Source organism: Hyaloscypha bicolor (genome assembly GCF_002865645.1).
Source record: "Hyaloscypha bicolor E unplaced genomic scaffold K444scaffold_126, whole genome shotgun sequence".
NCBI lineage: Eukaryota > Fungi > Ascomycota > Leotiomycetes > Helotiales > Hyaloscyphaceae > Hyaloscypha > Hyaloscypha bicolor.
In genome coordinates, this window is record NW_020194628.1 from 1,012,134 (window position 1) to 1,126,768 (window position 114,635).

The 114,635-nt window shown below is 33.8% G+C and overlaps 20 protein-coding genes across 20 annotated transcripts in view; 7 read left to right on the forward strand and 13 right to left on the reverse strand.

The window, feature by feature from the left end:
* Positions 1 to 515, reverse strand: part of K444DRAFT_645834 (uncharacterized protein) — a gene marked incomplete at both ends in the record, with an annotated part of 833 nt that extends 318 nt beyond the window's left edge. Inside the window, 2 exons of the mRNA XM_024885129.1 lie at positions 1 to 144; positions 195 to 515. The exon at positions 1 to 144 is cut by the window's left edge and continues 318 nt beyond it. Coding sequence (XP_024731887.1) covers positions 1 to 144; positions 195 to 515 — 465 coding nt within the window. The remainder of the gene's footprint in view (positions 145 to 194) is intronic.
* Positions 516 to 24,497: 23,982 nt separating this feature from the next.
* Positions 24,498 to 24,671, forward strand: K444DRAFT_538865 (uncharacterized protein; the record flags this gene model as incomplete). The annotated part of the gene is made up of 1 exon (XM_024875577.1): positions 24,498 to 24,671. A coding segment is annotated over one exon (174 nt), but the record flags the coding sequence as incomplete, so codon positions are not given.
* A 9,025-nt stretch (positions 24,672 to 33,696) lies between these two features.
* Positions 33,697 to 34,221, forward strand: K444DRAFT_538635 (uncharacterized protein; the record flags this gene model as incomplete). Its single annotated transcript, XM_024875558.1, has 2 exons — positions 33,697 to 33,879; positions 33,928 to 34,221. 2 exons carry the CDS (start codon positions 33,697 to 33,699, stop codon positions 34,219 to 34,221), a joined length of 477 nt encoding a protein of 158 aa, XP_024731889.1.
* A 632-nt stretch (positions 34,222 to 34,853) lies between these two features.
* Positions 34,854 to 35,774, reverse strand: K444DRAFT_666913 (uncharacterized protein; the record flags this gene model as incomplete). The annotated part of the gene is made up of 3 exons (XM_024887240.1): positions 35,667 to 35,774; positions 35,402 to 35,624; positions 34,854 to 35,353 (listed from the first exon to the last, which is right to left on the reverse strand). The coding sequence occupies exons 1-3, from the start codon at positions 35,760 to 35,762 to the stop codon at positions 34,854 to 34,856; spliced, it is 819 nt and encodes a 272-aa protein (XP_024731890.1). The 5' UTR covers positions 35,763 to 35,774.
* Positions 35,775 to 38,040: 2,266 nt separating this feature from the next.
* Positions 38,041 to 38,241, forward strand: K444DRAFT_538406 (uncharacterized protein; the record flags this gene model as incomplete). The annotated part of the gene is made up of 1 exon (XM_024875536.1): positions 38,041 to 38,241. The coding sequence occupies one exon, from the start codon at positions 38,041 to 38,043 to the stop codon at positions 38,239 to 38,241; it is 201 nt and encodes a 66-aa protein (XP_024731891.1).
* A 566-nt stretch (positions 38,242 to 38,807) lies between these two features.
* K444DRAFT_538200 (uncharacterized protein) lies at positions 38,808 to 39,026 on the forward strand (the record flags this gene model as incomplete). The annotated part of the gene is made up of 1 exon (XM_024875519.1): positions 38,808 to 39,026. A coding segment is annotated over one exon (219 nt), but the record flags the coding sequence as incomplete, so codon positions are not given.
* A 7,942-nt stretch (positions 39,027 to 46,968) lies between these two features.
* Positions 46,969 to 47,424, reverse strand: K444DRAFT_538571 (uncharacterized protein; the record flags this gene model as incomplete). Its single annotated transcript, XM_024875551.1, has 1 exon — positions 46,969 to 47,424. A coding segment is annotated over one exon (456 nt), but the record flags the coding sequence as incomplete, so codon positions are not given.
* Positions 47,425 to 49,583: 2,159 nt separating this feature from the next.
* Positions 49,584 to 49,832, forward strand: K444DRAFT_500799 (uncharacterized protein; the record flags this gene model as incomplete). The annotated part of the gene is made up of 1 exon (XM_024873345.1): positions 49,584 to 49,832. A coding segment is annotated over one exon (249 nt), but the record flags the coding sequence as incomplete, so codon positions are not given.
* A 923-nt stretch (positions 49,833 to 50,755) lies between these two features.
* Positions 50,756 to 51,545, reverse strand: K444DRAFT_633870 (uncharacterized protein; the record flags this gene model as incomplete). Its single annotated transcript, XM_024883671.1, has 4 exons — positions 50,756 to 50,892; positions 50,940 to 50,958; positions 51,004 to 51,117; positions 51,198 to 51,545. 4 exons carry the CDS (start codon positions 51,543 to 51,545, stop codon positions 50,756 to 50,758), a joined length of 618 nt encoding a protein of 205 aa, XP_024731895.1.
* Positions 51,546 to 52,342: 797 nt separating this feature from the next.
* K444DRAFT_94697 (uncharacterized protein) lies at positions 52,343 to 53,649 on the reverse strand. The gene has a single exon (XM_024888826.1). It carries the CDS (start codon positions 53,597 to 53,599, stop codon positions 52,436 to 52,438), a length of 1,164 nt encoding a protein of 387 aa, XP_024731896.1. The 5' UTR covers positions 53,600 to 53,649; the 3' UTR covers positions 52,343 to 52,435.
* Positions 53,650 to 54,195: 546 nt separating this feature from the next.
* Positions 54,196 to 55,005, reverse strand: K444DRAFT_94781 (uncharacterized protein). The gene is made up of 3 exons (XM_024888827.1): positions 54,735 to 55,005; positions 54,398 to 54,684; positions 54,196 to 54,351 (listed from the first exon to the last, which is right to left on the reverse strand). Exons 1-3 carry the CDS (start codon positions 54,811 to 54,813, stop codon positions 54,205 to 54,207), a joined length of 513 nt encoding a protein of 170 aa, XP_024731897.1. The 5' UTR covers positions 54,814 to 55,005; the 3' UTR covers positions 54,196 to 54,204.
* K444DRAFT_568909 (uncharacterized protein) lies at positions 54,614 to 55,605 on the reverse strand. Its single transcript, XM_024877216.1, has 4 exons — positions 55,297 to 55,605; positions 55,149 to 55,248; positions 54,735 to 55,091; positions 54,614 to 54,684 (listed from the first exon to the last, which is right to left on the reverse strand). The coding sequence occupies exons 1-3, from the start codon at positions 55,459 to 55,461 to the stop codon at positions 54,907 to 54,909; spliced, it is 450 nt and encodes a 149-aa protein (XP_024731898.1). The 5' UTR covers positions 55,462 to 55,605; the 3' UTR covers positions 54,614 to 54,684; positions 54,735 to 54,906.
* Positions 55,606 to 62,711: 7,106 nt separating this feature from the next.
* Positions 62,712 to 64,445, reverse strand: K444DRAFT_696324 (uncharacterized protein; the record flags this gene model as incomplete). Its single annotated transcript, XM_024887907.1, has 4 exons — positions 62,712 to 62,897; positions 63,014 to 63,938; positions 64,000 to 64,349; positions 64,380 to 64,445. 4 exons carry the CDS (start codon positions 64,443 to 64,445, stop codon positions 62,712 to 62,714), a joined length of 1,527 nt encoding a protein of 508 aa, XP_024731899.1.
* An 842-nt stretch (positions 64,446 to 65,287) lies between these two features.
* Positions 65,288 to 67,097, reverse strand: K444DRAFT_94797 (uncharacterized protein). Its single transcript, XM_024888828.1, has 2 exons — positions 65,418 to 67,097; positions 65,288 to 65,331 (listed from the first exon to the last, which is right to left on the reverse strand). Exon 1 carries the CDS (start codon positions 66,996 to 66,998, stop codon positions 65,739 to 65,741), a length of 1,260 nt encoding a protein of 419 aa, XP_024731900.1. The 5' UTR covers positions 66,999 to 67,097; the 3' UTR covers positions 65,288 to 65,331; positions 65,418 to 65,738.
* Positions 67,098 to 67,197: 100 nt separating this feature from the next.
* K444DRAFT_633874 (uncharacterized protein) lies at positions 67,198 to 68,940 on the reverse strand (the record flags this gene model as incomplete). Its single annotated transcript, XM_024883672.1, has 2 exons — positions 67,198 to 68,609; positions 68,706 to 68,940. The coding sequence occupies 2 exons, from the start codon at positions 68,938 to 68,940 to the stop codon at positions 67,198 to 67,200; spliced, it is 1,647 nt and encodes a 548-aa protein (XP_024731901.1).
* Positions 68,941 to 80,427: 11,487 nt separating this feature from the next.
* K444DRAFT_645836 (uncharacterized protein) lies at positions 80,428 to 82,523 on the forward strand (the record flags this gene model as incomplete). Its single annotated transcript, XM_024885130.1, has 10 exons — positions 80,428 to 80,502; positions 80,554 to 80,942; positions 81,006 to 81,240; positions 81,301 to 81,446; positions 81,543 to 81,575; positions 81,654 to 81,711; positions 81,754 to 81,810; positions 81,847 to 81,945; positions 82,114 to 82,212; positions 82,365 to 82,523. The coding sequence occupies 10 exons, from the start codon at positions 80,428 to 80,430 to the stop codon at positions 82,521 to 82,523; spliced, it is 1,350 nt and encodes a 449-aa protein (XP_024731902.1).
* An 11,175-nt stretch (positions 82,524 to 93,698) lies between these two features.
* On the reverse strand, positions 93,699 to 95,812 carry K444DRAFT_645837 (Aristolochene synthase from penicillium Roqueforti; the record flags this gene model as incomplete). The annotated part of the gene is made up of 7 exons (XM_024885131.1): positions 93,699 to 93,757; positions 93,857 to 94,239; positions 94,292 to 94,478; positions 94,533 to 94,619; positions 94,683 to 94,901; positions 95,160 to 95,199; positions 95,774 to 95,812. 7 exons carry the CDS (start codon positions 95,810 to 95,812, stop codon positions 93,699 to 93,701), a joined length of 1,014 nt encoding a protein of 337 aa, XP_024731903.1.
* Positions 95,811 to 96,689, forward strand: K444DRAFT_538447 (FAD-binding domain-containing protein; the record flags this gene model as incomplete). The annotated part of the gene is made up of 1 exon (XM_024875541.1): positions 95,811 to 96,689. One exon carries the CDS (start codon positions 95,811 to 95,813, stop codon positions 96,687 to 96,689), a length of 879 nt encoding a protein of 292 aa, XP_024731904.1.
* A 3,015-nt stretch (positions 96,690 to 99,704) lies between these two features.
* Positions 99,705 to 101,539, reverse strand: K444DRAFT_645839 (erythromycin esterase; the record flags this gene model as incomplete). Its single annotated transcript, XM_024885132.1, has 4 exons — positions 99,705 to 99,779; positions 100,248 to 100,668; positions 100,706 to 100,775; positions 100,828 to 101,539. 4 exons carry the CDS (start codon positions 101,537 to 101,539, stop codon positions 99,705 to 99,707), a joined length of 1,278 nt encoding a protein of 425 aa, XP_024731905.1.
* Positions 101,540 to 101,621: 82 nt separating this feature from the next.
* Positions 101,622 to 103,369, reverse strand: K444DRAFT_645840 (MFS general substrate transporter; the record flags this gene model as incomplete). The annotated part of the gene is made up of 3 exons (XM_024885133.1): positions 101,622 to 101,935; positions 101,991 to 103,137; positions 103,205 to 103,369. The coding sequence occupies 3 exons, from the start codon at positions 103,367 to 103,369 to the stop codon at positions 101,622 to 101,624; spliced, it is 1,626 nt and encodes a 541-aa protein (XP_024731906.1).
* Between the last annotated feature and the right edge of the window lie 11,266 nt (positions 103,370 to 114,635).

Consider the following 114,635-nt stretch of genomic DNA (forward strand, 5'->3'; position numbering starts at 1 on the left):
ACGCAGAAGTCTCCCTTGAAAGTCGCATAATCTGATGTTCAAATCCTTGTCAAGGAGTAGATTTCCAACACCAATATGCAGTGAATGGCTCTTCTCGTGTGAATATACGCAACAGCCTCTGCAGCCTGCAATGTCCATTTCAATCTCTCTTGTATCGGGGGTTGCGGGTCGGTATTATGGAGATAATCAGCCACTGATCCGTTGGGCATATGCTCGAGCAAGAGACCCTCCTCGTGTTTCCCCTTGAAACCGATAATTCGACGATGCTGTCCCAAAACTCCAAGGATTTGTTCTTCGACGTCAAGACCGATTAGCTGTCCCTGTCTCAAGACCCTGTTAATCTTTTCTTTTTCGAAGTCAAGACCTGGGGGCTTTTCTGAGGGTATTTGAGGGTATTTGAGGACAGTATTCTCGTCGACGAGTCCAATGAAGCTATTGCTGCCTGAAGCAATAACGCTCTTGACTCCGCGTGGATACCAAGCGTGTACTATGAGATCGGGCTCCGGAATTTCCATAGTAGGCCTGGGATTGAAGGATGTCTGGAATCGTCTCGCTTTCGTCTGTTGTTTTCAATAATTGTTTCTGTGATTGTGTATGGACGAACATTTCACGAGAATTTAAGGCAGCAAGGGGCGGTACCACATTCTAACTGGGATATCCATGTGTAGGTTGTCTTGGTGAACAATTTCGGCGCGTTTTAGGACTGGCGCCTTGAAACGCGCTTGGCTTGTTTGGTTCTTTGGCTTGCTAAAACATCTGAGTATACCTATATACGAGACTCGTCGTCTCTTGTCCTCTCTTCTCTTCTTCTCTCCTTAGCTTCAGATCCTCGAATAAAGGCATTCTCCTACGAGAACCGGAAACTGTGTCCCTTGTGACTTTCCGTTGAACCTGCTCGTGCGCGCCGTCACAACTTTCACCTGACTTTCACGTGATATTCAACCATTAATTAATTATTAATTAATAAATTAATCAAATCAAATCAACTTTTTCAAAATACGCTATTCAAATCATAATTAATTATTAATTTAAATAGTTGATTAATTTTTTGACACACTAGTAACTTGTAATGCAGACGAGAAATATTACCGAGGCACTAAGAAGTGCTTTCAAGCCATCGAGCGACATATCGTAGTGGACTCGAGAAGATCTTCTTTCCTGTTGTCGTATATGCTATGTCGGATACGGAAGTTGAAGCCATTGCCTCTAAGCCGTTGTCTACCAAGTGCTAGATTCTTGGAGGATTATATTAAAAGGTTACAGGATGGGCATGAGATTTTCAGAGGTATTATGGGAAGTGATAGGAAGTGATAGTAAGATCGAGCACCAGAATCTTGGCAACGACGGTATTAGCAAAGAGATAATAACTACTAGTCGGCGCAAATGACATAATAATAATAGTTAAACTATAGATGAACTAAATAGCACATTTAGCTTTATAACTACCCTAAGAAAATCTATTATTATAGCTATAATACCGATTTAAGTTTATATTATATAGTAATAGAGGAATGCGAATACTTGTATTTTATATATCTAACTAAAAGAAAATCTCCTAGCTTCTGCTCTAGCTATTGCAAGTTCTCTCTTTATTATAAGCTCCTTTATATATACAGGAATTCACGGTCGTATAACTAACCGGATAATTTATAAGAGCAATTGTATTAATAAAGTAATTAGGGCCTAGAGAGCTATAAGAAGAATAGTTAGTAAAGTCTATACCTCTATAAGTACTAGTAGTAAGTAGTAGGGTAATATTACTATAAGATAGAGAAATATATAACAAATAACTTTAACTTGCTATTATAAGGAAGTTATAAGTCGAGAGGTCCTTTATATTAGACTAATTATTAATAAGTAGGAGCTAATAGTTCTATAAGGCTCTAAAGAAAAAGAATAGACTATTTCCCGAAAAATACTAGTAAATTAATAGTCTAAGGAAAAGAGGAAATATTATATTATAAATATTAAATATATTATAAACTATATTTAGATAATTATTAAATACGAGCTTATAACTAGTATAGTAGAGGTTTTTAGTAACTTTAACTAATATATAAATATTGGTTCCCAACCCCAAATATCCCATACTAAATATAATTAGTAATATATATAAAAGAGATTATTTTATAGAACTTTAAACTTAAGAAATATTAGAATATTATTAGTATTTAGCCTTTATTTCCTATTACTATCTAGAAGTTATTATTATTTCTTGGTTTAATAAATATATTTTCTAGAGGTACTATTATATAACTAGCTCTATTTTTAATAGATCTAAATATATATATATTCTATATAACTTTAAAGCCGAATCTAATATATATAGAATTAGTAGAATCTGGAATTAAGTTATAGAAAATAAAGATTTTAAAAGAATTATAGCTATTATTCTAGCTAAAAATATAGGCTTTACTATTAGTTAAAAGATTAGTATAGTAATTAACTAAATAAAGCTCGGAAATATCTTAGTAGTTATATACTAGCCTATAGATATTACTATAATTAATAGTTAAATAATTAATAATAGTTTTATATAAAAGTATTATCTTATTATTATAGCTAGGCTTTTACTTATTATAATATATAGTTAAGATATAGATATTATTATATTTATTAGTTATAACTATTTCTAGAAGCTTAATATAAATATTATTAAATATAATTGAAATAAAGTTTAGAGATATAATAGCTATCTAAAAAGAATAGAAAGTAATAGTAAAGTTAATAAAGAAGAAAAAGAAAAGAAAATAGAAAAGAATAATAGTAATAGTCTATTTAAATATATTTATTAAAATTAAAATAATAATACTTTTAATATTAAAAAAGAATAAAAGGTTTCTCTAAATTACTATAATAACTAATCTATAACTTTATTTTTATAATTATATAAGAAAAGATTATAAATTAGAAAGTCTAGTATTTATTAATATTTTAGTAGTTCTTTTCTAAAAAGTATAGAAATAGTTTCTTTTTATATTTATTTTATTATAAGAAAGACTTATAGACTATATATAAAAGAACTAGATTATAGCTATTACTAATTATAGTATAGCTATTATAAATATCTTACTAATATATATAAGAATAAAATTAGCTAACTCAAATGTTTTTTTATTTTATATATTATTTAAATATAAAGTTTTTGGTTTACTAAAATAAATAGGCTACTAGTAAATAAGCCTTAGCTATAATAGAAGCTTCTATTATACTACTCTAAAGTCTATTACTTAGTTCTATAGACCTAGCTAGAACTTTTAACTTTTAGCTATTTAATAATTACTTCTCTATTAATTAAATTATAGAGCTACGAATTTTTATAATAATACTATTATTATATAAGAATATCTAAATAGTTATATTAGACTTAGAAATATATAATAATATAATTATAATTAGATAGAGGTACTAAGATACTTTTTTAGCTATATATAATTATAAGATATAAAGAGTTATTTTTGGTTTATTAATTAATAATAGCCGAGTTATTTATAGAAGTTACTATTTTCTAGTAAGGTTTACTAAAATAATTATTCTCGTATTATATAATAGGTGCTATATATAACTACTATATTTATAATACTTATATTAGAAGTCTATAGTACTTAATAGAGAATTATATACTAAGGGATTATATCGGGAAAATGTTTCGATATTTGTAGAAAGGGAGTATAGCAAGGAACTCGAAGAAAATCCACGACACTAACCCTAATCTCGTAAGGTAGGTAGATTCCGAGGGATAACTATATTTTTTAATCTTATAGAGAATATACCGCTACTAGGAAAATGGATCTCCTGTCTTATAGGGCCCTTGGAGGCATGCCCTAAGAGCTATTCGTAATTAGAGGATATTGCCTTAAAGTAGTAATTAATCCCGTGAATATAAGAAGACCGGTTATACTATAAGAGACCAATTTTTCTTTCTGTTACGAGCCCATTCTTACTAGTCTATGTATTTAGGCATGTTTTCAGGCCACACTTCACCCCGCACTATACCTAATTTCACTAATTATCTTCAAAATGACTACTACGCTGCCTCCTCTTGATTTTCAGTACCTTCCTGGCTATGAGAACCCTATAAAATACAAGGAAGCGATATGCCAATTATACTGGTTTGGCCACGTGCTAGTTTTAATGATCCAGGTGTAATATCACCTTGGTAAGAGCTTAGTTTGTCGTATTTTGAGCTATAATTACCCGGAGAGCGTACTTGCGAGACATATATCCAGTACCAGTTTTACTGCGGTAATACGGTACCGGTTAATATATAGGAATTAATTAAATATGAATACAAGAGTCCTTTGCTATTTATTTACGGATCCGGTAAGAAAGAAGCTATAACCTAACGCAATTATCTCTCTCAAATTCTCGTACCGTATATAGAAGGTATTATTAATACCTTTACCTTAATTACTCACCTACTTTACCTGTTAGTAAAGCCTCTTTTTATAGAAGACAGTAATTCAGCTTATGGGTACAAGTCTACTAGTAACTATTATACTAAATAGAGGACAAAGTATAGTATTATATTAATGCCACGCCTTTCTATAAGCGAACTATCTCTAGATAATGCGAATTAAAAGTCTGATTATCCCGAATTCCAATTAATAAATAAGGTAGTAAGGCGTGTTTCGGAGCTTTAATAATATTTCTGTAGTTCTTATTACTTATATAATATCTTGACTTAATAAATAGTAATTTTGGTAGTATTTAAAGCTAAACCTATATTAGCCTAATATACTATTTATAAGAGTTATTAAATATAGAAATATATTACTATTTAGAGATTTAGTAATATATTATTATTATATATTCGTAACTTAATATATATTAATTTTTAGTAAATAACTAGACGGCAAGCCCGTATTAGGAAACTGCAACCCCTCGTATTAGGCAAGGTATATATACGGGCCCACTGCCGCTTTTATAGGATATAAAAAATCTTATAACTTTATTACTTGCTCTTTTCCTTTTTTCTTTTCTTTCTAACTACCTAATAATTTTTATCTTATAATACTTAATACTCGCTTTTTATACGTATTTAGTTTTTTTATTCAAATTTTATTTCTTTTTATTAAACTCCCCTAACTAGCCATACTATAGCTAAAAAAATAATACTAATAAGGTATAAAGTAGTTTTAACTAAAATTCACGATCTTTCTTACTACTTTAATACTACTAAGTAGCTAAGTAATTATAATACCGCGAATTGCCTCCTAAACTGCCTTATATTAGCTAAATTATAAGCTTTTTATATTTTAACGTTTTTATAATTTGCCTTATTATTATATTATAACTATTTCTTAAAATAGGCTACTTCAGAGATTAAGATATTATAAACTTAGCCTGTACTTCTTATAGTATAATAATGCCTTATAATAATATGGCCTGGCCTTTTACCTAGCTATATTATATGTGAATAATATATAGATAGTTTCCTATAAGTTTCCTTATACTATAGTATATTTTATATTTATTTAATTATATGGATTTAGGCTAATTTAAAATAAAAGAATTATATAAGGCTTTAATAAAATATTAATTATATCTATTAAAGATATACTAATTAAATTATAATAAATATTTATATAATAGCTAAAACGCTAATAATAAAAATATTTGTAATATATAAGGTTGCCTAAAGCCTTTAAATAGATAGATAAGATAATATCTAAAGATATATAACTTCTCTTTTTCTTTAACCGCCCCTATTTCCTTATCTAGCTTTTTATAGCTTTACTAATAATTGAAAAAGGATATTAAGATCTATTAATTATAGTAAATAGTAAAGTAAAAATAATGGCCGCAAAGAGGTAATAGATATCTTCCGGTATAAGAGTATAGGATTTAAGGTTTTAAGTTTTGGTAACTATAGTAAATCTTTATATATATAAGGAGTGGTATTAATACCAAGGCATTTTAAATAGTGGGTATATTAAAAGAGAAGAAGAATAATATACTAAAAGTATATAATAGGCTATAGAGAGTATTTCTGTCCTGTAAAAACAATGCGAAAAGCCTATATAAATCCTGATTTCGCCTTATTTACTACTTTTATAATTTAATTTCTATAGTTAGTAATAAGTAGAAAATTTATTAAATACTTTTAAATATTTTCACACGCTTAAAATAATTATTTTGATATTTAAATCATATATTTATATTTTAATTACTTCGTGTTTTAAAAGTATAATAAACTACTATAAACCTGCCTTAAAGCTAATTAGTATTATTAATAAGTTTTAGTATATTAATTTGAGTAATATAAAACTTAATATACCATAATTAGTAATAACTAATAACTATAAAAGTAATAATCTTGAAATCCAAAGTAAGTTCTAATATTAAGATATTTGGCTAATAGTAATTATAATTAATCTTAAATATCTAAAAGCAAAAAATAATATAATTATTAATAATAATAAAAACGACAATAACTTTGACCTTTCCTTTATTAAATAACTGCTATATATTATACTATAAAAAAAGAGCTTTAAAATAAAGGACTAGCCTTTAAATAATATAATATTAGAAGTTGGGAATAAAACTATAAATAAGAAAAGCGGCTTTCTTAATAATAACGGGTTAGTACTAGTTAATACCCTAAGTAGTAGTCTAGGTAAGTATGCTCTTATTCTTTATTATAGAAATAAATAACTAGCTTTTTTAATATAATATAAAAAATCCAATTATATTACTAGGTAATAATAACTTAAAGGCCTTTAAAGTTTAAGTTAATAATAATAATCTTTATACTAAAAATACAGCGGTAAATAAAAGTTTTCTTAATAATTTAAAGACTACTATTAACTTAATAACCCCGGCCCCTATTAATTTTAATATCTGGTATAATATTAATAACCTACTTAAGATAGCAAAGCACTTATAGTATTATAAACTAAAACCTTTAATATCCGTTTTTATTTGCTATTATATTTCCTTTATTTCTAGTATCTTAAATAAGCCATTATATAATTATATTAGTATAGTAAACTAATATATAATCTTAGTTAAGTTTAAAGCCATAATATTTCCTTTTACTTATTCTTATAATTACCTCCCCGACTATTTTCCTATAGTTTAAAGTATAGTAAACGAGTATGAGCTAGTATACCCTATACTGAATTTCGATATCTCTTATAAGAGATAGTAATAAAAGAAGTAGGATAGTTAGGTTTATAGTAATAATAACGAGAATAATAGGCAGATATAATAAAAGGTAAATAAAGATCTAATAGTAATATTAATATCTAAAAAATTCAGTAATACTTATTTATTTAGTAAGAATAAAAGTTTAAGGCTAGTCACTTATAATTTATCTCTAGAGCCGAGTTAAAATAAATTAAAAAGCCATAATAATAATTATAATAATAACGAGTTTAATAATAATCCCGTATTAATTAATATAAATAAAAAACCACATTTTATTAAGCGGAAATAATTATCTTTAATTATTAACCTAATATATAAAAAGTATAAATATTATTTTAAATAAAAATTTAAACCCTAATATAAATCATATACTAAACTCCGTTAATACTTTTTAAAATTATACTCCCCTTTTAGTTATAGTTTAATAATTACTATAGTATTTAATATTAAGGGTTAATTATCTTTACTAGTACCTTTAATACTATAATCTATAAATATAGAGATATTATCTAACTATAATAACTTTAGGTAATTAAATAGTAATATTTTACTAATACTAATAAAAATTATATTTTATTTATACTTTATATACTATTATTTCTTTATAGCAGTTATTTGAGATAGTTATAATAGGCGAGAAATCTCTTTCTACTAGCTTACCCGACTTATTAAAAGTATTAGCTATATAAGAAAAATTAATAACTTTACTATTAAGCTAATAAAATAAAATTTATTTCTTTTAACTAGCTTTAGCTAATATACTTTATCTTTGCTTTTTAGTAGTATGATTTTATTACTTATTATAAAGGCAAACTATATTTTCGATAATATGCTTTTAATTATACTTTAATATAATAAAGCTATTAATACTAGAGCTCTATTATTAGAAGAGAATAAACCGTTAACTAGTAATAATAAGAGTAGTTTAAGTAATAGTAATCCTGATCTTAATAGTAATAATAATACGTATTTAAATAGAAAAAAGCAGAGTTTTAGTATAAGGATAAATATCCCATAGGATCCTATAGACGAGTAGTACTTACTAGTATATAAGAAGAAAGGCAAATTATAGAAGTAGATCTTCTGGTAGTTTCTAGGCAGGAGTTAGCCTATAGTACATATATGTTTAAATATTATATAGGGCAGAGGCGAGTAGGCTTCCTTATATAGGTAAATAGGCAGCTTATAGGGTATACTTAGTTATTAAAATTTGAAAGAATAAATCGAGTAATATATTATATATAGGCTTGAGAAGATCTTCTTACTTATTTTCGTATATATCATATTAGATACGGAAGCTAAAGCCATTGCCTTTAAGCCATTATTTATAAAGTATTAGAGGAAATTATTAAAAATAGTATTAAGAAGTTATAGGATAGATATAAGATTTTCAGGAGTTAATAGTACTAGATAGATAATAATACTATAGTTTCTTAAAAGGGTTTATTTTTATATGAATCCGCATTTCATATTATTATACTATAGCCTTAGTACTAAGATTAATAGAGCTTTCTATAGATTTTAATACTCGAGATAAAAAAAATCAGATACTTGCCTCTAAGGATATTAATATATTATTAATAAAATTCCTATTAAGTTCTAAATTTAGTAAGAATAGGTATTTCTTATTTCTTCCTATATTTCCCTAATAGTAAGCGTTTTTAACTAGTAATATAAGGGGAATTATATAATTTTTGAAATATAAGCTCCTTAAATATTTCTTATAGGGGTTTAGTAGATATAGTAGGTAAAAGGAAGGAGAGGTCTACTTACTAGGCCTAGTAATGTCCTTAATTAAAAATAGCTATAGGATTAATTATATAAATTAGTTAATTTGCTTTATTATAATATATAGATTTCTCTAAGACTTTATAGTAAATATATACTTTCAGGTCCTTACTTTACTTATATATTTATCTCCTTTCCTAAATAGCTAATTATCTTAAAAGCATGCCTATCTTTAATTAGTATCTTGAGATTAGTATAGCTCTATAGGTTAAGCTCTTTTCTTTGGCTTTTTAAATACTTTCCCGTTAATTCTCTGAGATAGTAAAGTATTAGGGGTAATATCTTATAAATTAATATGGGTTAATTAACTATTAGCTTTCTTTAATAAAGATATAGTATTATAACTTGATTAATTAGAGAGATAGTGGCTTTCTAAGCCCTATAAGAGTCCGGATTCCCCTGGCTTAGATTACTCTAAGACCTTAAAATCCGGGTTAAGCGGCAAGTTATTAATAACTAAATAGATTCTTTTTAAGTAAGTTAGTATTTATTTATTATAGATGTTTTTAATAAACTTATATATTATTTATTTCTCTTTACTATTTAATACCATAAAGCTAAATTTATAAATTAGGTAATAAAAGAAAATAGTCTTATTCCTATTAATTATAGGATAATAACTATAGATTCTTACTATTTAGTAATTATATAAGACTAAGAAGGCGAGTATCTCCTAGTAAGGCTCCTTTTTATGTTTTATAAGCCTAAAGAATTTAATAATACCCCTTATAGCTATTATTATATTATGAGTATTCTATTAGTCTATAATATTAAGTGCCGTAGTACTATATTTAACCTTATATATAAGAAACAGGAAGTATATATAATATATATTTATAAAAAGAGATAGTTCTAAGAAGCTATTAATAAATAGCTGGATTTTTTTAAGCTAATCTTTAGTAAATGCAGTTTGCTTAAATCTAATAGTATAGTCGGGTTATAGATAAGACTTAGTTAGAGTAATGGAATTATCCTAGCCTTTATTAATACTTTTAATTAAGGTTTTTAGATATTTAATGCCATATATAGCTAGAGACTAAGCAGAGGGAATAATTAGTTAAGTAATATCTTAAATAACCTTAGCCTTATTCCTATCTTATATTATTTCACATATCTTTTTAAAGAGATTATCTTAAAATAATAAATCCTCTGGAATTATTTACTTAGCTTTAAGGAAGGTTTAGTAAATAAACTTGCTTGTATCCGTAATACCTAAATCTGATTTATATATAAAGCTATCCTTAGTCTTAAGCAGGATTCTATATTATGGGCTTTAATATAAAGCACTTTTGGCTTCCCTCAGCTTTTAATTACTAGGTGTAATAGAGCTGGGCACGGCAGAGCTAGCTTCTGATTATCTGCCATAAAAAGATAAAGAAGATTTCTTTCTTATAAGTAGATGATTTATACTAGTCTCTAATTTAAAGTATTCCTTAGGCTAATAAAGCTCTTTTCTCTAGTATTTAAGTGGGTTAATCTCCTTTCTACTATTATTAATAGCTATATTCTTACTAATTATACCTTTAATAAGAGATTATAGAGGGGACTTTCACGGTTATTTTTAAGAGGAAGTAGTACTAGAAGAGAGAGTGAGTTTATCTTCTTGTAATTATTTTTGTTTTTAATCTTTAATTTATAGAAACTTGACTTGAGTTAGCTTTATAATATAGCAGAAGGAAAGTGGCATGCCTTTTTACTAAGAGCTTTACTAATTGGGGAGGAAAGCGGGTGCTTTAATTTACTGTCCTTGGATATAGTATAAACCTGGTAATATAGGTATGGGCTTTTATAAGGGGAAAGCTATAGGCATTCTTTCTTAATATCTTATGGCCGTGCTTTTATTAATAATTAGTTAAAGTATATAACCGGTATAAATGGCTTACTTATATTTATCTTTTAATACTAAGTATTATTATCTAACTTTTTGGATGTTTTGTTTTACTTAATATGGGGCTATATTAATTAAAAGGAAGAGGGATAATAAGTGGGTTTATATTATTACTGAGGTTAATAGATAAAAAGGGGAGGAAGTACTAGAGAGAGCGCATTAAATATAGAGTGGTTAGTAATGAAATGTGCTAGAGTTTAGGATAAAAAATAATAGTAGTAATAATTCTTATTTTTATTTATTTAGTAATTATAATAATTACCCTTTATTCGATTTACTTATATCTGAGATTAACTTATCTAAAGTAATTATAAATAAAAGAAAGTTAAGCTGCTTTGGTTGGCTCTAATATTAGATTAGAAAGTTTGTAGATTATAATATAGATTATGCGGGTAATACTAGTTAATACTAACTTAATAAAAATTAGTTTACTATTCTAACTATATAAATCTGAATTGCGGCCTAATCTATAAGGTAATATCTGGTAATTCTACTTACTAAGGGAATATATTAATCTAGTACCAAATAAGAGCCATCCCTTAATTTATAGCCACTTTCTAAATAAGCTTTTTGGCTACCTAATATTATGTATATATATATATAGTCAAATTAGGATTATGTTTCTTAATATATTATATGTAATTAGGGGTGGCTATCTAATGAGTCACATATTGCCTAGTAATAATTAGAATACTCTCTGGGATATTTTGGAAGTAGTTATAATAGTAGTATTAAGAATTTTTAAATTTAAAAAAGGATATATAGAAAGGATAGCAAGGTTTGAGGGCGCTAAAGGGATTAATAATAAGTTCTCGGTATTTGTAAATAATTAAAAATCTGGTATATATAGCAAGGGTTTACCTAGACCTTGGAGAATTAGGCTTTTATTATATAGAGCTATTTGAGATAAAAAATATATAATATAAAGCTAGTTAAATCTTATTTATTTACGCACTAAATAAATAGCTCTTTCCCCTGCCATATACAGGCTAATATCTTCCCAGAGCAAATTAGATAGTATTAAACCATACTCTATAAAGTCTCTTTTTATCCTATATATAAACCACCTTATCCTTCTATCTACTAGCTTTAATGCGAGAGCACGGTACGGTTAAGGGAAGCGGTATTTAAAGCGAGGAGGATTGGGGATTAGATGCATGAATGGAATATTACAGAAGAAAATTGAGAGGTTATTATTGGAAGTAGATATGAGGCGCATTGGCTTTATAGGAAATAATTAATATATTATATAATAAGTCGCGCGTTTATTAATATCCCTGGTATTATTATATTATATAGTTTTTCCTAGATCCTTTTTAAAAATAAACCCCCCCTAACTAAAATAATAATACTAATTCCTAGTATTCCTGCCTATACGTTTACCTGTTCCTTCTTTCTTAAAGAGGTTATTGCCCCGTTAAATGCCTTAATTATCCTATTATATATTATACTATAATTATGAAACGTACCTATAAAGATGTCCCCATCCCTAATTAGAAAGAGAGCGGATCGGAGTTCGCGAGCTAAGGGCTTGAGGTTCTCGAACTTCGGTGCAAACTCCGTAATAATATTCTCAAATTAATTTTTGCCCACGTGGCCCTGCTTTGTATTAGTAATTTCTGTATATACCCTAGTATACTAACCTCGTAGTATATTTATCTTTAGTCTTATTCCCTTGGGTTTTTGCCTGCCCATACTTTAATAGCCATATTAAATACATATTTATACGAAAACATAAAAAAATAACTCTAGGTCATACTAATATGTATGACCTTTGCCTTTAAGAACCTTGATTACCATGAATTACATAGTGCTAGTCCGGTAATAAGCCCTACTCGGCATGCCGTCTAGCTCCTTTACCAAGTTCAAGTTAATTAGTCTTCCTTTCGGGGCATCTTTGGTAGGGAGTTCGGTAATAATAATATTATTTTCGGAGATATTCTAATAAAGAATCTTTCTATCCTCGAGTAGTAACCTATAACCTCGGATAGTATCGCGCAGCGCCTCCAAAAGCTCTCTAACTAATTAATATTCGTGAAGAGGTCGTCTAGCTAGTAAAGTTACTAAGTAGTAGTTCACTCGGTTATCGTACGTCTCACTTTCATAGTCTATTAGATTATTGACTTTGGCTTCTTAAATACTATTAATATTATTCTACTGCCACTTATTCCGATAGTCTACTAGACTATTAACCACTGGTTCTTGAATACTAGGAGTGCCAATTATGTCTAGCTAGTCTTCTTTACACATATTTGTTGCACTAGTATGATTACTCTCGGATTTAGACCTCTTTAGTCTGCTACCTCTATTAAGTCTTTTATCTCTTTTTCTTTTCTGCCCAGAGGAAGAAGTTGTGGCACTACTTGCACCGATTCCTAGGCTAACCAAGTGAGCCATACTACTCTCTGACCTTTCTCTGAGGCTTGTTTTCGAGTACGGACGGCTGGATTCTGGACTACTATTAACCCAAAAAGCTTTCTTTAATGGCTTCCGTAGCGGCCCAAATCTCATGGCTCGTCGCAAATGTGAAATCGTATCCGGGTCGCCGTTAATAGTAATCTGCTTATAATTAAACCATATAGTAATACCCGTAACTCCTTTTTTCTTTACTAACTTTAATAGTTCTCCCTCTTACTACTTTTTGTTAGACGGCCAAGCGAACTTCATAATATACTCCCAGTTTATTAAGACGGATCTCCTTTCTCGATAGTATGTTATTCCCCGGTATACTATTGCTTTTGTTAAGGCGATTGGCTTGTCCTCTAAAGAGATCCTCATACCTCGTATAATAATATACTTGCCATTGCCATTACGCTTAATAAACGTATTTAAATCTAATTCTATATCGGACATTATTGCATAGCCGACAAAAACCTTAATAAATCGCTCTGGCTCTTTGTAAATATTAAACTTCTCGAAGTTATATGGTCCAGATCTATTAAATACCCAAAGCCATATTAGACTTCTGCAGATTATAAAACCAGGCACGAATCGCCGCTCCGGCTGACTTCCAAACACTTCGCGTATATATCCTGCCAACTATACTAGTGTTTTTGCTAATTAATCCTTATTATGATTCTGTTTGTATTCTCTAATAATAAGTACATTGGACTAGTCGTACTCGCCGTCTAGTAAGACAGTATTGGCGGAGGTAAGGAAAATATTAAGCTTATAATTAGCTTCCGAGCTCCTTAATACTTTATTCGCTAATATGTAGTATCTGCGGCGAAGTCCGCCAAGAATAGTATCCTGGAACTTCATGAACCACTCAAAAAAAAGACCTTGAATTAAAGGCTCTGGCTACCTGCTCCAACGACCTTCTATATATTAGGCTCTCGACTCTTTATAGATATTCCTCGCATTGTTTGTCTAAGACTTTCCTTCGAAGTATTGCTCGTAGAAGCCTCCGATATTATAGTAGACGCGGCCTATAAGTTCCTCAAGTATCCGCTAGTTAACCTCATCGTGTGTCTGCTTAATCCCTCTCTGAGAAGCCGAGCTAAATTAAAGTGGCGTGTCGAAAATGGCTTTCTTAAAGGCGGTCGGTGGCGTTAAAGATATTATTCGCGTAATTACTTTAAATACCGTACGCCAAATATCCGCGTTATTCAAAGTCGATATACCAGGTTCATTCCTGATAATTAGCTTCACTAGAGGGATAGCTAATATGATATCTAACTCATTCGAATCCACGCGCCCGTATAGTATAGCAAAGTCGCCAGAGATAGTTCTGTTAGCTATTCGTAAAGGAAGGATTCGAGTAGCTAGTTTAATTAGCAGAGTTTGAATAAGATTGAGTACGAGGGATTTAGTAACTACATATGTTAGCTAGTAAGGTAGCCACATGAAGTTGAGTAATACCTGCTGTAATAGTCGTTGAGAAGACAGCTTGTACTATATCGGATGATGAGGCAATACCAAGGCCCAAACGAGTTGATTCAAATTAATAACGGAAGGTGGCTAGCCGTTCCTTGATCGGGTTACGCCTGATTTTATTAAGTTCGGAAGTTATGGCCATAATTGCAGATTGAAAAGAACGGAATAAAGTATTAAGGACCTGTAATGTGAGGACGCAAGTTATCGCGAATACGCTTTGGCCTAGTGGGCCGTGCGGTCCTGATTACATAAGATATATTAGTCGAGATAAAATTTAGCTTTCTCTTGAGATTCACACTATAACGTTTTTTTATTAATAAAGTTATAGTTCTCTATTAGCGGGCGGCCAGGGAATAAAATATAGGGGAATAAGGAAGCCGAAATTAAAGGCACCATCTCTATATTATGGATATTTAGGCATGTGACCGAGCAGATTAATAACATAATAAAGAACCGGAACGGATTAACTATAAGCCCGGCGTCTTCGTTGACAGGGATTAAGCCGCAACCGCTTCAAGGGGTAGATAAAAAAGAAGCCAGGCTCGCTGCGCTAATCTCCACCTCTAGTTTTCGTTATTACTAACAAATGCATTTTCGTTGCTATGGGTGTCTCTGGCTATGTAGCAAAGCCGGACGCTTATAATATACTCTTAGCCTACCAGATCGCCAAGTTCTTTAACGAGCATGGACTTCTGAGGGACAAAGTCGATTATTTTGCGGCTAATTTTCTTGGCAGTCCTGTCTCTGCCACACTAATACAAGGTGCGACTAGCTATACTGTATCTAGAGATAAGGCGGCTCAGGTTATCCAGTTTCGGCGCTCTCAAATACCCATGAGACAAATTAAGATTGCAAGATAACTTTATGGAGATTTTGTTCCCGAGTGCAAGTCCCAAGGCATGTTTGGGCTAGTTCACGTATATGTGGTAAATCTTATTCCCGGACCGGCTTTCTGTCAAGTTAGGAATTAGTTTTTTTCTTTTGCATCTATAATAGAATAATATTTATAGCAAACTGTACAAGACTTTGCAAGGTCTAATACTATATCTATGGTTATTTATATATTTGGTTAATAAAAGACTCGTATAAATTCTTTGCTTTAGCGTAAATTAATAAACTTGCCCATATATTGGAGCCGCCTCCTGGCTTATTTAATAAGTACTTCAAGATTTTGAATAAAATCTCTCTAGACCTGCCTGCCTAACTTCAAATAAAGCTAGATAATGTTTACTAAAAGCTTTTACGGCTCTTCCGGTCTAGCTATCCCATAGTTCTCTAATATAATAATCTCTTAAAAAACAATATTTACATGAATGAGGCTACTAGTCATATTATAGGCAAGTGTCTATACGGAGTTTTCCTTTCTTTCTTACTTTAATATTCTCTGAAATAATGTCTAGGGAAATAAAGACTAATTATCTTATTATAGGTATTATTAATTAGGCTGACGCTAAGATTACTCCGTTCGACATGTCCCTTGCAAGTATAGAGGTTATTCTTAGTATCTAGACCAAAACTAATTAGCATTTTTACTCTAATTATAATAGCCTTCGGGAATTATTTTAATAAACTTTCTACCGGGTAACTGGCCATATCTCGAAAGATAATTGGCATTTAATCGAAGTTATAAGGCTATTTGGATTCTTCCGAGAGTATAGCCTTAAGAAAAAAGAATATGTAATCGCATATCTTTCCGTCTTATGTTTACTTTAAATAAGATACTTATTAGTATAGTTCTAAAAGAATTTGTTTAACCGGATATAGTTCTTTATTAATCTAATTAATTAGAATAACGTGCTCTATGTCTTGTTAAAACTTTATATAACTTTATATATATTACCTAGATATGGATATAGTATAGTAAAGCTATTATGAGTTCTAATAATAAGTGAAGCTTAGGAGCTAGTACTGGGCTCCTACTCCCTTATATATACAAATACGTTTATATATATAGTTATAACGTATTAAATACATAAGATGCTTGGCGGATTAGGTTAGTCTTAAAGGTTGAGAATAAGTAAGTTCCTAGGTCTCTAAGGTTTGAGTAGGGATAAAGGGGCCCTATATGTAGTTTATCCTGCTCTAATAATAGTTAATACTAATAGCTATAACAGGTACTAATAGCTATGGCACATTAATACATATTACCCGTCTAGTATATAAGGAAAGCCCTATATAATTAAGTATAAATATAGAGGAGTATATATATTACTCTAATTACTATTTGGTTTTAATAATAGTAATGTAAGGAAAAACTAGCTAGAGTAATCTATAAAGAATATTTAGGGGAGGAAGGAGTAGATAATACAATTTGTATAAACTATAGTAAATGAAAAAGTAATACTTTTAAACGTAACTGTAAAGAATGTAATAAGTAGTACTATAAAGATCTCAGAATTAGTAATAATGAGCCCTTGTTAGCCAAGTGCTTTAATAGGTATTCTTTATACTATGTCTAACTAATGAATATAGCGTGAGTTTCTATACCCTTAATTACTTTTTTGGCCCAAGATTAGCCCGCAGGGGGTTTAGTATTAGTAGGCTTGCTAGTACTAGACCAGGTGGCATTAGGCCAGCTAGTAGGGACAAGTTTCACGTCCTTTAAAATGGATATAGGTAGTATAATGGTTTCCTTCTCGCCTAACTCGAACTCGGTAGTAAAAGGCATGTACTAACTATTATTTTTAATAGTCCCTAAAAACTGAAGCCCGATTATATTAGTCAGGTTATTCTTCTTGACGTAGTTAATAAAATTACTAATAAAGCTAATAAGGTTATTAACGAAGTTGTTATTGACTATACTACTCTCGAAGATAGATACTAGGCCTTTAGCGAACTCGTAAGGAACCAAATATCTCTTCTTAGGATTGAGCTTAAAGATAATCCCGTAGATATTGTTTAGGTCAAGAGAGTTAAGCTAAATAGGCTTTATCTATTTACTAGATATAATCTTGAGCACTGCCTCGAGCTTGCTCGGATTAATGATTTTAGTAAGGACAAGTTTGATTAACTCGGCAGGCATGGTATTAATGTTTACCTTGAGCTTAACCTGCCTAGCCGGAGTGTCCTCATGCTTATGGAGTAGTTTAGCGGCAAACTTTCCAATTATCTTGTACTGACTAATAATGGCAGTAGGATTCTTAATATACTCCTGGCTAAGGCCTATATTATTATGTATTCGAGGGAGTTCATTGTACCTTATATCAGGAACGTATGGTTATTATGGCTCATTATTAATAGAGAAAGTGAAGCCCTAGGCTTATAAGGTATTGGATAATTCCATGTCACCCTAGCTTAGGGGAACTTAAAGCCCATAGATGGGCGAAATAGTAAATACGTTGGCGGCTGCCATTTTGCTCGTGGTTTAGTGAGTGCGCGGTAATAGTACTATAGGGTGGGGCCCTGTTAGAAGTCAAAGATGAGTGGAGTGTTGATAATATAGCAGGTAGTGGATTAAGAGGAACTAGTCCGAAGAGGAGGTATCTGAAACGAGAGATACTATGGCGTAGTAGTGAATTTGACTTCTTTAATTATACTTGACTTACGAATAAGGAAGACTAAGGGGGGTGATAAAGTACACGGGAACCACAAAGCTTATATTTCAATATTAGTTGTTTTCAAATCCTTGTTTGAGCCGCATGCCGCCCGCTGCGAAGCTCTGTGACTCATCTGCTTCCTCTTTTGAACTAATACCCTTGGACCAGGGCTAGGAATACTAAAAACGCGGCACGTTTTGCTGAAATAATAAACTTAATAAGTTATAATTAGTAGTTCAGAAAGTTAGTACAGCTGTAATTTATTAGCCGCAGGTGCGACCACACTTCTCTGCATGCCTAATCGCGTGAAGATGGGGCACGCGCCCGACTTCCGCCCATGTATCTAATATTTAATTTACTAACACAAATGTGGCGTTAGAAGTGAGGCTTATCCACCCGCTCTATCCCAGGACAGCTGTTTAACAAGAAGTCGCGGGCACTAATAAAGCACTCTATTTCCTTTCCATTAAGCGCCTCCTTTAATTATACCAGGTCTATCGGCTTGCTAAGCGAATTACATGGCATTATGGCCCATAACTCGCAATTTCGTCTTGGAGTCCTAGTTATGAGACATTTTACCAAGGAGCGAGTATTGGCTTCTATTGGCTCGGCACGACTTGTAAGAGGAGGTACAGGCCCAAACGTTTGTTACAGATACCTTTATAGGCTTCCGTGGTAGTAGCGTCTGCCACTGCAAAAGAATTAGCAAGAAAAAAACCGACAGGTTTAATAGTCTTAGAATCTCGAGCTTAATCCGTTTCTTCGCCTGAAAATAGTTAACCAAGTACTCCCGATAAATGACAGATGCCCAGTATTTAAGCCCAGCTTTATTTCCCTCAGGTAATGCTTAATCCCTTTAATGCTTAATTCTTTTAATACTCAGCCTTCGCGCCACACGTAGGGCATTTGCCTCCTTGGACACCCTCGTTACAGGGAGCCATATTTTTGCTTAATAGTAGAGAGGATACTAGCGAAATGATACGCGACTCTAATAATATTATTAATGTTTTTTAAGATATGTTAATACAAGTGCTATTATGTGAAGAGACAGATATTAATTAAGGTAGAATCTCAGCTCTTAGCAGAGTTGCAAAGGATTTAAATAAGTTCAGATCCTGCCGTATTTGCCACGAGGGCACCTTCCGCTAATTATCTTTTATGGATTATAATAAAATATTGATTGGCTAGTGTGGTACGGCAGGCCGTACTCGTCGAAAATCATATTGTTTTGGCGGTTTTGAGATTTAGGTCACATGGCAAAGGCCGCGGCCTTTTGCACGTGACTTGCAGAAATCACATAAGAAAGCTAGTTTTTCTATAGACTTAGAGAATAATCCTTTATAAGTATTCAATTAATTAAGCTTTTGTATACTATATACTATTTATACTTTACTATTTATGCTTTTGATTTATTATTTTACTATCAAGTCATATTTTGCATTCTAGTATACTTTATATGGGTTTTTGTCTTATTATAGTTTCCCTCCTATATATTTTATAGTAAGTAATACAGGGAAGATAGAAACTTTATAGTTAAGGTAATACTCTTATAAAGTTCTGAGAAGTATCTATAAGGCAGATTATTTGCTTAGTAAGTTAGGAGAGAAAAGGGCTATTATAATACCTTGAGCCTAAGGCCAAAATATTAAGGATATATAAGTATTAATCTCAGTATCTTATATTAATTTCCGATATACCCAGTAACTTGAATACAGGTTAGCCGCAAGATGTAATTACTAGTATAGTATATAGAGATAGTGGAAATAGAGGCTAACTATAGAAAAAAAAGAAGCAGAGGAAATAGAATGAGAAATATTATACTAAGATAGTATAAGTCAGACCTTAGTTGGAATTAGACTTTAGTACTCGGAAATAAAGTTATACTATTAATTTATATATTGTTTTTAGTTATAATAAAAGCCGGAATTAAAATAGCCTTAATTTTAGTAGTAAAGCTTATTCCTAAGTCCAAAAAAGATACCCAAAAGAGGGAATACCCTCAAATTTAAGTAGAATAGCAAACTAGAATCGGAAATAAGAATTAAAAAGAAATCGGAAATAAGAAATTATATAGACAAACTAAAGAAGCTTCTAGAGAAAGGAATAGATACTAAATAGAGAAAGAAAAGAGAATTTAGAAAAGTCAGAAAAATTAGCGAAATTATTTTTATTATTTTTATTACCTTTAATAGTATTAATAGATATATCCAGTTCGGTGAAATCAAGGGAAAATACTATAGATATTAAACTAATAGAACAGGAAAGAAAGTATAAATAATAGAAATAAGACTAGAAAAGTTACTACTTTATTACTACTAATACCAAAACTTGAATCTCGACTATATCTGTTATTATTAACCGGTTTCTCTCTAATCCCGGTTCCTAAACTAAAAGATATACTTAAACGGGAAATTAGTTCTTTAGGAACCTTATTAGTAGAAGTCTTAGGTATAGAAACTCTATAATTAATTATAGAAGAAATTATTAAGATTAATATAGCTAAGAATAAGTATATACTAGTACCGGATTTAAACCTACTATTTATAGGAGCTCCTGGAGTACTATAGTTTCAGGGAAGTAATATTTCTATATTCTTGGAATAGTATACGGATATATATAAGAACTATTATATTCTTAATAATACTAAAAGAGAGAGAATTATTTATTATATCTCTCTTATTTATAAGAATTAGATTAAGACTATACCGGAGTATTATACTAATAATCCAGGAGATTACCAGGAGACCAAGTTCTTTAAGGCCTTATTAAAGGAATTCCGAAAATATAACTAGGAAATACTTAAAATTAGCTATAACTTTCTTAATCGGATTATTATATAAGCTCAGAATAGAAGAATCTCGTCCAAGTCTTATATTAATATATTTAATAAAGTATTAAAAAAATTACTAAAGAGAAAAGAGATAAATAAAATTACTTAGTATCGAGAATTTATAAGGGAATTATCTATTCTAATAAGAGATTATATTCTTAAGAATACGAACTTTAAGCCTATAGATATTTCTATTTATAAATATAGTAAGATATATAAGAAGATAGTAATATTCTATTAGTATAAAGAGAAGAAATATTATTTTAATATTACTAATAACCCAGATATATCCAGACTTAGATAAGAATACTTGGATATAATAGTCTATAATATAGTTCCTAAACTAGAAAATAATTATTTCTTACTGGTTTCTCTTATTATACTTCCTAAAGCTACTATAGGTATAAGTAAGAAAAGAATCTAGCTTGTAGCTAATTATATAAAACCTACTAAAAGTAGTAAACCCAAGGGAAATAATATTAACTAGCTAGTAAGAAGTCTAGAAAAACTATTTATTACTATTATAATTTAAGAAAACCTATAGAAATAACTTAATATAACTACTATTATAATTCGGGAAAATATTTATAGCCTGCTTATATAGCCTAGCTAATTATAGTAAGTATAATAGTATTAATAGCCTAGTAGGTATAATTCGAGTCTTTAGAGAGAATATACTAGAAGTTATAATAAAGGTTATAGAGAATGCTATAGTAGCTATAATAGTCGAGCTAGAATAGGTAAAGGATCTAAATAACTATATTTTAGAGAAAGTTAGTCTCAAATATAATTAGAAAATACTATTTAGGTTAATACAGCCTATAATATAGACCTAGAACTAAGAGAACGAATTTGCTATAGATACTATAATAGGAATAAGAATAATAATATTAACCCAGAATATATCTATATTTCTTAGTTCTATTACCTACTAATAGAAGAACTTATAAACTATAGATATATTTACTAATTTAATAGAAGATAGTATAAAAGGCTATTTAAGCCTAGATAAGAAAGCATTTTCTTTTTCCTTACTAGTAAATACCGGTAATTTGACTAAATTATTTCCTAAATCCAAGGAAAAGAATTCGACTATAACTTGAATACTCGACCCAAAAATATCTAGAGATTAATAGGAGATATCCAGTTTACTAGGCAAGAAAAAGAAAAAGGAACTAGCTAACCGGAATTTATATATAGAAGCAAGCAAGTTATACCTAGGGAATCTAAATAGCTACTTTGCCTTAGAGGAAATTATATTAGAATTACTAATACTTTAGGTTCTAGAATTAATAAATAATACCAAGATTTGGCTATAAATAGTATTTCTATTAATACTATAACGGGTTCCTTATTAAGAAAAAAGGAAAAAGAGATAGAAATAGCTAAAGAAGTTTTCTAAAAAACAAGCCAGAATAAAAGAGAAGCTATCCTATATAAGAGGCCAGAAGAATACTATTCCAAGAAATAATAGATAAGGAAATAGCCTAGCTAAGAATATAAATATTAATACTTCCGGAAATAAATAAAACAAATTAGAGACCTAATATACTCTTGACTATAATAAGTATAGAATTCCTGAAATTAATAATATTCTAATAAGACTACTAAAGAAAGTAACTATCCTATTTCCGAAAACTCAGAAAGAAATAAGAATACTTATTAATGCCTTAAAAATACTAAATCTAGCTATTATATTTTAGAACTAATAGATTAAGGATAATACTCCTTATCTTACTATCTTATAAATAGGAAATACTATTATATTAAGTATAGTTAGATATATTAGAAGATCTATAGAACTAGCGGCTACGGCTTATATAATAGATAGAATATTTAAGGAATTAGAAATACTAGCTCAAATACCTAATACTAATAGAATTATTTAATTTAAAGGCAATAATATTAATATTCGGATATTACTAGCTTATAAATATATTATGCGAGCTCTATATCTCCGGTTTGTATTTCGAGAACCTTAAAGGAATATCAAATATAAAGAAATAATTAATACTAGAGCTAAAATTAATATTTTCTCCGAAAAGATCTCTAGAAGTATTAGTAAAGTAATATATAATACTATAGATTATTAAATATTTACTATTACTAGGGCAGAATTTGAATTTACAGGAATAGTAAAGTTTAGAGCTAAGATTATAGATAAAGTAGGATATAAAGATATATTCTTTCTAGTTAAAGGAGCTCCAAAGATCCTACTTAGTTAATTATTCTTAGTAAAAATAAAGATAAATATTATATATAAGAATAATGATTTATAGGATAGAAGATTTACTAACCCTAAAAACAATTAGAATACCTATATTATTATAATTATTCTACTTTTAAAAAATACCGGAAAGTAGAAAAAAGTAATAGTTTAAGAATATCAAGCTCCCAGAGTCAAGGAATTAAGTAATATAAAGCAGGAAACTAAAAATAAAAAGGAAAAATAGAGCCTAGTATTATAATCAGTAGTAATATTAGGAGAAACGGGAAGATACCGGAATTTCCTATAGATTCTTTTATTTTAGGTTTAGGAGTTCAGGAAATTAATAATATTTTTAGAGAAACTAAAGCAGAAAAGGTTCTAATTAGAGTATTATTAAAAGTAGTTCCGGAATTAATAGAAAAAGAAGTAAAAAGGATATTAAATAAAGATATTTCTAAAAAAGAGATAAAATAGTATCTCCCAATAATAAAGGAATATATTCCCAAAGCTAAGAAATATCGAACTCAAGACTAAAAAGAATTCTGGAATATATAGAAGCTTAAGAAAGGTATATTAAAATACCGGACGAAAAGGCGCTCTCTGTACCTAACTAGAAAGAAGCTAAATAGGAAAGTTATAAATTCCGGAGATTAGATAAAAAGAGTACTAGAGAAAATAGCTATAGCTCTTAAAGAAAAGAATAATAACTATAGTCTATTTCTAGTTATAGAAGTATATAAAATAAAGAATAAAAAGGTTTAACTAGTAGATACTAATAATAGAACTAGAAAAGGCCCTAGTAAATGTCCAGACTAGTTTAAGAGATCCAAAGCTAGAAAATACCTATAGGAATATACTAGAAAATATAAGAACTACCTTTTACTAAGGATATTAGCTATTTTAAAAGGTTTATAACTTACTCCGGAATGTCTTAAATAATTGAATATTAGTAACTAGCTCTGGGAAAAGGAACTAGCTATATTTCAAGAATTAATAATTAATTAAGAAAGTATAATTATATTTAATTAGAAAGAAGTAAGAAAAGTCTATAAGAATATTAGTTTATCTATTCTAATTAAGACTATTGAGTATAAAGCCTGGTAAGAGAAGAATTTCCCATATCCCAAAGCTCTAGTACTAGTAGTAATAAAAATACTATTAGAATACCTAGATTATAGAATCCTTAAGAAATATAATAGACCTTACCAAAATCTATAGTTCTTGATTATAAAGAAGATTACTAGGACTTATAAACTAATTAATACCGCTATAAAGATAAATTCAGTAACCTTACAAGACGCTAACCTACCCCTATCTACTAACGAGATCTCGGAAGAATTTACTAAATATACTTATACCTCTCTAATTAATTTCTTTTCCGGATATAATTAACTTATATTAGACATTTATAATAGAGATTTAACTGTATTTATAACGCCTCTGGGACTATTAAGAATAACTATACTATTTTAGGAAGCTACTAATTCCGTTATATAATTTATACGGGTTATTATAACTATTCTAGAGAATCTATTTCCTAAAATCGCTATACTATTTATTAATAATATTAGAGTTAAGGAACCTTATATAAACTATAATAAATAGCTTATTTTACCCGGAATTCGGCGTTTTATATTTAAATACTTTTAAAACCTGGATATAACCCTAGATAAAGTTAAATAAGCCAGAGCTAGTATAAGAGAAAAATCACAGTTCTATTATAATAATATAGTTATTATTAGCTTTATCTATAGAGTACTTAGAAGAAGCCCTTCAAGTTCAGGAATTACTAAGATCTTGAGATAGGAATATTATAATAATATAACTAAAAGTAAGGCATTTATTAGAATTATTATTTATTACTACATTTGGATTAAAGGCTTTATAATTATTACTAAACCCATTTACTACTTAATAAGGAAAGATATAATACAAAACTAGAATAATAAATAAAAGTAAGCTATATGAATTCTTTAAGAAAAGCTTACTATAGCTCTAATATTCTATAAATTATACTATAATCTATTAGAAAGTTAGGGAATAATTATATTAGTAGTAGATATTAGCCTGGATAAATAGAATAGAACTCTTAGTTAATATAATAATAAAAGGAAAAAGAAAGTCATATAATACGAGTCTGAAATCTGGAATAATACTAAATAAAAATATAATACTACTAAAAAAAAATACTAAGGGCTAGTAAAATATCTATAGAAAGTATAATTCTGGCTATATGAAGTTTACTTTATCCTTAAACTAGACGCTAATATACTCGTTATATAGCTAAGTAAAGTAGCTACGGATCTTCCTAAAGCTCTAGTTACTTACTAGCTAGTATGAATTTAGTTATTTAACTTTAAAATCAAGTATATTAAGGGAACTAAGTATACTACTACTAATAAATTATTAAGACATCTATAGTAAGAAGGCAATACCGAAAAAGATAAGAATATTAATAAATAATTAGTAATAGAGCTTAATATTATTAGAATAATACCTATTAGATAGAAAATTCAAATAAAGGAAGCGGTTCCGGTTTAATTACGTAATATCGTTTTGAGGAATCCAATTCTTAAGACCTTTACTAGATATTTAAATAATAGTATCTAGTTACTAGAGATTAATAATTAAAGCCTTACCATATCTAGAAGTAAATTAGTAATATTAAAAAATAATAAAATCCAGAAGTTATATAGTAAAGGCCATAGCCTTTTATATATAACCTCCGGTAAAATAGTAAATAATAATACTAACTTCTATATTTTATTTAATAACCCGATTATTTTATTAGACCCCTTAAATAATAGCTATTCCAAATAATACTAGAATATTATATAATATCTTATAATATTTTTTAGACTAAAAAAAATATCTAGGGCCAAGTTTTAAAAGTTAAGTAGGAAAGCTTTGAATTATAGTATAAGAGATTAATTACTATAGAGAGTTATATCCAAAATATACTTATTTTAACTTATTATTAATAATTAAGAATAAAGAGAAATCATTATTAAAGAGCTATATAATAAGATTAGATATACCGGAAAAGAAAGTACCTTTTACTTAGTAGCTAGTTACTATTACTAGGAAAGTTACTATAACTATATACGGAAATATATTAATACTTGTAAGATCTATTAGTATAAAAGTAAAAGAAAATAAGAAGAAGCTCTATATCTAATAAAAGCTATATCCCTTTTCTATTACCTTGGGATTAATATAGTTAAACTACTAGATTATAAAGAATATAACTTATTAGTTATTACTAGAGATAACTTCTCAGGATAGATTAAAGCTAGATTTTTAAAGAATCTAACTAGTAAAAAGGTAGTCAAGTTTATTTAGGAAGAAATTATTTATAAATATAGTTTATTTAGGTAGCTTAAGGTAAATAGCAGATCAGAATTCAAAGAAGTAGTAATTCAGGAATTTAATAAGCTAGGAATTAATAGAATTATTATTTTGGCCTATAATTCTAAAGGAAATAATATAATTAAAAGAGGATATTAACTAATTATTCAAGTATTTATAGTACTTATAATAGGTAAAAAGAAGCCTTAGGTAGATTTACTACTATATATTCTATTTACTAACCGAATTACTATATATAAACAAACTGGATTTATTTCCTTTTATATAATCTATAATAGGGAAATAGTATTACCTATAGAAATATACTTTCTAATCTAGAGAATACTTAAATAAAATAAAGTCTATAATAGAGAAATACTTCTAGAAATATATATAAAGTAAATATAGATAAGAAATAAAAATATTAAAAAAGCTAGAATAAAAAAGAATAAAAAATACCAAAAGAAAAAGAAGTAATTTAATACTATTTACTAGATTCATTTAAAGCCTATTTCCGAAAAGAATCTAGTTCTTATATATAATATTAAATTAATAGATTAAGACAAATTAAGAAATATAAAGCTACTATATTACTAGCTTGGCCTATATAAAGTAAGATATACAGATTAACTAAAAGAATACTATATACTAGAAGAACTTAATAATATTATATTCCGAAAAACATATACCAGAAATTAACTTAAGTAGTTTATTAAAAGAAATGAATTCTAGTATTTCCCTAAAAACAAAGTTAATAATAAGTATATACCTATAAATAAATGTTTTAAAATAGATATAGAACTAGAAAAGAAAGTAGTTATAGAATACTATAAGCAAAATAATACTTAAGAGATTAAGAAAGCTACTAGTATTATTATATATATTCTAGAATTACCGGAATTAGAAAAAGTAAAGTATATCTCTTTTATAAAGAATTAGGAGAAAGTATCTAATAATAGGAGCTCTTCTTAATCTGAAATAAAGCTTATTATATTTAATTCCTTATATATATTTTAAATTTTCCTTCTAATTATTATTTATAACTTTTAGAGAATATTATTATTAGACTATTATTCTAGAAATCGAATAAGCTTTACTATTACTTATTTCTTACTATTATCTAATTACTACTACTAGATAGTATTCTTAATATATGAAATTCTATTACTAGATCTTAGGAATCAAATATAAAGAATCCCTTTTAGTATAAAAATAAATAAAAAATCGAGAAGTTATTTTATAAACTCTTGACTCCGAACTATAATAATAGATAATAGCTATATTTGGAATTAGAGAAAGAAGAGAAGAAAAAAGAGAGTTTTTTATATATGTTTTACTAAACTAGGAACCTTTTAAAGGCTCTATTCGCTTTTTTAACTAGCTATTCTTGCGGTTTATACTAGTCTAAAGCTTAACTATAATATCTATAGATCTCGACTTTAACTTGAACTATTATTACAAGTTTCCTTATAATACCCAAACAAACTTCCTAATTAGGAGTTATATATAGACGAAATAGCTAAACTAGAAGCTCTATAAGAGGAAAAAGAAACCTTATTAAATCTAATAGTTATTTCCAAAAGTATTTAATAATATGTGATTCTGGAAATCTATTAGATATTAGATAAACTAGATCTGTCTATTTAAAGCCTATCTTATATTAGAAAACCCACTTCCTCTTTAATATAACCGTAACTACTCTTAAAACTCATATTAAGGCTTAATTAGTATATTATATATTCCTACTTCTATATAAAGAGAACTTCTCCTATATGGAATCTATTTCCTAATTAAAATACCATTTTATTACCAGGAACCAATTATTTCTTTAAAAAGCTAATATAATTTGCTAATTCTTACTATTAATCTATTTCTTACTATTAAATATTATCTGAATAATTCCTATATCCTTAATACTAATTCGGAATATCTAATCTTTTTATATTCTATATTAATTTTAATATTAACTATTCCAAACTCAATAATAATATTATAAACCCTATTTATATTATCTTATAGTTCTCTTTTCTATATATTCTAATGCCTTTAGTATTACCTTTATTAATATAAATATTACTTTAAAGTCCCAAATAACTAAATAGTTTTATACTATTTAAAGTCGACTCTAATAAGTACTAAATAAATGCAATTAGCTTTCGAAAGAAATACAAATTAGTTCAGAAAAAACAATACCTTATTCTAAGTTATTCCTTAATTCTATTATTCTGACTTCTTTTCTATTAATACTTATTTTATATTTTCTCTAATATCTTTAGTATATTTATATATCTTATCTTTTATATATTTCCTATATTATTTCCCTTCTTTTATACTATTTTTTAAGTTAATAGAAATATCTCCAAATAAATAAAAAATCGGGATATACCTATATTATAAAATTTTTATTATTCTCTTTTATATTTCAATACTTCAGATACTACTATTATATTTATATTTCTATTATATTACCTTCTTATTTCCCTATTATTACTATTTAGTTTAACCTGCCTTAATTATTTCCTTAATTATATTCCCTTGGGTATATATATTTATATTCTTTTCTATAATAGAAGCCTAACTCCATATTTTACTTTCTATAATTATTTCTAATTCATAACTATATTACCTCAAATATATCTAATTATTATACCTACTTTCCCTATTATATATACTACTATTTCAGCTTTATTTTCTTATTAGAAAGAAAGAAAAACTCGAATATATATAATATATTTATATAATTCAAGACTATTCTAATTTATTCTTTATTTTGAAATATACTTAAAATAAATCCTTATAACCTTAAGAACCTTTAACTCTATAACCTATAACTATTATACTAATAATATCTTTATAATCCATTAAGAATAATAAAATAGCTAAAGAATAAATTCCTCAAGTTAGTAAAGTATAATAGCTAGTTCTTATAAGCCGCAATATTATTAAAAGCCTATAGATTAATAGTATTAAAATTTAGAGTATTAAAGAAGCTTAAGCAGTTATAGAAGGCCTACTAATACTAGAAAAGATAGCTATAATTACCGAATTTAATACAAATATTCTAGATAAGCTAAGCAGTATATATAATAAGCTCTTAAAATAGAAAACCTTTATTAGAGACGGGACTAGACTAGAATTAACTAAAGAGGAACTAAAGAACTATTAAGCTAATAATAGGGAATTCAAGAATATTATTAAAGGCATTTCTAAAAACAGATAAGAGAAGCTTAATAAGATTAAAACTATAGTAAACGGTCTTAATATTAAGAAATAGAATGGAATTATACTATATAGTAAAGCTTTTAGCTAATATATTAATAATATCTGTAATAATCTTAGTAAAAATATCTATAAGAAGTTGTACTTTCTTTTTAAGACAAAAGCTTTAGTATACGAAGCTATTTAGTTAATTAATAAAGCTACTTTAAAGCATATTAAAGATAAAAAGTATTAGAATACTAGTATATTTACTAAATTAGATATTACTAAAGTACTTAAATATACTAAAGCTATTTCGGAATATAGAGAATTAAAGTTTAAGCTACTATTAGCTAATAATCTTAAAGCTAGATAATATACCTTTAATACTTCCGGAATCCTAATTAAGGGAGTTTATAGTAATAAGCCTTTTCCTGCTTTCCGAAATGAGCCTAAAAAATGGGCCCCTATTATAATTTCAGTTTTAACTTAACCAGATCTAGCTAAGAAAAATAGAGCTAATTCGATAAAGCCTAGTAAGAAGACTACTAGTAAAGCTAGCAGAACTAGTATAACTAGATAAGAAGAACCTAGTAAGAATAGAGAGTAAGCTAAGCCTAAGACTCCTAATAAATAGTAGAGATCTAAATACTAGACTAAGTATAAAGTTAGTAAAATAGCGGAAAGTAAGGAGAAGCCCTTTATACTAAAGAGAAAAACACTATCTAAAAAGACTCCCTTAACTATACTTAGAACCAAGAAGCGGAAGACCAGGAATATTAAGTCCAGAGAACTTAATAAAGGCATTTAGTATATCTATAAGATATTAGCTAAATGGAAATTAATATTTACTTAGTAAGATAAGTATATCTTTAAAAAAGTATATAGTAATATTATGGGATTTATTTTTAAGCAAGAATACTATAGGATTAATAATGAATTCCTTAAAGCTTCCTATATAATATATATTTAGTAACTTACTAATATTCTTTCTATTAATATATAAGAGATTGAGGATGTTCTAAAGATAATTACTAAGATCTATAAAGTTACTAAAGGCAAGAAGTATATTTCTATTACTTAAGTAAATAAGGAAATACGAGATTTCTTTTTTAAAAACCAGGAAATCGAGAAGTATAAATATAAGTACTATATTTCCAATTAATTCTGCCCTAATTTATAGCTCTAATTTAATACTATAGTCCCTATTCCTGAGTCTAGTACTATTAATTTGGGTATAAATAGCCATATTTATAAGAAGAATTACCTAAAGTAGATTGAAAAGCTTAGTATTTAAGAGCTCTTAATAGAAAAGATAGAGATACTATAGTTCTATCTCTAAAAAAAATAATATATTAATATATAGAGATCTTAGTAATAGCTACTTTACCTTAGCCTCTTAACTTTTAATAACAGATCTATTAATATAGCTCGGATTTTATAAGATATTAAGCAAGTATCCTATCTACCTAGTTACTTACTCTTAGCTAGCCTAATACTTTGCTCCTAGAAATATTAATTATAATTAATATAAAGGCAATACTAAAGATCTGGCTATTACTAAAGCTTTAAGTAGCGAATTCTACCTTAGTAAAAAGTATTAGAATATTAGCTATATTTTCCTTATAAACTATAAGAAAGCTATTACCTTTGGTAAGAAGTTCTTTAAAGATATTAATTACTTCTCTATTTCTAATAAATTTAAGCCGGAAGTAGCTAAGGAAATAGGCAAGTATCTACTAAAAATAGTAGGAGAAAAGACTCCGAGTATAGTCTATTTAACTAGATAAATGAATACCTTTAGCTAGGTAATCTATAAGTCTGGAATTATAAGAAAGTATTAATTCTCGGATAATATATAAGTTAAAGAATAGCTTAATAACAATTTGCTACTTAATAGGCCTTTTATTATAGTTCCCATAAGTCTAGTTACTATTAAGGATGAAATATACGAAAATAAAGTCTCCTATAAGATTATTAAAGCCTCTTATCTAGAGCTTTCCCTTCCTATTAAAGGTTAATTCAAGGATACTATAGATAATATGAAATTCAAAGAAGCTATTTATTTAAAGTATATTAGTACGATTTATAATATAATTCGCTGTAATAAGCCTTCTTAATACCCTGTAGTAAAGGCAGAAATTAAGTAATAGTTAAAGGCGGATACTAATTAATATAGAGAACTATATCGGATTTGGTATAAGAATATAGCTAAGCGGGTTCGGATTACCTTTAAGCAAGTTCAGGAATACGAAATGAGACTATTTAAGGGTAATAAATCTTATTTTAGGTATATAGAGGAGAAATTAGATTAACTAATAGAGGAGGATCCTAAATATTTCGTTATTTCGGACTCTGAATAGGATTTTTCTATTATTTTTGGTACTTAGGGGACAAGTACGAATAAATGGGGGGTCGGATATAGTATAGCAGGCCGTACTTATCGAAAATCATATTATTTTGGCGGTTTTGAGGTTTAGGTTACATGGCAAAGGCTACGGCCTTTTATACGTAACTTGCGGAAATCACATAAGAAAGCTAGTTTTTCTATAGACTTAGAGAATAATCCTTTATGAGTATTTAATTAATTAAGCTTTTATATACTATATACTATTTATGCTTTACTATTTACGCTTTTGATTTGTTATTTTGCTATCAAGTCACGTTTTGCGCTCTGGTATACTTTATGTGGGTTTTTGTCTTGTCGCAGTTTCCCTCCCACACTAGACGGGTAATTTGAAGATCGGATTTCCCCGGAGGAATCTACTTCCTTCGTTTTCTCATCTCCTAGCTTAATTAATTACTCTCAGTAGCATGTCAAATAATATGCGACTATAATGTAGCTACTCTGCTTTCTTTCTGACGAGTGATGTATTTCGTGCTTACCTTAACAAAATACCGAGTTAGTATTTAATTACCTGCAGGTATAGAACTGACTTTTCTCTAGACTCTCGAAGGATATTTGTCCGCTCTCGCTCCTGTTCTGCTCGCTCATCTGCTTCTTAAAGTAGCTACTCTAGATACGCAAAATCTGATTCCCGCCTAGATTTAAAGCCCACTAACTACCCCTAACTCAAACCCTAAGGGATTTTGAACGCATTAAAGCCTGAATGCCTAACGCGCCAAGGTCGTATCGGTTAATGCCGGATTACTGGGCGAATCACATGCCACTTCAAATCCAAAGTCGCGCATTCCACAAATTTCTCCCCTCGAATAGCCTTATTAAATTTTTTGCAAGCAAAAGATTAGACACCCATCCAAGGTTATTTTAACGATGAGTCAGGTGTTCAACTCGATTAGCTCCGCCAATAGACTTCATCCCATCTATGCTGAGTAAGGCAACCGTCTCGCCACGTCTTTCTGTCGCATAGTAACTATAACGACCTGTAATATTGATCTATTTATTTCTCCTTTACGCCGCGTGCTTTTAATTTACATTATTTCCATCGCACTCGGTATTATCTAAACTTCCGCTACCTTTCGAATTTCCGTACAGGGACAATCTCATTCCATTGTCTCCTAACCGGCGCCGCCTAATCACGATTGAGGTAAATACCACAAAGAGCCTTTCCATATACCCGGCAGCCCATATAGCGATTTACGCAGTAACTTATATCGTATTAGCAAAAGGCACGATCCTCATACTCGTACTATTCCTCGGCTTTCTCCGAGCAAACCCTTAACGGCGCATTCTCGAGCACTGCGATCCAAGCGATTCCGTTTGCGATCTAATATCCACCTCCTTCTCGAGTCTCCCGCCCTAGCTCTCTTTGCCTTGGAGTGGCACACAGGCCGCTAGATTTTACCAGCATCTTTGGCATATCGGACATACGTAGGCACTCCGTCTGAGATCAACCACCGGCCACGGATGATGTCGACCTCAGCAATCTCCTTTGAGGATGCGAGAACGGCCCTCGCAGAAGATGGGTTCTATTGTATACAAGATCCGACGGTGGGGCTACGTATTTCAGAGATGGAGCGAAATAGTTCCCAGTTCTCTTCTTCGTCGAAAGCTGGACTGGAATTCTGCAAATCCAATGTCCTGAAGGATGAGGTTGGTCAAAGGTCGAAATCCTACCTCGAACACTGCTAATGTTGGCAGCGTATCCGGACCATCCTTGAGTCCTCCTTCGACTGGTGTGGTTTAGGATATTACCAGAGGATCGCCGAAGACCAAGGTCACATTTTCCAGCTCAGGAAGGGCGGCGAAAAACCTGATATTCTGTGTGTTCACCTATGGAGCAAGGGATCGCGAGTGATATATTACCGCGGTTCGCACCTAATCCCGTGGAAGAGTGTTCGTGCAGCAAATCGTATGTGGGAGATCCCATTTGCTGCCCTAGCACGAGCAGGAATCCTTGGAACGGAAATTTTCTTCGAGAATGGCGGATTATAAGTCATCGCTCTTTCTTCCGCACACCTCTTCTGATATATTTCAAGGGCTATCCTAGATACGCGACTTGCCTTCGAAATGAGACAAGGATCTCCAATCACATGTGGATTTGCTGTGAAAGACGAGTTAAGAAGTTGGCCGAAGCTGGTCTCGCCGGAGTCAGAGGACTCGGCTCAAATGATTGCGGAGTTAGAGACCGAAAAAATTGGTGTATACTTCGCAATTCGATGAGAGCTAAACAAGCGGAGGCGGAACTGGATAATGAATCCTAGAATACAGTACTCTATATATGTAGTCCTGAGCAGTCCTTGTATAAACCGAAAAACTGAGCGATAGTGGTCTTCATTGCCGCATACAGTAGCTCGTCTTCCTGTAGATTAGGACAATGAGATTATCTCGCCCACTTGCCGTCCATCGCCATGATTGTTACTTTCTTAAAAGAATACACCAAATTACAGCTATCCATGGCCATATAACAGCACGCGGGATCACCGTACAGTCTCAGTAAACGCCCACCCGCCGTCGTTCGCAGGCATCGCTGGCGCCGTCTCAGCAAATGCCCACCCGCCGTCGTTCGCAGGCATCGCTGACGCTGTCTCAGCAAATGCCCATCCGCTGTCATTCGTGGGCATCATTTAGGCTGCGAATTCCCACCCGCCGTCGTTCGCCGACATGCCTATGGTTGTCTCGGAAGAAAAGATCAATTCGGCATTGTTCGAGGGTCTCATTGTGGCTGCCTTAGCAAACGTCCCGTCGGTGGTGTTTGTTGGCGTAACCTTCATCGTCTCAGAAGGAGATGTTAACTTGTCGTCTGTTGCCATGGAACGAACGACAGACATATTGGATTGCAAAGATGTGTTTGCCGGAAGAACAGAAATTTGTGTCGTCTTGACCATCTTCTGCGCCCTGGTCGAGCTGCTATCCACAACTCCGTGGACCCGTTTTCTAGTATGACTCGGAGGGCTTTGTAACCGATCTAGCTCCTTGCTGACCATTCTGTTGAGTTGTGCAACCCGTTGCTGCATATATGTATCCTTCGACTTCTCGGAGCCGTTTTTGCAATCGTGCCTAACAAATCGATGAACTTGTCTGATAATCTCGAGACAGAAGGGACACATTTCGAAGCACTGAATGTCTGTTAGTAAAGTCAGCAACCTGCACTATGGCAAGATGAAAAACGTACGCTTTTGAAAGTGTCGGACAAGATTTCCTCGCGTCGTAAATGGCTCCACCCTTTTGCATCCGCGAAAGGGACACTGAAGTTGGTCTGGTCGAGCAGCAGGCTCATGGTCATCGTCCTCCCCTTCGCGATCGTCATCATCATCATTGTCACTGTTGATATGGTAGGATTGAGCGAGGTGTAGTCGACATCGTTCTAATTTAGCGACAAGTAGCCGTTCCTCAGACTGATCAATTAGCAAGGCATTAAAAGGTTGTAAGGTACTGACTCGGTATTCTTCGATATGGTGGACCAATTCCTGATTTGTTAGGAAGTGGACAAAGCAAGTCTGGCACTGAAGGTGCTGCATGTGCTCGTTCGACATTTTGGTAAGGAGGATCGCAATGCAATGGAGACGAGTCCGTCAGAATCGCTCTTGCTTCAAGCTTCAAGCATTTGTCAGCCTGCCAATGAGGATTGTTACCGAGGTCGACGTTTTCAATTGGCAGAAAGATACGGTAACCCCAATGTGGCAAAACGGCCCAGAGCGCTTTTAGCCGCTAGGCTGCGTGACGTGGTGTGCCCAGATAAAGTCTTCGACAACTCTTCCTTCCTTGCGACAGAATTTCTGTCCCACGCATCCGATGCTATTTCCTGGCGGTCGTCGCCGAGTCCACCTCTATCGACCTTTACAGTTAGGAACCTTCCTAGCATAAAAATGCCAGAGTGTGAAGAGTGCAAGGGGGAAGGCTATAAGGACGGCTACATTTGCACTGCTTGCAAAGGCAAAGGCACAGTTGAAGCTCTCGCGCAGAGTCCCCGTATTGTCCGGTCTTTCACCGAGGAAGTACAATGCGACATATATGATAGGGTAAGTAAATAATAGCGACACATAAGTATTTAGGATGTTTTTTTCCTTTCCCCCTTCATTTTAAACACGATAACTAACCAAAATGTTTGTAACAGGACGATCCTGCGCTGCCCTCCATCATGTCAACGATATCAATATCCACCAGTGTCCTACCTGTGACACCTTATCGTGCGGAGGTTGAACTAGACGTTGCGCTCTTCTTTACTTGACCAGGGATCAGTCGTTAGGTCTTTCACTTCGCCTTACAACCCTGTATATATATCAAGATGGATGGACTGTGTGGCATGATAGCATGATGATGTATGTGGAGGATTTCTCTGTCTTAAACAGCAAACCAAATACGTCCGTCACCACCTTTCACACAGTATTTCAGCGATGCTCCGTTGTCGTGACACGCGTTTTGAATTTTGACCCTTTATCGTCACAATAGACCTTAGCGATTTTCCGTGGCCCGAGAATCAGAAGCCTTAGTGGAAGAGCACCCAGAGAATGAAAGTTTCCACATATCTTGTGAACCTCCCTGTGCTTCTCGAACACAAGGAACTTCTACCTCTCGGAAGATGCATGGTATCTGGTCAAATTGCTAAGATCTTGAATACCTGCCTCAGGATACACGTCTACAAACTTTTATCGCATTGGTCGTACAGTAAAAAAAGCTGGCTTAGGCTGGAGAGTTGGCCTGGAGGTCAGATTCCCACTGACCGAGTCAGCCGAGGCAATCACATTTTTGGATCACCCCTGTCATGCAAGCGCCTGATTTGTTGGCGTGACTAATCACGCTTCTGAGAGTACCCCTGTCTTGGTACAATCACACATCTGTGATCACCCCTGTCCTTGAACGACCACGCGATCCTTTGACTTGCAGACTGACAGAACACATGTGGTGGGAATTACGAACATTCCCACATCTGGATCCCACGGAGGATGGCAATGGCTCAGAAGATCGTGAGAGAAGAGTTGACCTTATTGCCGATCTTCTTGTTTCCTAAACCGGCGCACTCTCTAAGAAATATGCGGTATTGCGCTTGGTGCTTTATCGGCTTTGAAGTATCTTATACGATCAAAGACACCTATCTATCTCTTGTGCCTCAATTGGAATTGCCAATGACCAGGATCCTGCATAACTACTCAATGTGGAAGACTGGGATCCTGCGTATATCACAATCCACTTCAATGTGTTGCTTGGCCCCGTGTTTCCTGCATCATGCATCAATAAACCACATCAATTAGCGAATATGCCAATGTATCTTGCTGCAATCATGGAAATCGGCCTTGGGGATGAGGATCCTGTCCCGAGCTTCGATGCTTTACAGCCTTGACTTAACCAATAAAGGTGTCAGGAACGGAAAGGATACATACAAATAAACTCTTCCTCTAACAGTATCCAAGTCTAAACGACGCAATCAATGCTCCACATCAATGTCTTGCTTCCCCCACACTGCTCCATGATTAGTCGACGAAGCTAGCTTGATCGTTCAAGGAGCCAACACAACATGCCGCAACCGTAGGCCGCCGGTTCATCTAGGGGACAACGGAATCAGCTTCTTTGATCAACTGTCCCGCGTTGGCCGCACAAGAATGGACCTCCGTTGCGGACAATGATACGAAAACCAATGAACATATAAGGGCAGAGATCCCCTCTGAAGTTTTGATCATCACATTCGGTGTTCCCCAACATTCTGCTCCTCAAGCATTTCCCGAGCTCTTTTACTCTTTATATCTTTCCATCACGTACACAGAGACGTCTAGGATTCATCTGAAAATAGCCTACCGCCTCTCACAGAACAAGACAATGGCGGGATACATTAAAAATGGTTCCCTGCCAGTCCAGACCATCTCGGACACTCAAGCCTCAATCCTGGACTTCTTATTCCCAGGCTTCACCCGCATGTCTGCCGCTGTCCAAGGGTATCTTACCATTAACTTAAACGTTTATATCCCTCTATTATGTTTTTTTGGATTAATAATATTTGATTACAAACATATTTACTAGTACTTATAGGGATTACTTAAGACTTATTGCAATGAAAACCCCTGCTATTTAAATAAAACCCCACCGTCTAATAATTAATAGCTTTAATTATTTATCTTCGATATCGCGAAAATACATATAATATATTCATATTATAAACATCTTCTCAGAGCTTTGCCAAAAACGCTTACTTCTCTCTCGTTACTACTAACTTAGTCTTTTTATTAAATCACTTAAAAAATAATTCTTTAAATAGCAAAGATATAAATAAAAAGACTTTATATTATACGCCCTAAAATAAACGCTTTTTCATACAGTATAAAGGCCGTCTGCTTATATTCCGGCGTTAATATAAAACTAAAGATTTTAATAGCCAAAAAAAGATCTCTATTTCCTGTTTTAGTAGATCTCCGCGAATTTTTAAGAAATTGCTCTCTAAGTGCCATACCGAATATATAAAGCTTATTTAGGGTAAAATCTGTCTTTATAAACACCAAGATAAAAAATAAATCAGATCTGTAATATCTAAAATAAAACGCACCTTGACCGTTATTCTTAATAAAGGTAGAAAAAAAAAACTATTATAAAATATTAAAGAGTTTCTTTACCCAGTATCCCGACAGTGGTATTCCGATTATAATATTCCCTACCGACGGGGTTACTTGTTATATGGACCTCCTGAAACTGGAAAATCATCTTTTTTTTATGCAATTACAGAGGTTTTTAGTTTAAATATCTATACTCTTTACCTTTCTGACATTAACGAAGCCAGCCTGAAGAGTCTATTCGCCAAGCTTCCAAATTAATATATTATTCTTCTGAAAGACATTGACGCCGTCAGTTCTAATCGAGATACTAAAACCGAGAGTTCCCGCCAGATCATGGCAGGCTCTTTTTCTTAATAAAGCAAACCTACCTCTAAAAAGATGTCCTTATCTGCTCTTTTAAACGCCATTGATAATATAGGGTTATAAAAGGGCCGGATCTTGATTATAACTACTAATTATATTATATGCCTTAATAAAGCATTTATATGACCTGGCCATATAAATAAGAAAGTCGAATTCGGGCTTATAAACAATCAAATAATAATTGATCTCTTTTGTCTTGTCTTCAAGCCCGTAAAAGGTGACGTTGCTTTTACAGAGGACGCTTAATCGGAAGAGAAGAGAAGAGTTTATAAAGTTATATTGGGTCAGAGGGAAGAGGCTGAGAGAGTTAAGCGATTAGTAAAAGAGTTTGCTGGCAAGGTGCCGGAACTGAAATTCAGCCCAGCTAAAATTTTCTCCTTTCTTTTAAAATATAGGAAATTATAGGAGAAAGTTATTAATAATATAAAGTAACTTATCTCGAAACTCATTTAAGCAAATTCGAAGCTATTAAAGATATTCAAAGATATTAAGCCTAAAGATATTCAGTCTGGAATAGCCCGGGATCCTAAGTTAGTACGCCTCTAACAAAACGTAAATCAAACCTTACTAATAATAAATTTAAGTAGAATGAGAAATCTTCAGTAATAAAAGTCTCAATAAAGATGGTTTAATAGCCCGCCTCATTAACCAGCCCGAATTTTTTAGTATTAAAATGTTTTATTATATTAAATAATACCCAAAACTTGGTCCAAGCCATTAAAAATATACAAATAACCTCTGTTTATACTATGAAATACATATATTCTTATATTCCTCCTTTAAAAAAGATTTTAACTTTCTGCTTATTAACTTTTCCGACGAACTAGCCATAACTACAAATTATAATTACTAAGTATATCTAATAGTTCTTTAATATTCTCAAGTTTTTTAATACTAAGCAAAAACCGTTACCTCCGCCTATTACTATAAACAAAAATAAATCCAAAAAACTACTAATTCAAACTTTAAAGTTTAAGTTTAAGATTATTAATAAAATATTCGTTTTTCGTAACATATAAATTTAAGCTTAATAAAGTTAATATTATTTATATAGTTAAAATATAAAAGTATATAAATATAAAATTATAAAATTAATTATACTACCTAATAAAAAGAATAAACTAAATTAATATATTTTTATAATTTGTATATAAATTAATAAATATCCTAACCTTAGTCCTAATCTCTATTTTAATAATAAAACAAATAAAACGACTAAAAAATAAATATATTATATTAATATTAAATCTAAAGGCTTATAAGACGTCCTCAAGTCAATTTTATAAAACATTAAAGACATTTGCTTATAAAAAATGAAACCTTTAGTATAATTACTTTGGACTTTTTAATAAAAAATAAAAAATAATTTAAATATTAACTATATTTAAGTTAAATAAAACCTACTTTTCTATTATTTTTTTGATTTTAAAACGTATTAAAGTAATATTATCCTTAATAACTTAATGCTCTAATATCTTAGTTTATTAGTCGATTTTATTAAAAAAAACTTATAAATCTACTATTAAACGCCTTTCTATACTTTTTAAAAAGCATAAAATTACGTATAACTTTTTGTGGGCCTTTTTTAAATTAAACACGATTTTTTATACTATTTATATTAATATAAACAAGCTAAAATATATTAAATATAATTTTAATAAAAAAAACAAATTAATAAAATAAAGTACTTTTATATAAATTATTATTATTTAAACTTTAATGGGAAAGTTTTTGGCGAGGTATTAATTATACTTAAAATTAAAAAATTCCGTGGGATAAAAAGAATTAACTTCCTTAAAATTTTTCTTTTTTTATATTATTAAAAACAAAATAAGAGTTTATCTGGATAAATGCGGTCGAAAGTTCCTCTTCCTCATAAGTATTTATTATTACCACTATTAAAAAATCGCCTTTTATATAAAAAAAAATCATCTGATTAAATTATTTATTAATAATCAGATTATAATTAATGTAATTTATTTCTAAAAGGCTAATCCGAACTATATTAGAGTAAATATAAATAAATCTAATAAAAAGAGCTCGTTACTTTTTGGCTAAACTATTTTAAGCTCGAATAAATCTGAAAAGTCACCCGATATAATTAAGAAAACTAATATAGAACCGTTAGATATAAAAGGGGAAAACCTCCTAATCTATAGCCCAACTCTACTAGGGTTCAGCCTCAGTAATAAACTATAAGATAAGCGCCCTATTTTTTTTGTTTAGTAATCCAAATTCCAGTATAACTAATATATTTAATATAATTAAATTTGTGATTAATAATATTAAAAATATTAAATAGCAGCCCAAAGCTCTTTCCCACCTTCAAATACCCTAAAAAAAAACCATCCATATTTTTCTCAAAACCCATATAAAACGAATATTAAGTGATTTCTTATCGTTTAATAACTTTATTATAAAGAAAGAGCTGGGGTTTAATATATTTTTATAATATAATAATTAATTTCTATTAAATTCTAAAAATGTTAATATATATATTAACGGGCTACTAAGTATAGACAAAACCTTAATAGCTAAAGTTCTATCTGAATATTTCCAAATATTACTTTATATAATATGTTTTTATATATTAATAATTTCATATTCTTATTAACTTTATAAGTCTCTGCTAACGAGCTAAATAAAACCGCTAAAAAACTTAAAAACCAACTTTCTCTAATCTTTAAGCGAACTTTAAAATAAAATACATTTCTTCTTTTAAATAAAACAAATATTTTTCTCAAGTAATACTTAATTAATAATATTAACTAAAATATTCTCGTTTATATTTTCTTACGAATCTTAAAATATTATTAGAAAATTATATTCTTTATAACTAACTACGTAAAACAAATTAATAATATTATTATAAACAAAATATACTTCAAAATCAAATATAATATTTTAGGCCTAAATTAAAAAAAAGACATATAAGAGTATTTTCTGAAAAAAAAACTATAATACCTTAAAGCCCGCTAATATATAATAAAAGTGACCTTAAATCTCTTATATAAAAACCGTTAAATAATTACTAGATAAACTTAACTTATTTTTTTCCCTTAAAAATAAAATATTTACCTTTATGTTACTTTTAAATTAAAAATCTCACTTTTATAGTCTATGCCTTAGCTCTTCAGGAAAAAACTCAAATAACTTTATCTTATCTGAAATTTATAATTAAAGCAGACAAGGACTTTAAACATAATATTAATAGTACAAAATCAATAAAAACTAAGTATAATTATTTATAACAAAATAAAAACATCTAAAAAAGTTTATTTTCAGCCATTCTCTAAAAGAAATAATATTTATAGTCTCAAGAAAGTCTGCTAGACTATAAATATGGATTATGCCTCGCTTCTCTATTTAGTAATATTCTTGGCCACAAAAAAACACACGTTAATAAGAAGGCAAGTACTATGCTATTCCCAATCAATATTCTGCTTTTAAAAGACTACAGCTCGTGTGGGTGCCATCTTGACCCGTATATGGCTTCCCGTATGTATTAAGTCTCTCATTCCATTATATATATGAGCCCTCTTCTCCCTGAATAATGCTTTTCGAACGAGCCCAATTTTTGCTCTGATTCTAACTGGCTTCTTAATCATGTAGTCTATCGGTTTCGGAGATAATTATCCAGATTTAATAAAATATTAGTATTTCAGACCGCTTACCCAGTTAAAATGGCGCTTTATTATCTTATTATAAATATTATCTAAGTCTCAGACTAAAAAATACTAATATATTATTAAAATATTATATAATACTTAAGGCTCATTATTAATATTATTACTCACTGGCTATATAAGTTAATTTTTGTCCCGAAAAATCCGACTTATTCTTATAAAGATATTATAATTATCCTTCTAATTATCTCTAATAATATTAAAAAGCTTTAAAAAATAATATAAAGCATATTGGCCTATAATCCAGTCCAGATATTATTTATTACTATAAAATATTAATATAAAACCCTTTAGAAATTTTCTAAATTAATAAATATAAATAATTTTAAAGTCTTCAAAGTTCCGGTTATTAATAAACGCCTCTAAATCTATAAAGCCGTCCCTTTTATTAAAACCCGTATTACGATTATAATTAATAATAATATTATATGGCCAAATATTATCTTTTTTTAGCTTTTAGTACTCTTTAAAGATAAAAAAATAAATATAATCAGAATATCTTAATATATAAGACATCTTAAAACGAGGACTATTATAAAATAATATTATAATTAACTAGGTATTATATATATTAAATAGTATAACTTTAAAATATTAATAACATATTATATTAATAAAAATACTTTATATATGTCTGAAAAAACATGTACTCTCTAAACTAAAATCTTATAAGATATCGATTTCTTATTAAAATTCGCGACAAAAATATAAAAAAAGCATCTTCTTAAAACTAATAATAATAACTTTATTATATGCTAACTAGTTATAAAGAGATAAAAAACTTAAGTTTAATATAGCTAAGATTATAAAATTAAAATAACTCTTGAAAATAATCCCAAATTTCGCTTTCAATATAATAAATAGGCCAAAAGTAATTAAAAAAGCAATTACACGAGTTTATTTATAAAAAGATACATCTGGCGGTAAGTCAAAATTTAATAAAAATAATTTAGCGACCTAACTATTATATAAATAGTAACCTTAGTCTACCTATATTTTATATCTCTTTATATTTATAAACTTTGTTTTTATCCGCAATCCTTTACTTTTTTAGTTATACTATAATAATACTTCACCTTTTAAAGATTATATAAAAATAACTTTATATATTGCTTTCTTAATCTGATAACTAACTGCTAAAAATATTAAATTACTGGGGCTTTATAAGCGCAATATTTAGAATATATGATTCATGCCAGTGTCTATTCTCTTTACTTACTTCTATAATTATATTAAAGCCCAGATACTTTTTTCTCTAAGCAAGGTATAATCTATCTTATTAATCAGAATACCTAGAATCTAATATATATTACAGACAAACTAAGGAAGTTGATAGGATTTAACAAGGATTATAATTATTAATGAAGGAACAGAAACAAAAGTGAATATTGGTCGGCATTTTTGTATTTATGCTTTTAATTAATTTTAATAAAAAATCAAAAGGATTCCTAAGAGGCGGAATATAGTTCAGCACTATAATAATATCTCATCTATGGATCTTCTATTATTGCGGATAAAGTGCAAATCCGGCTACAAGCACGTGATCGCCCCCTCGCTTAAACTTAGAAAGGGGGGTTGGTCATATGACTACAAGCTGCACTCTATGATCCACCTCTGGCTTCTCGTAAATAATTATTTTCCGAGGCAGAAGCAACTAAACCAAAAAGCGAGCGTATCTCAGCCCCTAAAAATTATTTCGCTTTGCACGGTTTTCAATGGGTGTCAGCTGCTCGGGATGCGATTATGCAACAAAATGGGTTTTAAATTTCCCACGTGATAATGCATTGCTTTAAACTGAAGTGTGGTAAGTAAAACATAGAGCAGCGGACCAATATGTGGCGACGCTTTCTAGAAAAGGTAGCTACGCCTTAGGGAGAACCAATTTACAGCCGCGACGCCTTCGATGATTGGGTACGGAAGGAGCGAAATGGTCGCGAGGTAGGTCCCCTCCTTCACGTGTTCGAGATGTAAACTGATCAACGGTATCGTTTCAGATCAAAAACCTGGAGTCTAGGCTCACGCTCTGGCCATTCAAGAGGGATGCCAGGTTGCCATGTCCCATCTTGAGGTGGCTATTGGCGCATGGGAGGATTTCGAATGCGATTTCAAAGACGCGGGGCCGAAGGAAGTTATGAACGGTTATTTGTAGCCGAGTCCGCTGGTTCCAAATCCATCCGACCTTCAAGAAGAGGCTCAAGCTAGATTTCAAGACGGTGGATGAAGTATATGTTTCCAGTGGAGTGTAAATTAAAACTATGCTGACGAATGAGAAACGTATAAATTCAGCGTCCGAAGTGTCAGAGAAAGGAATGCAGAATAGCCGCGCTCTCCTCTATGAAACATTTTCCTTCAACCAGATCCTGTTGCGTTCCAGCAAGCAAGAGTAATAAGCAACTGCAGCAGGCCAAGCCTCTCTGACCATAACCATCGCTCTCCGCGAAGACGCATCGACCTTTCGAGCTTTTGCTGCAACATAAAAATTCTTCAAGTCTTCTACATCTATGAATGTAGCTATCTCCCCGGACTTGGCTCGTGGCTCTGGGTTCTTGGCTGTAATATAAAGACACTCAATGTCTTCTCTGTTGGGTTCGGTGGGGTCGTAGTCCAGATCAATATCACAACCAGGGAACATATTAGTGAGCTTATTCTCGAGTTCTAGCAGGTATGACTTGAGCACAACCATCTCCCAAGATTCATCTGATAACTCTAGCACGCTAGGGACCTGGTTAAGGTTCTTGATTTTGTTGAGCTTCTCGGGTATCTCTTGGGGTGGGCGATATCCTAGATTTGATAGCCGTACAGTTGTGTATGACCCGCAATCAAATTCTCTGCACGGCTCAACAGAGGCGTCTTTCGTCAAGTGTTGGCGGCCTACATCGAGGCCAATTGCCTTTTCCAAGCTCGGAATACCACCCTCTGTGTCTACGTCAAGTGCCTTCTCCAAGTCCAGCACCCTACGAGCGCAAGAATACTGCCTCTGGGACTTGGTTGTTGAGGAATGAAACTGAAGGATGGTCTGAATGGTACAAAGACTCGATACGACGAGCTATATATAATGTTAGCCCAATCCCTCAAAGGACAGACCTTCTAACTAACCAAGGCGGATGAGACTGGAAAACCACCAATCTCGATTAGTACCTTCCAGCCTACGAGGAGGAAAGCACAGATGAGAATGAATTTCAAGAAGCAAAGAGAAGCATGAGCAAAGAGTGCCCATCGGTTTGACCGCTGAGTAGAGCGAGGTAAACGTATATATTTGATGGATAGGGTGCAGAGCTCCCCACAGGTCGAAAAAAGAAGAACTTCCAAAGCCAAGGACGGGTCAAGCCTTCGAAGAGCACTAGTAGCAGTGTTAGCACCGGAAAATTGGACTAGACTGGTCTAACCATACCTCAAAGAAAGCACAACTACTGAAAAAGCGTTCTATAAGTAATAATATTGAATCGATAATTCCGACTTTGTGTACTTCCAGGTGATAAGTGCATTTCTGTGAGATTGTCTCTCCATTCTGCATATCCAATACCGATCCAAGAATTTGTTATAAGGTTCTGGGACAGGGATATCTTTGTCAAGCACAGTGGCCAGAAGTTGACGCATTCCTTGGTGACCATCTTTGACGGTATTGGTGGCTTGTAGAAATGAAAATATCATGTGCTCCAAGATTGTTCGCTCATTCGTAAGAGGTTCGCCTTTTATAAGAGCGTCGAAGTCCGCTAGGTAATCGCCCTTGAAAGATTGTGTACCATCATCTAAAGAGTATGGAAGAAGTCGTTTGTAGCAAAGCAAGGCGGCAAGCGTCAATGCAGCTTGGTCTGTTGTCTGAGGGCCCTGAAGGTCTCTAGCCAATCGGCGATATAGCCTCCACCCATCATTTGAAGCTGCCCATTTAGTAAGAATACGAGGGAGCTGGCCCTGAACCATTGAGCTCCAGGTAAGGAAGACTAGTATATTATTCTCTGGCGTTTTGAGGGTGGGCTGCATATGGTAAACGTGTGCACTACTCTTTGTTAGCATTTTTCTTCACTAATCACTCGAGGGCGAATACATTTGTCCGCGGATTTCATCGACCTGCGCTTTGCCAAGTTCGCACAGCACGTCGGCCGGAAGACCCTGGGGAAAAGTTAGCATTGGATAGACCTGCTATTTAGATATCATACCAAATATCCTTGTGGGAAGCCGATGGGAAGGAGGGCTATCATTCGACTAGTTAAATGCGCAATGTCCAACGTGTAAATATCGTCGTCGGCGAAGATCTTGGACTCTGAAAGCGCGTTGAGCATTGCCTGCAAGCTAAAAGAACCAAATCGAGCTGATCCAGAAATGCTGAAGAGAGAACCATATAAGTTGGCATTGGTCTTGGCTGAGTTCTTGGGGTTAAGCTTGCGTTGTCGGACATCATCCCTCCCGCCAGAAAAGACGAGCAAGCATCGGAGAAGTGAAATGAAGTGGAGTTCTGCTGTCTGTTGAGGATACGCTGGGGCTGACTTAAGGAGATCCGTATGATCTCTCCGAAAAGCTTGGAGTAATTCATGCTCGTCCTTCCCAAGAAGTTCAAGGATAAGGGGAGTACTGTAGTCTGTGACTAAATTGAGGCTGATGAACTGAAGCCATTGGGCAAACCGCTTTCGGACCTGAGGATTAGAATCCTAATCAAGATGAGCATTACTGTAAGTAGCTAAAGAGGCGGTGGAGCTTACCAGCACATCGTGGTTTAGGATAACCCATTCAAGCGGTATCTTCAGCTTCGATGGTGCGATGCGGCGATAGTACAATACCAGCTCCTGGGTGCGCCTAGACCAGATTGCCTCGATGGCATTTTGAAGAAAGTGGGCTTGTGCTCTCGCTCTCGCTCTCGATATGCCGTACACCTGTGCTTCCGCGTCTGCTGGCTCCGTCCGGTCGAAATTAAGGTCGAGTTGGAACTCAAACTTGTGATCGAGAAGCCAGGGAATGTATGATTTGCAAACGGCCACTTCGTAGAACTGGCCGTTACAGCACTTCCTAACAATAAATACTCCGGGCACTGAACGTATTTGGACCTACTTGGAATTGTCTCGCTCGATGGCGTCTGTTGGCACGAAGCAAGACTTCCAAGGATCATTGATTATAGGTATGCGAATAAGCTCATCGATATCAAATCGGACATACTCAAAGGTCTGTGAAGTAACTGTGAGTCATGGGTTTGGAGAGAGCCGAGAGAGAGAGAGAGAGCCTCACCAACTGAATCTTACGTGTGACCAAAATTCCATCGTGGCTAGGGGCGGCGGCTTTGGGTCCTGGGGTCGGCAGCTGGGTGTGCAACGCTAGCATCTCGAATTCTGCAGCCTTAGCAGTAGAAGAATACAATATCTCAGCAAAACGGGGCAACGACTCCTCTCCCTTTGCAGAAAGAAGTCGTCTATATGCATGCGTACATAGAGCTAAAGAGAGTTACAAATGAGAGGTGTAATAGTTAGCCACATACATCTTTCCCCTAATTGTTTGATAAGGTGCGTCGTCGTTCAAAGAAGGCCCTGACCCCTATAGGGGTTTGTAGATTCGCCGCGTTTTTAGTTCAATGAGGCGCTGTACTCCACAAGGGGTTGCAGATTCGCCGCGTTTTTAGTCCGATGTGGCGCCTTTTCATTAAGGGTTTGTTTGCTTTTGTTCCATTGCTGCCATACACTCTCTGATATCGATTTCTCAAGGATCCGGTATGGGTCCGAGTAGCTGTTGGGACTTTAGGAGGGCAAACGCATGAAAATCTCTGCAACGCCCGGCTATAGTGTAAAGGTATTGTGTTGTAATATGGCGAACCATTTTGCAAACCATGGGCCTGTATTATAAAGTCTTCTCTAGAGCCAAAACTCGTTGATGGGTGGAGCTAGCTAGAAGCTTGTTGGAACATAACAGGTCTTGCAAAGGAATAATACCCCCAAAAGTACACCCCTACCTATTCATTGCATGGCTTTACCATTGGCCGCCAACCCTACAATCTTCAGTCACCGTGCGTCCGTATCTTTTATGCTGCTCTTATACTCTCCTCCTTGGCAACGACAACTTCCTCCTTCCGGTCCTATTATGTCTGAATTCGAGTGTTCTTCGTTTGGTGGGCCATCCAGCACGGAGGTATGGCCGGTGCACGACAATCACCGTACTTTTCGTCCAATCTAGGATATTTGTGAGTATTTGGTTGCAGCTTCGGGGGTCGAACTACCTGAATTCAATTGCGACAACTAAAGGAGGGCAACGCTTGTGAGTCGTCTTATAATTGGTACACCATGCCCGAACTGTATAACGGACATGCCTACATCGAAATTCGACTTGAGTATAGTCACACATTGTGAGGTGCGTTTGTGGAGTGGCGGGGAAAGAGGACTGGCAACTGATTTTGGGCGGGACGGATCTGAAGTGGTCTTATGTACCATCACAGACGATGCTGCTTTACTTCCGTACTTCTCCACACTGATCTTACTAGTCTACCACCGGCATATCCACGAGCTTCTTTTTCTACGTCGCTTACTTGAGCAGGTAACTTTTTGCATCTCAAGATGCCGTCTGATTTGCCCTTGTACAAGAATCAGACCGGACACTGGGTGCGACCACGCTGTAAACTACGCTCTGAGAGGATTGATGTTAAGCCAGCTCGGCACAGCGTCACTCCCTGTAAGCTATGAGATGCATACCTAGACTCGCCACCACTCGACAGTACCGACCTGAGGTTATTTAATGTTTATCTTTCTCTTTAAGGCCATCGAATTGTTCAGCCTCTACCATATAGCCTGCCATGGAGCCTTTTGCAATACCCGAGCAACCCCCAGCACTCCCTGTTGCGAAGACGTATATTTACAAGACAGTTGGGGAAATACTCATTCCTATTAATGTATATCTGCCTAAGGCTCTGGGTGTCGCTTGCCCGATCATGCTGTTCATCCACGGTGGTGGTTGGTTAGGTAGGAGTCGTTCTGACTACTGTCGCCCCCTCTTCCAACACTTCCTCTCCCTCGGGTTCATAGTCACCTCTATAGACTACCGGCTTCTCCCAGAGACCAGCCTGGCTGGCCAGCTTGAAGACGTTCGCGATATGGAGCCCTGGTTAAGGCATAGCCTTCCATCCATATTGACGGACCCCACTTTGAGCGTAGATAGAGATAACATTGTTGTGGTTGGTGCCTCAGCGGGTTCACTCCTGGCATTCCTAACTGTGAGTACTATCCTTACGCCGGAACAAATGGTGTTGACAAGAAGTAGCCCAAATTATAGAGAGAGCACCCGACTGCTATCCTCTCAATGTACGGACCAACGAATATGCACAATGTCCCATCTCTCAGAACAGGTCGGTTCTCGAAACTTCCACCACTACCGCCAACTCCAGAGCTTCTTGCCGCTGCAACCACATTCGAATCGCCCCCCACCGAAATTGCCCCTCCCAAGAACGCGGAGGACTATATAAGGCCTAGGGAACTCATGGGCAGGAAAGTCTTCACCAAAAGTCTTATAGCAGAATTCTTAATCAAGGGTCTGCTAAGAGACGAGAGTGGTGCACTGAAGTTACCAGAGAAGGGGTCCGTAAGCGAGGAACAGATTGATGCAATCAGTAAGGCAAAGGCTTGACAATCAACGAGACTAGTTTTGACTGGATGTATAGGTCCACTGCAGCTCTCGCAAAGCATCAATTACCCGCTAGTCTGTCAAGTAATGGCAGAGGATGACGATATCTTCGACAATTCACACGGATATAATCTCCACAAAGCACTTAAACAACGCGGGGTAGAGTGCAAGACGATTGTTGTATCTGGCAAGAAACACGCTTTTGATATCTAGGAAGTGATTGGAGGTAAAATAGACAAGACAGTTATTGGCCATGCTGTAAAATGGGTCACCTCTTGGTGCAAGCCATTGTTATAAGCCACAGATACTAGGTCACCTCTTGGTACAAACTAATGGCTAATGGTCATCCTAATAGAAGCCTTTCACCTCACAGCCCTCACTGATATTTTTAACAAATAGCAACGAACTCGCTGTAAACTCCACACTCTTTGGGTTTCCAGCCTCGTATAGGTCGCATGCCTTCCGACCAACCATGCCCTTTTCCACTATTAATTGTCAGTTCTGAAAGGACAAGTTTGCTTACATTACTTACTCAGCTTTAACACGTAAGTCTGAAGCATTTTAACAGAGTCAATAAATGTTTTGTCATTGTTTACCATATCCCTCGATCTCTGTTCGTCCCAATTCATGTCAAGTGGCTTTCGCCCAAACACATAATGATAATGCGATAAGAGGGAATTAGAAGAGGCAATTGCTTCCTCAATGAGCGCCTATAGCTTCGATGGATGTATCCAAAATCCGAGCTGAGGTCGTTAGCGTCTTGCGCTTTCCTTAGATTAAAAGAGCTTACCGGGTCTTTGTAACGTTTCCAAAATATGTTTCTTCCTGCATCAAGCTCTTGAATATGCAAGACTAGAAATAAAGCCAGGGTACCAACTACCCACGCGTGCTGTTTCTTGGTTTGTAGCAAATCGTCAGCATCCTTCAAAATCTCACTATCTAATTCTTTCATTCTCAACTCTAATCGGTGATTGACTTGGTTTGCCACCATGCGAGGTATGGGTATGCAACCGAACCACGCAGAGTCTGTGTCTTCGATTTTCGCCCTCCCTAGATAGTCATTATCAAGACCAGTTCTCTTTTTTCTTTTCCCAGAGAACTGGCACCCTTTCATTATAAGACGGAGAGCTGTGTACATCTCAAAACACCGCTGTATAATTGGTTCCTTTTACATTAGCTCGTGAGCCGATAAATCTAAGAGAAAGCTTACCTGATTATGAGAACATGCTAGCCGGAAGAAGGTTGAAACAATGTCTTGACGTTTGCATGCTTCATATATAGCATATCTGATGCATTTCTTGACGTATTGCGATATGTCGATCCGGGGGTTTATCAGGCAAAAAGCTGTAGTCTTCGCTACATGCAAGCTAGATGAATTTTTCTGAACGGCCTCAGTCTGGTAATGTTCAGTTGGACGAAATTCACAGCATTCTACGAGCAGAGGAGGTCTATCGGGGTAGTGTTCCAACTCCGCGGTTCTTCGAGAATTCGAATCGCTCGACCGTACAAGCGTAAACTGGGTTTCGTAAATTTCATTCTACCCTTGTTGGAATTATTAGTCTCAGCTACGGCAACAGCGTCAGGGTAAAAGAACATTTTTCGAAGACCTTATAATCTGTAACGCGCAATCGAATGCAAACCTGCTGTAGAATATGTTGTCTAACACATCGCACACAACGAGGTTCCCCAGTGCTCGAAGAAGTCTTCTGACACTAAAGCGAAGTTAGTGTATCAGTTCCCTTATTGCAAAGTAAGAGAAAATACCTTTATCTTTCGAAGTCGGCATCCTATACAGGGGTTTTGTCGACGATTGAGTGCCAGACTTTGGTTCACGAGAGCCATGCCGGCACTAGGTGACCCAAGCTGGTGCTCAATATTTGGTTAAAGTAGCTAGAGAAGAGGGTATTGTTCGAAGTTCTGGGCCAGATCTTGGTGTTCTGTCAAGGCCAGGCTCAAAGGAATAATGATAGAAGAATGTCCGACACATTCGGCCAAAGTATTGTTCTCCCAGGCTTCATGGCAGCTCGACTAAGAGCGCGGCGAGGTTTGGTGGACGTTGCCGAGATCTGCGAGAGTAGCTTGTAGATTGTTGGCCGGATATAAAATTTGTGAGTAGGCTGTGGCATCATTAAACTCTGCGAACAATGTATGACTCGGGAGATTCCCAGGACGGGTCGAATCAAACGACGGCGAGGGTTGGAAAGTGTTGTCGGGATCTGTAAGAATGGTCTGTGGATCATTAGCTGGGTATGAGCATTGTGAGTTGGCTGCTACACTGGCAGACTGCTCCAATATATAGTTAGGGAAATTCCCAAGATAATTCGAATAAGCTGACGAGGGCTGGACAGTGTTGTCGAAGCCTGTAAGAGTGGTCTGTAGATTACTGGCTGGGTATGAGCATTGTGAGTTGGCTGCTACACTAGCAGACTGCTCCAATGTATAGTTAGGGAAATTCCCAAGATAATTCGAATAAGCTAACGAGGGCTGGACAGTGTTGTCGAAACCTATAAGAGTGGTCTGTGGATCACTGGCTGGGTATGAGCATTGTGAGTAGGCTGCGGTATGGGCAGATTGTTCTGATAATGTATAGTTCAAGAAATCCTCGAGATGACTTGGTCGAGGCCGTGCCGGCGCGAGCCCACTGGTTTGTTGAACGACGTCGACAAACCCGAGGAAAGCGTTGCCGTGATCTGTGATAGAGGAGTGTTGGTTGTTGACCGGATATGAGCCTTGTGAGAAGGCTGCGGCATTGGCAGACTGTTCTGATAACGTGTGACCCAGAGAATCCTCGAGATAGCTCGGTTGACGCGGCGGCGATAACGTCGTGAGCTTGTTGATTCGGAGACCGTCTTTAAGAAATGTGAGGAAGGTTTCTTGGTCGTTGGATGTGTGCCGACAGTCCGCAGACGCCGCGGCGTTGAGAGATTGTTGCAGCTGTAGATTGTTTGAGAAGTGCCCAATGCAGTTCGATTGGGGTGGCGTAAAGAGGCCGTTGGTTTGAAGAGCGTTATCGATCGACGCATGAGAGCCTACTTGATCGTTGACAAAATCAGACTGACCGAGAATGTCCGTATTGATTTGGCTAGATATCTTGTTGCTCCAAGGAAGATGACTCGAGTCATCCTGCGATCCATGACTTGGCTGGTCGAATAGGATGGGTGGTGAGCCTCGCTGAGAGTCTGCCTGATCCATTTGCTGGACTGCGGAAACCTTATCATCACGATGTATGATTTGGTCCGGCGCTATTTAGGTACAGGGAACACGCATCACGTGTTAAATGTGTTGCTGTATTCAACAGCGGTGTCTATCGGCAGAAAGACCTCGCACGTGTCCTAGCGCGGAGTCTTACTCTCACCTCGAGTTCAAGCGAGTTCATCACGTCGCTCGCGATCTCCAACCCGATATTACAAGCGTACACACTACTAGATAGGCTTAAGCATAAGGACATCGACTGGCTTGTCCACGGTGCAGAGACTCGTGTGTATGTGCCCTAACCAGACAGGCAATGGAGTCTGGGCTAGGAACACTATAATTGAGAATTTTGGATTTCGGAGTTTAGATATAAACGAGAATATGCTGAGGAGATCTGCACTGCGAAAGCGTCTGTCTGATTTGGTTCATCGCTATTGACGCTTTCTATACATAACAGTGGACAATGAAATACCCAACTCTATTTCTCTGTTTCCGCTTGCTGAATGAAGTCTTCTACTGCTTTCTTAGCTAAGGCATAAACTTCTTCCACAGACCCATCACCGCAAATCTAATTAACACAATCAGTAATCATCTTTTGCTAGGCTTTACTTCCTCCTTACCTCTTTAAAGTACCCCTCTACTGCTTTCAAATGATTCACAACATCCGAATCATCACTACCTCCACCTAGGGAATGTCTCGGCGTTTCCGCTGATAAGCAGCTCAGAAATAGTACGTAATTTGATTTTTGCACCTATTGATATAAGCAAGACTCTTCTCATGCGGAAACACTTACTGACCTTCTTTTTGAACTCAAGAATTTGTTCCATACTTTCTGGAAACCCCTCCACAAGGCTCCAGCTCTTCCCTTCTTTTCTCCCTTCATTGATTTTCAACTCAAGCAAACTAATCGCCAATTGAGTCGGAACATTTACATCTTCCTCGAGGCAATCTCTCACGAATTTAGCATGGAGGTACGTTTGATCGGCAGCCTTTTCACGTAACACGTCACGTAAGGATATGTGCTGAAAATCAAATCCCTTGCATAAAAGGTCGCATTGAGTCTTCGTGTCAACACCAAATGTACCTGTAAGATAGTTAGTTAGTACCAGGCTAACCAAGACGAGCAAGATATACCTTTGACGAAGATAACAGGAGTTCGCTGGCTTCGCTTTTGGAAGTAAGCCTGTCTCTCTTGCTGCAACAGCTCTAACATGTCCTTTCCTTCCTAAGAATGGATATATTTTGTCTGTCCTTGAAATTCCTCCGAGTTCTGCTCTCCGTATATACTTTGCTCGTACTCATATACCTATATCATACACTCAAATTTATCCATCTCTCGTACCCATCTGCCTTCTGGTGTCGCTTTAGGAGTGTTGCCATTTTCGTACTCTTCCCATACAGCCCGGATATTTGCACCAAGCTTTGGGTCAACCAGTTGTAACAAGCTCTCGATATATCGGATGCCAAAGTCTTCGAGTTTATACTTCTCAGCTACTATTTGTTAGTCTTTGCGCGGTAGTTGTGCTATCTAGAGGCAACAATGCTCACCTTTAGAAACAGGAGCATACGTTAGGATGTCTCCAGCAAACGACTCTACAATGTCGTAACAAAATGCTATCCACCTACACCTTTCCTTATCGACGCCTGTCTACCTCTAGGTTAACAAACATAATTTCGAGTAAATGACAGGACTTACTGGCGCGAACATCACCAGAAATTCCAGCCGATACATATAAGCGGCTACACTCTCAGGCCGGTCAAGCCATCTCTTCCACCCAGTCCGATCCAAGTGCTTAAGGACCTCTAGAAGATAGAGGAAGGGCAGTGGTAATGCGTCTAGTTTCGAGTAAACTACCGGCATAATGTCAGAACGGCGGGAATCGTCGTCGGCTGGGTATTGGATGTCCGTTTTAGATACACAACTGAGACTGATCGAACTATGTATGGTTAGAGAAATTCCCGAGACAATGGAAGGTAGCGTTGGTTCAGGAAGGTTCGATAATTGCGGAGAGGATTGTTGAGAACGTGTACCTTTCAATTTCGTTCGGTGGCGCTATCGGCTCTCTGAGGGGTTTTCGTTTTAGCCTTGTAGCCTTAACTTGTAAGGCATTAACTTAACCTCTCCTTCTCGCAGGATTGAGGGAATAACATCTGTCTTCGATATATTGTAAGACTGGAGATTATATGCTACTTTTTTGTTGCGTATCGCACAACGTGCAGGGTCCTCAAATTCAATAAATTAAGTCTAAAACTAAAATACACTACAGTAACGCAATAAATGCAACAAATAACAGACTTAAAACAAATGCAGAAGGAAAGGCAAATTCAATGAAAAGAGGATAGCAAGCAAGTCCTTGGGGCCATATATCAAGTGAGGAAAGCCCTGAAACCTAAAAAGAAATCTGATTAGAAGAAAGAAGCAACGGCTACAGGCTGAGCGCGTCTTGAATAGTTTTGAACGCAGCCATTAACTTTGTTAGCTCTGCAGGATCTGTACCTAGCTTTATATTATGCTTCTTTTTATACTAAGTAGTAAAAGAAAGAAAGCTGGTCGGATCAAATCCACCTTACGCTTTTATTATAGTTGTATACTGCCCTTCGACATTGATTATCGGTTGAGCTTTGGCCTTTATTACTCGCGAGACTAATATTCCAATAAATGGGAAGGTCCTGTCTTTAGTCGCAGGTATATCGGCCTTTTTCCTATAGACATAAGCACGCTTATTCTCTACTCGATCTCGGCTTTCTGGTTTTTCCTTAATACTATAGGCTATATAAAACTGGACCCTCTTATTTTTTTTTCATTCTATATATTTCCGAAGTAAGTTATCTGCGGCTCTTTTACTTTCTACCTAATCTTAAAGGTTTATATACTATATCTAGATAGGATTTCCTTCTTTCTGTTTATATAAAGCATAAATTACAGGTTCTTTCAAGGGCTCCGGTCCACAGGATTCGGCTATAGTATAAAGGATCTTAATAAATTCATCTTTCTTAGTCTTTCTACTAACTTCCATTATATAAAGGCAATTTAGATATATATTAACTATATTTTTAGTAAAATCTTTATAAAGAAGAACTTTAATATAAGGGCAGGCTTATAATCTAATTGCGATAAAAAGTTACCCGTTATATATTTGGCCTTTTTTATTACCCTTTTTGAAATACTTAAACTTATATTCTATAATTATCTTTTTATCTTTAGTAAAACCCGGTTTTCCTGTATTTAGTTTGTTTAATTTATAAAGGTCTATACTAATATTGGTTTTATCTATACCGTTATTTATAATACTACTTATTATAATATTGGCAGGAGTAGTACCTATAGAAGCAGTACCTATAGGAGCAGTACCTATAGGAGTAGTACCTGTAAGAGTATTACTAGTAGTACCCGTAGGTCCAGTGCCATTTCCTCCAGATAGTAAGGGCTTTGGCACTTCAAAAAACGGTTTTAATATTCAAGTATTAGGATAAAAGCTTGCCTTAACTAACTTAGCAAATTCTTGTACTTTATTAAAAAACTATTCTTTCGCTTTTATATTAGTAGGATCTTTTTCAAACTTTATAGCCTGAAAATGGGCCTTGACTATAATATCCTTAATTTTTTTTATATTAATTAAATTAATTATATCCTTTTTATTAGGATGGCTCTATTACTAACTTACTATAATATTATTTATATCTAAAATTTCTATATAAAGCTTATAGTCGTTATTACTGCTTAAAATCTTTTTTATAATAAATATAATATATATATAAACTTCTTGGATAAAGGCTATAACCTCTTTATCTTTTATATTCTTATTAGCTTTTTTATCTTTAATTAGTTTTAACTCGTAATTTGTTGTTTTTATCTAGCCTTTAGTAATTCCCGATATCTTAACTATAACTTAAAATTCTGGTACTCTCAATTAATAAATAGCAAGTTATAAGGATTTCGACTTACTTTACCAAGTCTTTTTATCCGAAGAAATCTATAAGGCCTTTATTATATAAATCTGTTTAATTTCTTTAAGCTAATTAACCCCAAAAATATTCTTTATATTAATAATCTATTTAATCTCCTCTAAAGATATAGCTTTTTCATATTATACTTCTTTAAATAATATTAAAATATAATTAGAATTTATTTAATCAGGGATTAATTTAAGTTATTAATTTATTTCATCTATCCACTTTTTATTAATACCCGTTGCCATATATACTATTATTAATACTAATATATAAATTAAACAAAAAAGTTTATATTATTTAAGGAGATTTATTTACTTAATTAATCGCCTTTATTATTTGCAGTAATTAAAGCCTTTGCCAGGTAGATCTTCTTAATCTCCTCTGCCTAATTAAAATAATAATTAACTTTAATATTAAGAACTTTCTTAAGCTTTAAAATTTTTATATTTTATTATAATTAATCGGTAGTAATCCACTTTATATCTAGGCCAGGGATTAACTTTGAGGTCGCAAGGCCATTAAATTAAATGGTCCCTTTACCTTTGCCTATTTAAACCGCCGCGGTAGCATTAGTCCTGTTAAATGCAATGTCTGCTATAGTTACATTTTAAAACAAGTTTCTTGGTAGTAAGGTAAGATAATAATACTTAAAAGTCAATAATACTTAAAAGTCAATAATACTTAAAAGTCAATAATACTTAAAAGTCAATAATACTTAAAAATAATACTTAAAAGTCAATAATACTTAAAAGTCAATAATATTCAGAAATTAATGATATTTAGAAGTCAATTTTGCTTTGCTAATTCTCTTATCTAAAAAAATTGCTCTAAAAGTTTTATATCTCTATCCCAACTCTCCTACCTTAGATTTGAGCACTTTTTAATTACTATTTTAGACGCAAATCAGCGTATGTTAGGGAGTATAGCTATTTCTGGAAAATCTACTTTTAAAAGTAGCTTAACATACTAGAGATAGTAATATAGTAGCTCAAGAACTTAATAGCCGTTAACCTAGGTTACAAGGAACCAGTCAGCTATAGCTCAAAGATGACTGCTATAATACTATTTGGAAGGGTCAAGGGCTAACATGTATTAGATGCTTGAAAGCTGTCAGCTTAATCTTAGCAGCTCTAATCAAAGATATTGGATGCTTAATACCAACTTTAGCTATACTTGGTCATTAAGCAATAAACAGCAGAGCGAGAGGATAACGCTCTTGCTTAACTGTTACAGGACTTGCAACACTTCCCTATAGCGTCAAAGGGAATATTACCATTTTGTGTTCATTGCAAGTCTTCGAGTCCAAGGGGCTGTTTTCACTAGGTCAAGTACAATAACAAGTTATCAAAGGGTCATGACATTAGGCAGGCTACTGGCTATGTATATTAAGGCAAAAAATCTCCAACACCAATTGCCTTTATCAAAAAAATAATATGCAATATTAAAGTAGCTAAATTCCAGTCTCTATAACGTTCCTGTAATTGTCTTCATTTGTTCCCATCGCTCTTCTTTTCTATATTACTAATATCAAATTCTAACTCCGCCGAATTGACGCTCCAAGTCCGTTGCAGGTCTGACACCGCCAATAGCTTAATAATTATAACTACTAACCGGAGAACTATATTATAGGCATTGAGAGGTTTCCATTAGCATACCATATTCTCTAATCATAAATAGATGGCCATTCTTATAGTAATACTAATGCCCAGTACCTCTAAAGTCATATACTATAGCTATATATATAGCTGCTTTTTTCTTATTACTTACTAGTATATAGAATATCGAATCTCGTAATATCTTCTCAACTTCCTTAACTTCGTTTCCTATACCTGCAGTTTGGCCGGAATATTTATTATATATATAGTATATAAGTTAAAGATATTCTCCGGCCTTATTCAAGAGCTATATAAGCTTTAATCCAGGCTTTACAAGGCTCTGCTTGAGGGCGAGAAACCGTACCCAGTATAGGAGGCCCTTAATATAGTGTCCTGATTAGGTTCTTGACTTAGATTCTACTATTAAGTTTTCGTATTTCTTTCTATTAATACTTAAATTAACCTGGATTCTGGAAGAACTTATACTAGTCTTGCCTTTCTAATTATTAAGGAAAGTCAGGAGAATAGTATAATCGTATCTTATAAGTAGTATTATAGCTAGAAGCCGGTTATATACCTAAAGAATATTAACTTTGGAGTATAAATTAATATTAATTCTATAATATCTGCAGGTATCTTAAACGAGGTTATAGATATAGCTAAAGGGTTATTCTTTCTTATTAACCTGTTATAAAAACTTATTAATTTGTCTTTAAAGCCTAATAATTCTTTTATATTAGTTATCTTTTCATATAAGTATTCTGATCTGGGAGATTTGGTAGTTATGGCTCCCCTTTAACTAAAGAGGTCCTAATAGAGGAGTTTCTAGTAATATCTTATTAGAAGCCGTAATCTTATAGAGCTTTGCCTTAATTACTTGCATCTTAGTAACTAGAGAAATGAATTTCATATTAGCCTAGATAATAAATTTCTTTATTACCTTATTAATTAATACTTAATAAATAATACGGCTATAGTAGTTGAGGTTTTATAAAGAACCGCAGTAAGTTAGGTAGCTTTTTATCCCGGAGGCAAAGAAGGGTTCGGTACTATTCTTTAGGTCTATAATTAAGCCTTTACTATTTATAGTATAGAAATCTAATATACTTATATATCTATCTATATTCTCTAGGGTAAGAATATATCTATAGGATAGTATAATATAAGAATTCTTATTAAGATTAATTTCCTTAAAAGTAAATAATAGAATAAAGTCTATAACTATTTCCTTAATTATTAGATATATATAAATTTAATAAAATATAATACCTGGATAGACCTCCCTATAAATAAACGGATATTAATACCTATAAACTAATATTTTTATATAGTACTCTAAGTATAGTAGTAGATTACAGGATACTATATAGGATAACGAGTACTATTTGTAATATAGATAAGACTAAGTACAATCCTCTATATATAGTATATAAGGCTTATAATATAACTTGTTATATTTCGAATAATTATAGCTAACTTTACAGGATTCTATATAAAAAGGATAGGACATATTGCCATAATATAGAGCTTTATAGCTATAACTACAGGTTATATATAGTCTTCTATACTAAGTATTATAAACTCTATATATCTTCTTAATAATTATATTCTTAATTCTAGTATTATAATTTTTGTAATTATATATATAGTTATATTTATAAGTTAGTACTGCCCTATAAGTTACTAAATAGAAATAATTAATATCTAAAGGCAGTTTATAATAATAGACTTGAATTTTATATTTATAATATTCTATAACCTATTCTATCTAAATCTAATAGCAAACCTCTTCTAGGATCTGTACCTTATAATATCTTAGCTACTTAGTAATATATCTATATAGTAAAGAGATATTAAATAATATAACTTGGTATTTTGGCTTATATAAATCTCTATAAGATCTCGGATATTTATACTTATAACCTTTCTTTATTCTTAGATAGTATTTAAGGTAATAAACTATATTATATAAAGATATAGAATAATATATATTAGGATAAGAATAACTATAGAGAAGTCTTAATAAGTATTTCTTAGTATATTTGCCTTTAGGAGCAAGCCAAGCGAAATTGTCTAGTACTAAGACTTTAATAGGTATTTCTCTATATTAAAAACAATATAAGGCAAGGTTTGGACTAATTTTGTTTAAGTATTCTAAAATAGAAAATACTTTAGCCTATATAAAAACAGGTTTCGAGATATTAGAGTTACTAATAATATATATCCTATATTATATATAACTTAGTAGTATATTAATATAATTAGAAGTCTTTAAGAATCTATATTTCCGCTTATTATTACTCTAAACTACGGAAATAATAATAACTTTGGCCTCTTTACCCTAGAAGTTATTTATAGTAGTAATTCTTAAAGCATTATATAGTATTATTTTCTAGACTTGGACTTGGCTATTTATAGAAGTCTCCGGGTTATCTTAAAATCCCTAAGCTTCTAACTTTTCTTAATTCCGATCCCTAATAATAATCTCAAAGGAATTCGCTAGCTACTTCTTAATTTTCTATAATTATCCTAAATATAGAGTAATAACTATAATATCTTTACTTTTATATATTCCTTGTTTTATAAGATATAATATAAGAGTAGTAATTATATTTACTTTAAATATATTAGTTCTAGATAAGGAAATAGCTTGGACAGGTTATAGGTTCTTCTTTTCTTAGTAATCAAGCCAATATAAGTAATCTCGTATCCTATTAACTTCTGGATATTCTAATACTAAGGGGTAATCTTATAAATCCGGATAGAATAGGACTCTAACTAGCTCTAAGATAGAAGGGTATATTTATTACTAAGTTTTTAATATACTTAATAGGACCTAGAGATTCCTTACCGGCGGCCTAACGAGACACTTAAATAGTAAGATATTAAAGAAATATTTCTTGCCTTAGGAATTATTATATTAAAGCTTATAGTTATTTATTTAAGGATAGAGCTATTTATAATTACTAATCAAGATTATATATTTAATTCCTAGTAAGAATATAATAAGAGTATATGCCTCGAGAACCTTTCCGGCTTCTTTATAAAGTATAACTTTTACTCGAATATACTAGAGTAACTTAATATTTCTTGCTAGGCCAGATATTATTATACTAATAATATAAGCTTCTTGAAGATATTAAAAGTTCAGTTTACTATAATATTTATCTAGTACGGATTTGGAACCATAATAGAAATCTAGTATATAAATGAGATTATTAGTAAGTTATATACTTCTTTGCTCTATCTAGTACTTATAAAGAATACTACGTTCTAATACTAATATCTCTTTTAGAGAAATGGCCAAGAGCTAAGTAATAGAATAACTCGAAGTAAGTTTCTTCGGCGCTCCTCTAAGCCAACTTTCTATAACTCTAAACTTTCTTTCCTTTACTTCCTAAAACCCCTTATTATCTATTCCCTTTCTGAACAATTCCTTAAAGTACGGATTATAGGTCCTTATAAGATGGGCTTGGATATTTATTCAGGAGTTTGGATTATTTAACCTAGATAATATATTTTCAATTTCTTATAGTATTTCCCTAATATCCCAATTATGTTCCTATTTATTATGTTTTTCCGTCTTCGTGGGTACGACTTCTTCCCTTATATAATAGAGAGTGAGATTTTGAAGCAAATCGGATTTGGATCGTAAGCCTAGACGGATGACTTGCCTTACGCCATCCTTTACTAAATGCTCCAATAACTGATCGAGAGCATGATTCGTAATGTATGAATTGATATATACCTAACACAATTCCTAGATTCTATTAGTATCAAAGAGATCCCTACTCTCAAACCAATGCTAAATGGAAATGCCGCATCGGCCGTTTACTAAAACCCAGATGCCACCATTTTCTTTACTTTAAGGTCATCGCGAGCCTTCTCCAATGCCTTCTTCCACTTCATGATATCTTTTCTGGCGTCTTTAGACATGAAATACCACTCCATTGAATCGTAGCCCTTCTCATCCTTACGCAGGTATGATAAAGCTGTCACATGCTCCTTTTTGAATATTCCAGGCTCTCTCTTAAGCTCTCTTATTCTGTCGACCTCGATCTCGAACATAATTCTGTACGAAAAACCTGAGAAGGCGTTTATGACAGATGGTGACATATCATTCGGTTGATGCAGGTCAGGTCGATCATGATTAGACATCAGGCGTAGCCCCAAGAGTCTCTCTGAAAAGAGGAAAAAATCCAACTCGGTCAAAATTCCAGGGCGCTTGAGGTTGGTGTTGATCCTACCCACCAGGATCAAATCACCAAGACTAGAAGGCTCGATGGATGTCAAGTGTTCGGTCTTTCTTAGAAATCCCTTCTTCGGCGCTTCCATAGCACTTTCATTGGCTGAAAACATCTCTGGAAGACGAGCCACAGAGGATCCAGGATAAAGATCCTGATCAATGCTGTAGGCTTTGCCATCTGGCAAAAGTTCCTCGTGTTGCAGAGGCCACGCAGAATACCAGATTTCATTGGCTTTCTGATCTGGCGCTGAGATCTCGTGTCCAGAGTCTCGATTGACCGTGTTCATGTCCCCTGATTCAGAGGGCTCTGAAGCTGATGAGCCAATCAATGACTCCGTCTCTGCCATGTAGCTGCGGAGTGGAAGACTGTACGAAGCAATGCTCAACCTCCCAGAAGCATTGCTTGATCGTGCGAAAGTACCTGAAGCCTCTTGCAAGTCTCCTTGCATCTCCTGTTGCTCTTGTTGATTTGCACACAGTCTAAGAATCGCAATATCCTTACGGATCTGCTCGATGGCGATTTTTGTTTGACTATTCGTCACACTATATGCATTCTATAGTTAGCTTCGATCATGATTAGAGTTACGAGGTGGGGGAGACTTACAAATTTAGCGATGAGATTGCAATATTAATGGTGATTTTGCAAGTTGCTAGCGCCTCCTGTAATAACTTGACGTCGCTCTTGCTGAAAAGCTCCCACTTAAGTCCGTTCCTGAATCCGCCTCGACTCTTGCCGTCAGGTGCAATGAAGGGACCAACCACGCGTTTGGCATCTTTACAGAGCTCGATGCAAGTCCCGAGAAGGACCTCAAGGTCCGATATCATCTGTGACGGTAGCCTGATATCGCCTGTGTCTTGATAGGTGAGTGCGGTTGTAAGTAAACCTAGCACTTGATATAGCCCGTCGATACTCAATGTAAGATCCTGGATATCTTTTGAGGCATTGCGGATGCCCTTAGAGAGGTCGTAGACTTGTTGACATACTTTGAAAGCATTGGCGGCGATGCTTAAGGTTGTCCCAGTTATAGCTAGAGCTATTGGTGCAGCCATTGTTCAAGAAGTTTGTAAGTTACCTAGGGGTAGTACAATTCTTGGACTGTGGATATCTGAAAAATTATGGATCACTGGCTGGTATTTGAACGCCTTGCCGTATGACTGACAACGCTTTGAAACATTGGGTGACGTAATTTCTGCACTCGCCCTCACTCAAAATGACACGAACACAGGAAATGATTAGAGTCGGCTCTATCTGTGAGCCCAGCCACAGCCGCTAAAAATAGACTTAATTATTCATCGGCGCCTGCCGACCAAGGCACCGGTATTGCATAAAGAGGATAACTGTGTTTCATAATATTATGTGCAATTCGTGGTGGTCATCCAAAAAGGGAGAAGAGAAGGGGGGTTGTCAATTTGATCTTAGATAACACAATAATATAACATTGGCGACTTGGTTTTTCTCAGAGGCTCTGGCCGGTTTTTGTGATCATAATGAAAAGAGATGAACTAGCATTGATATTCAGTTTGAACATCATCTTAATCAAAATTCTCGCCAGATTACCATAGATCAATTATGTAGGGTAAGTTAATCAAGTGCCCTCAATATGTCTGCTGTCAGCCTTTCGTTCTCCCATAACCAAACTATCCACATCCACTACCCTAATGGAACATTCTACGATTAGGTCAACTATCCTCTTAACCTCTGGACCACCTTCGACTTCACAGAGGCAAAAGCTTTAGCTCGGCCATTCTGATTGTCTTTATCATTCTCCTTTTGGCTCGCCTGCCAAATTCCCCCCCTCGTCGTCGTCCTGGGAGCTAATGCGACGAGTCCTAGACGTAGAGTCATATGCGGGGCAAAAACCGCCATACTTCAAAGATACAGAAGAACTAATTGTGGTGAATGCTCAGCTAATGACAGCATGGGAGGATCTGAAATCTATTTCGCAGATCCTCGAGTCAACGATAAACTCGGTTGAAATAAAGGTGGATCCTGTTGGACCGTCGCGGGCATTCAGTCCTTACCTGCGTTTGATAGCAGAAATGGAGGATTCGAGGAAGAGAAGTCTAGAACACATAGAAAATAGGTGGAAGAAGAAGAAATGAATGCTCATGTGACAGATTTTTGGGGCGATATCTTTTGATAGTCATCCGCCGAAAGAGGAGTGGGTGAGGAGGTGTCACGGCCTGGACAAGCTGTGGAAGTGGAATGTGGTGTGTTTGTGTAAATGTATCTATGAATCATGGTGCCCTAAGGGCGGTGAAGAAGCTATATATATGCCTGTGCGCAGCACGTGACAGGAGGATTGACATGAGTGATGCCATAATCTCCTAACACTAACTACCTTACATCTTTATTCTCTTTGATGGCTTCCCGCTTCCTAATCCTCCTTGAGCATTCACGGATCTTTCACCAAGGGCTCTTGCTTTCTTCTGCGTTTCCCTCTGTTCCTTGCGCGTGGTCTTGGGCATTGCTATGCCATGAACATTGCTCAAATGACTCGACAGTTCCTGGGGAAGCATCTCTTGCTGATAGGTACAGGTTATTGGGAAGCAAGGGCACATAAAAGTTGAAAGCAAATTAGGGGCGTCGATATGTGCCGCTATGTGGTCAAAATTGCTAGAACGGGTGACCTGGCTCATCGTCGCCGAGATTCTCTCAATAGGCGACAGATTCTCGTTATGAAGGCAAAACGGGCAGAAGGAAGGGATTGTTCGACGTCCATTGTCAAATTGGCCAGCGTACCCATGCTCTCTAACCAACCTCCATACCTCCTCCCAATGGGAGGCAAAATGATCATCTTTCCTGACCCCGAACTGCTCCCACTCCAGAAACTGCTCGCAAATACCGCACCACGAGATCGACTTGACGGAGAGGGGACTAAGTCGGTGCTCATAGTACAAATGGCGGAGATAGTCTTTTTCAGAGGAAAAGATCGAGCTTGTTAATAGTATAACTTTTGGGGGGCCCTGAGTATCATTGGCTGTCGGATTTGTGAGGATAGCACAGCTATTGTAGTAGCAATGCCACTCCCCATGAGGGATATTCCCGGCTACGTAATATTTATGGTAAAGCACTAGTGTATGCTGAAAGACATGTCGGGTTTGATCACGGCGAGTCTTGAATGAGGAAAACCCACAAAGCTTTGGATTTACCAGCTTGAGAGGCCCTTGTGCATAGTATGAGCATGGCAATTCGAGAGGCAAGAGATGTTCTTCGAAGGCCTCCTTCGCAGTCTTATTAACTTCTTTGGCGTGGGCACAATGAGCAGCTTCAGGTGCATGATAGTTAGAGGATAGATCGGCCCCAGAAAAGCGACACGTATACGTGCCAAGTAGAGGTTCCTCCCCAGGGATGAATTTACCAGACTTGTGCGTGGCAGAGAAAACCTCGACCATAAGATCAGACAGCGCTGCATCTGTATAACCTCCCGAACTCACTACCTCTCGAAATCGAGTGATTGACATGCTCTTTGGTATTGCACTTCCGTCGTTAATGTTATGGAGACGAATGGCTTCGAATCCCTCCAAATAGTAATGGGGTAAGCCGATGGAAGAATTGCCATTCGTCTCGAAATCATTGTCTGCCATTCGTCTCGAAATCATTGTCTGCCATTAACGAGCCCTCGCCAGAAGCCTCGCCATGGCCCTCGTGTCCGTGTGAATCGACAGTGCTGGTTATATCGAAGTAATCTAGAGACTGAACAGCTTCCTCGTCCTGTGCGACCTCGAGCATCCAGTCATGAGCATCTACTAGGGTAGTGTCGGCAGACATAGATCCAAACTCTGGATGGGGAATCGTGGGTTATAGAGGATGCTGGCCCGTGAACGCCATGCGATATTCTTCTCGGTAGATAGCGCCCATAAGAGCTCTTCGACGGTTCTTTAACCGTGCAGTTGCTGCAACGAGGCTTTCGATGAGAGGATCGCAAGCACGGACGGCAGCACTGATCGATCCGTATAACTCGCAGAGTTCAGATTTGACCTGCGAGAATTCGAGACCGGCCTTGACGATCTCAGGATCCTGCTGTACCCTGAGCCACCCTTCTTCGCTGATGGTCTGGGGCAGCTGCTGGGTTCTGTTGAGGGAGAGCCCATGCATTTCGGCTGCATTACCAGCGCGGATGCCACGAAATACCTCCTGTACACTGACAACGGATATGGCAGAGTAATAGTGACTATAAATATCCGAGTTGGTCTTGTGGCCCATCAAGAATCTCCGATCTTCAGTAGACACATTTGCGTAGAGTACGTTTGCGTATCCTCTACGTAGCGAGTATGGCGTCGCGGGGTGTTCAAATCCAGCCAGGCGACCAAGGCCTGTGATATTCTCCCCAAGCTTTGCGCTGCGAAGAGGCTGTCCTAATGCTGACCGGAACACAGGAACTCCGACAAAGGCTTCCGACTGACGAATCTTGCGAGAATAGGCACCTACGATTGGGTCCTTCGTTAGAATAGGCGGCGTCGATTTGTGTCCGCAGAGGATATGCTTACTTGGTTCAACAGCAATCAGGTCAGCCCATGTCATCCCCGGCCCAAAAACGCCGTCGACCAGGCCCAACGTGACGAGTAGACGTAACGAGTCCTGAGTGGCCATCGCGGTAGGTAACAATCGGAGAGTGATAGTTTTCTGCTCATCCGAGGTCGTCTGGCCTTTCTGGTACTTGAAATTAATGTTGGCAGCGATCACACAATCACCGTCGTCGAAGCGAACCACGTAGAAGTCGCAATGGTCCCAGCAGAGGCAATGATTTGCCTGTTCTACAACCGCCGGACCACCCCAAGCAAGGTCCGAACTACGGCCGCAAGAATCGACGTAGAGATTCATGTACAGCGCTAGGTTGAGTATCAGTCTGACGCCAGACAGCTTGAGGGCAAAGGCATCCGAGAAGACCATAGCGATCAAGACATCAAGATCGTTTTTCGTAGCCACCGGCTTCACTCGAGTCTTGTTTGATAGCTCGCCGTCTCGCTCCAGCCTGTTAATATATACGTAGGCCTGTGACATTTCTTCAGCGGTCAGCTGCTTCTTACCAGAGAAGCGGTAGGCGGCGCAAAGCGTGTGCGAGATGTAGCCTCGCGCTGTTTTCGAGGTGATCCTCTCGTCTAGCTTGCCAGACGACGTTCGAGCAAGGTACAGGAGGAACAGCCTAACCAGCTCGAGCGATATATGCTGGGCGCCGGAGCAGAAGTACATCTCTGGGTCCTTGATTCGGACTGGATTCAAGAGTCAAGTGTTAGCTAGATCTAAGAGAAGGGGAGCAGCAGCAAATCGACACTGCCGATTTGGACAACCCGGCATGCCAGACTTACCTCGGGAGTCGTCTGGACCGACGAGCTTAATGAAGTCTTTGAAGCGTTTGACGGCGATCACGATCATGTTCTGGTAGCTCCATGAAATCGGTGGAGCAATCCATTGTGATACGTCGGTGTCGCTGATCGAAGTCCCATCAGCCCGCTGCGCGTCCCGCGCGAGCTTTGCGATGCGATCATTCAACTTCTTCTCTTTGACGCTCAGCGTCCTCTGCTGTCTCTGTAAAGGAAGCATTGCTCACAGCTCTTGACGCCAAATAACGGCAGAAGTGACGAAGATGAAAGAGAAGAGTAGACACCAAATCATGACGGTGGTGCCGGTCCTTCCTTCTTCCTTGACGGGCAGAAACGCGTGGGCACGGACAGAAACGCGTGAGCACGTGGCTCTTTTTAGACGAAGGCCGCAGGCCTTCGTCTAAAAAGAGACGATTTCCCTGTCCCTGGCGGGCCTTGAATGAGAGCTAGTCCTGTGCTGAGAGCTTGAATGACGGCGAACTGTTGGGCTTCGTCGAGCGTGGACCCACCGTCTAGCTTAGCGTAATCGAAAGATTGCCCCGGTTTTAGAGTCAGTGGTATACTAGCGAGAATTTCGAGATTGAAACTGAATCCTCTTTTGGTAGCGTATACTGGAGGTTTGATGACGGCAGTAGAAGTCTGCGAGTCTGGTGCTATGATCTCTGCGAATAGAAGGCTTAGTTTCCGACTCATTTTCTGTAATGCTTATAGGGTTAGTTGAAAAGATAGCAGGAGTATCCCCGGAAACTCAACGAGCGATTACCGAGTTTTGGAAGGCGTAATGTGAGTACTAATCCAAACTGTATCTTCCGTTTTATATTCTGCCAAGCCCAGTAGTATAGACGCATGATTCGCTTGTCTGAAAAGGCTGGGAATATTATCTAGTCGTCTTTTGTTATCTGAACTGGAGTTATTTCTTTCGTGGAATGGCAGGGTTGGATTATAGACAGAGAGGAATATGATTTTACTATTTGCTGAGACAAAGCAGACTAGCGAATTAACTTGTAAAAGCTTGCTTCCTTTCCACTAGTCCTCTTGCTGCTTTATAGATTTATTATTAATTTGGGGAGGTTAGTCAAATTCTACTATGACTTATAGACCTTTTCTGTAATCTATATATATACGGGAAAAGCGGATATTATAATAGATAAGCTTCCGAACGCCTTATTAACCTTGGTATATTGGAATATTATAATTGGGATGTTTTAGTCTCGTAACCTCTTTATATACTATATCTCGTAGTTATCCTACTATATCTTCGCAGAGGAGTCGGAATTGTCTATCTAGTAGTCCGGCAAGGCCTGACAGGTGGTATTATATTAAGTCGATTAATAGGAGGTATTCTTGTTATAAGGAAGCAATCTCTTGTATTATAGGGAGGATCTGGATATTGGCGATACCTGTAATGGGCACACGTGATGGCGCATGGACAGGTGTCAGATGTCGTGGATCTAGTTTCCTATTTTGGGTACAGCTTGCGATCGGAATCATATGGATCGCATGGGATTTCCTAATTAAGTAAAGGGCTTCGCATGCCTGGCTAAGTACTAGGGAATATATAGGGAGACGCTCCTAGCTTTGGAAGGGGTATTAATTAGTCTCTTGTTAGAATCAATTCTTGGAATTAGTTATACTTGCAAGCGTTACTCTGTAGCTTACTTACCTTGACTACTTATATATTACCCTGCTATTACATACCTTACATTCTAATTGATCCAACCTTCGGGGAGCAGTTCGTTGCGAGGTAGTCAAGCCATTAATAGACAAAACCACTAATGGCTAGAGTATTAACCAGAAGAAGCGCCTCTGCTATTACTGGGGCGACCCAGTCGGGCACCCAGGGAAGCGCCTAGTCAGCCACTCTAGCTACTGCCTAATCAGGAGAAGGGAGTGGAATTCAGATACCCCTAGAACCAGCTAGCAGGATAATAATAACGGAAAAGCTAGCGGCGGCTCGTTATTATATTACTGAGTTAGAAGCAGAGATATAATAGAGGGAGGATCTGGAGAATCTAGAAGCTCAGATTCGCTATCTTAAGAATATTCGGGTACCTATTATAGAACCTATTATACTACTAGTAGTATATTTGGTTTACAGGACTCCAAAAACCCGAGAATTACTAACTTATAAGGGGAAGAGTATTAAGGAAGCCCAGGATTTCTTTTATTAGGCAGAGCTAAAATAGTATAAAGATAGCAGAATTACCTGGGCTATAGATATAGTAAAGGTTATATATTATATTTCCTGCTTTAAGAATATAGCCAGAGATATCTAGAAATATAGGGAGTAATTAGTAGATATTAATACTATAAATTAAGAGACCTTTATTAAGTTTATAAAGAATTCTATCTTGGATCCAGAGAACTATAGTAATAATATTCTTATTAAGTTTAAGAATACAAAATAGTAGCTAGGTTAGAGTATCTAAAGCTTTATATTCTACTTAGATAGCCTATTAAATAACTTGGGATATACGGATTTACTATAAGAGCGGAATAACTTATTTAATAGTTTAAGGTAAGAGATTCGGAACGAGATTAATTACTAAAGAAATACTCTATAAGAAAGGAAGAAGCTTATTTCTGTAGCTATAAGAGTTAAGAATAACTTAAACTAGTCTATTTAACGGAAATATAATAATAAGCTAATAGATTAATAAAAGAAAGGAAATTAGAAAAAGAAAAAAAGAAATAATAAAGAGAAACGGAAAAGAAGTATATTCCCGTTATAAGGTTTATATAACCAGGATAGTAAAAGTATAATAATAGGGTCTAATATAATACCTATATTAGGATCTATAAAACCGGATATAACTTGCTTTACTTACTAGAAAAAGAGTTATTATACTATTACTTATCTAAATTAGGAAAAACCGACTTGCTATAACTATAATAAGTCTAGCTATAAGATATATAAGTATCTAGAACTAAAGAAGCCGGGAAACGGATATATCCTATAGTAATTATACTTATTTATATTATAGAGAATAAGGCTCCTAAAACGAGAATAGTAATTAAGATTACTATTAAAATAAGGAAAGATAAGTAAAGAATTAGAATATTAGTTAACTCGAATATAAAGGCTAATTATATAAAGAGGAAGTTAGCCTTAGATATAGGTATTCCGTTAATATTAAGAGTAACTCTCTTATTCTTATTAGAGAAAAGAAGGATTTATTTATATAGAAATTATATTCTTGGGATTACTATTAAGAATATACTAGAGAACTAAAGAAAGGCTAATATATATTTTATATTATATAATTTTGATCTGAACTATATTAATATAATACTTGAATTCCTATAGTTTTATTAGGTTAATTCTCTAATTTCCTTTAGGAAAGTAATATAGAAATACCAGATTTAATTATAGAAGATTAAAGTTCTAAATACCAGAAAGTTTACTAAAATAATAAAGTATAAGATATATATTTTTCTATTAACTACTTATCTTATAATAGATAGTTAAAGAGTTATTACTATTACTATAAATAGAATAGCTATATTTTCTAGGAAATATTAGAACTTTTTCTAAATATTCTTTATAGAGGCTATAGGTATACTACCCGACTATTATATAATAAAGTATTATATAGATCTGGAATTAGGATTCTAACTACTATATAATCCTATATATACTTTATTAGAAAGAAAGCTTGAAATTCTTTAGGAATATCTTAATACTAGCTTAAAGAAGAAATAAATCCGTTATTCTACTAGTCTAGCTAGTATCCTAATTATATTTGTTTTAAAGAAAGAAGGCGGCTTATATCTATATATTAATTACTAGAATCTAAATAGGATTACTATTAAGAACCAAATACTATTATTACTTATTAGTAAAATAATAAATAGGCTTTATAAAGTAAAGATATATATAAAGCTAGACTTAAAAGATACTTATTATTAGTTATAAATATAAAAGAATAATAAATAAAAGACAATATTCCGAATATATTATAGATATTTTAAATACTATATTATATTCTTTAAATTATCTAATATTCTAATAATATTCCAGATATATATTAACTATATACTAGTAGGCCTTATAGATATTATTTATATAGTTTATCTAGATAATATTTTAATTTATTTAGAAAACCCAAAATAGTATATAATAATAGTCTAATATATATTCGAGTAATTATAGTAATACTAGCTTTTTATAAACTTGGTAAAATACGAGTTTAATATAGAAAGAATAGAGTTTCTGGAATTTATAATTAGCCTAGATAATATAGAAATAGAGGCTAGCCGGATTATAGCTATTAGAGAATAGCCGGCCCTAAAAAATAATATCTAAGAAGTTTAAATATTCCTGGATTTTACTAACTTTTACTAGAGGTTTATTTATAAATACTTTAGGATAGTAAAAGGGTTAACTAATTTACTAAAAACTAGCAGAAAACTACTATATTAGTTTAGCTAGATAGATAAGGTAAATAAGGCTTTTAGAAAGCTATAAATTATATTTATAATAGTACTAATTCTTTATTATTTTAATCTAGTTTTAAAGATTTATATAGAAATAAATATTTCAGGATTTGTAATTATAAGTATAATTTCCTAGCTCTTTAATAAGGAAGCAGAAGCCAGGTAATACCCTATTATTTTCTATTTAAAAAAGATAACTATAATTAAGAATAAATATAAAACATATAATTCTAAACTTTTAGCTATTATTCTAGTATTTTATACTTAGTAGTATTACCTAATATATATCTGGTATACTATTATTATTAAAACAGATTATAATAACTTAAAATACTTTATAACTAAAAGAAAACTAAATAGTTAATAGATAAGATAAGTAGAAGAGCTAGCTGCCTTTAACTTTATTTTAGAATACTGGCCGGAATATAATAATCTTACTAATAGGCTATTAAGAAAGCCAGACTTTATAGTAGATATAAATAAAAATACTTTACTACCTATATTTTATAATAAGCTATAGAATACAGAATAGAGAATCCTATAGGTAATAGTAATAGGATACTATACTATTTCTATAATACTATAATATAAGGCCTAGAAGAGAAAAGGTAGATACTTCTCAATTAGTGAAATACTAAGGAATTCCGAAAAGGAAGTCTATTTTAGTAATAGAATAGTATCGGAAATATTATTATTTAAGCCTATTACTAGTATAGCTAGTTACAAATAGTATATACTATAGATTCTAGCTATATAGGCAGCTAGGTCCGAAATAATATATAAAAAAAATAGAGAGATATTACTTAAACTATTATTATAGTACTAAAGGCTTAATTTATTAGTATAATACTAGTAATATAAATAGTTCTTAAAGGGAACCTTTACTAGAGCTATTAAGACTTAGGAACTTAATATATCTGGGTTATTAAGATATTAGGGTACTATTTATATACTAAATAAGTCGGCTCTTAAAGAAAAATTACTATAAGCTAACTATAATAATCCTATAGATAGATATTTTAGTATTAGTAAGATACTAGAGATCCTCTAGAGAAAGTACTTCTAGTAAAGTATAAGAAAGGATATAAAAGACTATATTAGAACCTATCTTATATATTAATAGACCAAGATAAAGAGATATTTACTATATAGTATACTTAGTTTATTTCCTTTTTTTTTTAAGCTATAGTAAGAAATTATTATAGACTTTATTATAGAGCTATTCCTTTTTAGGTTTTATAGTAAAGTATATAATTCTATACTTATTATTATTAATAAATATATGAAAATAGTATAATATATTCTAATTACTAAAAAGGTCTTGGCTCCTAAGCTAGTAGAGCTATTTATATATTATATTATTAAAGATTTTGGTATGCCTATAGGTATAACCTCTAATAGAGGATCTGTTTTTATAAGTAAGTTCTAGTTAAATCTATATTTCTATTTAAAGGTTTAATAATAACTAAGTATAGTATTCTATTTATAAACTAATAGATAAATAGAGAATCTAAACCAAACTCTAGAATAATACTTAAGATATTATACTAGCTACTAGTAGGATAACTAGATAGTAAAGCTTATTCTTATAGAATTCACATATAATAACTTTATATATTTAATAATAGAAATATTTCTATTTTATATCTTATATGAATTCTATTCTAGTATTAAACTATATATTAAGAATAATATTTCAAAAAAAGAAGTACTAGTAGTATAGGAAAGAGTATAAAGAATTCAAGTAAAACGGAAGATACTAGAGAAATAATAGTAAGAAGTAATAGATATATAGAAAAAGTACTATAATAAGAAATATATTAATAAGAAGTTCAAGATATATAATAAAATTATACTTTATATAAAGAATATTTAATAGCTATAATCTAGTATAAAGCTAGTAAATAAATATCTCGGCCTCTTTAAAGTTCTGGAAATTATAGGAATATATAAATAGGTATACTATTTGGAATTATTACTATTATATTAGATCTATAATATTTTCTATATTTCTTTCTTGAAACTATAATATCCGCAAGCTAGTACTATAGTAGAACTAGAGCTAGTTGAGATTAAGGGCAAAGAGGAATTTGAGGTGAAATCTATTATAGCCTATAGGAAAGGCAGAAAAGAAAAGAAATATCTCATTTATTAGAAAAGCTATTTATTAATAAATAATATATAAAAACTATTAAGTAATCTGGAAAATATAGCTCAAGAATTATAAGAATACTTGGAAAAGAGTAATATTATAATACTATTAGCTAAATAAAGGTATAAAAAATAAATGCTTTTATTAGGAAACTATTAAAAAACTATATATTTATTTTTAGAAAAACCATATAAAAATTATTAAAAACTCTAATTTCTATATCCTATAAATACCCTATTCTTATAACTATTCTCTATTATTCTTATTATTATCCTTATTAGGATTCTTTTAAGAAATAGGTAGTAAATTAGCCTATAAAGCTATTAGCTATTAGTAAGAAACGAGGAAAAAGTAAACTTACTTAATACTAAAGAATATTAATTATACTATTAAAAGTACTTTATACTTATACTAAGCTAGTAAGAATTACTTAATCTATTTCTTGGATTATTAAGGAAATCTATTAGCCTCAAATAATAGCTTTAATATAAGAAGTATATATAGTTTAGTATAAAAGAAGGGCAGTAATAGCCTTTTCTCTTTTAGGTAAAGAATAGGAAAAATACTTATATATATTAATAGCTTAAAGAAGGCAGTTTAATTATACTATATATATTTAAGGAACTTTAAATAATATTAGAATAAGAAATAAAAGAAGAAATTTATAACTTATAGGATTATATTTCTTATTCTTAGAATAATAGTAATTATATACCGAGTAATTATTACTCTTAATATAAATAAGATTAGGAAATTTAGTAATATTCTTGGAATATTAAAAATAATAAGAGTAAATTAAGAATATAGGAATATTAGCTAAATAGATAGTAATAGGCTAAAAAGTACTAAGAGAAGTATTTATCTTAATAAATAAAGAAATAGAAGAGAGAATTAGAAAAGGACTTAAATAAAGCTTAAATAAGGCTTAAAGGAGCTTAAAGAAGCTTAAAGAAGACTTAAAGAAAGAAGGTAAGAAATAAGAAGAAGCTAGATATAGTATTATAGTTAAGAAAAAGAAAGGTTAGTTAGTAGGAAAAGAGAGGCCTTTTTATAATATTCTTTCTCCGAATAGTAATTATAAATTCGGAACCGGCTCTATACTAGGAATATCCAGAAAATTCCAAAGAAGGAATTTATAAATAAACTAGAAAATCGAATTAACTTTTCCAAGCTTTTAGGCCTATAGAATAATAATTTATTTGCGAATAAAGGCTAAGTTAGGATTTATAAACTAATTAGGAAATTAAATAAGCTTTATATCTAATAGTATATACTATATTTATATTACCTTTATAAGAGGGAATTACCAGAGGTAATTTGTAAACTAGCTAGGAAGGGTTAGTAAACTATATCCTTAACTCTATTACCTAGTATAATAATGGGGCAATTATAGGAAGTCTTTAGGGAAAGCTAGTAGCCAGGAAAGTTTTAGGGAGATATTTATAAAGCTATTTATAGTTTTCCCAGGCCTCTTGGGGATAAGGGCCCAGAAGAGAGGTTAATATAATAGGTATATATAATAGTATATAGATAGGTATCAGATATTATAGATCTAGTTTCCTATTTTGAATATAGCTTATAATCGGAATTATATGGATTATATGAGATTTCCTAATTAAGTAAAGGGCTTTGCATACCTGGCTAAGTACTAGGGAATATATAGGGAGACGCTCCTAGCTTTAGAAGGGATATTAATTAGTCTCTTATTAGAATCAATTCTTGGAATCAGTTATACTTGCAAGCGTCACTCCACAGCTTACTTACCTTGACTACTTGTATATTACCCTACTATTACGTGCCTTATAATACCTGTATAGTTATTATTATATTAAGTACTATTATTAGAGAGATTTCCAGGCAAGTCTTGACTTAACTCGAAGGCTATAGATAGAAGGTTTTGCAGAGTTAATTGGGCTAGTATAAAGGATAATAAAGAGCTAATATTAAGACGATATTTAATTCGAGTAAGGCTTTATTATATATTCGGTATTATGAAGTTCTCCGGAATATAAGCAGAGATTATCTCTATAATAGTAATAAAGCCTTTAATAACTTAAGTACTCTGGTTAATCTTAATTAGCTAATCTAGAATAGCAAGACTCAATAATACGGCAATAGTAGAGGCGTTCTTATTACTCGGAGAATGTCCTAGAATCATTTTACTTAGAGCAGTTACTATAGAACGAAATATATAGAGCCTATATTAACCGCTAGGACTAAAGAGAAAGGTATAGATAGTATTAACAGGAGTCTCTAGTATTAGCGAGGATAGTATATCTGGGTAAGAGATAATCTTATAGAAATAAAGAGTCCTATCTCTAAATATCGAGAGAGTAGTTTTATTCCTTTGGCTGGTATCTATACTATCCGTTAAGGTCTTAATAATTGCAAGCCCCGTCTCTATACCGAGTTTAGTAATAATATACTAGCGTATTCCTATATCCTTACTCTTAATGAGATTCCAGCCTATCTGGAAGAACTTTTTTGTATCTATAGTAGCTTTGAACCATAAAGAATTCATATTGGGTCTGGGAATCATATATATCCATTTTCGGCAGATTGCTTCGGTTTCGTTCTTACGAGGCTGTGGGTTTGTGGTATTTGATAAGCTTGCGGTGCTCGTTACTGTGTCATGGCTGAATCGATAGTGGATGCCGCGGCGGCAATAACCGCGTTTGAAGTCGAAGCAGGGCCCGGGTCTGTTGTGTCTTGAAGTCAGTGGTTGTTCCCATAAAATGCAGAGAGTATCTCGCGAGTACTCACGGCATTCTGGAACTTGTGTGTTGTGATCTGCCAGACTTATGGATAATTGGCTAAAGATTTTACGCAAATGGACAGAGCTATAGGTCGCAGCGTGAGAAGGCTATGATTGAAGGAGGTAGAGCGTAGGAACCTTTAGAAACACTTCATCTATGCAGGACATGCTTTGGGAAGCCTCATCAGGCTATGAGGCCTCCCGGTTCAACTGAAGGCAGTTTTGAGGCTCCCGACGACTGGTTGCTGAAAAAGCATGTGTGATAAGGAATTTTGAATCATTGTGTCGAATGGGAAGTCGTTGGTAAACGCACGATTCGTTGTTTGAGCATCATAGGCCTCCCTGCCGTGATACAGTCGCGAGGGTGAGGTGCCACTGTCGACCCCGCTTCGAATTCGCATGCTAACTAAACCTAATTTGGTTAGTACTCGAGCTCCCGCTTAAATGCACGGCCCGCTTAAATGCACGCGTAACTAGAAAACTAAAATATTTAATTATTAAATAACTACAAATTATGTTTATAGAAAGTAAGCTATTATAGAATTACTAGGTACTCTATATTTATACTTTATATAACTTTTATAATAATTCATTAATTTTATTAATAATATTTGTACTTTTTTAAGAAATAAGTAATTTATTAAAAGAATTAATAACTTTTATAATATTAATAAATCCTATAAAACCTTTATTTAATTATTTTTAAAATAATATATATTAAATTTCTTAGCTTAAATATAACCTTTAAATGCCTTTTAAAAGATGAAATATAATTTTAAAGTTTTAAAATTTTTAAAATTTAAGATTTATTTTTCAAGTTTTAATATAATTAAAAATAATTCAATTTAAAAGAATTTTTTTTAATTCAATTTTCTTACTATTATTATAAAAGGGGTTTAAGCCCTCAAAAGTCTAAGAAATATTTATTATATATTTAATTTTAATTTTTTATTTAGGATTTTAATAATAATTATATTTATTTAAATTCTTATATATTAATTAAAAACAAAACAAATATTAACCTTTAAATATAGTTCTTACCTTATAAAAAACTTATATTATTAAATAATTTTGATAAATACTTATTTAATTTATTTAATTTAAAAATTATTAAAAAAAACTAGAATATTTTAATATTTTAAAGATTAAAAATTAAATAAAAATATTTCTAAGTTTTTTAAACTTTACATAAGTAATATAAGCAATTTTATTTAAGTTTAATTAATAGCTTTTGTTTAAAACTATTATTATTTATAATCTTTTTATAATTTTTAAAAAATTAAACTAATTAAAATTTCAATTACTTAATAATATGTAAAATATAAATCTTTTATAAATATTTATATATATTAATATATAAAACTTAAAAAATTTGAAGTTCTATTTTTAGATATTTTATTCTTATATAAATTAATTTTTTAAAATATTTTTACAAGAAAAAAATTACGTCTTTTATAAATCTTTAAAATAAAGTACTTATATTTACGATATTATTCTTTTTAAGGTTATAATATAGAACTCTTACTATTTTAATATATTATATTTAAAGAAGTAAGTTTTTTTATTAATTAATATAAAAGTTATAAAGGTATTAAAACTATAAGTTTTCGCGATTTTCTATGCAATTCGGCCGTGCATTTAAGCGGGGCGTGCATTTAAGCGGGAGCTCGAGTAATGATAGGAACGCCCTCACCGCAAAATCTACATCCTACCTTTATCATCTTCATCCAAGTACACGAACCCCGCAAGCTAATATCAACTTACGGCTCTGCGTCTGCGGAAAGCGCAATAGCAGAGTTCGAACCGCTCCTCTTGTGGAATACTCGAGCTCAAAGAAGTGCTATCTTGCATGATCTCTACTTCGCAAGTGACTCGAGCTAAAGCTTGCAGTCAAGTCTGGCATCCCGTGCGGAGCGTCCAGTGTTGAACCGATTCACCTTTCTAATTCGACGCTTGAATTGCAAGCCCTGGCAAATAAGCACGCAAAGATCCTTCCACTGTGCAACCACACCCCTCTACCGGAGGCGACATGTCGTTTGTTTTCGTGTGGAGGATGGATACTCTCTTCCAATCGCCCTTCGCGGATAGAGAGATGGCCAAGTGACCACAGCTGTCGCACCAGCAGACGACGGTTACACAGCATGAGCTAAGTGGCAGTTATTCCCAATGCCTCAAAACGAGGCTACCAATCAATCTGCTGCTCACATCAAATGCCTCATCTATTAATATGCTTGTCTGTCCTTGACTGCTTTCGCGGTATTATTCACAGTGCCTCGCTGCTTTGCTACTTCATCTCCACCTTCTGCCGCCTCGACGCACTTCACGTACTTTAATCAAGTCTAACTTCGCCATCGACATTCAAAATGGTCTTGAAACCATTCTATACAGATACCCTAAACGGCTTGTGTTCTAAAGATCAACTAGATCTACTCGACTCCGTCGACTGTCTCCGTTCGTAAGGCATCAGTCATTATGTCTCACTGCTACAGATCATTGTATACGGGGACCAGTCTTCTAGGAAAAGCTCTGTGTTAGAAGCAATTTCCGGCGTATTATTTCCGATCAAGAGCAACCTGTGCACTCGATTTCCGATAGAATTAGTCCTCCGCAAGACTTTACACATTGGCGTAACCGTATCAATCGTCCCACATTACTCTCGCAGCGAATCCGAGCAAATCTCCCTCAGTGGCTTTTACGAGAAGCTAGATGGCTTCGATGGGCTTTCAATACTAATTAAGAACGCAAAAGCAGCTATGGCAATCTCAACGCATGGCAAAGCTTTCTCGAAGGACCTCCTTCGTATTGAGGTCTCAGGCCCCGATCGGCCTTACTTGACTATTATGGACCTGCCCGGACTCATCCACTCCGAAACAAAACAGTAATCTGCTTCCGATATCGAGCTAGTACAAGACGTCGTTCAGGCCTATATAAAGGAACCTAGAAGCATTATCCTCGCGGTAATCTCCGCCAAGAATGACTATGCGAACCAGATCGTCTTAAAGCTCGCCTGCACTACTAATAAAAGTGGTAATCGAACACTGGGTATTATTATAAAGCCGGATACTCTGATCCTTGGTTCCGAAAGTAAAGCTATATATATCTCTCTTATAAGGAACCAGGACGTCGAGTTTTATCTTGGATGGCATGTTTTGAAAAACATGGACTCCGAAACGGGAGTATGGTCGTTGGCTGATCGCGATATTAAGGAGGAGGAATTCTTCGCTCGAGGGATATAGGAGAATCTGTCTCGCTCGCTCTTGGGCATTAACAAGTTACGGAAAAGGCTTAGTAAGGTTCTTCTCGGACAGATTGCTACTGAACTACCTAGCTTAATTAATGAAATCGAAATCAAATCCAAAGCATACTATAGTCGGCTAGATAAGTTAGGAGAACCTCGAGCGACCTTGGACGAATAATAACTCTATTTACTCCATATTAGTTAATTATTCCACTCTCTAATTAAAGCATCCATAGATAGTACGTATAATAATCCGTTCTTTGAGGATGCGAAGTCTGAACCCGGCTATTAAAAGCATATACGGGCTATAGTATAGAACCTTAACCTAGACTTTACGGAATATATTACCAGACAAGGTTACTGCCATAAGATTATTGACTCTCTAAAGAAAACTACTGTTCCTAAAGGAGTAACTACGGCTATAAGAGAAGAATTTATAGATTACATATAGTACCTAATACGGAGGACAAAGGGTCGAGAGTTACCGGGAACCTTTAATCCTATAATAGTAGCAGATTTATTCCTAGAATAATTATCTCCTTAGAAAGTAATTACCCGGAAGTATATTGAAAAAGTCTGGAAGGCCGCTAAAGAATTCCTTAATCTCATAACTACCTATATCGCTAATACTATAATCTCCAAAGTACTTTTCTAAAAGATCTTCGAGCCTGCTCTAGATTAGCTATTAAGGACTCTGAACGAAAAAAGCACCGAACTACTAATACTATATTAGAAAAGCTATCCAATTACATATAACTACTATTTTACCGAGGCTCTTTAAAAGGTTCGGAACAAATAAAGCAAGGATAAGTATATAAGAATTATAAAGGATTTTTTTGGTGTCTCTTCCCTTAGTTCCGTATATTTCGGCGGCCAAAACAAAGATCTTAATTCTCTTGTAGTAGCTCTAGTATAACGTATAGAACCTAACATGAACCGCTTTGCATGTTCCGAAGCTTTAGATTATATATAGAGGCTTACTATAAGGTTGCCTGCTTCTTTCTTTACTTCTCGCCCCTTCTTCTATAGATCCTATAGCTAACCGATCTATGTATTGAACAGGTTGCTCTAAAACGTTTCGTCGACAATATTGCTATCGAAGTTATTAAATCTAAGCTTATCTCTCCACTTTACGATATCTTTTCTCCTATTACTGTCACTTCTATGCCCGCCGACCTTATAACTCGCATTACTGGCGAATCTAAGGAAAACCGCGCCTAGCGCGAATAACTAACCAAATAGCTGGATATCCTTATAAAAGGCTCCGAAACCTGCAAAAGCTTTATCGGCGTCAGAGTTCTTGGTAAGAAACTCACCTAGCCTGTCGCATTCTGACGCATTACTTATGTGTTGAATAGGTGCGGATGATAGTACGACTTATAGAGGTACCTGGTTCAAATCTGTAAACTTTAATCCTAGCGACGACGATGGAGGTTCTTCTGATAAGGGGTCTGAGTTAGACGTTAGATCTTTGTCTAATAGTTCTTACGACCGTGGAAGCCCAGCCTCCGAGGAATCCAAGCCCTTGAGCAGAGATATCGTCAAGAGGGCAGTTGAGCCCGATCCCTTAGAAGCCATTGAGATACCCAAGGCTATAGACATGCTACTAGTAGAGGAAGAGGATTCTTACCTTCCGAAGAAGAAGAAAGACAAGAAGAAGTCCAAAGTTGTATCGAAACGGGCTATATTTAAAGAACTAGAATTTTAGTTCAAACATTTAGTCAGTCTTATCCTATGTTATTGGGAACCACCTGTAAATTCTAACTTAAAAAATTCATAGACATAAATGATAAGGCATCTCTTATGTAATTACTGGTCGTTATACGTAATTAGTGCTTGAGCCTTGATTTTTAAGACTATAGCATAGAAATATAGTATTACGATTCAACCCCATTATGTCTTAACCTTGAATGAATGTTCCTACCAACAGAGCATCCTATGTGACTCTTTATGGGAACGTGTTCCTTACAACCTGTTACGGCTGCGTGTCTAAAACTTCTCCTCCTACCTATGTCCTAAGTACTTGACGCATCCAGTTGATATGATTTCAGGCTGCTGTATGTATTTCGAGGAAGGATTGGCGGTACCGATAGCTCCGAGACTCTTCCTTGGCTCTAACCTATTTTGGTTAGCGCAGCGTGGTGCAGCAACTTTGGATCAAGTCCATCGTTAGATCAGCTCCGCAACAGCCTTTACAAACGATCTTCCAAGGTCCAGTGGCCAGTTTACATCTGTATTACGCGCTGTCAATCTCGCAGAGTCCTTCCGCCATCCCCGCACAAGGAAGACCGTTCCATTAACAGATCCTTCGAAACAAAAACCGAACATAAGTTACGTGTCGAACACGCACAAACGCAACTTCAACGGCAATATCACTTTCGCTACGACCTATCCCCATCCTGCCTTGAACCAAATATAGAAGGAGATAAAAAAGACGATACTTTGGACTTGGTGCGAAGTCTTACTAGTTCTCGAGTTCTAGGTCCTGCTGTACTCTTCAAATCCTCTACTATATTATCTAGACCGCAATGTCTCTTCCAAGGTGGATTATAACCATAGTAAAAGAATTCCCTATAGTTAATAAAATGCTTTTAATTTGCTAAAAAGTCTTTATACTTTTTAAGCTCTACTACCGTCATAATATTATTTACGAAATAATATATAACCTGATTATGTAATTCCTTAAATCTCTTTTCTAAGTCTTCTATAAAAACATAGTCAACGCTTGTTTAGCGCCTTGTTTTAAAACTTTCAAAGCGTATTTTATATTTTATATATCTTATAATATCTAATCCCGTTTTGATTATTTTCTCTTTAACTTATAAAAAATTAATATTAATAAACACTTCCTATTACAAAAGTTCCCTAAGATCCTGGCTATTAGAAACTTTTGCCCTGGCTAACATTACTTAAATCTCCTTCTGCTTAGCCTTAAATTTCTCTTTCTTTTTCTCTAACTATATTAAGCGGTTCGTTTTAAATAACTATACTTTTAATAACTTTATATACTTATCTTTATTATTAATCTTAAGCTTTAAGCTTACTAACTCTTTTTCCCTCTTATTAATAAATTGCCATACTACCTCTAAGTCCTTTTCCAGGCCGGTTACTTAACTCTTTAAAATCTCTAGCCTCTTATTAACTTCGGCTTTAACTAATTTTAGATCCTTAATATATAAACTTAATACCTGCCTTAAGTCTTCTAAGTCCTATTTTATCTTTTTTAGCTCTGCTTATATACTATTTATTATTTATAATACTATTCTTAAATTATTTAATTCTGTCTCTAGTCTATAAACTTATTCTGTCTCTTTCCATAAGGTTTTAGTTTCTGTTTTAACTATATTTAATTCTATTATAAGCTCTGTAATAGCTGCCTTCTCTTACTAGAGTAGTACTTTATTTTTTATCTTGGCTATATCTAGTTCTTTTTTAAGGATATTTATAAGTTCTATATCTCTTTATATAACATTATATATTATTTTTAAGTTTTCTCCAAAGTCTCTAATAGCCATTTATTCTTGCTGCAACTACTTCTTTACCTTTATAAACTTTTTTTTAAGCTATTTAATATATTTTGCCTTTTGCCATTAGCTTTTGGCGGCTGCCCTTACTATATCCAGTTCTACTTAAAAGTTATAAACAGCCTGGCCTTTTTATTCTAAAACTTTAACTCGTCTGCTTATAATTACTAATATTTGCTTAAGATCAGGGGTCTCTATTTCAATACCTGTTCCTATTTTATTTATAATAATAAACCAGTTACCTAAAACCAGCTTTTATTATTTAAAATTTTTTATATAAATATTTTCATTATATATTAAGTTATTCTGATTATAAAAAGTAATAAACTTGGCAATAAACCTTTTTAGGTTTTTAATCTTATTAAACTATACTCCTGCTATAAAAAGATCTTTAAATTAAAATTTATGTAAATAAATAGTCTTATAATTACTATCTTTATAATTCTACTCAAACTGAAGTCGTTTTATAAAAGTTATATTTATCTTCTTCACTTTTACTTTAATCTCTTTAATTTTTATAAATATTATATTTAAAGTTCTGCCTTTAATAATAACTATTTCTATAGAGTTCCTTAAGTTTTCGGCCTGCCATTAACTAATAAGTTCTAATTCGGTAACTCTTTCTTAAAAGCCTTAAAACATTACCCTAATATTAATATCTTCTGGCCTTTATAAGTCACTCCTCTCTTATTAAGTAATTCTTGACTATAATACTTTTAATTCTATTATTACTTATTATAAATATATAATAAACTACTATTATAATATTTCTACCGCTAATACTTGCTTATTACTCTCAAACTTATACTCCGAGATTCTATACTTAAAGTCTATAATTATTAAATAATATTTCTTTAATTTAACTGCTATCTCTCATTAATCTTAATATTATTTTATTTATATAATTTATATTTTATAAGCAGATTCATGATCTATAATTATCTTTTTAAAAAATTTTATCTTCTATTAACTTTAATATAACTTTTTAGCTAACTCAAAATATATTTATGAATTTTTATATAATTAGTCAAAATTAATAGCCTTTAATTTTTTAATTCTGTTTCGGCCCGGCTAAACCTCGCCAAATAATTATTTAAAATTCACTTAAACCTCTAATAATTTTACTTTATAATAACAAATTTTTTATTATTATTTTATAACCTGTTTTTCACATTTTTCTAGGCATAATATAAGTATGGCATTTTAAACTACATCCCTAACTAACGTGCTCATTTGGGTTTAACTCACTTAATTTCGCTATTATAATATATTACGACTATCTATAACTACCCCTTTCATTTTATTACCATAATAAGCAATCTCAAAAAATAATATTAAAATGCGAAAAAAAAAATTACAATACTTCGCTTAATAAATAAATCTATAACATACTTACTACTTTTTGGTATTTCATAAATATTACATATAAAAAAATAAAAAGCATATTTTTTAAACGTCTAATTATATAGCCTTTTATACCGTTATTTCATCTTGACATTTAATAATATAATAGTCCAAACCGGTGGCCTAAAAAGTTTTTACTATTTAGTGCGAATACGAATTAAAAGTTAATAATAACTAATAATTTCTGATTTAAAATTATAATTATATCTGCCTAGCGGCCTAGTTATTATAAGTATATTCCTGACATACTTTTAATCTGCGTTAGTATTAAGAATACTAGTAATTACATTAAACCTAAATCTAAAAACGTTTATAAATTTAATAAATTTAAAAAAATATTAAAGATCTAAACTAATATTAAATATCTTTTTTTTATTATCTAATTTTGGGACGAGGTTTATAAGTAAACAGAAATTATATATAATAAACATCTATAATTAAATATATATTATCTTAAATCTCTTTTTATTATCTGTTTATATATTACTATATTAGGCGACCCTATTAATACTTTTTAATATTATATAATCTCTATTATATTTATATTATATATATTGAATTGCCTCTCTTATATAATACTTTATTAAGTTAATAAGTATCTATATTACTTTTATATAGTCCTCTAGGTATAAAAAATCCTTGACGAGCGTCTTAATTAAAAAGATTATCCTATTAATAGTAATAACGTTCTATAGTAATCTTAATTTTTGAATATTATTATATAATAATAAAAATGCATTTTTACTCTCAATAACTTAGATAATAAAGTCTCTATCGGCTAATAATATTTTAGAGGCCTTTTTTTTAAATAGCTTTACGGTCTCAAGATCTAGATTATATATAAGCTTTTTGTTACTATTAAGTATAAAGGTCTAAACGTACTTAATACGATCTAAATATTATATTAATTCCTAAAATGGCATGTTAATATTATATATATTAAAGGAATTATGCCTATTTTATTATATTTAAATAATTTATATTTATATAAAGTGCCTTTTTAGAAAAATGCCTAAAAATTAATAAATAGTTTTAAAAATATAAAGCCCTTATATAAAGCTGACCTCTTCTCTATAGTTTTAAGATTATTCTCCGCGTCCTTTAACTGCCACGCCGTCCTCTAGTCAAACTTTATATCTAGAAATTAAAAGACGGTCCTATTATTATATGAAATTGACTTAATATTATAATTTTGCTTTTATATATAATACTTATTATCCTATCTTTCTATATTATTATAAAATTCACTTATATTAGTATTAAAGGCTTATATATATCTTTATTATAAAGCTTAACCGCCTACTACTTATTATATAAATAAATATACTACTTTATAACTTTTAATTAATACTGTTTATAATAATATGTTAAAAAAGCGCTTTTTGAAAAGTAAAAACGCTTAATATATCCCGCGTTTTAAAGATTATTAATTATTAATTTAAACCGGGCTAGAGCAGTAGCCAAAATTAACTAAGAAATTTCGGCCTTAATATAGTTTTTATAAACATTTAAAAAACATTTTCAAAGTCTAAATTCTTTTAGTTAGTACTCGGTATTTTTTAACTAAAATGAAATTCAAGGCCTTCCTTTAAAAGATTAATATAATAAATTGTTTAACCTGATCAGAGCTATATTAAAACGCGCTGTTTCATAGAAGTGATCCAGAGATTCGGTATTATCAAAAAACGCCGTCTGGCTAAATATCTTATATATTTACTTATAAATAAAAACAAATAAATCATAGTTTTAATACATGGATTTAATCACTATTATATCTTATTTACATTTATATCTTCTCTACCCTAAAATAAAATCTATTTCTGGACCATAATAATATTTGGCTATTTACTACTACTACATTTTATTAATCTGGAAATTTTCCGTAAGTAAAATATTCTACTCCAAGTATTAGCAGAGTATAATATTCTGTTAGCAAAATATTCTAAGAGTAGAAATATTCTATATATGGCTTTAGCCGTATTTTAAAATATTTTGTTAGCAAAATATTTTACTCAAAATGTCAGCCAAATCTTAAAATATTCCGTCAGCAGAACATTCTATATATAAAAATATTCTGCCGGCTGGAATATTCTGCCCAAATGTCAGCCAAATCTCTGAGTATTCCCCCAGCAGAATATTCTATATGTAGGAATATTCTGCCAGCTGGAATATTCTGCCTAAATGTCAGCCAAATCTCGGAGTATTCCGCCAGTAGAATATTCTGCGTACAGGAATATTTTACGCAAGATGTCAGCCGCGCCTTAGAATATTATACCAACGGAATACCCTACCTAAAGAGTCTCAGAAATTTCCGTGAAAATATTCTAATATATTATTAAATAGGATTGAAATTCGTTTAGTTACAGTATAAGCCGATTTTTACTACTCTTATCTTTCCTACCTATATAAGAATTTTATATAATATAATAATAGATTTAGCCCTTATTTTACTTATTAATAAGTTCTTATTACCTCTCTTTATTTTATTGCCCAAATTATTAACAAACTTTCAAAAGCAATAAATTAAACAGGCACTTACTTACAGGTTAACTGAGATAAAACATATATAACAAAATAAATATTAATTAAAATTAATAAAACAGCCCGCAATAAACAAATCCTTCTTAGCAAATTAATATATAAACAGCAAATTATATAATTTAATCTAAATAAACGCTATCTTTTTAAAGTTTCGATAATAAAAAGTCATCTGTTATTAATTTACTATAAGTTTATAAACGTTTTAAATTATATGCTAACTTTATACTATACTTTAAATAGACTATAATTTTATAAAACCCGGCGCTACCTTGTTAGTCAAATAAAAAATAATAAAATAATACCTACCTTAAAAGCGATATCTAGGCGAGCTATAGATATATGGCATTTAAAAGGTATAAACCAAAACCAAAATATTAAAAAGAAATTATTAGCTATTAAATAATTAACTAGCGCCTCAGATCCTACTCTTAACTATAATTATATTAATAATAACTTTAAGTTCGGGGGCATCTAAGTAAAACTTGTAATATATAAGTTAATATTAAGCGTTATTCAAATTAATGCCTTGAAAACTATAAGTAAATAGAATATATTATATATACTTAGATATATTAATATTATCGGCTTTAATGATAGCAACTCCAATATTAGCTATTAACTACTTATTAACGCCGATAATTATAATAATAATCTCAAAAAATAATATAAGCTATATATCTTAAAACCCCTATTATTTATTACTGTTATAATAACGGCAGCCCAATATCTATAGTCTGTCTTAAACATATATAAAATATATAAAGATATAAGTTAAGTCGAAAAGGCTGCGGGATACTTTGTACTAATTAATAAAAATCTTAAATACACTTAAGTTTTTAACTAATTATAATCTGTTTTATAGTAATTTTATTATTAAATATATATTAGTTATTAGAAAAAAATTTAAACTTAATAAATTTTAAAATATTACTATATAAGATTATATTGAGAATAATCTAGCAAATATCTACTTATATAAAGTTATAAAAGCTAATATTAATATATAAGATCTTTGATTAGTTAGATAAATATTAAGAGATATCTTGATTAGAAAAAGCCGCGTTTTAGAAAACATAAAGTAACTCGACTTTTATATAATTATAATAGAAAAGATAACTTTTAATATATATTATAATATTTTGCCTTAACTACTTTTTAAACACTAATTAAAAAGTAGCAAAAAATATGAAATAATATCTCAAGATAATAGACTTTACAGAATCGCTTATTTAATTAGTTAGAGATAATGAAATACCTTTTAATAATAACTATTTCTATAATATTAAATATTATATAAAATTGCTATATATATTTTGATTTTATTAGACAACTTGGGACTAAGATTATTTAATAGAAGTATTAAAAATGGAATATATATAATCTATATATGTTATATTTAGTATTTGCTAGATATAAAGCAAAATTAATTTATATTAAGATCCTAAAAGGGTATATAATTCGACTATATAATAAAAATGATTTATATTCTAAATATATATTAAACGCCTCTTAAAAAACATCTTTATCCTCCTTATACTTTAAAAGTAGATTTAGATCTTTTTTGTTTCTTTTAATCTCAAGTTTTTTTAAGTGAATAAAAACAGGCTTTATAAATTGACAAAGTTAAAAACTTGCTATTTAAAGTAAACTAATTATAATATATAAAGCTTTTAATAAAAGTTTAAACCTTTAATATTATTAGTTTTTAAATATAAAGCCTTTAATACTACGTAAAACAAGCCTTTACTAAGCGGTTCCCATGTTATATTTATATTATAAGCCATATAGAACCTCTACCTATTTAATAACTTATATATAAATAGCTCGCCATACTTTAAAAACAATATTAATAATATTAAATAGCTAATGGTCTTTTTAAAATTAAAAAATTCATAATGGCCAGTTAATATATTAAGGTCAAAGTCCTTTTTAAATAGCTATATTATAAAGTAAGTATCTAAAAAAAACAATATTATAATGTAATTCACGAAATTATATTTATCTGAAAAAGCTTAAAAAAAATAGTTATAAATAATAATAAATAAGGTTTCTTACATTTTTTATATTATTAATATAATTTTTTTAAGATAATAAACTATTAAAAGGGTTTAATTTGTATTTCCAGTTATACTAAAAGTCGTTATGTCTAGATTTATAAGTTCTTAAATCGGTTATAATATTAAGAAGTTATTTATAAGGATTAAGTTTAATTATTATTAAAAATTCGGCAATCTTATTAAATATATAATAGTTAACTGGCCAGTATTATTCTTAAAATTAAAAATATTTCTATTTCTATTAAAACATTAACTCGGCCATATACGCTCTAAAAATCTCGTTTTTGATCATTTTAAGAACTTTTACTAATAAACTTATTATAGGTGCTAATTCCCCATATTTATAACATAATTATAGCGTTTAAAATAATAATTTATATATACTATAAATCTCAAGGTAACTTCCTAATTTCACAAAGTTAATCTTATATGCCTATATAATAGCCGGATTCTTATAATAAACATATGCCATATCATAGTTTACTAAAGGAATTCTGCCATAATAATACCACTACCTTTAATCTTATATGGCCACTAATTATTTTATATATATAAAATAATAGCAAAAGACTCAGATAACATGCTATTCTAAGAAAAGCCGTTATTAATATAATCTGTAAATTAAGATAACATGTTAAAAACAAGCCCTAGGACAAAGCGGTCATTAATATAGTCCGCAAGGCAATAGAGACAATTACACAGATTAGTCAGGGGTTTGACCTGTCATCTCAACATATTTATTATCATCTAGTTAAAGCTAGCTTCGGTAATTTAATGTCTCCATCAATCCTGTCCAACAGTGGGTGACATTACTCTGTGCGCACGGGCGAAAAGTAGCGATTTATTACTAAAATCCCACCACTTTAATATATCATACCAATTTTTCATCTAATATAATCTTAAAATTATAATTATATTATTATACTAGATTTTATTATAATATATTTTTAAAATATATTATTATTTTTATATAATAATTATGTAGTATAACGTGAGTGCATAGCGAACCGGGCAGTATAGCGAACCGGGCACTTTCTCTTGGCATTACTCTTTTTCCTTTTCAAAAATCATTTTTAAATTAATCATAAGATGTCTCAAAAAATTAATGAAGCCCAATTGAACCTTGCTATCCAAGCTATTAAACAAAACCTAAAATTATCAGTTCGGCGCGTAGTTAAGATTTACCAAGTGGATAATCGCAGACTAGGCGAGAGACTATGCGGTATACTTTCTCGACGCGATATCTTAGCTAACTCTCGGAAAATTACAGATATAGAAGAGGACGTGCTTTCTGAGCGTATTCTTGAGCTAGATTCTAAAGGATACCCTTCCCGGCTTTGTGTGGTTGAAGATATGGCAAATCGCATCGCTGAGATACGCGACGGGAAACGTGTCGGACCATGATGGGCTGCGAACTTTGTACGACGGCGATCAGAGCTCCGGACGCGTTTTCAACGTAAATACGATTATTAGAGGGCCAAATGCGAAGACCCAGCCGTAATTCGGGCCTGGTTTAAGCTTGTACGGAATATAATTGCGAAATATGTAGTCGTGGACGCCGATATCTACAATTTTGACGAGACCGGATTTATAATGGGCCAGATTTTAATAGGAATGGTCGTAACAAGCTTTGACGGCCGGGCATAAGTAAAGAAGATCCAGTCTGGTAATAGGGAATGGGTTACAGTTGTTTAGGCTATTAATTCGACCGGTTACGCAGTCCCGCCGTTCCTGATTTTGGCGGGGAAAACTCACCTCAATTCCTGGTACGACGAAGTGGAATTCCTATTACAATGGTGCGCCGCTATCTTTTAAAATGGCTGGACAACGAATGAAGTAGCTATGGATTGGGTTCGTCACTTCGAGGAGTTTACTGTATCCCGGAAATTCGGTGTTTATCGCCTTTTGGTCTTTGATGGACACGAAAGTTACTATTCGGTCGAATTTGAGGAATACTGTAAAGCCCACAATATAATCACTTTTTGTATGCCTTCTTATTCATCTCATATCCTTTAGCCTCTTGATGTAGGGTGTTTTGGGCCTTTCAAGAAGTTTTACGGTCGACAAATTGAGGATTTAATGCAGTAGCAATATATTCACGTGACTAAGGAGGACTTTATTCCTGCGTTTCGAGCTGCATTTAAAGAGTTTCTGACGGAAAGTAATGTCCAGGGAGGGTTTAGAGGAGTTGGACTCGTTCCTTTTGATTCGGAAAGAGTGATATCGGCTTTAGATCTCAAGTTACGGACCCCAACGCCTCAGAACTCCCGGCTGAGCACCGCCCAACCATGGACCTCCCAGACCCTTCACAATACACTATAAGCTACTTCCCAGAGTACTTTTATTAAGAATCGAGTGGCAAGACACCAAGGAAGCTCGCCGACCTTAATTTTAGATGCTATCGATCAGTTTAGTAAAGGTATGTTTAGAGTAATGGCGAAGTTGGTGTTGTTAGAGGCAGAAGTCAAAGATCTCCGCAGAGCGAATGAAACGCTAAGTAAGCGTCGTAATCGCAAAAAATCGCGTTTACAGACAGGAGGATCATTTAATCTACAGGAGGCTCAGACGCTAATGGACGAAAGAGATGTGGCGGACCAAATTAAGCAGGATATACAGTCGGGGAGTGGTTGTCGGCCAAGGATAGAAACGCGCGTGCGACGCTGTGGCAATTGTAATGAGACTGGCCATAACTCGCGCACATGTCAAATTGTAATAGAGACCTCAGAGGAAGAAGATTCTGAATAAATAAATTTGTTCTGACTTAATTTGGTTGAGTTATTGTGATTTTTGTAGAAATGCCAAGAGAAAGTGCCCGGTTCGCTATACTGCCCGGTTCGCTATGCACTCACGTTATTAATAATATTTTTATTTTATGTAATTATGAAAACCTTGGCACTTTGCGGGGCCCTATTATCACCCGCGGGGAAACCTATGGGGGAAGGATCAATATATCCTCACCCATGGGGGGACCCGCGGGGGAAGTAGAATTCCAAAACTTCCCCCATGGGGTCCCCCACGAGCAGCCTACTCCAAAGCTCATTACCGCTCACCTGATACTCCAATCCTTTCATGTAAGCCTGAGCTGTGCTGCTGCATCCTTCTGGAGCTCTTCGTATTTTAGCAGCCAACTCTTCATGGGTAAGCTCCCATTCGCGAACAGTGGACCACAATACGCGTTTGGTGGCAGGTATACCAAGGTATGTCTCGTCTGACAGGACCTTAACTGCGGAACACAAAGCCGATCCTTCCTTATGTCCGGACTGAGAAGCAAGGAGTTCCTTCTCCCAACTGTAGATATCGTTGACAACAGAAATCTGTTTAGCACAATTCTCTTCTAGTGGTTGCATGGAACTAAGCTCCTCTGGCGACAGCCGAATATCCATGGTAAACATCATCAAGGCAGATAATAGACTTGAGGTTTAGTCGTAAGTAAGTACTCCTCTGAGGATTAGGCAGTGCTCACGCTTTGCCCACATCCTTCTCACGATATCCGAAGTATTGGCCAAGTTCCTTGATAGACAGTCGTTCGCGATCGGTCTGTGCTTTCATGAAGACGAATGTTGGCTCGAGAACTCGATCCGCAAGTTCTTTATCAAGGCCTCGCATGCCAGCCCAGATGTCGAAGACAATGCACTCAACTGGCACAGAGCCTTTGAATCAAAAGTTAGCCTCATGCCCAAAGATTACACTGGGGATGAACGTACGATCTGGAAGCATATCTCCACGTGAAATCGGGATCAGCTTTTCGTTATAAGCCTGGCCATCTTCAAGTGACATATCCTCTAAAAGATCTGCAGAAAATATTAGGCCTAGAACTTACATCTCGGTGCAAGATTCATGAGGATATGTTTTACCGTCTATTAAAAACAAGACTGTAAGCAGCCGGCATGCGAAAGAAATCCTGTCATCTTTCGCAAGTGGAAAGTACAGGCATGTAACCCTTGAGAAACCTGCTTTCAGAAAAGTCTTCTCTGCCTTCTTGTCGGGAAAAGGCCAGTTGTCAAGGAAATATTGGTCGACTGTTGAGCTCACTTCCTCGACATTTGGATGACAGAGTGGATTCCATATAGATGCTGGTTGTTGCCATTTCCAACGGTTTATAGATGAGCTCTCGAAATTGATCTCATGGAGATGAGGATTGCTGGCATTCTCAGATGCAGAGGGAGATGCAACAAGAGTACTCATGGCAAATTCTAGGAGATACGGTGGCGTGCTTAGAACTGCAGATGAATTTTGGCGAGTCCAGATTTCAAAGACATAGAGATGGCCAACACAACGGAATATATCGGAAAGGAGCGTATTTGGCAAACACTTCGAATTCTCTCACACACCTCTTGGCCGAATGTGGGCATTTATTTCTCGGACATTTCCCTTGGTGGCCTGTATTATCCCGAGATCCAGTCGGATATTGCATTTCGCGGCTGGTAGGGAATCGTACCGTGAGATAAGCTCGCTTCTCCCAAATAGGAAATTCGCCGAGGACAGCCTTTCCCTGCGCACGTCTCCAAGGCCATAACCTCTTTCGAACAGGATTGTCTTGAAGGATTCAGAATTTTGAGGATCAGCGAATAGAATTTTTGATACATGACTCAGATTGAGGTGAAATCCAAGCCAACTGTGTTCACAAGGCGGTCAGCAGCCGCCTATCATTTCATCTCTCTCCGATCTTCGTTCCTGTAATTGTCCTCGTTCCTGACCCTGCTCATACTGCATTCTTCTGCATTCTTTTTGCGTCAAAGTATCTACCAATTTCCAAAGGTCTTATGGCTCCCACCCTCAATTTCAGTATTTTCTACTTCCTAGTTCTGGGTATCTGCACCGGTGCAATTGAAGCTAATGGTATCCATGGAACTGGATGTGAAGTCCTTACCAGGCGCTATCCCAGCCAGACCTTTTTCCCCGGCTCGAGCGAATACATGAATGGGACGACCGGTGAGTTGCATACCTGTAAAGTGAGATTACCTGCATAGAAAACTGATTGCATGCTAGCTGTCTGGTCTCAGACATGCTTTCTTCAGTCCACTTGCGTCTTTGAGCCCAAATCAGCTGCAGATGTTGCCGGCGCTCTTCAAATTCTGCAGGCTACGAACACTCAATTCGCTGTTCGAAGCGGAGGTCATCTGGCCAAGCCAGGATCCAATGGAATTACTGATGGGGTCTTGATAAGTATGGTCCAATTTCAAACAATGCAGTTGGTGGACGGAAGTAAAACTGCTCAACTGGGAGCTGGCCTGCGGTGGGGCGCTGTCTATGGTTGGCTTGCACCTCACGGCCTTGGGATAGCTGGGGGCAGATTCGGTGATGTGGGTGTTCCGGGCTTACTACTAGGTGGGGGCATTAATTGGGTTGGCTCACAATATGGCTGGGCCTTCAACAACATCCGCAATTATGAGGTGGTCCTGGCTAGTGGAGCAATTGTCAATGCCAACAGTAGCTCACACTCCGATCTTTTTTGGGCACTCAAGGGAGGCTCCAGTAACTTCGGAATTGTCACACGCTTTGATATCGCCACCTACGAAGTGACTGATATCTACGGAGGTTTGGCAGAGTATGTTTATACACCGGGGAACTATGACCAGTATGTGCATGCTGTAGCCAACTATCTGGCACCTTATGGAGGGTCTGATAATGCGATGTCGGCTATTGACCCGATCACCATAATTACTCCCAGCACTGGAGAATTCCTCTATGCAAATTACTTCTTCCACAGAGGGTCTGATCCTGCACCGGCTGCGTTCGCCAACTTTACAAATATTCCACCAGCCTTTACGGATGTCAACATGCGGCCGAACCTGGCAGCGTTCCAAGTCGCCTCTTTCCTTTTATCCCCCTTTTTTAACTTAACACCCCTATTACTTTAACCCTTTACTTTTATTTTCTTTTTTAACCTTTATTTAACCATTACTTTTTTATTTTTTTATTTAGCGTTACGTTTATCCTTTATACCCTCTTTTTTTTTCGTGTTTTTTTTTTCGTGTTATATGAGCAGCTCAGACGGCATGGGCAAAAACCTGGCTGCCGTGTACAGCTTTAGCAGGGCTAAGGTCAGGGCGGAGGATGACGGCTGGGCAGAGGGTGGCTGCAACAACTGCCGGTGCTATTGTTACCGCTAGTGCTGCTATCAGGGCTGTTGTTGGGGTTATTGTTAGGGCTGTTATAAATCGGAATAACCTAGAGGCCAGGTTCACTTTTCCCGAGTGCGTTTGCCTTCGTTTTATCATGCACTCTTGGTTCGCGATATCTAAAGCTTGCTTGAGATTTTGTACCAGAGTTCGAATGGTAACCAGGCCCAGTTTCCATGATCTAATTAGACCTCGGCCAGTTGACGCTGGTGTGAGAGGGGCTGATTGTACTTTCGTGTTAGGGGTAACAGTTCAAAAATGCTTGGGTGTAAATTTGTAGTGTCGCCACCCAAAAACCTCTGATTCTCTTCATATTAAACAATATCCCTCGCTAAAGCAGAAAGTGCCAGAAGGCTTGAGTGAACTATTATCCCCGACACGAAAGTAAAAGGTCAGCCAATGAACACCCATCTCAGGATCAGATGATGAACATGTTACTATCACACCCTTCCTTTTCAGATATCTATATCGAATTCACATGCTCTTTTCACAATCAGATTTACTTTCGAAATACGATTTGAGATATTTGAGTAAGAGGTGAAGGGTGGGAAAGGGGGAAGAAATGGAGTTCTGGTTCTTGTACTGTACGTGTGACCATTGGTGAGCGCGAGTTCATAGAATCGTAAACTTCACAAAATATCTTTGCGTCTCGAAGGTCATTTGTGAAAAATAAACTTCTTCGGCTCACATATGTGCTTGCTCAGCCGGACAAGTGCATAGCAACGAAGCTTCATGACCAACCAGCTTGCTCGAAATCAAAGATCCTCCCATCGTCCATTCCGAAGCTCTTGCCATGTTCTATCGTCCTCTACGCCAAACTGAAGAACTCCGTCCACCATCAGAATTCCCATTATTGTCGTTCCAGAGATCCTCAAGGTAGCTCTTCTGAAATCCATTCCCTCTCTGAGGACATCTATATGAAGCAACGGATGCTGTGGTCGATCGCGACCTGGGAAACCGCGATCTGGGAAGAGACTAACCCTGTACTTGAGATACTCTACGATGCATTGCCACTCTCGGAAAATGTCGTTCAAGATAGGCAGCATAGTGAGCGACGCTTTGCTCCAGCCCCAGTCCGAATCAAAACAAAGATCAGTACCACCGTAGCATCTAGGGAAGTAGGTAACATTGTCTGTCACAGGTAGGGCATTGTTCGCAGAGTCATAAGTCTTCGCAACGACCAAGATCTCGTAATGCAGGTGTTCTTTGCCTCGTTCTTCTTCTGTTCTACCTTCGGCTGTACGATCCGTGATTCGAGTACCAATGCTGAACGTAATGTGATGCAAGTTGGGCAACCGATCCAGTCCACTTTTTTTTGGAAGATATCGGAATAGGCAGGATCGCTGGCAAGGATGGTTTGGACTACATGAGTGATCGAGATACCGAGAATCGGATTCACGTCGAGGCTCTGTTCACAAGCCCATACTTGGCCAGTTGGAACTGCTGTGAGAAGAGAAGGGTGGTTGAGCCAGTTGAAAACCGCAGCCGTTAATCGCCAGCCCTGTGGAGCATCTGCTGTTGGTAGGTAGTACACCAGTTTCTTGGGTCACAATGCCATTCTTGCGTGATGAGAAATGGAAATTTATATTGTTAAGGGAGTTGTATGAGACTATTAAATATATGACTGGCCCTGCTTTCCTTAACAATGACCTTCTCAGTGCATTTCAAGTGTTGGTATATTGAAGAACAAAACAGATGCTGTTGAATGCACTCTCTTGCTAAACGAAGCTTTATGACTCTTCAGCATAGAATATTGGAAAAGAGCCCGCTTCTATTGCATGCTGCTGTGTGATAGTGCAGGGCTTTTCCTATGCCAATAGCATCAAGGATTTGGAATCAATTCATTGTCTTCTCCTCAAATCTTTTCCATCATAAAAGACATTATTGAGAACAGTAAAGAAGAAGAATATGAGAGTTGTTGCTGAAGTATAGAGATTTTTCTGTAACTTCCACGCTGGACCCCTTTCTCCACTCAGCAAAAGCTTCCAACGTGGCCAAGCTTTGCAACATTACCGAAAACTGCAGATACTTGCCTATCATGAAGCTTCCAGGAAAGGCTGCTCTGGCATGATCGAGATCCCATTGCCATTGGGGAAACAGCTTCGGGACCTCAAGTTAGGAAACAATACCTCTTTGATGCCTGTGCCCGATATCAGAATTTCTATGGATGAATGCCTTGACACATTATAGTTGCCTTGCTGTACTGCCAGCCGCGAAAACTCTAGGGCCGTGAACCAGAATTCGATGCTAGTGAGTCTCTGAGAGCTGCTCTATATTCTTACGTTATATCGAGGCATTCATTGGGGGCTGCTGTAACAGCTCTACTCCCTGACCTTAAAGGAAAGTCTCTATGGACTGCTTCTTTGAGCATCCATTCAGACGCTGCTGTGACACCACTCCCCCGGAGCTCAAGCCTCTGCTATTTCTCCTTCATCCAAATGCGTCCGATGTGCCACCACTCACAGCTTCCAAGTTATACTCCTTGGCGCTCCTCGTTGTCTTGCTTGCTTCCTGGATGCCGCTCTCGCAGTTGGTTCACTCAGCTTAGGGTGCTTCGTACTCTTGCATTCCTTTCTTCAAACTCTCCAATTACCCAAGAATTGTCTGATGATTCTCATATTGAGCACGAACTGCAGAATCGATACCAGTGCAAATCCTCCACTCCTCCATCAACGGTCATTAAAACTGGAGATTCATACAAGATCATTTCCATACTGCGAATTCGATATTATAATTCAAAATACATACGGAGAATTACATTCCGAAAGGGTACGTCTCCTTAAACTCCAACGGGGTCTTCGGCTGATGCACCTCCAGAGCCCTACAGTACTAGGCAACTCATATTAGGTTACTTTTTAAACCCCACCAAAAATCGCCATTTCGCCTTCTCCCGTACTATATACCACAACGCCTACAACATATAACTTTCTCTACGGATTATAGTCTTTTATAATTAATATATAATCTAACTTTTATACGATTCCATTTAAGCTAGGAATTAAATACATATTGTTTAATTAAGTCGTAATTGCGACGGTCCAATTTTCGCTAAGAAAATAAGCGAATTTGGGTGTAAGGAAGGCATTTTCTATTTACATCGAGAATTACCCCTATATAACTTTACGATAACGTAATTCTAGAATTATTAGAATTGGCAGAATTGAGGGGAATGATCCAATAAACGATTGCATGAGGAGGATTTTACTATAAAAACCTCGTATTGTGGATAGTTTGGAAAGTGTTGTAACCGAGTTTTGGTGTAAAACTTCGCTTGACCTAATATCAGTTGACGGTGACTGTAACTGCCCTCGTCTCATCGAACCAGATGTACCCATCAAATTGATCTGCCAGTATCACATGTGAATAATGGCTCTGGCGTTCAGTCTCTGGTCCATAGATCACCCCAATAAATCTCTCAAGTTTCTCCTGAATCAACTCCTTTCTCAGTTCGTCGTCGCAATGGCCCTCCCTTAAGTCCACGAGGAAGCTAGGGATTCCGGTCTGATGCGCCAAATATTCGACACTGCCTGGAAGACTGGGATCTACGTTCATGATCCGCATATCGCTATCCCATTCATCAGCAGCAGCAACGGTACCGGTATGAGTTCCACACCCGAAGCTGAGCACTTGATCGCCGAATGCTTGGCGGCAAAGCTGTCCAAGGCTAATCTCGCCACGAAGCTTGCCCATGGTTGTAGCTCGGGCATCGCCTAGATGACTGTTGTGTGCCCAGATTACAGCTTTGGAATTCGAACATGTGAGTATCCCGAAGGTTCCAGGACTCGGTGGAACTGTTGTACATGGCTCTATAATAGAGTTCTGCATCTACTCACTCTATCAGCTTGAGAACGTTGGAACATCAGGTCGGAAAACGTACCTGCAATCACTCGAGCGTTCTGCTCCGAACTGTGAAACTCTTCCCCGTCCGCCATGTGCGAGGAATACTCAATCCTCTTGTTCAACAAATCCTTTAGCATCTTCAGGACATCGGCTTCGCAAATTTTAAAAGCACCCACCAGAGCGGCGAGACCATATTCTTGGGAAGATTCAACCCATGGTCCAAGAGCACTGTATCGTTGCCGAGCTATCTTGGCCATCTTTGGATCAACATGATCAAGGTATTTGATCACAGCTTGAATGGAAGTACCCACGCTATAGAGGTCTAGCCCATAGAAGCTGACTTTATCGTCCATCTTCAAGGCCTTGTTGTATTCTCGAAGCCATTCAACGAAGTCGTGAAATTCATGGTTGCGCCACATCCATGTCGGGAAACGCTTGAACGCAGACGTATTTTCTGTGACCTCAATTTTGGTTGTCGGTCCTGGACGACGACGAACATAGCGATCAACTGCTTCAGCATCGGGCCAGTCCGCTTCTACGGCGACGACGTTGAAGCCATGGTGCTCAATCAGATGTTGAGTTATTTTCGCTCGAGCAGTGTAGAATTCGGAAGTGCCATGGCTGCCATCGCCGATGAGAACGACGTTGTATTGGCCAAATTTGTGGAAGTGTTTCGCAAACGATGGGTCGGAGACTGGAGGAAGAATAGTGACATTGTCACGAAGGAGGTCAGCTGCGGGTGGAAGCATTTTGACAATAGATTTTCTTCAAGAGCTTGCAATTCCACGTCGCACGTTTAAAGCACAATTCCACTCCACCGAATCCTAAGCCCTATCCAGCAGGAACAGCACTACCCGCAGCACCAACAGGGAGCTTCTTCCACGGCACCAGAAAACATATCAGAAAAGAAACACCAGCCATACCAATAGCAACCGCAAAAGAAGCTTTGATACCCTCCAAGTACGCGCTCAGGACCCCAGGGAGCTGATCAGGGGGAAAGACAACTCGGAGTTGTGTTGCGCCGATGAATATCAACTGTTGAGGGTCTACTTCAGGGGCAGTTATTCGCACACTGGAGATGACTCGATTGACGAATGCGGATTGTGCTGCGGAAGTACTGAATGCGCCGCCGAGAACTTGGAAGACTTGATGGGATGTCAGCTCCACTTTTGTTACAATATGAAAGGGGAAGAGACGTACAGTAGATAGTAGAGGACACGGTTGACAAATCAGCAGCGTCTTCTGCGTCTGCTTGAGCGAGATTCAAGGAGTTTTGGAAAGGGAACGCAAAAGCAACGCCGAGAAGAATTTGATAACCAATCCACTTCCCCGTGCTCGTTTTGGCGTCCATCGTGTACAAGAGGCCGGTTCCGATTGCGCCCAATGCCGAGCCGATGGCCATAAAGGGCGTCGTCAGACGCGTTATGGTGACGGTTATGCCGCCTATGACTATAGCGAAGCTACCCGCGATGACCAAAGGCAGGTTACGTACCCCAGACTGGATGGCGTTTACGCCTTGAATGCTCTGAAAGAATAAAGGGAGGTAATACAGGAGCAGAAAATAGGCACCAGAGAAGAAGAGCTGGAAGAGGCAGCCGGCCCAGAGAGCACGCCGCTTCAGTAATCTGGGTGGCAGCATGGCATACTCACCTTGGAAGATTTCCCATCCTATTAATGCGAGCAAGAGTAAAACGAACCCAACAAGTAGACCGACAACTACGCTGCTGTTCCAGGCATGGGATTGTCCTCCATATTGCAGAGCGATAATGAAGCTTATGATGCAGCCCATAGCCAAAACGATCCCCAGGGGATCCATTTGCAAGAATTTCTCTTTCCAGTTCGCTTTAAGCGGCTTGGCTGCGGGTGGAGTGTGGAAAAATATGGCCAGTAAGAAAAGGGCGGCACCGCCCAGAGGCAAATTGATATAAAAGCACCATCTCCAGCTCACACGCTGCGTGAATGCACCACCAAGCAACGGTCCGAGAATAGCAGCGATAGTGTATGCGACTCCCACGAAGCTCATCAGCGTTGGTCTGTTCTTCGGCTCCGCAGAAAAGGCAAATATGATGGTCCCACCAGTCGAAATACCAGCTCCGCCTATACCAGCGATAGCGCGGCCGACGATAAATGCGTTCGAGTTGGGTGCCGTGGCACAAATCAGACTGCCGATCTCAAAGAGCAGTATCGTTACGATGAAAGTCGATTTCAGGGAGAAGTATTTGAAAGCTTTGCCCCATGACGATTGGAAGCCGCCGAAGCACATAAAGTAGGCCGAGCCATACCAGGATACCTGACTGAGACCGTGGAACTCGTCTGTGATTTTGGGGATTGCTGTGCCGACGATTGTCTATGTCTCGTGTTAGAATTTCTGGACAAAAGATTCAAGGTGTTCCAGTGGCTAAAGTTTGACTTACTTGATCTAGAGATGTCAAGAAAACAGTCATGCAGACAGCTCCAACAAGAACGGCCAATCGGAAACCATGTGGATATTCGTCCTGAACCACCTCGGAATCGTGAATGGAGGTCATCTGACCATTGGTATTGGTTATTTCTTTTCCTCCATCCGCAGCTGCTTCCATGTTTGGTGGGAAATTATCAGTCGCCAGTGTTTTCTCTGTGGTAGCACTGCTGGACTCCATCTTGTCTGTGTCCGCGAGGTACCAAGAGGAGTCGAAGTAAAGTTTTGTGGTTGGAGGCCGTTTGAATGCGGCAAGGCCTGAAAAGGAAGGTGCGAGTGGGAAGATGTTTTATGAAGGATGGAATATGAAAGGCAAAGTGAATGGATAGGAATGACTTTTCAAATCAGACAGATGGTGATAAATAAACGCTGGAAAGACGGAGGCACAGTTCCAACACAAAACTTCGATTTGTAAACATCGTTCTCTGCTTGTGTTACGATCATTAGAAATGTTCACATCGAACAAAAAGGAATGGGGTTTAACGGACTTAAAAGGCAGAGAATGCAATTTAGAAACTTGCCGGAAATATTATGAGCAGGGGTACGTGCATTAGCGCTATGCATGGGAATCAATCACGAGGTGTCGCCACAGATCTCAGTTCAGAGACGCCCTCGCAGCGAGTAGCCAATAAGGCTGATTGAATGCTTATTAAGAGGGACAAAACAATCAAACGGGAGAAAATGTTGGAGAAACCTATCTAAAGAGCCGCATAAGCCATCATACTGAGGCCCACAGCTAGCTAGCGGACAAATCCGAGAAGCGAAAAGTGATTTTCTGATTTTCTGATTTTCGCACTGGCGCCCCGCACACCCCCCCCCCCCCTCCTCCCCAAGGCAGAATTCCTAATTAGGGATATAGCACCCACCACGTGACTTTCGGCTTGGATAACGCAATAATAGTAAGGCTGCTTGCTTGTCTAATTAACGACCAGTAAGAGGCCTATACTACGCGTATAAAATTCATACTAAAATTTAGGCCCGATAGTAGTATAAGATAAAATTGAGTATGTAACTCACAAATTACTATAGTTAGATAACTACAGGCTATAAGCCCTTCAGAAATAATACTAATTTAATAGGGTTCTAATAATTTCCTTAAATATTCCCGCGAGGTTAAGAAATAATAGAAAATTAAACTATTATAAAAATAACTAAGAAGCCGGCTGAGTATACTTTCTTTGGTAAATCTAAATTAATATAATTATATTACTATATCAAAAAATAGGGGTAAATACCTTACTCGCGAGTGTTTTGGGTAACGTTATATTACTAAAAAAGTACTTATGGGGTATAAATAGTAATAGCATATCCTGAATCTTAATCTCTATTAAAATAACTTAGTAAATTTTATTAAAGTTATATTATAACTTTTTAATAAATCTATTTAGGTTATATTATAAATCTTTACTAAATAGGCTATAGTAAATATTATATTAAGAAAAATTATAAATAGATTAAAAGATTTATATAGAATCTTAGTTATATTCGTATATAGTCTAATAGTAATTATAAGAATGAAATATCTAAATATATACTTAAATAGCAGATATATCTTTTCTTTATATATAGATTATAATCCTGTATTATCTGGGAGATATAAATAAGGAAATACTTGAGGATCTTAAGAATTGCGGTTATATAGCTTTAATTACTAGAGTCATTTATATATATAAAAAGCTTGGTCTTATTTGCTATATAACTATAATAGATAGGCAAGTAGCGGACGAGTAATTATTTGTAATACTATAGAGTAAATTAAATAATAGGCGGGTTATAGGTTATAAATAGTAGTATTTATATATATACTTCTATTAATAAGATTTATTAGTAATCCGGTTAGTCTTTCTATACTTTATTATTTTGCCCTAGCTTGGAAGATTAGGGCCTTATTTACTAATATATTTTATTAGTTATAAAAAGAGCTTATATATAATATTATAATTTCTGAATCCCGAGATAATTATATTATAAATATAACGGATATAGTCCAAGAAGAGAGAATATATTATACCTGGACCGGACTGGATTTGGTTAATTAATAGATATAATAAGCTATTACTATTTGGGATCGAGATATATATTTATATTAATACTTATTTATATAATATTATCTGAATATATATTGGAATCTCTAATTAAATTACCTATTTAGTTATATAATAGTATTTTCAGATTTGTATTTAAATAGGCTACTGCCCTTATTTCTTTAGGGCTAATTGAGGCTCTAAACTTCCCCTTATTACTAAAATATACTTTATATTTTTATAAATAGCTGATCCGTTAGTTATATATATAGAAAACTACTTTATTTCTAGGAAAAGTACCGAGAATTAGTAGATTAAATCCTAGTAATAGGAGCTTTAGAAAAGCTAGTTATACTAGTAGTATATAAGTAATTCCGTTTCCCTATATTTGCCCCTTATTCTTTTTATTATTAGAAGAAAGTATTAAATACTAATAATTATACTACTTTTTATTAAGGCTATTAGGTCTAGTATTATAGTACCGGATTATATAACTAATTCTGATTAGTATATATAGAACTACTTTTAGAAACTGGCCTATACTAGGGATTATAATTACTAATACCTATAGAACCGGATTACTTTACTAATACTTTATATATAGCGGATCCAAAACGAGATATATAGGTTTACGGACTTGTAAAATATCTATAGGATTAGAAAAAACAGATCTAGGCCTAATATAGTAGCCGGCAAGCTATTTAGACTATATATAAGGCCCCTAGGCGGGGTATAGTACTAGGATTGCCCTATAGATATAGAGCTTTATAATATAATCTTTAATAATTATTTAGTTTAGGGTAAGTAATATAACCTTATATAGCTTTATATAAATAGTTTACTTATATACTAATATAGATATTAATAAGTTTCTACCGAGAGAAATACTAGAATAGTATTATTAGAAGCTTATATCTTATAGTATAAATATAGCCGATATTTATATAGGAGATACTAATAGAAATAGTAACTAATTATATATTTAAGCTTATTACTAGCTCTAATATATAGTCCGGATATATATAGCTTTAGGGTAGCTACTAATATTAGAAGAGTCCGAGAAGCTAACTAGTAGATATAATACTACTATTATATAAAATAGAATTCTCAAGTAAGTTATTCTAATAAATATAGAATATATAAATAATATATAGGCCGGAAGAATACCCGTATAGTTCCTAATAGTCTAGAACTTTACCCAGAAATAGCCCTTTATTAGTAATACTTCTAATAATATAGGGTAATTAAATAAGCCAGTTATGAAATAACTAGGTATATTAAGATAGATATTATTTATTATTAAATATATTATTTTCGAAACCCTTTTCTTATTTTTAAGAGTAGTACTAATAGAATTATTAAATTTATTTACTATATAAATATTCTATATCCTTAAATTCTTATCTTTTAAAATAGTACTATTATTTCTCAAAACCTGCTCTAATATTATATATCCTATAGCCAAATACTAGTATAGTAATATCTAATATTATAAGTTCTATTAATTTACTAATAATAAATATAATATAGAGGCTACTACTTTACTTGCCCAGAATAGTAATACTAGTAGACTTAAACCTTATAGCTCTAGAATTCCGTTTATATCTGTCTCTCTTTTTATACCTGGAATACTTTAGATCCCTAGCTTTTCTTAGTATCCTTATTTTATATTTTTTCTTCTAGGAATATCTATTATACCTATTTCTCTAGTTACTATTATTATATAGCTACTAGATACTAGTTCTATTTTATCTCAGGCTTCTCCTACTTTAATAGTCCTATAACTACTCTCTTTTATATTTCCTTTTATTATAAGCCATATTACTTAATCTAATTATTTTTCTAGTAGTACTTATACTACTATATAAGCTTAATAAACTACAAATACAAGAGTTACTTAGGCTACTATCCAGGCCATAGCTCCTTATACCGGTAATAGGCTACCTGGAGCCCTTTAAGGTCTTATAAATCAAAATATAGCCGGGTTTAGTCTTATGGAATTATAGACCGTAGTTTTATAACTAGTTTTCTATAAGTGGGTATTTAATAATATAAAGAATTAGAGAACTAAATAAAGAACCATTCAACTTTCTAAAGAAGTCGGTAGTAAGTTTTCTCCTATTTCTTTTACTAGATTCTCTATATGAATTCTAATAGATATTTTTTAATAGGTGGCTTTTAATTTGAAATAAATAATCGAGTTTTTTCTATTCTTTTTAATATAGTTTCTTAATAGTTATTTCTTTATTTCTCTCTCTATATTAGCAGACTTATTTGCTATTATTAATTTATTAATAATATAAATAAACTAGTATTCTATACTAGTCCTAATAATAAAAGAGCCCAGGAACTTATAGTTTTACTAGGTTCTATTTAAATTGTTTTTAATCTTTCCTACTATAGTATATATCTGGGCCCTAAGAATATCTAAATAATTTTCCTTATTTTATACTAGAATAAGACTTTATATAAAGATCTCTGTCTTAAAATTACTTATAAAGAGCTAGAAAATACTTAGAAGATATAATAACTTAAGGAAATTAAATAATAGACTAAGGAGGCCCAGAAAGCTTAGGAAAGTATTACTTACTAGTATAGGTATAAGATTTTAAAAGTAAGAAGGAATCTAATAAACTAGTAGATAAATAAAGATATATATATAATTCTCTTTTTTAATTCTGGCTCCTATTTTTTATTTCTTTTATAGATTCTTTTTTGTTTTTAGGTTTAATTAACTTATATATACCAGAATTCTTTTCTACTTATTAATCTCTAGGAGCCGCAAGATAATACGGAAAGTACTATTAAAAGTACTACTAAAGCTAATCCTAATAATAATAATAATAATAGTAGTAGTAGTAGGCTATTAGATCCTCTTTTAATTTTACTATTTTCTTCTCTAGTAAAAGGGATTATAGTTAATCTTATAGACTATATAAGTATTATTTTATAGTAATAGATATATTAGAGATATAAATATATTACTTCTTTTTCTTATTAGATATAGAGAATTAATAAATATAATATCTTTAGCTTTATAAGTAAAACCTAAAGTATCCGGGCTATTACTAGTACTTTGCCTATTGCCCCGAACGGAAGTCTAACTATTATTATTAAACTCTCTAGGCTAATTACCTTATTTCTCCTGAGTAAACCTATTATATAAAGTCTAATAAATTATATATAAATATCTGCTAAGGTTAAAATAATTGAGAAAAATAGGCCTAATATCTAATATACTTTTTCTTATATCTTATAATTAGCTTAGTACTATTTTGGGTCTTATTTCTTTATAGATATATATATACTTGGAATTTATAATTAATACTTTAAAGTAATACTCTTTAATTAGTTCTTATATAATTTAAAAGTCAGGCTACTAAATTTAATACTTTTATAATACTTAAATCTACTTAAGTTTATAAAGTCTTATAATTATTAGGGCTTTTATAATTCTTTGCCTTTTAAGTTTAATACTCAAATAGTATTATATACTTTACCTTTAGTATAAAGAAGGCTCTTAAAAGTCTAGGATTATAAAGGGATTTTTATATTAAGGATATATTAAAAATATATTATATTATAATAATAAAATTACAGGTATTTATATATAGATATATAATATATTAGACTAGTTATACTAAAAACTATACTATATTTATATATAAAGTTACTAATTATTTTATATTAATACCGGACTCATATAGTTATATAACTTTATATAATTAGCTAGCTATAGAAAAGCCCTAAAGCCCAAAACTTATAAAGAATCTCAAGGGCTTTAGGGCTTCTGAACTATTACTGGCACCCGGTACTTTTTAGAAAAAGAGTATAATATATTCTATAATAGATAACCTATTATAGATTATTTAATTTTTAAGTTAAGCGGAAAATCTAAAGGCTAGGCTTATAATTCAAGTCTTATTAAGGTTATTAAAGTCTTTACTAGCTAGTATTATAGATTTAATAAAAATATTATAGGAATTCTATAGGTTCTATTCTAATCTATCTAGAAAATATATATAGTATATCTCCTTATTTATTCCAATATTTATATATAATTCCTAAAAGTTAAACTATTACCTAAGAAGAGAATAAGAAAGCTAGACTAATATCTTTAAAAACTAAGGCCTTAATAAGTCTATCTAGAAAAGCTTACTAATTCTTCTAAAAATAATCTAAGAAAAGTTTGAGTTTATTATATATTATGATTTATATAACTAGGAATAGGAACTACTTTAATAGGCTAGAAAGAGTTTCTTATATAGCTTATTTATATAACTAGGGACAGGGATTTGAGTTTATTATATAGAATTATTTATATATAGAGACTTCTACTATAAACTCCTTATTTGGATTAATTAGTTAAACCTATTTTTAATACTAAGTCTTTATTAAGGCAACTTCCTGCTTCCAGAGGCTTTAAATAAAATAGCTAATAAGTTTCTTAGCTATTAGCCAAGACTTATTAGCTAGAAAATCTATAAGTAATAGATAAGATTATAAAGTAGAACTTCTCTAATTATAATACTAAAACGTTTTATTATAGTATAAAGTAATTAGATATAGAAGCCCCGTTAAATATAATATATTTCGAACTATAAGTTTATAAGATAAATATAGAAAGTCTTAGTATTTAACTAGTATTATAGTCTAGTCTAAAAGTACCTATTATCTTTTATACCTAATTTAATAGAAATAAGAAGTATTTATATTTTAACTCAAGGAATAATTAGGACTTTTATATAGACTTAGGGTAGTGGTTTATTTTATAAAGAGAGAATAAACCAGAAATATTTATATTATATTAATTTTTGGGAAGAGTTATAGTAAATACTATAACTTCTGGAATACTTTTAAGGAAGCTCTCTCGAATTAAAGTAGACTGATTTATAATTCCAAAAAATCTATAGAAGTCTTATATATCCGAGAATATAAGTATTTAAGATAAATACTATTTGAGTTCTAACCTATAATAAAAGGAAAATAAAGTATATAAAATAAAATATATAAAGTAAAAATAAAATAAAATATTCGGATATTTAATAAATAAAAAGCCCAATTATAGGTTATAAGAATTAGTACTAATTAGATATATATATAGTAATATTAAAGGAAAGGTAAGGCAAGGGGAACTAAAAAGTAAGTTAGTATATATTCTATAAAAGCAAATAGGGAAATATCTAAATAGCCCGAAAGTAAGAAATATATATTAAAGAAGTTAAGATTAGAAAAAAAAGAACTATTTCCTATAAGAATAAGTTAGTATATATTCTAAGATAAAGAATAGAAATACTTAGTAGTAGCCCAAAAGCTTTTATAAGTATTAAAGAAAAAGAGGAGGTATTAAAGTTCGGAGAGATCTAAATAGGAATTAGCCTCTTTTTTAAAAGTTCGAAAGAGGATATTCCTAAAGGGCCCAAAGGTATAAGAGATATTGGAAAAGGGGAGGAGGTATTAAAGTTCGGAGGGAGCTAAATAGGAGTTAGCCTCTTTTTTAAAAGTTTAAAAAAAAGTATTTCCAAAGGGCCCGAAAGTATAAGAGGTATTAGAAAAGGAGAGAAGGAGATATTAGAAAAAAAAAAAGGAATCTAAAATTTAGTTTTCTAAGAAGTAAGTGGGTTAAAGACTTATAGTATAAGAGTTCTGGATAAAAGTAACCCAGAAGTAGTAGTTAGATACTAGCTTTTGGTATTATTAGTAGAAGTATTAAAGGAGGAGGGGTTCGGAGGAGGGGTTTAAAGAAGTTTAGAGGAGGAGAGAAAGGTTATAAAACAATTAGATACTAGTTCTTGGTATTAATAGAAGAAGTATTAAAAGAGGAGGGGTTTAAAAGAGAGGTTTGGAAAAGGGGTAAAGAGGAAAGGTAAGGAGGAGTAAGGAAGAGAAAAGGAAAGTTATAAGGTAATTAGATACTAGCTCTTAGTATTAATAGAGATATTAATAAAAGTATTAATAAAGGTATTAATAGAGAAGGTATTAATAGAAGGCAGAAGCTCTTAATATTAATAGTAAAATCGAAAAAATATAGAAGAAAGATAAAGGTTTTAGAGCGAAAATGGAATAGAGTTATAGTTTTATAGAAAATAAAATTACTAGTATAAAGTAATTATATTATTATATAATTCTATATTTACTTTTACTATTTATTAAGAATATATATTTCTTAGGAGAAAGTATTACTTAGAATTCTTGAGTTTTTTTAATTTAATAACTATATATACTAAAATAAGGGAATTCTTCTTATCTAAAAATTATAATTATAGTATTACTAAATATAGAAATATAGAAGTTTATATAATAAGCTATATATAGAGATTTGAGGAAAATTAAATTATCTTGAATTATTTATAATTAGTAAAGTAAATTAGCTAACTATACGAGTCGAGTATAGTTTAATTATTATTAATATACTTTAGCTTTTATAAATTAGTAAAAGAAAGAATATTTATATTTTTATTTTTATAACTATAATATCTAAAATTATAATTTTTTTAATATTTAAATATACTTAACCTAGGGCTATTAAATACTAATATTTCTATTTTTAGATATTATTTATTATAAATTTATTCGGATTTAAATAATTATATTAAATATATATCTTTATATTCTAAAGATAAATAATAAAGATATAGCTATACTAGCTTTAACCTTAGCCTTAACCTTAATTTTAATTTCTTTCCGAAAATAATTTTGATTTTAATATATAATACTATTATTAAAGCTTTTCTTTATTAAAGATATATTAAATATGGCTTTAAATAATAGCTCTAGTAAAAGTAAAAGTAGTAGAAAAGATAATAAAGCTATAAATAAACGGAAAAATAATATTTATAATATACTTTCTAATAATTCAGACTTAGTCTATAATATCCTTTTCTATTAATATATTTAATTAATAAATCCCTTTATTCCTTAACCTCCTCCTTATATATAACCTCTTTTTTTTCCTTTATAATAATACTTTAATCTCTTTATATTATCTAATAATATTACTAAAGTAATAAAGCAAATTAATAATAAGACTAAAGTTAGAGAGATAGAGCTATATTAGGGCAGGGAACTAAAGGAATTAGAGAAAGGTAAGGCAAATCTGGAGGCAAGCTTAGTATATATTTATAAAACCGAATTCTCTTAAGCTTATATTATTTATAGTAATAAGAAGAGACCGAGGGGTCCTTTCAAATACTATATAGTTATAGAAGGCAAATTTAATAGTATTTATATAAATTATAGATATAATAATAATAGTAAAGTCTATACTTTCTATTAACTTAATACTAATCCTACCAAGTCTGGAAAGCCTCGCTCTATATCTGTAAAACCCTTTATACCAAAGCCTCGACTGCCTATAAGATATAGAAAGTAAGTATAAAGACAGATATAAGATTAGAAGGCAATAGGAAAGGAGGTTGCAGTAGAGGAGAGTAAGGATACTAGAGGAGAAGGGGACGAAGGAGATATAGATAATTCGAGTAATATAGGTAGTACGGAGGATACAGAAAGTAAGGGAGATAGAGATATACCTCGTAATCCATGGGATTTGCCTTATAGACTATGCAAGCTAAGGGGGGGTTAGGAGTAGTCGAGAATAAGGCGTGTATGCTGTACTTTTTTTTTTTAGTGAGGTGTGGTGGGGGGGGGGGGGGGGGTGTGGGCGCGAAAATCAGAAAATCAGAAAATCACTTTTCGCTTCTCGGATTTGTCCGCTAGCCCGCTAATGGCCTCAGTACATCAGCCGATACCGAGCAAGTGCCGGATACAGTTGCCTACTTACTATCTATAACAGCAAAAGTATCCGTGATTTGAAACCTCACCCGGGAGGAATGCGATCGTGGTGCCCGGCTGTGTGAGCCGGCTGCGACACCACTACGGAAATTGGTCTCTGCCAGACTTCACAGCAGGAAAAACAGTTTGGAGAGAGTATTATATCTAGCAGATCTTGAGTGATACTTGAGTGCAAACTCTACAATATTTTTGCTCAGGTCGTGCTAGAAATGGTGAGTTAAGGAAATCTGAATGCTGCGGGATATATACTATTAAGCCTTCATCATCACACTTTTCCGTTGAATTAAAGATTACTTATTTGAATAAAAGCATAGCAATACCGTAGGCACACATTGATAGTGACACTGCTCAGCACCGACATCGTGGCAACTATTAGTGCATTCACATGGCATCTGCTAGTCATTTGCAGTCGTGAATAGCACGACTAATGTCCTCCGCTAAATTGAGCTTTATAAAGTTCGTCACGTGCTTCTACGCTAAGCCTAATCTGGAAGGAGCGCAGGCAGCCAGAATTCCCGCTAGCCAGAATTTCCAGGCATCTAACCGCCCTGCAAACCAGTAAAAACAAAGAGATTCTTAGAATTCCCACTATATTAGTAGCAGTCGTGTCACAGTTCTGGCGTACGTACCAGGTTAGGGACAGTGTCACGGGCTCCGCGCGCTCGCGTTGTTACGGTTGGCACGTCAGTTAGCTAGGTCAGTTGGCAACTGACCCGGTGTCACGTGATACAGCTAGCGGCAGGAATTGAGTCACGTGCCAAGGGAGTATAAAAGTAAACGAGCTTCCCTCAACTACATCTCTTCTCTCTTTACCTTTAGATTCTAAGAGATAGCTTAATGGATTCGATGCCACCATACTCTTTCCATATCTCGTGCTGTCACAAGTCGTTCATAAAAGGAGGCCCCGTTTCTAGCTACAGCACAGCCGCAAATGCAGAGCCTCATTCCTCATTCTTATTGATGTTAGTTGGAATAAACTAGAAGGTTTCACTGGCCAACCGCCCAAACTACTCAACCGCCCAAAAATTAAAATCTTAATATTTAATTAACGCCTTAATAAAATTTTAATCCCTATTAAATACTAATACTTTATAGTATTCTCAATCCCCTAATAGCTATATATTACTTTAAAATTATATAGTATTACTAAAATTATTAATTTAGTAGCATTTTTGGCATTTTTCTACTAATTTTTACCCTACTATCTCTATCCCTTACTAATTTCTATATAATTAATTAAATATCTTATATAATATTCTAAATTCTTTAGTAATATATAGCTTAATATAAGAGAGTATATTAGAAAGTTTTTTGCATTATTATAATAATATTTCTTATTAAAAAAAATTTGGGGTAAGAATTAGTAACTTGTATTTAGTAGGGTAATAAGCCTAAATTTAAGTACCTAATTCTTGGAATAAAGAATCGCTCATATTACTTAAATATTTAATTATAATTTAGGTACTATTCGATTTTTCAATTATAAAAGCTCAAATATTAATTAAATTCGCTATTATATAGTAAATCTTATATCTTTTTCTAATTAGCCAGAGCCTTTATAAGAACCTTATT

Bases quoted from the DNA above. Each gene is read 5' to 3' on its own strand.
- K444DRAFT_94697 (XM_024888826.1), bottom strand. From the start codon at position 53,599: ATGGATCAGGCAGACTCTCAGCGAGGCTCACCACCCATCCTATTCGAC.
- K444DRAFT_94781 (XM_024888827.1), bottom strand. From the start codon at position 54,813: ATGTTAGAGCTGTTGCAGCAAGAGAGACAGGCTTACTTCCAAAAGCGA. The intron at 54,685-54,734 runs GTATATCTTGCT...ACTATCTTACAG, and splicing joins TCCTGTTATCTTCGTCAAAG to GTACATTTGGTGTTGACACG. The intron at 54,352-54,397 runs GTCAGTAAGTGT...TTATATCAATAG, and splicing joins TTCTTGAGTTCAAAAAGAAG to GTGCAAAAATCAAATTACGT.
- K444DRAFT_568909 (XM_024877216.1), bottom strand. From the start codon at position 55,461: ATGCCGGTAGTTTACTCGAAACTAGACGCATTACCACTGCCCTTCCTC. The intron at 55,249-55,296 runs GTAAGTCCTGTC...ACCTAGAGGTAG, and splicing joins TTCTGGTGATGTTCGCGCCA to ACAGGCGTCGATAAGGAAAG. The intron at 55,092-55,148 runs GTGAGCATTGTT...AACAAATAGTAG, and splicing joins GTATGCTCCTGTTTCTAAAG to CTGAGAAGTATAAACTCGAA.
- K444DRAFT_94797 (XM_024888828.1), bottom strand. From the start codon at position 66,998: ATGATTTCGAGACGAATGGCAGACAATGATTTCGAGACGAATGGCAAT.